The 142,594-nt window shown below is 50.9% G+C and overlaps 2 protein-coding genes across 3 annotated transcripts in view; one reads left to right on the top strand and one right to left on the bottom strand.

The window, feature by feature from the left end:
* The window catches only part of LOC120406477 (C-type lectin domain family 4 member F-like), a 331,059-nt gene extending 324,332 nt beyond the window's left edge, over nucleotides 1–6,727 (top strand). For both annotated transcript variants that reach the window (XM_039541365.1, XM_039541364.1), the window contains 6 exons: nucleotides 929–1,045; nucleotides 2,212–2,319; nucleotides 3,462–3,644; nucleotides 4,425–4,576; nucleotides 5,458–5,576; nucleotides 6,476–6,727. In XM_039541365.1, the coding sequence (XP_039397299.1) occupies nucleotides 929–1,045; nucleotides 2,212–2,319; nucleotides 3,462–3,644; nucleotides 4,425–4,576; nucleotides 5,458–5,576; nucleotides 6,476–6,638 (842 nt within the window). In that variant the 3' untranslated portion in view covers nucleotides 6,639–6,727. The remainder of the gene's footprint in view (nucleotides 1–928; nucleotides 1,046–2,211; nucleotides 2,320–3,461; nucleotides 3,645–4,424; nucleotides 4,577–5,457; nucleotides 5,577–6,475) is intronic.
* Nucleotides 6,728–32,659: 25,932 nt separating this feature from the next.
* On the bottom strand, nucleotides 32,660–121,433 carry LOC120406889 (C-type lectin domain family 4 member F-like). Its single transcript, XM_039542064.1, has 6 exons — nucleotides 121,373–121,433; nucleotides 105,219–105,359; nucleotides 104,688–104,912; nucleotides 103,758–103,906; nucleotides 101,700–101,818; nucleotides 32,660–33,032 (listed from the first exon to the last, which is right to left on the bottom strand). The coding sequence occupies exons 1-6, from the start codon at nucleotides 121,431–121,433 to the stop codon at nucleotides 32,870–32,872; spliced, it is 858 nt and encodes a 285-aa protein (XP_039397998.1). The 3' UTR covers nucleotides 32,660–32,869.
* Between the last annotated feature and the right edge of the window lie 21,161 nt (nucleotides 121,434–142,594).

The following is a 142,594-nucleotide window of genomic DNA, read 5'->3' as shown; positions in this document are numbered from 1 at the left end:
ATCTGTTTCAGGAAAGGCTGAGAACTGTAAACTCAGTACATTAGTGAGAGGCAGCTTCACCCTTTGGTTAGCGTGAGAGAAGCCACTTCTGCAATTTAAGGGGATTATCTGGGCATCTGAGTGTTGTCTGCTGGTTCCAGGAACCACACCCCATGGGGGAGCGGCACAAGGTAATGGCTGAGGCCCAGATCAGAGAGGGAGGGAGTGCGGCAGGCTGAGACTTTCAGGGAGAGGAGAATCTGACAGTCTTGCGTCTCCAAGCAGCTGCCGTTCACATTGGGGAGACCAAATCCAGAGCACACCGAGCACACTTACTTCTGTCCACACATAGATCCTGGGTCGAATGCAGCTCTAGTCTTCTCCCTTTAATGTGCAGGGGAGACACAGTCTTCTGGCTTTGCCCTGTGATTCGCCCCTTGGCTGCCTTGCAGGGAGGAGCCCAGCATCCTGGGGATGGGTTATCAGACAGGGATGCTGTAGAAAGGCCCTTCTGAGCACACTGCTGCTGTCAACCCCACTTTTCTCCTGCAAAGAATCATTTCCCCTCATTTATCTGCCTCATTGTATTCATATTTCATAAGTTGTTTAAGGTTCCTTCCGCACTTAGAAATACTCCTTTGGGCCTGGACTTCACAAGCCCTAAACGTCCCTCTCAAGAAATGCTTAGGCAGGGGGGAAATCCTGCTCCCAGATCTTTCTCACAGGACGCCTGCCTGGCACTAGTGTCACTCCTGATTTAGGGAGGGTCGCTTTTCTCATTCGAGTTCCGGTCGGTTCTGACCTTATTTGGCCTCATTCCGCTGTTGCTGTTAACCACAGTCGGGGAATAGGAGGCTGAGCAGTTATTGGATTTGAGGGGTGGAGTTTCTTCGGTCAATGGCATTTGAGCTGTAACTTTCCATGGATACGTTTCTTCTTCTCCTTCAAGGAAACCCTCCCCAGACATCGGTCCCTTGGCGGCACAGGACGCGGGGCATCGTCACTGCTGTCCTTCTCCTTCTGAGTCTGGCCCTGGCCACATCCCTCCTTGCTGTGATGCTTCTATGTAAGTTCAACTGCAGCTCCAAGCCCAACGTGTGCCAACTTCCATACAGGCCAGCTGGCTCGACTAGGCGGGGCACCTCCACATTCAGCCTGCCTGAGCAGGTTGACTGGCGGGGGGGACATATTTCAGCATGTTTCCAGTGTGTCCCTCCAAATAAATCTCCTACTCCAGGGAGTTTGAATGGAGCTGTAAGATCTTGCCCTGCTGATTTGATACTGGCACAAACTTTCTAAGTCTAACGATGGCCCAGCACTGGGACAGGTCACCGGGGGAGGCTGTGGAACCCCCATCACGGGAGGTTTTTAAGGACAGGCTAGACAACCACCTGTCAGGGATGGGCTGGGTGAACTTCATCCTGCCTGAGCATCACCTCAGGGACTTCAGATCACATGTGGCAGCACCACATGCTCAACCTGCGTCCTGAGGGTAACGCTGGGTCCGTTCCTGACCACATATCACCAGCACAAGCCTCAGCCCAAGGCGTCCTCATGGCACCATTGATATGCCCTATGGAGAGACCGGAAGGCCCAGTGGTTCGGGCGCTTGTCTGGGGCTCAGACTGCTGGGTTTAATTCCCTGCTCTGCCAAAGAGTCCCTGCCCTGGAGCCAGCGAACAGCTGAAAGCAGGGAGCTGGAATGGAGAGCTCTTGGAGGAGAGGGGAGACAAGCCCCTGTTCCTTAGGGGCAGTGAGTGGCAAAGATGACTGGTGCCTCCCCGTGCTGGGGGGACACGATCTAACACGTGACCGCCCCACATGTCTCCTCTGCCCAGCAACCCCCGTGCCCAGCCCAGGGCCACCATGCACTCCCTCCCCTGCCAGAGTTACCTGCGGGGGGCTCTGTTCTTCTCCCGCCGGGCCTCCCCCCAGCACATTCGGCTGCTCTCCCTGGCAGCCGGGCCCGGGCGAGGAGCAGGAGGGAGCCGCGTCTCATGAGGCTGAAGCCGGCCGCTCCAGGTCACTGCTCTGTGACATACACCAGGAGAGAGCCCCGAACGGGGCCTTGGCTGTGCCGGTGTCCCTCCTCGGGAGGGAAGCTGTCCAAGATTAAAATAAAAGACGTCATAGAGAACAGCATCACGCTCGGAACATGTTCCTTCTCTGCGCGTGGCTGGTCTCCAGCCGCAGTTCGGTTCGGTCGCTGACCTGCAGACGTGTGATTTCTAGATCTCCGGGCACAGAGCAAGCTGCAAGCGGTTGAAGAAGCGGCGCAGAAGCTCCAAGTCTCTCTGCAGCCTGACAACGCCTCGGACGCGTCAGCAAAGGGATCGGACAGTAAGTCGCAGGACGAGGGTCTTAGGCATCAGGGTGGGTCAGCTCCCCTCCCTTGGCCTGGAAGCTGAGCACTCTCATGCCTACAGGGATGGTGGGTGCCTGGCATCCTCCTGCTCCCCTCCATAGACTTCCCTGCCAGGTGGTCCCGTCCCCTGTCTAATGAGCAGCTGCTCTGCACCTTCCTCTGCCAGCGGAGGCTCTGTTCCCAGGGACGGGTCGCTGCTCCAGGCTCCCTCCTAGCTCCCTTCCTGGCAGTGGCAGGCTGGCTGCATCCGCCCCATGCTCCTGCGCAGGATGTCTAGTGGTCACCATCTTCCGTCCTTTCACTCTTGCTCCCTTCGCTCCCTAGTTTTCGCCTTGGCCCCTGTATTGTCAGGGTTGCATTGGCGGGAAAGACGGATGCAGCTCATGAGACACACAGGGCCGAATTCAGACCCTGGTGTAAGCAGGACGTCAGTGGAGCTGCACTCGTGGGTCTCCATTTGCCCCCCAGTCCCGGAGCCCTCCCTGTGCAGCTCCAATAATTTGGGTACCTGCCACAGTCCCATTGCTGGAGGCAGAGCGCCCCCTTGTGGCCACGTCTCACAACTGTCTGTCTGTCTGGCACAGGGCTGCACATACAAACCCGTCCAGGTATCAGGTTATTCAGCGTCCAGTCAGAAAATGGGCCTGAACTAAACCCCGGCACAGAACTCGCCTGAACGCTGGGCTGTTCAAAATCCCGGCCTGGAGCCTGGGGCCAGGGCTCAGGGCCATGGATGTTCTTGCAGCCCCAGCTCTGCCCCATGCTGCAGGGGACCCGCTCACAGCTCACAAGGGGGGAGCGATTGGGAAGAGGTGGCTGGGGAGATTGGGGGGACAGGGCTAGAATTCAGGAGAGCTGGGGTCAATTCCCAGCTCTGCTGCAAACTTCCTGTGTGATCTTGGGCACCTCTCCCTGCACCTCAGTTCCCCTGCACGAAAATCATCCTTTATTTCTCCCACCTCGGGTCTATTCTGACTGTGAGCTGTTGAGAGCAGGGACTGTCCCCTCCTGTCCGTACAGCGCCTGGCACACAGGGGCCTGCAGGTGCTGCTCTACTGCCAGTGCTGATAATCAAGTGTTCTGCATCTCCACTGACGTCGCGGTGACTTTCTTCTAGGTCTGCAGCTACTGGATGAAGCGCAGGCAGGAGTCCAGCTGCTGAAAGCCGAGCTGGGTAACGTCAGTGCAGCGTATGGAGAAATCCAGATCCGTCTGGACCACTTCAGTGCAGCATATGGAGAAATCCAGATCTGGCTGGACAACGGCAGTGCAGCGCGAGTAGCAGTGCAAGGTCACTGCAGTAAGTACTAGCTGCAGTGCTGGCTGGTGCCGTTTCTGCTGGTGCTGAGGATGAACGGAGGATTTCAGGCTCCCAGGCTGACAATGCAGCGACTTTCTCCAGCACGGAGTTCTCTTCCATTGAAAATCACCGGTGGCTGCACCTGTGCCCACACCGTGGTGATCGGTGTGGAGTTAAATTACACCCTAGGCCTCGTTAGCCTAATGGGAGCACCCAGCTATCAGCTCTTCTTAGACGCTCCAAACCTGTCAGGTCACAGGCAGAAAGTGACCCTGGCATTTCAGCGTATGGGGCGTTACTTTCAGAACCATCCCTGAGCCAGGGCCCCCGGCAGGTTGTTGGGGGAGGTGCCAAAGTGCAAGAGACCCAAGACCTCAACTTCTCATGATCACTGAAAATGTTTGATGCAGAACCCGGGGATGTTCCACCTTGGGCAGCTACATTCCCCCTCCTGAATTCCCCCTGCCAGCTCAGCTGCACAGTGAGTCTCCCCTTTCCCATTACAGCCGTGCTGCTCTGCACTGGGACCAGAGCCCAGATGCAGCTGCATTTCAGTGCTGGGGGAGTGACCCCGTGGTGTCTGCTTTCTGCAGTGCTCTGTGGGATCCATCATGTGGCCACAAAAGTTACTTATTGTGATGCTGGAGAATCAGGATTCAGAAGCTCCCTGGGCTGGGGGCAGCTGTAGGGCAGGGGAAATGCAGCACTAGGAACCCTGAGCTCCCTGCATGTGTCCCTGTGACTTTAGCCCGGGTGTCTCACCTCAGTCTCTGCTCCTAGGTGACATGCTGACAAAGGTCTCCAGGGGCTGGAGGTTTTTCAATGGGAACTTCTATTACTTTTCACAAGAAAGGAAGTCGTGGGATGAGGCCGAGCGGTTCTGTGTGTCTCAGGACTCGCACCTGACCTCTGTCTCCTCCCAGGGAGAACAGGTGAGTGCAGGAAGCTCCTAGGGGCTTGGATAATGGGTCAGTGCCTTGTTTCACACCAGAAGGAGGTGGGAGGTGGCAGCTGAGGTTGGAAACCATCAGAGAGGATGCCAAGCCTTGGTACCTGACTCAAGGGATTCACTCATCAGTTTAAAAGCAGAGATGGGGCAGAGGAACTGTGCCAGGATCTGGACTTCCCAGAGTCTGAGATGCTGGGGGAGGGGGATTTGGGGTCAGGCTCATTTCTGATTTTCCCTACTTCCAATGTAGCATTTCCTGCAAACCCAATGGCCTTTCCCAGTGAGGACCACTTTGATCCCTCTCCCCAGGCCTGAGCTCCTGCTGGACAATCTAGAAGCCTGTCTCTGGAAGGCTTGTGTGCAAGGGGCCATGCACCTCTCAGAGACTCCTCGCTCCCCACGTGCCCACTGCAGCCCTCACCCCAGGCCTTTGCAGCACGTTCGGAGGAGGAAAATCCCACCCTCCAGCAGGGCCAGACTTTGCACCCAGTTCTCTGCTCTGAGCTTTGCCTCCTGCAAGGGCAGGGGGCTGGTGTGAACTCTGAGGTGCCCGTCAGTACCTGCCGCAGCCCAGCCCTGAGGGGGCCGTGGGGGGAGTGTTCTGAGACAGGTCCCTGCTGTTAGCCCCAGGCAGATACAGATGTAGACGCAGTCACAGAGCTGCTCCAGGGCTCCCTCAGGGCCTCCCAGCTAGTCACTGTCAGCGTTGGGGGCAGGACACCGCGTCTCCCGCTGCCCAGTGCCCTGCTCACACCACCACACGCCCTTTCCTCTCCCCCAAAATCTGTTCAGCCCAGGCAGCTGCGGCTGCATCCTGCAGCCTCTCTTGGGTGACCTGCACATGCTGCAAACTGTGTTGTGCAGGAGTTTCTCTCCAACGAGACCAAGGGACAAGATCACTGGATTGGACTCACCGACCGGGAGACAGAAGGCAGCTGGCGCTGGGTGGATGGCACAGAATACAAAGCAGACGCAAGCAGGGGGTGAGTAAAGCTTGCGAGATGTGATTATTTATTACACGTTTGGTCACAAGCTCTGTCGGGCAGCGTCTGTACGGCCCCTGGTGTCTCTGCAGCACCCAGCACAGTGGGCCCGATCCTGAGGGAGGCCCCCGGGCGCTGCCACGACGGCAGTGAATCCTCTCAGGAATTTCTGCTAATGCCCCTTTGCTTAGAGCAGGAGCCTCAACACGGAGTGTGTGTTCAGTGCCCACTGAGACCCAGGGCCAGAGCCTCCCCTGGGTAACTCGGCATTGACTTGAATGAACCACAGGGATTTATACCAGCTGAGGATCTGGCCCCAAGTCGACTCAGTGCAGCCAGGGGAGTCTGGAGTGAGCGGCAGGTTCCCGCTCCCCTTGGGATTGCGCTGCGCTCTCCCCTCGGTCAGGCTGGGCACGGGGAGGCTGTGGGGCCGGGGCCATGGCCGGAGCCAGCTGCAGTCGGTGCAGTGACCTCAGGGGGCTGTGGGCGAGGCCCATAAGCAGGTCCAGGGAGGAGTTAATGACTGGCCCCCGCTGCCCTCTCTCCCCGTTCTTGCGTTCCCATCCCGGTGGTGCCTGGGACGTGCTGTGCCACCTGCTCTGGTTCTGGGCACTGAGATCCGAGTTGCTGCTGCTCAGCATTTGGAGTCACACACTGACTTTGGCTCTTTGCTGGCCTGTCAGGCGCCGGGCAGGTGCTACCCCCGGCCGTCAGAAGCCCTTCGTTACCATGGCCACAAGAGCTGTGGAGAACTCTGAGGGGTGGCCGGGGGGTGCGTCGCTTCACCGCGTCATTGCTGGGTGTCTTGGTCCCCTGCCAACAACAGAGTCCACAGAGCAGAACTGAGCTCAGGAATTGGCTGTGGTTCTCCAGTGAGACATTAACACTCTGATCTGTAGGTTCTGGGCGGAGAATCAGCCAGACAACTACCATCAGGGGATTGGAGGCAGAGAAGACTGTGTTAAGATACGCCCAAGGAAGCTGAATACGTGGAATGATGCCAACTGCTCTCTGCCTTCTAGGTGGATTTGTAAGCAGGCCCATGGACAGGCTGGGCTGTGACATGCAGGTCTCAGAACCTCAGAAAGCGCCTTAATTTCCAAGCTATGCAGCATGTTTTCTAGCCACCTGCCGATGAGGAGCCCTGTACACTGGAGGGGGCTGCATAGGATGTGCATCGCAGGGACGCTTTGTCTTGCTGTGATATTTCTGGCTGTAGCAGAGAGACCTGCCTTTATGCCGCTCAGTGTGGCTGGCTCTGTAATTTGTATGTTTCCAGGTCTGTCACTGGATCATGGAGTTATTGTTTCATAATCACCCTATAAATGATTTGCTTGACTTGAATTTCTAATTTTGGCACCTTTTGATCAGATGTTATGATGTTGTCAGAACCATCGATATATCCATTTAAAACGTCTAATTAAATGTGCTAAGCAAGGGATGTCTCAAAATATGTTTGCGCCACCGATGAGATAAATTCAGGCTCAGCTGGGAGACCGGCTTCAACAGCTGTTCGAATTCTCCTATCCCTGCCTCGCTGTGCCATGTATCAAAACGTGTCTGTCCCTTCCAACCCAACAGGAGCAGTCCCTCCCAAAACTGTCACGTCCTTGGAAGGGCCCAATCGGTTGTATTTCTGCATCTCAGGCTGCTCTTCCTTCAAAGACGTGGAATATTTATTTCCAAGGGCATTTATTACTGGGAGAAAGAAGACAGCCCTGAGGATTGATGTCTTCAGCAAGTAACTCTGCCGATGGACCTTTACCAACACCCTCCCTCCTCACTGGGGATGGGGGTAGCTCCATCTCTGAGACCCACTCAGTTCTTAACCAATAAGCTACCAATAATGGTGGTGGTTTGGGGGCATCTCTCTACCGGGACCACAGGATTCTTTTCACAGAAGATGATGAACAGCAACCAGCTGTCAACAACCTTCAGCCATTACCAGCTCTAGTCAGATACCACTTGCCCAAGGCAGCCTGGCCCTGGGTGAGTCGTGCTGCTATTGGTAATGCGTGTTACGTAGATTCCAGGGCTAGAAGGGACCATTGTGATCATCTAGTCTGTCCTCCTGTATAATACCAGCCAGAGACTGTCACCCAGTGACCCATCCATAGAGCCCATAGCTTGTGGTTGAGCTACAGCACGAATTCTAAAAAGCCATCCAATCTTGATTTAAAGATGTCAAGAGATGGAGAATCCACCACATTCCTCAGTAAGTTGTTCCAATAGTTAATTGCTTCTCCATATTCATCATTAACTAAGCTCTGAGATGACAGACAGGGGGTCGGAGTTCTTTAAAATACTCACATATTTTTGCTATTGTGTCCATATTAAAGTAAAACAGAACAGCAAGTGAAGTAGACAGCACAGGTACCAAAAGCTGCCCAATAAACAGAGAATTGCCCATTTCAGACACTTCTGAAAGGAAAAAAAGTTATTCTAAATTGGGCTGACCCTCAACCCAGCTATTCAGAACCTGCCCAGAACCTGCCCCAATAGCCAGAAGGCCATTAAAAGCTTCCCCATGATTTTTGAAAGGGACAGTGTCATGACACACTTCTTAAGGCTGCAATCCTTATGCCAGGCTGCAATTAGATGGGGAAAAGAATCCTGAGCTGGGTTTATACACTGGGGTCTGACACTGGTCTCTCATACACAGGAGTAACTCAAGCCAATTGAATGAGACTGATGTGAGAACAGAACCCAGCCTTTGCTTTTCAAAGCAATAGCTCAGTTCCAAAGCCAGCATGACTGTGTCTTGACAGCAGAGTGGGTCTTCTGCATCCCTGGGAAATTCTTCTTCCTTGAGGATTTTGAGTCGGGTGACGATATTTCCCGGATAAAAGAATGTTATTGTCTCAGTGAAGAATCAAAGCCACTTTCTGAGCTCGGTTCTGCTGCACAGATTCTGTTGTGAGCAGGGGACCAAGATCCCCAGAAACGTTGTGGCAAAATGTTCTGCCCGTTTATCTCCCCATTGCAGAGCTCGCTGGGATGAAATTCAATAGTGCAAATGCAAGGTCATGCATTTAGGGACTAACAACAACATTAATCCCCATCTTCTCCAATTTGACTAATAATTCCTTATGTGGAACTGTTTCAAATGCCACTGAAATCCAGATAGATGAGATCTGCTGCATTTCCTTTGTCTAAAAAATCACTTAGCGTCTCAAAGAAAGAGATCAGGTTGGTTTGGCAACATCTACCTTTTGTAAAACCGTGTTGTATTTTATCCCAATTACTGTTTACTTCTGTCTTTCCAAATTTGTTCTAAAACCATGTATCCAATTGAGGTCAGACTAACAGGCCTGTAGTTTCCTGAGTCACTTTTTCCCATTTCTTAAAATCTCCACCTCATCCTCCATGTTTGGCAGTTCCACTCCTTCCTTCCTTCTTTCCTTTTTGTTTATATGGCTAAAGAACTGTTTACTGTTGGTTTTAATTTCCTTTGCAAGGTCCAATGTGCTTGGCTATTGACAGTTCACGTTATCCCTGCACTTTCTGATCTCCAAGACGTGGCTTTTCTTCCTGATCCATCCCATCTTCCATTCCTTGTAGGATTTCTGCTGTCTCCTAATCACCTGTGTGAGACGCTTGTTCATCCAGCCTGATCCGCAACCCTTCCTTAGGAAGTTTTTCCCCTTGCTTGGGATGCAGGCGTCACAGAGCTTCTGGAACTTGGACTAAAGTAATTCCAAGCCTCCCCCACTTTCAGATCCTTGAGTTCTTCAGCTCAGTCCATTCCCCTAGTTAATTGCCTTAATATTTTAAAGTTTCCCATTTTGAAATCAAGGCCCCTAGTTGCAGACCTAGTTTTGTTTATCCTTCCATTTAGTTGAAATTGAAGTAGCTCACGATCACGCAGGGCCGCTCAGAGGTGGGGGCAAGTGGGGTAATTTGCCCCAGGCCCCGGGATCCGCAGGGGCCCCCACGAGAATGGCCCAGTCTCAGCCCGACCCGACCCCGGCTCACCCATCTCCTGGACCCGCAGCGCATCCAGGAGCTTCTGGACAGCTGCAGCGTGGCTCCGGCAGGGCCCCTGGGCTCCGCCCCGCTCAAAGCCACGTGGTCAGGGGGCGGGGCTGAGAGCTCCAGCGGGGCCTGAGCTCTCTCCGCTGGGCCTGGATCTCGCAGCCCCGCCCCCTGACCACGTGGTTCTGAGCGGGGTGGAGCTCAGGCCCCGCCGGAGCCACACTAGCGCTGTCGAGGGAAGCTCCTGGATACGCTGAGGCTCCGGGTGAGGGGGGAGCCAGGAGTAAGGGGCCGGGGCCGGAGGGCTTGGCTAAGGGGCAGGGAGTCTCTTAAAGTCATGGAGTCCCAGGGACAGTCCGGGGACTGGGTGGGGGCAGAGGTGGGCGGGGGGCGGTCAGGGGACAGGGAATGGGTGGGGTTGGATCATGGGCGTTCCGAGGGTCTGTCAGGACTCAACGGAGAGGAGGGGTGGATCGGGGTCGGGGCAGTCAGGGGACAGGGAGCAGGGGTGGGGTCCCGGGGTGGTGGTTGGGCGTGGGTCTCTGGGGGCTGGTGAGGGGACAAGGAGCAGGATGGGTCGGGGATTCTGAGGGGGGTGGGCAGTCGGGGAGCAGGAAGTGGGTGGGGGTCAGATAGGGGGCAGGGCCAGGCTGTTTGGGAGGCACAGCCTTCCCTACCCTAAAGCTCATTCAGCAGTTTGAGGCTTGCAGAAGAGCCAAGCTGTTAGCTTTTCCATTAGGGCTACCATCCCTTTTGATTCTCAAATGCCAAATTATAGTCTACATGTAATTTCAGTGCCATAGGGAGATTCATGTCAGGGGAGGGGAGCTTCATTTAAAATTAGCCACCGGGGGGAAGGATCACATGAGAAGAGCAATATCCTTCCCAACCCTACCAAGGGAGATCCCCCTCCCCTGCATTCCCTGAGGCTTCAGAGGGGTTAATTCAGTGGTTCTCAAACTTTTGTCCTGGTGACCCCTTTCACATAGCAAACCTCTGAGTGTGACCCCGCCCCCTTATAAATTAAAAACACTTTTTTATATATTTAACACTATTATAAATGCTGGAGGCAAAGCGGGATTTGAGGTGGAGGCTGACAGCTCACGACCCCCAGTAATAACCTCGTGACCCCCTGAGGGGTCCTGACCTCCAGTTTGAGAACCCCTGGATTAATTTAATTTTAGCACCCTGTGTCCATTCACATGCATGTGCTATTTTGAACATTTCAGTTTTCACAACATAGGCTCATCCCAGATTCTGGAACAAGCTCAAATGCTCAGTTCGTGGAGTATGTACATAGTCTATACTAAAGACAAACCCACAGTAACCGTCTCCAGTTTGTGAGGGACCCCATGGAGCCAGTCTCTAGGAAACAGATAAATGCATGGAGGTTAAGTCCATTAATGGCTATTAGCCAGGATGGGTAAGGAATGGTGTCCCTAGCCTCTGTTTGTCAGAGGATGGAGACGGATGGCAGGGGAGAGATCACTTGATCATTGCCTGTTAGGTTCACTCCCTCTGGGGCACTTGGCATTGGCCATTGTCGGTAGACAGGATACTGGGCTGGATGGACCTTTGGTTTGACCCAGTATGGCTGTTCTTATGTTCTAAGCTAAATGAACCCAAAGTTATGGAGACAGATATGAGTCAAGGAAGCCAGCAGAGTATCAGAAACCTGGAAAAATCTCGGACTGGATGGGCTCAGGCGTTTGGTCACAAGCTGAGGTGGTTCAAAAGTTTTGGATTTTTTTAAGCTGAATTTTTTTATTGTTTCTTTAAACAATCAAACACAACAAGCAGCAAATATTTGGCCACACAATTCTGAAACCCCAAACCATAGTCAGGTTTTGGCAGACTAATTTCAGCTTTTCAATTAAAAAAACCACAACAAATTTGGAAGGAAAGCAGACATTGTCCGTGATTTTTTCCTGCTTTTTAAAAACCCCTAGTTTTCGATCCAGAAAAAGTTTTGACGGAAAATATTTGTCCAACCCTTTTAATGAGCTTTAGTGCCTTTTAGCACTAGCTGATCCTGAGAACCAGTCATACCTTGTAAAGAAGTTCTCAAAACTGGGTTTGTGCCGAGATGCAGAAGGTTTATTTTTCCCAGGGCTGCCTGTGGGTGCGGAGCAAGTGGGGCAATTTGTGCTGGGCCCCGCAGGGGCCCCTACGAGAATATCGTATTGTCTAGTGTTGCAAATTTTTTTATGGAAGTGGCCCCCAAAATTGCTTTGCCCCAGGCCCCCTGAATCCTGTGGGCAGCCCTGGTTAGAGTGAGAGAAGCCACTTCTGCAATGTAAGGGGATTATCTTATAATTTGTTGTCTGCTGGTTCCAGGAACCACACCCCATGGGGGAGCGGCACAAGGTAATGGCTGAGGCCCAGATCAGACAGGGAGGGGGTGCAGCAGGCTGAGACTATGAGGGAGAGGAGAATCTGACAGTCTTGCATCTCCAAGCAGCTGCCATTCACCCTGGGAAGACCAAATCCAGAGCCCACCGAGCACACTTACTTCTGTCTACACATAGATCCTGGCTCGAATGCAGCTCTCGTCTTCTCCCTTTAATGTGCAGGGGAGACACAGTCTTCTGGCTTTGCCCTGTGATTCGCCCCTTGGCTGCCTTGCAGGGGGGAGCCCAGCATCCTGGGGATGGGTTATCAGACAGGGATGCTGTAGAAAGGCCCTTCTGAGCATGGGCGGCAGGTTACATACACCTGTGGTGCCCGGGCTCCAGGAACACTCAGGGCCCGGTGCCCTGCTCCAGCAATATGTGGAGCTGGGTCTCTCCCCTGGCCCTGCCTGGATCGGGCCCCGGTCCCCGCGGGCCTCATCCCCCACCCCGCCACGTCCTTGGCTGGCGCAGGTCTCAGCCCCCTCCTACCACCCCTCCCCCTGCGTGTCCCCCCCCCGCCGCGCCGCGTCGCGTCCCTGCCTGACAAAAAACAGCGCGCGCCTCTCCCCTGCCTGCTCTGTGCTGCCGGAGATCGGCTCCCGGCAGAACTGCTGTCTGCTGCCGCAGGGTCCTAGCGCCTGCCCTCCACTATTGGCAAGGCAGGCTGCCCTTACCCTGCCCTTCCACCCTCGCCCTGAGCCTCCCCAAAGCCCCAAACCCTCATCCCCAGCCAGAGCCCTCATCCCCCCGCACCCTAATCCTCAGCCCCAGCCAGAGCCCTCATCCCCCCGCACCCTAATCCTCAGCCCCAGCCCTGAGGCCCCCTGCAGCATGAACCCCTCATCCTCAGCCCCACAGCCCTCACCCCTGCACTCCCTCCTATCCCCAAACTCCCTCCCAGAGCCTGCACCCCTCACCCCTTCCTATGCCCCCACCCCCAGCCCAGAGCCTGCACCCAAACACCGTCCCAAAGCCTGCACCCCTCACCCCCTCCTGCACCCCCACCCCCGTCCCCAGCCCGGAGCCTGCACTCAGCACCCAAACTCCATCCCAAAGCCTGCACCCTGCACCACTCCTGCACCGTAATCCCCAGACCAGGATCTGCACCCCAGACCTCCCCCACCCCGAGCCCCCTTTCAGAGCCTTAGGCAGGTGGGGGCGGAGTTTGTGGGGGCGGAGTTGGGGGGCGGGTTCTGGGCACCACCAAAATTTCTAAAAACTTGCCACCCATGCTTCTGAGCACACTGCTGCTGTCAGCCCCACTTTTCTCCTGCACAGAATCATTTCCCCTCATTTCACTGCCTCGTTGAGTTCATATTTCATAAGTTGTTTCAGGTTCCTTTTCTCATTTAAAAATACTCCTTTGGGCCTGGACTTCACAAGCCCTAAATGTCCCTCTGAAGAAATGCTTAGGCAGGGGGGAAATCCTGCTCCCAGATCTCTCTCACAGGACGCCTGCCTGGCACTAGAGTCACTCCTGATTTAGGGAGGGTCGCTTTTCACATTCGAGTTCCGGTCAGTTCTGACCTTATTTGGCTTCATTCCGCTGTTGCTGTTAACCACAGTCAGGGAATAGGAGGCTGAGCAGGTATTGGATTTCGGGGGTGGAGTTTCCTTGGTCAGTGGTATTTGAGCTGTAACTTTCCATGGATACGTTTCTTCTTCTCCTTCAAGGAAACCTTCCCGAGACATTGGTCCCTTAGTGGCACAGGGCGTGGAGCATCGTCACTGCTGTCCTTCTCCTCCTGAGTCTGGCCCTGGCCACGTCCCTCCTTGCTGTGATGCTTCTATGTAAGTTCAAGTGCATCTCCAAGTCCAACGTTTGCCAACTTCCATACAGGCCAGCTGGCTCGACTGGGTGGGGGGGCAGCCCCACATTCCAGCAGAATATCCACCATCTTTCCAGTGTGTCCCTCCAAATAAATCTCCTGCTCCAGGGAGTTCGAATGGAGCTGTAAGATCTTGCCCTGCTGGTTTGATACTGGCACAAACTTTCTAAGTGTAACGATGGTCCAGCACTGGCACAGGTCACCTGGGGAGGCTGTGGAACCCCCATCAGGGGAGGTTTTTAAGGACAGGTTAGACAACCACCTGTCAGGGATGGTCTGGGTGAACTTCATCCTGCCTGAGCATCACCTCAGGGACTTCAGATCACATGTGGCAGCCCCACATGCTCAACCTGCGCCCTGAGGGTCACGCTGGGTCCGTTACTGACCACATATCACCAGCACGAGCCTCAGCCCCAGGCGTCCTCATGGCACCATTGAAATGCCCTACGGAGAGACCGGACGGCCCAGTGGTTCGGGCGTTTGTCTGGGGCTCAGACTGCTGGGTTTAATTCCCTGCTCTGCCAAAGAGTCCCTGCCCTGGAGCCAGCAAACAGCTGAAAGCAGGGAGCTGGAGTGGAGAGCTCTTGGAGGAGAGGGGAGACAAGCCCCTGTTCCTTAGGGGCAGTGAGTGGCAAAGACGACTGGTGCCTCCCCGTGCTGGGGGGCCACAATCTAAAGGGGAGGACACGTGACTGCCCCACGTGTCTCCTCTGCCCAGCGACCCCCGTGTCCATCCCATGGGCCCCAATCACTCCCCGCCCCACCAGAGTTACCTGCAGGGGGCTCTGTCCTTCTCCCGCTGCGCCTCCCCCCAGCACATTTGGCCGCTCTCCCTGGCAGCTCTGTGCAGTGCAGCAGCTGCCTGAAAGTCCGGCAGGGGGTGCGGCACTGGGCTGCCCCCACCAGGGCCCCGCTGCTGGGGACAGGGGCTGAGTGAGCCGTAAACGTGCCGGCGGGTCAGGGGACTCCAACTTGCTCGACCCCTGTCCCTGGTAGCCTGGCCTTGATGGGGTAGCTCCCGCCACCTCCCCAACCAGACTCTCTCAGGCAGCCGCTGTGCTGCACAGAGCAGAGACCCTGAGCGGCCGACATGAGAAGTGGCTGGTTCTGCCCCCTCCACTCCCTGCCCGGGCCCGGCTGCCAGGGATGGGGCCAAGCGTGCCAGGGGTCAGCGTCAGCGGGAGAAGGACACAGCCCCTGTTCCTCCTCTCCCCGCTGGCATGCCAAGCAGAAATCTGGGGGGAGCTTACCCAGCACACACCCCCTATGTGTCGCCTCTGGCGATTGGGTACTTGAGAGTTTGCTGGTTTGGTGTGTTCAGTTTGCAGAGGCTGGTACGGGCCGTGCGCTGAGCGATGCAGAGCCTGTGATCACATCAGATCGGGCGAGGGGCTTCCCTGGTTAGGGGGCCTACAAAGGCAGCCAAGCCATGGGAAAGAAGCCAGCAAACAACTGGGAACAGGGGAGTTAGCGTGCGGGATTGTAAGGAGAGTTTGGGGGAGGGGCGGTGACGTTCTGTTTTTGTGTGGTGTGGGGTTTTCTCTCTCCTTGGCAGGCGCTTAGGCTGGAAGGGTGTGACAGACACAGAGGCAGCAGTGGTAGTGACCAAGCAATGGAAGAGACAGTGACCAGATGACCGGATGTGGAAGCTGCGGGATGTACATGTTCCTGGTGCAGGTACCTGAAAAGAGCTTGTTTGTATGAAGCGCCGCCTGAGAGAGCTGATGGAAGAGAAGAGCCGAGGTTTGGAGATGCAGGTGGAAACTATGGTTGAGTTTTGAAGGGGATTCGAGCAGATGATGGAGGGAAGGCGAGAGGGGGCTGAAGGGAGAACTCAGGACTGGCAGATCCAAGCTGGACTGGAGAACGCGGAGGGGAGACTGCTGGGTGAGTAAAGTGGCCAGTGGAAACGTGATGATGAGAACCGGACAGAGGAAAAGACCAGCTAGTGAAGGAGAAGTAGAGCTCAGGAACAGGTTTGCTGAGTTGGAAAGTGAAGAAGGCTGCAGCAGGGAGTAGCAGAAGGTGGGAGGGCCAGGAAGCAGAGAAGAGCAGCTAGTCCCACAAGAAGAGGGGAAGAGTCAATGTACATATCCAGAGTTCGGAGCCCCAGGAGGACAGAGGATGACTTGCAGTAGATCGCAAGGGAGAACAAAAGACAAGAGGACTTGCATTCAGAAGGAACAGGAGGAAGGCTGGAGAATGGCACCAACACCAGGAAGAGGCAGGTCTATGTGATTGGTGACTCCTTACTAAGAAGAATGGATAGGCCTGGCACCAGAGCTGATCCAGAGAATAGAAGGATGAGCTGTCTGCCGGGAGCTAAGTTATGGGATGTGGACCTGAGGCTGAAGAGGATCCTAATGGGAGCAGGAAGGAATCCACTGATTGTCCTTCATGTGGGAACAAATGATACTGCTAGATTCTTGCTGGAATGGATCAGGGGAGATGATGCCAGGCTGGGGAAGACACTTAAAGAAATGGAGGCTCAGGTGATCTTCACAGGGATTCTACCTGCCCCTAGACGAGAACGGAGAAAGGAATAGCAGAGGGAAGGAGTATGCACATCAAGAGGAAAGACAGTTCCCAAACCAATGATGCTAACACTCAAGTAGTAGGTGATACTGGCAGTAGCATGACTGTGCCTAATCGCGAGAGGAGCCCTGTCAATTCCGAGCGGAAACAACTAAGGTGTCTATGCACCAATGCAAGAAGCCTGGGGGACAAAATGGAGGAACTGGTGCAGGAAGTGAAACCAGATGTTACAGGGATAACAGAAACATGGTGGAATAGTAGCCAGGACTGGAGTACAGACAATGGAGAGTATGTGCTGCTCAGGAAAGACAGAAATGAAGGCGAAGGTGGTGCAATAGCATTGTATATTGATGAGGAGATTGACTGTAAAGAGATTAAAAATGCTGCAATGGATAAATGAGAGACTGTTTGAGTCAAAATCACTTTGGGGAAGAAAGCTACCAGAGGCTCCCCTGAGATAGTGCTTGGGGTCTGCTACAGCCCCCCGGATTCTATCTGGATATGGATAGAGACCTCTGAAAAAACTTTAATGATATAGTATCAGAGGGGGAGCCGTGTTAGTCTGGATCTGTAAAAGCAGCAAAGAGTTCTGTGGCACCTTATAGGCTAACAGATGTATTGGAGCATGAGCTTTCGTGGGTGAATACCCACTTTGTCAGACACATGTAATGGAAATTTCCAGAGGCAGGTATAAATATGCAGGCAATAACAAGGCTGTTAGTTCAACCAGGGAGGGTGAGGTCCTCTTCTAGCAGCTGAGGTGTGAAAACCAAGGGAGGAGAAACTGGTTCTGTAGTTGGCAAGCCATTCACAGTCTTTGTTTAATTCTGAGCTGATGGTGTCAAATTTGCAGATGAACTGAAGCTCAGCAGTTTCTCTTTGAAGTCTGGTCCTGAAATTTTTTTGCTGCAGGATGGCTACCTTTAAATCTGATATTGTGTGGCCAGGGAGGTTGAAGTGTCTCCTACAGGTTATTGTATATTGCCATTCCTGATATCTGACTTGTGTTCATTTATCCTTTTCTGTAGGGACTGTCCAGTTTGGCCGATGTACATAGCAGAGGGGCATTGCTGCCACATGATGGCATATATTACGTTGCTGGACGTGCAGGTGAATGAACCGGTGATGGTGTGGCTGATCTGGTTAGGTCCTGTGATGGTGTTGCTGGTGTAGATATGTGGGCAGAATTGGCATCGAGGTTTGTTGCATGGATTGGTTCCTGAGTTAGAGTTACTATGGTGCGGTGTGCAGTTACTGGTAAGAATATGCTTCAGGTTGTCTGTGGGCGAGGACTGGCCTGCCACCCAAGGCCTGTGAAAGTGTGAGATCATTGTCCAGGATGGGTTGTAGATCCCTGATGATGCGTTGGAGGGGTTTGAGCTGGGGACTGTATGTGATGGCCACTGGAGTTCTGTTGGTTTCTTTCTTGGGTTTGTCTTGCAGTAGGAGGCTTCTGGGTACACGTCTGGCTCTGTTGATCTGTTTCCTTATTTCCTCGTGCGGGTATCGTAGTTTTGAGAACGTTTGGTGAAGATCTTGTAGGTGCTGGTCTCTGTCTGAGGGGTTGGAGCAGATACGGTTGTACCTCAGCGCTTGGCTGTAGACCAGGGGTCGGCAACCCACGGCACACGTGCCGAACACGGCACACAAGCCGATTTTGAGTGGCATGCAGCTGCCTGCCGCTATCCCGGCCCCCCGCCCCACTCAGCCCCCCGCCCACCGCTCTCCCCTGCGGGGGCAGGAGGCAGAAGCTTGTTCCTGCGGCAGCCAAGCTTCCCCCTCCCCCGCTTCTTCCCCCAGCGTGGTGCTTTCCTGCCCCCCCCCCCGTCCCTGCACTGATCAGCTGATGGCCCTTGCCAGGGGGAGGGGGAAGAGCGGCAGAGTGTACACAGCTCCGTAGGGACGCAGCCTGGGGGAAGGGGGTGGAACAGGGCCCATCCCTTCCAGCCCCCTGCCATGAGCCGAGCACCTCAACCCTCTGCCCAGCACCCCCCACACGCCTCAGCCCTCTGCCCTGAACCCCCCCCCCCACAGCCTTCTGCCCTACACCCCTCACACGGCCCAGCCCTCTGCCCTGAACCCTCCCACCCCAATGCACACCCAGCCTTCTGCCCTGCACCCCCACAGCCCCCATCCCTCTGTTCTGACCCCTGAACCCCCCCACACACACCCAGCCTTCTGCCCTACACCCCCCACACACCAGCCCTCTGCCTTGATCCCTGAACCCCCCCATACACCCCAGCCTTCTGCCCTGAACTCCCCCAGGTCTGGGGTCCCAGCCGCAGGCCCTGCTCAGCCTGCTGCCGGCCTAGATGAACAGAACCCCAGGCTGGCAGCGAGCTGAGCAGGCTGGCGGCATAAGATCAGCATTTTAATTTAATTTTAAATGACACTTCTTAAACATTTTGAAAACGTTGTTTACTTTACATACAACAACAGTTTAGTTAGATAGTATAGACTTATAGAAAGAGACCTTCTAAAAATGTTAAAATGTATTACTGGCACGCGAAACCTTCAACTAGAGTGAATAAATGAAGACTCGGCACAGCACTTCTGAAAGGTTGCCGACCCCTGCTGTAGACGATGGATCGTGTGGTGTGCCCGGGGTGGAAGCTGGAGGCATGAAGGTAGGCATAGCGGTCGGTGGGTTTTCGGTATAGGGTGGTGTTAATGTGACCGTCACTTATTTGCATAGTGGTGTATAGGAAGTGGACCTCCCGTGAAGATTGGTCCAGGCTGAGGTTGATGGTGGGGTGGAAGCTGTTGAAATCGTAGTGGAATTTTTCCAGACTCTCCTTCCCATGGGTCCAGATGATGAAGATGTCATCAATGTAGCGTAGGTACAGAAGGGACGTGAGTGGATGGGAGCTGAGGAAGTGTTGTTCCAGGTCAGCCATAAAAATGTTGGCATATTGTGGGGCCATACGGGTACCCATAGTGGTGCCACTGGTCTGGAGGTATATATTGTCACCAAATTTGAAATAGTTGTGTGTGAGGATAAAGTCACAGAGCTCAGCAACCAGTTGTGCTGTGTCATCATCAGGGATACTGTTCATGACAGCTTGTATTCCATCTGTGTGTGGGATGTTTGTGTAGAGAGCCTCCACATCCATGGTGGCTAGGATGGTGTTTTTTGGAAGATCACCAATGCATTGTAGTTTTCTCAGGAAATCAGTGGTGTCACAGAGATAGCTGGGAGTGCTGGTGGCATAGGGTCTGAGTAGAGAGTCCACATATCCAGACAGTCATAGAATCTTAGAATCTCAGGGTTGGAAGGGACCTCAGGAGGTCATCTAGTCCAACCCCCTGCTCAAAGCAGGACCAAACCCAACTAAATCATCCCAGCCAGGGCTTTGTCAAGACTGACCTTAAAAACCTCTAAGGAAGGAGATTCCACCACCTCCCTAGGTAATCCATTCCAGTTCTTCACCACCCTACTAGTGAAAAAGTTTTTCCTAATGTCCAACCTAAACCTCCCCCTCTGCAACTTGAGACCATTACTCCTTGTTCTGTCATCTTCAACCACTGAGAACAGTCTAGATCCATCCTCTTTGGAACCCCCTTTCAGGTAGTTGAAAGCAGCTATCAAATCCCCCCTCATTCTTCTCTTCTGCCAGCTAAACAGTCTCAGTTCCCTCAGCCTCTCCTCAGAAGTCATGTGCTCCAGCCCCCTAATCATTTTTGTTGCCCTCCGCTGGACTCTCTCCAATTTATCCACATCCTTCTTGTAGTGTGGGGCCCAAAACTGGACACAGTACTCCAAATGAGGCCTCACCAGTGCTGAATAGAGGGGAATGATCACATTCCTCGATCTGCTGGAAATGCCCCTACTTATACAACCCAAAATGCCATTAGCCTTCTTGGCAACAAGGGCACACTGTTGACTCATATTCAGCTTTTCATCCACCGTAACCCCTAGGTCCTTTTCTGCAGAACTGCTGCCCAGCCATTCGGTCCCTAGTCTGTAGGAGTGCATGGGATACTTCCAGCCTAAGTGCAGGACTCTTCACTTGTCCTTGTTGAACCTCATCATATTTCTTTTGGCCCAATCCTCTAATTTGTCTAGGTCCCTCTGTATCCTATCCCTACCGTCCAGCGTATCAACCACTCCTCCCAGTTTAGTGTCATCTGCAAACTTGCTAAGGGTGCAGTCCACACCATCCTCCAGATCGTTAATGAAGATATTGAACAAAACCGGCCCCAGCACTGACCCTTGGGGCACTCCACTTGATACCGGCTGCCAACTAGACATGGAACCATTGATCACTACCCGTTGAGCCCAACCATCTAGCCAGTTTTCTATCCACCTTACCGTCCATTCATCCAGCCCATACTTCTTTAACTTGCTGGCAAGAATACTGTGGGAGACTGTATCAAAAGCTTTGCTAAAGTCCAGAAATAGCACATCCACTGTTTTCCCCTCATCCACAGAGCCGGTTATCTCATCATAGAAGGCAATTAGGTTAGTCAAGCATGACTTGCCCTTGGTGAATCCATGCTGACTGTTCCTGATCACTTTCCCCTCCTTTAAGTGGTTCAGAATTGATTCCTTGAGGACCTGCTCCATGATTTTTCCAGGGACTGAGGTGAGACTGACTGGCCTGTAGTTCCCTGGATCTTCCTTCTTCCCTTTTTTAAAGATAGGCACTACATTAGCTTTTTTCCAGTCATCCGTAACCTCCCCCGATCGCCATGATTTTTCAAAGATAATGGCCAATGGCTCTGCAATCTCATCGGCCAACTCCTTTAGCACCCTCGGATGCAGTGCATCCAGCCCCATGGACTTGTGCTCGTCCAGCTTTTCTAAATAGTCCCGAACCACTTCTTTCTCCACAGAGAGCTGGTCACCTCTTCCCCATACCGTGCTGCAGAGTGCAGCTGTCTGGGAGCTGACCTTGTCTGTGAAGACAGAGGCAAAAAAAGCATTGAGTGCACTATCTTTCTCCACATCCTCTGTCACTAGGTTCTCTCCCTCATTCAGCAAGGGGCCCACACTTTCTTTGACTTTCTTCTTGTTGCTAACATACCTGAAGAAACCCTTCTTGTTACTCCTAACATCTCCGGCTAGCTGCAACTCCAAGTGTGATTTGGCCTTCCTAATTTCACTCCTGCATGCCTGAGCAATACTTTTATACTCCTCCCTGGTTATTTGTCCAATCTTCCACTTCTTGTAAGCTGTTTTTTTGTGTTTAAGATGAGCAAGGATTTCACTGTTAATCCAAGCTGGTAGCCTGCCATATTTACTTTTCTTCCTACACATCGGGATGGTTTGTTCCTGCAACCTCAATAAGGATTCTTTAAAATACAGCCAGCTTTCCTTGACTTCTTTCCCCGTCATGTTATTCTCCCAGGGGACCTTGCCCATCAGTTCCCTGAGGGAGTCGAAGTCTGCTTTTCTGAAGTCCAGGGACTCTGTTCTACTTCTCTCCTTTCTTCCTTGTGTCAGGATCCTGAACTCGACCATCTCATGGTCACTGCCTCCCAGGTTCCCATCCACTATTGCTTCCTCTACTATTTCTTCCCTGTTTGTGAGCAGCAGGTCAAGAAGAGCTTTTCCCCTAGTTGGTTCCTCCAGCACTTGCACCAGGAAATTGTCCCCTACACTTTCCAAAAACTTCCTGGATTGTCTGTGCACCGCTGTATTGCTCTCCCAGCAGATATCGGGGTGATTAAAGTCACCCATGAGAACCAGGGCCTGTGATCTAGCAACTTCTGTTAGTTGCTGGAAGAAAGCCTCATCCACCTCATCCCCCTGGTCTGGTGGTCTGTAGCAGACTCCCACCACGACATCACCCTTGTTGTTCATACTTCTAAATTTAATCCAGGGACTCTCAGGTTTTTCTGCAGTTTCATACTGGAGCTCTGAGCAGTCATACTGCTCTCTTACATACAAGGCAACTCCCCCACCTTTTCTGCCCTGCCTATCCTTCCTGAACAGTTTATATCCATCCATGACAGTACTCCAATCATGTGAGTTATCCCACCAAGTCTCTGTTATTCCAATTACATCATAATTCCTTGACTGTGCCAGGACTTCTAGTTCTCCCTGCTTGTTCCCCAGGCTTCTTGCATTTGTGTATAGGCATGTAAGATAACTCACTGATCGTCCTGGTGTCCCAGTATGGGGCTGGAGCCCTCCCCTCTTGCACTCACCTACTTGTGCTTTCTCCCGATATCCCACTTCCCCACTTACCTCGGGGCTTTGGTCTCCTTCCCCCGGTGAACCTAGTTTAAAGCCCTCCTCACTAGGTTAGCCAGCCTGCTTGCAAAGATGCTCTTCCCTCTCTTCGTGAGGTGGAGCCTGTCTCTGCCTAGCTCTCCTCCTTCTTGGAACACCATCCCATGGTCATAGAATCCAAACCCTTCTGTCCGACACCATCTGCGTAGCCATTCATTGACTTCCACGATCTCTACCCTGGCCTTTTCCTGAGGGCTTGGCTACACTTACAAATTTGCAGCGCTGCAGCAGGGTGTGAAAACACACCCTCTCCAGCGCTGCAAATTGCGGCGCTGCAAAGCGCCAGTGTGGTCAAAGCCCCAGCGCTGGGAGCGCGGCTCCCAGCGCTGTCCGTTATTCCCCACAGGGAGGTGGAGTACGGACAGCGCTGGGAGAGCTCTCTCCCAGCGCTGGCGCTTTGACTACACTTAGTGCTTCAAAGCGCTGCCGCGGCAGTGCTGCTGCGGCAGCGCATTGAAGTGTAAGTGTAGCCAAAGCCTGACACAAGGAGGATAGACGAGAACACCACTTGTGCCTCAAACTCCTTTATCCTTCTTCCCAGAGCCACGTAGTCTGCAGTTATACGCCCAAGGTCATTCTTGGCAGTATCATTGGTGCCCACGTGGAGAAGCAGGAAGGGGTAGCGATCTGAGGGCTTGATGAGTCTCGGCAGTCTCTCCGTCACATTGTGAATCCTAGCCCCTGGCAAGCAGCACACCTCTCGGTTTTCCCAGTCAGGGCGGCAGATAGATGACTCAGTGCCCCTGAGGAGAGAGTCCCCGACCACCACCACCCTCCTCCTCCTCCTCTTGGGAGTGGTGGTCGTGGAACCCCCATCCCTAGGACAGTGCATCTCATGCCTTCCAATCAGTGGAGTCTCCTTCTGCTCTGTTCCCTCAGATGTATCATCCACTCCACCCTCTGCACTAGTACCTGCAGAGAGAACATGAAAACGGTTGCTCACCTGCATCTGTGTTACTGGTACATGGACGTTTCTGGTACTCTTTCCTCTTCTGGAAGTCACATGCCGCCAATTATCCTCACTGGCCTTCTGTCACCGCTGCGTAGCCTGCTCTGAATCTTCAGAACATTGTGCCTGCTGAAGCTGATCCTGACGTCTATCCAGGAAATCCTCATTTTCTTTTATGGAACGCAGGGTTGATATTCGTTTCTCCAGACCTTGAATCTTCTCTTCCAATATGGAAATCAGCTTGCATTTTGTACAGACAAAGTCGCTTCTATCCTGTGGAAGGAAGACGAACATGGCGCATCCTGTGCAGGTCACAACAGCGGATCGCTCAGCATCCATAGTCTCTTCCTTCTACGAGCTTCCTTACTTGTGGCAGAAGCTACTCAGAGAAACCTGCGAGGGCGGGGGGCCTCAGTAGGCTCTTGTGATGGAGCGATTCTGGCGGGACCCAACTGAGAGTGCCAAATCAGGACCAATTGCTCAAACAGGGCAGTTACAGCCCTAGGCTGGGGTTTTTCCACCTCTAAGGCAAACCAAACCAGCCAGACAAAAGGACTTTGGTCTCACCCCACTGGCTAACCACAAGTCACACAAGCAATTTCCTTAGACACTCCAGTCTCCCAGTATCACCACCAGTGCACTCGTCCTGGGGATAAATGGTTATGAAAACCAACATCCCAATAAAAGAAAAAGGTTCTCTCAATCCCAAAGGACCAAGCCCCAGACCCAGGTCAATATACACATCAGATCTTACCCACAAATCACGCTGTTGCCAATCCTTTAGAATCTAAAATCTAAAGGTTTATTTACAAAGGGAAAAAGGTAGAGATGAGAGGTAGAATTGGTTAAATGGAATCAATTACATACAGTAATGGCAAAGTTCTTAGTTCAGGCTTGCAGCAGTGATGGAGTAAACTGCAGGTTCAATTTAAGTCTCTGGAATACATCCCCCGCTGGGATGGGTCAGTCAGTCCCTTGAGTAGAGCTTCAGTTTGTAGCAAAATCCCTCCAGAGGTCAGAAGCAGGATTGAAGACAAGATGGAGATGAAGCATCAGCCTTATATAGGCTTTTCCAGGTGTAAGAATCTCTTTGTTTTCACTGTGGAAAATCACAGCAAAAATGGAGTCTGGAGTCACATGGGCCAGTCCCTGCATACCTTGCTGAGTCACAAGGCGTGTCTGCCTTCTCTCCATGGGTCAATTGTGTAGCTGATGGTCCTTAATGGGCCATCAAGCAGGCTAAGCAGAGCTAACACCAGCTTGTCTGGGATATCACCCAGAAGCACATCACCAACTTGAAATACAGACAGTATAGAGCCAATATACATAACTTCAACTAAAAATGATACATGCACACAGACAGCATAATCATAACCAGCAACCCATAACCTGGTCTTAGACACCTTATATGACCCCCTTTACCTGAGATTTGGTGCCACTGCAGGACCTTGGTTGCAACCCATGTTCTATATGGTCCCAATTTATATCAATAACGTCACAGCTCTCTCCAGGCGAACTCCCAGGCAAACTCCTTCTGTTTGCCTCTCTGCTGTTCGCTGCTCATCTGTGAACCAGCTGACTGCCTTTTTATAACAGTCAGGCCCAGCTGGATCAAAGCACTCCCAGGTCACACTGGTCAAACAAGCAATCAAACAATCAAGCACACGGTCAAACTGTCCCCCCAACAGACACTCAGATACTCACCTGCATAGTCCTTCAGTGAGAGTGCCAATGCCCGAGATGATGGGGTGTCCAGGTTTGTGGATCTTGGGTAGCAGATAGAATAACCCTGGTCAGGGCTCTAAGGGTGTGTTGATTTGTTCCGGTGTTAGTGTAGGGAGTGTCCTGAGTAGATGGTGCAGTTTCTTAGTATATTCCTCAGTGGGATCTGAGGAAGGTGGCCTGTAGAATTTGGTATTGGAGAGTTGTCTGGCAGCCTCCTTCTGGTAGACTCCTGAGGGTCACAATGACAGTCTGGACCCAGTGGTGAGCTGCAGCCGGTTCGCACCGGTTCGTGTGAACCGGTTGTTAAATTTAGACGCCCTGTTAGAACTGGTTGTCCCGCCTGGGACAACTTGTTCTAAAAGGGCATTTAAATTTAACAAGCACTTGCTGCTGCGGCCACAGCTTACCTCAGCTCCGCCTCCACCTCTGTTGCAAATAACGAAGCCAAGTCAGTCAATCTGTTCCAGTGGAGCGCCCCGAACGGGGGTTTTCCACGTCCTTTTATTATAATTGGTTACATAAATCATCCTATCATGCGCATGTACTAACTCAGTCCAATTTCTCGCCCCTTCTCCTGATTGGTGCTTTATGCACTGCGTGTTCCAGTGGTAAACACCTGGTCGGCGCTTAATCAGTGTGTCTCCTGACCGAGTATGGTGGGGGGGGGGACCACTTCAGCCGCTTTATGGTAGGGGGCGGTTTTCCTACCCCCATAATGCTTAGGAAGCGTAAAATCCCTACATCCCCTCCTTTTCTGTTTGTTCGACCCGTGCCTGGTCCGCATGTTTCATGATTTTATATGCATACATGACGGCTTGGGGTGTAGGCAGGGGTTTGCGCCGACAGGGTGTAAAACACATCCTAATTATATTAGGAATACACTGAGCAAAGCAACAAAAACCAATCAAGCAGGCAATAACAATCAAAGCATATTGCAGAACAGTTCGGACCCATCCCACGCCCAAAGGTCATCCCACCATGATGGGTTCCTGTCCTGCTGGATGTGTTGTGCCAATTCTTGGAGGTTATCTATGTGTGCTTGAATCTGTTTAGAATTGTCTGTCAGATTAAAACAACACATGCCATATACCTCTTCACAACCCACATGGCTAAGCAATAGCAGGTAATCAATTGCCGCTCGATTATCTAATATGGCATTGCGAAGCTCCTCCTGTTCTTGATTCAGCAAGGCCAAGGCGACAGACGTATAATTAATATTTTTCGCTAAGGCACATGCCAATCGACTAAGCTGTTGGTGATTGGCTACTCCCAAAGCTGGGAGACCCACCAAGGAGACAGCCAGAGAGATGTACTCAGCCCGACTGAAAAGGCTGAAATTAGCATTACATTCTGATCTCATGGGAATTGAGCTTCGCCGGCGTCGGGTGCGGGCCTCATTAATTCGGGAGCCATTCAACATTGACCTTGTGGGGAGTATCAATGTGAGCCTGCTTAGGCAACGTTGAGCTTCTGAAATATTGGCCGGAATATAATTAAAGGTCCTCTGACCACACGTAAAAAAACAACCCTCTGGTAAAAAAATGTGCCCGTAATTGCTGGACACATTTTGAAAATGTGTACAATTCCATTTCGGGGTACCCACCCGCAAACATCCTTTTGGGGGCCTGTGACGTGTGCAATTAACCATCCGTACACAGGTCAAATTGGCGTGATTGGCTACCCATGGGGTAAAAAGGGACAGGGCACTTGCGGGTTTCACATAAGTGGCCTGGCCCCATAGGCTCATAGAAGAATATTGGATCTCGGTGGCATTTATAAATTTTGACATCCCCGTTGCATTTTCAGCATTGCCCAGCGCCTTACATACTGGGACCAGGCAGGAACCCAACAGGCCATGCATCTCAGGGGCCTGCTGTAAACAAAAGGAGGATTGATTGGCAAGGACCGCAAGTCAAGCCCATATATTATAACGCATGCGGCTATGCAATTCGGGTTTGGCCCCAACCGATAACACACAAAAACAACACAACAATATGGTAAAAGAATTAGCGGTCAAACAGGCAAAAATAGCAGCAGTAAAATTTTCGGGGGTAGGCTCGGCCCTGTTATTCTCCAGCGTTTGCTGAGCCTGCTGCGCCAGTCGCTTCACCTGCCCCCAGGTAACCTTTGGTGCCGTCTTTTTGGCTCGGCACACTGGAAAGGTCTTGATTAGGCTCAGATTGAAGTTGGGTATCGGGTTCTTGAGGCTTTGATGCCACGTCATCGTGCCATGGTCGCACGTTTTTGGCAGGGACCCACAACGGACCTGTGGGAGTAAGCACAGCGGCATGCCCCCGTCCCCAGGTTATCAATGGAACGGGGCCATACCAATTAGGGTCCGGGCTCTGCCTATATTTGACAGATGGGCATGGGAGCGAGGTTTCGGTCTTAAAATGTCGTTCAGTGGCTGTAAATTTTTGAAAGATATTTAAAATATTTAGGGTAAACAATACTATCGCTAATTGATTTTGCTTGGCGCCCAGGGTTGGCCCATCATCCCCCACTGTTTTGTTTTGCTTTTTTAGGTACTCTTTAAGTGTACGATTGGTTCGTTCCACAATGGCTTGACCAGTGGAATTATACAGAATGCCAAAGACGTGGTTAATTTGCCACTGCGTGCAAAAATCCGCAAACCTGTGAGAAATGTAGGCGGGGCCATTATCGGTTTTTATCTGTCGGGGGCGGCCCATAACGGCCACTGCAGCAAGAACATGACTAAGTACATGTTTGGCTTGTTCACCCCGTTGGGGGGTGGCCCAAATATAATGAGAGTAGGTATCAATGGTAACATGTAAATATTTCCAAGGAGAAAAAGGGGGATAAAGCGTGACATCCATTTGCCAAATTTGGTTGGATTGAAGGCCGCGGGGATTAACACCCAGTTCGGGATAATGATGAAGACTTGCACAATGATTACAGGTTTAAACAATATGTTGGGCCTAAATTAGGGGGATCATAAAATGCTTTGCTAAAAATTTAGCATTTTGATGAAAAAATGCATGACTATCAATGGGATCCGAAAAGAACAGAATGAGTTAACTGAAAAAAGCTAAAAATAAGACGCTGGCCACAGTCAAGGACACCGCTCACAGCTAAGACTTGGCGGACAGCCAAGAAAAAGGGGGGCTTGGCGGACAGCCAAAAAAAGCAGCTATGAGAGCGGCAGAACTCGGCCAGGCACTAACAAAATGTGTTAGCCAAAAAGGGAAGGGCAGTAAACTCAGTCATGAATGGTAAGATGCGATCCAAATTTGCGTAACAAATCTCTTCCCCATAGGGATACAGCAATATCCATGATATAGGGTTTAAGGAGAATCTCCTTTCCCCCTTCTCGCGGAGTTATAGCAATCCATCGGGTGCTTTGTTGAGCAGCCTGCAATCCGCCCACTCCCCAAATGGCTGGCACTTCGGATTTGTCCCAGGTGGACGGCCACTGCTGAGCGGAGATGACTGTAACGTCAGCTCCAGTATCCACCAGCCCCTCAAGGGGGATACCGTTGCAGTAATAAGTACGCTTAAACTTTGCTCGTCCTATTGCTTGAGTGATCGCCACCACCTGAGGATGGGCCTTCGCTAAGGTGGACCCGAAACCCCCAGCGTCCCGGATCACATTTGTTCCCCCTGCGGGCAAACAGAAGGGAAGGATCTCCATCTGGGCCCATGAATCCCCTCGATGCAGCTGTTTTGGCATATGAGCCCAGATTTGGACATAAATACTTCCCTTATAGTCACTATCTATTACCCCAGGGACTATCTGAATGCCATATTTTCCGGCATGGGAACGAGGGAGGATTAGCCCCAGAGTGCCCGGGGGCAGGGGTCCAGAAAGTTGGGTAAGGATCGCCACCACCTCCCCGGGGAAAGTGAGCTCCCTATCTTCCTGCAACAACAAATCAATTCCCGCATTTCCTAGGGCGGCCGCCGGGGTGTCATAGGCGGTACCTCCTCCCTCCTTTGGGCCGGGGCTGGGGGATCGCCCGTTGCCCCGTTTCCCGGAGGTTGGGCATTGAGCGGGGGATTGCTACGGCATTGATTTGCCCAGTGGTAACCCTTCTTACATCGGGGACAAATAGACCTTGGCCTATTGGACTGCTGTCGCGTCCTGGTATTGCCCCCCCCCAGGGGCCCGACACTCCCTCTTAAAATGGCCTGGTTTCCCACAATTAAAACACTTTCCCTGGGGTGTGGACCCCTTCTGCATGGCTGCTGCCAGCAAATTCATCTGATGCACTTGGGTGCCAACATCTGTGCACACTTTTAGCATTTCTGCCAGAGAGTACTCCGGTTTGGTCACAATGGACTGTAACACCTTGCAGCAGTCCGCATTAGCATTCTCATAAGCGAGTTTCCTCATTAATTCCCACTGGGCTTCAGGATTATCTACCTGCCTCTGAATAGCCTCCTGTAGTCTGTTAATAAATTCCACATACGACTCTTGAGGGCTCTGGCGGGTGACGGTAAAGGACCGGGAGGGTTTTCCCGTCACCGGTACTTTAAACAGGGCCTTTAAAACACAACGCCCCACAACTTGGAGCGTTACGAGAGGGATATTCGCAGCCTGCTCTCGTATGCTGGCAAACTGTCCTGCTCCATACAGCTGCTCGGGAGTATAGGCCCCCCCCCGATGCCCGCCCCTGTTGTAATGCTTCCTGTTGAAATTCACTATCCCAAATAACATACTGCGCAGGGCTTAAAAGCATCCTACAAAGATCCTTCCAATCTTGGGGGAGCATGCTATATCCATTTGCAATCCCTTCTAACATGCCTCGGGTGAAGGTGGATTTCAATCCCGACTCAGTAACCGCCCGTCTCGCCTCTCGGAGAACGGAATAGGGGAGGGCTGTGATCTCCACTTCAGCCTCTCCCTCTGCGTTGCCAGGACGATGTGTCACTGGGAACGCAGCCAATAACTCCCCCATCTCCTCGCCGCTCAGTTCTCCCTTCTCCTTTTCCCTCTGTATCATTGCCTGAAAAGGGGACAGCCGAGAAATCGACCGTGAAGAGCCATCCGCACCTGGACATGCATCATGGCATTCGGGTGCCGCCTCAGGCGGCTTGGGGGGCAAGATCCGAGGGTAAGGAGGAGGGGCCGAAGGCGCAGCTGCGAGAAGAATAGCCCTGGAGGACGCTCCAACCCCGATTGTCTCCAGAGCCTCCTTACATCGCTGCCAAAGCAGGAGCCACTGCACCGCGGCTCGAGGCTCCGCGTGCAGTGTCGCCCCTATCTTTATCCAATCATCTACCAACAGTGACCCGTGATCCGGGTACCAGGGACATTGGCGATCAATTTCAACAAGTAGCTGTTCTAACTGACCCAGGGAGACTGGCCTGCCAGCCTGTCGTATGATAGCCTGCAGCTCTTTCGCATGAACTTTCTGCGGAGCTGACAGTTCCCCCCCCATACTCACGGAACGGGGCTTTCCAGCGAGGTTCGATGCACCGAAGGCTATTCCAGCCGGTGAGCAGGGGGAATCACGTCGGGGTCACCAGATGTTGCAAATAACGAAGCCAAGTCAGTCAATCTGTTCCAGTGGAGCGCCCCGAACGGGGGTTTTCCACGTCCTTTTATTATAATTGGTTACATAAATCATCCTATCATGCACATGTACTAACTCAGTCCAATTTCTCGCCCCTTCTCCTGATTGGTGCTTTATGCACTGCGTGTTCCAGTGGTAAACACCTGGTCAGCGCTTAATCAGTGTGTCTCCTGACCGAGTATGGGGGGGGGGGGAAACCACTTCAGCCGCTTTATGGTAGGGGACTGTTTTCCTACCCCCATAATGCTTAGGAAGCATAAAATCCCTAAACACCTCCTCCCATGAATGCTCCGCCCTGCTTCTCCTCCCCCCCTGCTTCCCACGAATGAGCTCTTCGCGCGGGAAGCCTGGGAGGGCTGAGAAGCAAGCAGGCTTCCCGCTCACACCCAGGAAGACGGAGCTCAGGTAGGGGTAGAGGGAACGAGGAGGGCCGTGCGCCCTGACCGGCTCAGGCCACGGCCCTCCCTGGCCCCGCGTCCCTCCTGAGCCGCCCGGCTCCGGCCCCGCGTCTCTCCCCGGCTCCGGCCCCGCGTCCTTCCCCGGCCCCGTGTCCCGCTCCGGCTGCGTCCCTGCCTGGCCTCGCGTCCGCCCGGCCGCTGCCGGCTCCGGCTCCGCCGCGCCCTGCCCGCCCGCGTCCCTCCCGGCCGCCCGGCTCTGGCTCCGGCTCCGCCGCGGCCCGGCCCGGCCCGCGCCCTTCCCGGCCACCGAGCTCGGGCTCGGGCTCCTGCCGCTGCCCTGCCCGGCCCGCGTCCTTCCCGGCCGCCGGGCTCGGGCTCCGGCCGCGGCCCTGCCCGGCCCCGCGTCCTTCCCCGGCCGCCAGGCTCGGGCTTGGGCTCGGGTTGGGCTCGGCCGCGGCCCTGCCCGGCCCGTGTCCTTCCCGGCCGCCGGGCTCAGGCTCAGGCTCCGGCTGCAGCCCTGCCTGGCCCCGCGTCCTTCCCGGCTGCCGGGCTTGGGCTCTGGCCGCGGCCCTGCCCGGCCCAGCGTCCTTCCCGGCCGCCGGGCTCGGGCTCGGCTCGAGCTCCGCCGCTGCCCTGCCTGGCCCGCGTCCCGGCTCTGGGCAGGGCGACAGCAGCGACCCCACATACCCAGATGCCGGGTCCGGGCCCGGCGGCGGCCCCAGCTGCCCGGCTCCAGCTCGGCTGCGTGGCTCTGGCCGCGCCCTCCCGGCCCGCCGGCCAGCCGCCAGGCTCCGCCACCCGGCCACCGCCATATTCTACAGCTCCGGGCTCCAGCCGCGATTCCTGCCCGGCCCCGCATCCCCGGGCTCCCGGCCCAGCCGCGGCCGGACTGTAGCACCGCCAGCCACGCCCAGGCAGCGGTAAGGGGGCAGGGAGGGGTGTTGGAGAGAGGGCAGGGGAGTTCGGGGGTGGGGAGTGGATAGGGGCTGGGGGGTCAGAGGGTAGGGAACAGGGGGATTGAATAGGGGCAAGGGTCCTGGTGGGGCAGTCAAAAAGGATCAGAGGTTGGATGGGGGCGGTGGGAGGCAGTCAGGGGCAAGGGTTCCAGGGGCTGTCAGGGTACAGGGAAGGGGGGTGGATGGGGCAGGGGTCCCTGGGTGGGGGGGCATGATCCCTCCTGGGGTGAGGAGGGAACCGGTTGTTATGATTTTGGCAGCTCATCACTGTCTGGACCTATACACAGAATGCTTCCGCCGACATGCACAGGCAGAAATTGTGGAAAAACAACATTGCTTGCCTCATAACCTAAGTCGTGCAGAACGCAATGCCATCCACAGCCTCAGAAATAACCCTGACATTATAATCAAAGAGGCTGATAACGGAGGTGCTGTTGTCATCATGAACAGGTCTGACTACCAGAAGTCAAGAAAATCATTATTTATTGGGTGATTGTGAAACAATAACTCCACGATCCAAGGATTTTATTAAGCGATAGACCTGGAAACATACAAATTACAGAGCCAGCCACACTGAGCGGCATAAGGGCAGCTGTCGCTGCTAAAGCCAGAAATATCACAGCAAGACAAAGCGTCCCTGCGATGCACATCCCATGCGGCCCCCTCCAGTGCACAGGGCTCCTCATCGGCAGGTGGCTGGAAAACATGCTCCATAGCTTGGAAATTAAGGCGCTTTCTCAGGTGCTGGGACCTGCATGTCACAGCCCAGCCCATCCATGGGCCCGCTTACAAATCCACCTGAAAGGCTCAGTGCACTTGTAATCATTCCACAAATTCCGCTTTCTTGGCTCGGTGTGAACACAGTCTTCTCCACCATCTTTGTTTGGATCGTGATTGTTTGGCTCATTCTCCGCCCAGAACCTACGGATCAGAGTGTTAATGTCTCAGGGGAGAACCACAGCCAATTCCTGAGCTCAGTTCTGCTCTGTGGACTCTGTTGCTGGCAGGGGACCAAGACACCCAGCAATGACGCGGTGAAGCGATGCACCCCACGGCCACCCCTCAGATTTCTCCACAGCTCTTGTGGCCATGGTAACGAAGGGCTTCTGACGGCCGGGGGTAGCACCTGCCCTGCGCCTGACAGGCCAGCAAAGAGCCAAAGTCAGTGTGTGGCTCCAAACACTGAGCAGCAGCAACTCGGATCTCAGTGCCCAGAACCAGAGCAGGTGGCACAGCACGTCCCAGGCACCCCCGGGATGGGAACGCAGGAACGGGGAGAGAGGGCAGCGGGGGTCAGTCATTAACTTCTCCCTGGCCCTGCTTATGGGCCTCGCCCACAGCCCCCTGAGGTCACTGCACCGACTGCAGCTGGCTCCCGCCATGCCCCGGCCCCACAGCCTCCCCGTGCCCAGCCTGACCGAGGGGAGAGCGCAGCGCAATCCCAAGGAGAGCGGGAACCTGCCGCTCACTCCAGACTCCCCTGGCTGCACTGAGTCGACTTGGGGCCAGATCCTCAGCTGGTGTAAATCCCTGTGGTTCATTCCAGTCAATGCCGAGTTACCCAGGGGAGGCTCTGGCCCTGGGTCTCAGTGGGCACTGAACACACACTCCGTGTTGAGGCTCCTGCTCTAAGCAAAGGGGCATTAGCAGAAATTCCTGAGAGGATTCACTGCTGTTGTGGCAGCACCCAGGGCCTCCCTCAGGATCGGGCCCACTGTGCCAGGTGCTGCATAGACACCAGGGGCCACACAGACGCTGCCCGAAAGAGCTTGTGACCAAACGTTTAATAAATAATCACGTCTCTCAAGCTTTACTCACCCCCTGCTTGCGTCTGCTCTGTATTCTGTGCCATCCGCCCAGCGCCAGCTGCCTTCTGTCTTCCTGTCAGTGAGTCCAATCCAGTGAGCTTCTCCCTGGGTCTTGCTGGAGAGAAACTCCTGCACAACACAGTTTGCAGCATGTCTGGGTCACCCAAGAGAGGCTGCAGGATGCAGCCGCAGCTGCCTGGGCTGAACAGATTTTGGGGGAGAGGAAAGGGCATCTGGTGGTGTGAGCAGGGCACTGGGCAGCGGGAGACGTGGTGTCCTGCCCCCAACGCTGACAGTGACTAGCTGGGAGACCCTGAGGGAGCCCTGGAGCAGCTCTGTGTCTGCGTCTGCATCTGTATCTGCCTGGGGCTAACAGCAGGGTCCTGTCTCAGAACACTCCCTCCACGGCCCCCTCAGAGCTGGGCTGCAGCAGGTACTGACGGGCACCTCAGAGTTCACACCAGCCCCCTGCCCTTGCAGGAGGCAAAGCTCGGAGCAGAGAACTGGGTGCAAAGTCTGGCCCTGCCGGAGGGTGGGAGTTTCCTCCTCCGAACGTGCCGCAGAGGCCTGGGGTGAGGGCTGCAGTGGGCACGTGGGGAGAGAGGATTCTCTGAGAGGTGCATGGCCCCTTGCACACAAGCCGTCCAGATACAGGCTTCTAGATTGTCCAGCAGGAGCTCAGGCCTGGGGAGAGGGATCAAAGGGGTCCTCACTGGGAAAGGCCATTGGGTTTGCAGGAAATGCTACATTGGAAGTAGTGAAAATCAGAAATGAGGCTGACTCCAAATCTCCCCACCTCCCCCCGGCACCCCAGATCCTGGCTCTGTTCCTCTGCCCATCTCTGTTTTAGATTGATGGGTGAATGCCCTGAGTCAGGTACTAAGGCTTCGCATCCTCTACGATAGTTTGCCAAAAGGCACATCGCAGAATCGGAACCTCAGCTGCCACCTGCCACCTCCTTCTGGTGTGAAACAAGGCACTGACCCATTATCCAAGCCCCTCGGAGCTTCCTGCGCTCACCTGTTCTCCCTGGGAGGAGACAGAGGTCAGGTGTGAGTTCCAAGACACACAGTACTGCTCGGCCTCGTCCCACGACTTTTTTCCTTGTGAAAAGTAATAGAGGTTCCGACCGTAAAACCTCCAGCATCCGGGTAACATGTCACCTAGGAGCAGAAACTGAGGTGAGACGTCCAGGCTAAAGTCACAGGGACACACGCAGGGAGCTCAGGGTTTCTAGTGCTGCATTTCCCCTGCCCTTCAGCTGCCCCCAGCCCAGGGAGCTTCTGAATCCTGATTCTCAAGCATCACAATAAGTAACTTTTGTGGCCACATGATGGATCCCACAGAGCGCTGCAGAAAGCAGGCACCACGGGGTCATTTCCCCAGCACTGAAATGCAGCTGCATCTGGGCTGGAGCATGGGCGTTGGTCCCAGTGCAGAGCAGCACGGCTGTAATGGGAAAGGGGAGACTCACTGTGTAGCTGAGCTGGCAGGGGGAATTCAGGAGGGGGAATGTAGCTGCCGAAGGTGGAAGATTCCCTGGTTCAGTATCAACAATTTTCATTGATCATAAGTGGTGAAGGTCTCGAGTCTTTTGCAATTTGGCACCTCCCCAAACACCCTGCCAGGGGCACTGGCTCAGGGATGATTCTGAAAGTAATGCCCCATACGCTGAAATGCCAGGGTTACTTTCTGCCTGTGACCTGACGGGTTTGGAGCGTCTAAGAAGAGCTGACAGCTGGGTGCTCCCATTAGGCTAACGAGGCCTAGAGTGTAATTTAACTCCACACCCATCACCACAGTGTGGGCCCAGGTGCAGCCACCGGTGATTTTCAATGGAAGAGAACTCGGTGCTGGAGAAAGTCGCTGCGTTGTCAGCCTGGGAGCCTGAAATCCTTCGTTCATCCTCAGCACCAGCAGAAATGGCACCAGCCAGCACTGCAGCTAGTACTTACAGCAGCGACCTTGCACTGCTGCTCGCGCTGCACTGACGTCCAGCTGGGCTTTCAGCAGCTTGACTCCTGCCTGCGCTTCATCCAATAGCTGCAGACCTAGAAGAAAGTCACACCGACGTCAGTGGAGATGCAGAACACTTGATTATCAGCACGTGCAGTAGAGCAGCACCTGCAGGCCCCTGTGTGCCAGGCGCTGTATGGACAGGAGGGGACAGTCCCTGCTCTCAACAGCTCACAGTCAAAATAGACGCGAGGTGGGAGAAATAAAGGATGATTTTCCTGCAGGGGAACTGAGGTGCAGGGAGAGGTGCCCAAGATCACACAGGAAGTTTCCAGCAGAGCTGGGAATTGACCCCAGCTCTCCTGAATTCTAGCCCTGTCCCCCCAATCTCCCCAGCCACCTCTTCCCAATTGCTCCCCCCTTGTGAGCTGTGAGTGGGTCCCCTGCAGCATGGGGCAGAGCTGGGGCTGCAAGAACATCCATGGCCCCAAGCCCTGGCCCCGGGCTCCAGGCCGGGATTTTGAACAGCCCAGCGTTCAGGCGAGTTCTGTGCCGGGGTTTAGTTCAGGCCCATTTTCTGACTGGACGCTGAATAACCTGATCCATGGACGGGTTTGTATGTGCAGCCCTGTGCCAGACAGACAGACAGTTGTGAGACGTGGCCACAAGGGGGTGCTCTGCCTCCAGCAATGGGACTGTGGCAGGTACCCAAATTATTGGAGCTGCACAGGGAGGGCTCCGGGACTGGGGGGCAAATGGAGACCCACGAGTGCAGCTCCACTGACGTCCTGCTTACACCAGGGTCTGAATTCGGCCCCTGTGTGTCTCATGAGCTGCATCCGTCTTTCTCGCCAATGCAACCCTGACAATACAGGGGCCAAGGTGAAAACTATGGAGTGAAGGGAGCAACAGTGAAAGGACGGAAGATGGTGACCACTAGGCATCCTGCGCAGGAGCATAGGGCAGATGCAGCCAGCCTGCCACTGCCAGGAAGGGAGCTAGGAGGGAGCCTGGAGCAGCCACCCGTCCCTGGGAACAGAGCCTCCGCTGGCAGAGGAAGTTGCGGAGCAGCAGCTCATTAGATAGGGGACGGGACCACCTGGCAGGGAAGTGTATGGAGGGGAGCAGGAGGATGCCAGGCACCCACCATCCCTGTAGGCAGGAGAGTGCTCAGCTTCCAGGCCAAGGGAGGGGAGCTGACCCACCCTGATGCCTAAGACCCTCGTCCTGTGACTTACTGTCCAATCCCTTTGCTGACGCGTCCGAGGTGTCATCAGGCTGCAGAGAGACTTGGAGCATCTGCACCGCTTCTTCAACCGCTTGCAGCTTGCTCTGTGCCCGGAGATCTAGAAATCACACGTCTGCAGGTCAGCGACCGAACCGAACTGCGGCTGGAGACCAGCCACGCACAGAGAAGGAACATGCTCCGAGCGCGAGGCTGTTCTCTATGACGTCTTTTATTTTAATCTTGGACAGCTTCCCTCCCGAGGAGGGACACCGGCACAGCCAAGGCCCCTTTCAGGGCTCTCTCCTGGTGTATATTACACCGTCTTAACGTAGGGCGTCAGCTCTGTGGATCAGGGAGCTACAAACTCCAGGATAATAGATTGAGATTAAATCTCAGGACAAACTTCCTGACTGTTTGACCAGAAAGACGATGGAACAGACACCTCAGGGGGTTATGGAAGCCCCTTCAGAGGCGGTTTTCAAAAGGAGGCTGGAGCCGTCTGTCTGGGATGGGTCAGACACAACAAATCCTGCATCTTGGCGGGGTTAGACTAGATGCCCCTGCGGTCCCATCTCACCTGATGGTTTTGCGATTCTATGACCTCATTTTACTGTGTGTTTGTGCAGCACCTAGCGCTATGGAAAGCAGGACCTGGGTGCAGCTTCTGGGCACTGTGACCGTCAAAGTGCTTATTAACAATCCTGACAGCTCCGCTCCTGGTGTGTCTCAGGGGCTGTCTGCTAACAGGCGGCCCAGACCCTTAGAAGTGTTCAGGCACCAAACTCCCAGTGATTTCAATGGAAACCTGGAGCCCAAATGCCTCTGAGGATCTGGGCTTGCAGACTAATGGCCAGCTGCTCAGATGGTGTCAATCTGACTTCAGAGGAGCTACTTCAATTTATACCTGCAGAGCATCTGTTCCTAAAAATCAGCCTTTCACTCCCTTAGTGCTGCAGGGTCAACACAGCGATGCCCCAGGGAGCCAGTTTCTCTTCCAGCTTGTGCATCATCAACAGACCTGTGAGCTAAGTACTGCCTGCGGAATCTTTCCCACAATCCATCGTACGTCTCTGGCTCCTTTTACGGCAGGATCTGAGCACCTCACAGTCTTGAATACAGGGCCGGCTCTAAGCACCAGCAAAACAAGCAGGTGCTTGGGGCAGCACATTTGCAGAGGGTGGTATTCGAGCCATCCTTTCTTCTTCTTTTTTTTTAAACTCATGTCCTCCCCTTTCACAACCCTGCAGAAGCAGAGCCAGGGAGCAGCTGGGGATCCAGCATGGGAGGTGAGAATCCATGGGACCCTGGGAGCTGTAGTTCCTTGCCTAGCTCCCTGTCAATAGAGCCAGCCCTGGAGCAGGGAAAGAACTACATTTCCCAGCAATCCCTTGGTCGCTGTCAACAGGAAAGGGAGGGGTAGGGAGTTAGGTAGCTGAGCCGTGCTGCAGCTTGCTGTGAGTCGAGAGCTGCTAGAAGGGGTGGCAGTGTGAATGGGGAACAAGTGTGCTCAAGGAGTAGAAGGCTTTGCCCCAGATATCCCCTTCAGAAGACTTCCCCAGACTGGATTAGGGATAGTGGTGTGACCTCACCTTGCAGCCCCCAAAGAAGGAATTAGGTGGACTAAATGGACAGTGCCCTTCTCTATCTGAAGCCTAGCAAGGGAGATACATGGATCCCACTAGAATTTAACATGAAAAGTAAGGGAGGGGAAGCTCTGGACCTGGGCATCCTTAGATTCAGTACCAGGCACTTAGGAGGATTTCCACTTCTGAGCCATGGAAGCAGAAATTGACTTTTCCTTTCCAGATGTAGCTAATATTCAGAAAGGGAATCTAGCACCTGCCTTCCAGATTTGAACCCCCTCAAAGTTCAGGAGTGCTCAAGCTCAATTTGGGCAGCTGTTCCTTCATTTCTCCCAAATCAAATACACTGATCCACTGTAATTTGCTGTAGAAAAAGTAGGATAAAGATGAGCAAGAAATGCTTCCCAGTGGTTATTAGGACTGGAATTGCTATTTTCAACAGCCATTGCCTTTTGTTTGTTTGTTTAAAAGGAAGACAGTGATATTGCATTGACAAATTCCCCATAGAAACAAAGAGTGGAACAAAAGAATAATAAAGGCATCTCAACTTTTCCTCATTTATGCAGGACAGTCTTACAATATGCATCCAGATATCCTCCAATCACACAAGCTGAAAATGGTTCCACTTTACTGCAGTTCTGTAACCATATGGGAATCAATCCTGTCCATGTTCTGTGCACATCCAAAATTCCTGTTGGATGACCTGCCCTGGGAGCAAGTTACCAGTTACCCAGGGCTGGGACAGCAGGAGGGTGCAGGTTATGGGGAGAGCCCAGGGCTGGGGTAGCAGGGGGGTGCGGGTGGGGGGAGGGCACTGGTAAGGGGGAAAGGAGGGAGCCCAGCACTGGGGCAGCAGGGGGTGCGGGTGTGGGGGGCAGCCAATTTTTTTTTTGCTTGGGGCAACAAGAAACCTAGAACCGGCCCTGCTTGAATATATCATTTAATGTCACACAACACCCCTGTGAAGTAGGGAAGTCTCCTCCCCCTGTTTTACAGGTGGAGAGCTCGGGCAGAGACAGGTCTCATAGACCTTACAGCCAGAATGGCCCATCATGATCATAATCTGACCTCCTGCAGGCCACAGAACCTCACCCACCCACTCCTGTAATAGGCCCATAACCTGTGGCTGAATTACTGAAGTCCTCAAATCATGATCTAAAGACTTCAAGTTACAGAGAATCCACCATTTACACTAGTTCAAACCTGCAAGTGACCCGTGCCTCAGGCTGCAGAAGACGACAAAAAACCTTAGGGTCTCTGCCAATCTGATTTGGGGGAAAATTCCTTCCCGGCCTCACTGAAAGGTGGATAACGGGAGACTACAGTTAAATGGGAGACTACAATGGGTCATGCTCAAAGGTGAACAGTCAGGCTGGAGGGAGGTTACTTGGGGAGTTCCTCAGGAACCGGTCTTAGAACAAATCTTATTTAATGTTTTCATTAAAGACCTTGGCACAAAAAGGGGGAGTGCGCTACTGAAATCAGCAAATGACACAGAGTTGGGAGGTCAATATCCAGCGTGGAGGAGAACTGGAATATTATACGAGTAGAGCTGGACGGCCTTGACCCCTTGAGTAGTAGAAATGGGATGAAATTTAGTAGTGCAAAGTGCTAGGTCATGCACATAGGGATTAACAGCAATATTAATCCCCATCTTCTCCAATTTGACTCATAATTTCCCATGTGGAACTGTATCAAATGCCTTGAAATCCAGATAGATGAGATCTACTGCATTTCCTTTCTCTACAAAATCAGTTATCTTCTCAAAGAAAGAGAAGGTTCATTTGGCATGATCTACCTTTTGTAAAACCATGTTGTATTTTATCCCAATTACTGTTAATCTCTATGCCCCTAACTACTTTTTCTTTCCTAATTTGTTCGAAGACCTAGAATACAATTGAGGTCAAACTAAAAGGTCTGTAGTTTTCTGAATTACTTATACCTGTTTCTAAAATATAGGAACTCCATTAGTAATTCTGCAGTCATAGGGTCTGACCCCTGAGTTTATGGATTCATTAAAAATCCTCGCTGATGGGCTTGCAACTTCACGTGCCAGTTTCTTTAATATTCTTGGATAGAGGTTATCCAGGCCCCCCAGTTTGGTCCTATTAAGCTGTTTGAGTTTGCCTTCCTCCACAGATGTGGTAATTTCTACTTCCATATCCTCGTTCCCATTAGCCAGCCTGCCACTACCCCTAAACTCCTCATTCCATTTATTAAAAATGGAGGCAAAATATTTCTTTAGCATTCGCCCATGGCTAGATTATCTCCAATCTCCAACACACCCTCCGTGTTGGGCAGTCCCTTTTTGTTTATATAGCTATAGAACCATTTACTGTTGGTTTTAATTCCCTTTGCAAGGTCCAGCTCTGCTTGGCTCTCAGCAGTTCTCACTTTTCTCTGCACTTTCTGATCTCCAAGATGTGGCTTTCCTTGCTGATCCATCCCATCTTCCATTCCTTGTAGGATTTCTGCTTTCTCTTAATCACCTGTGTGAGATGCTTGTTCATCCAGCCTGGTCTGCAACTCTAAGTTTTTCCCCTTGCTTGGGATGCAGGCGTCATAGAGCTTCTGCAACTTGGACTGAAAGTAATTCCAAGCCTCCCCCACTTTCAGATCCTTGAGTCCTTTCGCCCAGTCCATTCCCTTAGTTAATTGCCTTAATATTTTAAAGTTTCCCCTTTTGAAATGAAGGCCCCTACTTGCAGACCTAGTTTTGTTTATCCTTCCATTTAGTTGAAACTGAATCAGCTCATGATCACGCGAACCAAGGTTGTCCCCTACAGCCAGTTCTTCTCTGGAGGTCCTCCCGACTCACCAACACTCAATCGAAAATGGCATCACCTCTTGTTAGTTTGGTGACTATGTGGTGAAGAAATCTGTCAGCTCTCACAGCCAGGAAAGTGTGGGCACTATCATGATGATTAGCACTTGTCCTCCAATCTATATCCGGGAAATTAAAGTCTCCCATAATCACACAGCTCCCAGGAGTATATATGTCATTAAAGGTATTCCAGAGGTCTCTATCCATATCTACATAGGATCCTGGGGTCTGTAGCAGACCCCAAGCACTATCTCAGGGGAGCCTCTGGTAGCTTTCTTCCCCAAAGTGATTTTGACCCAAACAGTCTCTCATTAAGCCGTTCCAGCACTTCTGATTTCTTTACAGTCAGTCTATCTCATCATCAATATACAACGCTCCTGCACCACTTTCACCTTCATTTCTGTCTTTCCTGAAGAGCACATACTCTCCATTGTCTGTACTCCAGTCCTGGCTACTATTCCACCATGTTTCTGTTTTCCCTGTAACATCTGGTTTCACTTCCTGCACCAGTAGATCTACTTCCTCCATTTTGTCCCCCAGGCTTCTTGCATTGGTGTATAGACACCTTAGTTGTTTAAGAACATAAGAACGGCCGTACCGGGTCAGACCAAAGGTCCATCTAGCCCAGTATCTGTCTACCAACAGTGGCCACTGCCAGGTGCCCCAGAGGGAGTGAACCTAACAGGCAATGATCAAGTGATCTCTCTCCTGCCATCCATCTCCATCCTCTGACAAACAGAGGCTAGGGACACCATTCCTTACCCATCCTGGCTAATAGCCATTAATGGACTTAACCTCCATGAATTTATCCAGTTCCCTTTTAAACGCTGTTATAGTCATAGCCTTCACAACCGCCTCAGGTAAGGAGTTCCACAAGTTTTGTGAAGAAGAACTTCCTTTTATTTGTTTTAAACCTGGTGCCTATTAATTTCATTTGGTGACCCCTAGTTCTTGTATTATGGGAATAAGTAAATAACTTTTCCTTATCCACTTTCTCCACATCACTCATGATTTTATATACCTCTATCATATCCCCCCTTAGTCTCCTCTTTTCCAAGCTAAAGAGTCCTAGCCTCTTTAATCTCTCCTCATATGGGACCTTCTCCAAACCCCTAATCATTTTAGTTGCCCTTTTCTGAACCTTTTCTAGTGCCAGTATATCTTTTTCGAGGGGAGGAGACCACATCTGAATGCAGTATTCAAGATGTGGGCGTACCATGGATTTATATAAGGGCAATAAGATATTCTTAGTCTTATTCTCTATCCCCTTTTTAATGATTCCTAACATCCTGTTTCTGCTCGGCTTCGCCAGGGCTCCTCACACGATTAGGCACAGTCATGCTACTGCCAGTATCACCTACTACTTGGTTGTTAGCATCATTGGTTTGGGAACTGTCTTTCCTCTTGATGTCCATTCTCCTTCCCTCTGCTCTTCCTTTCTCCTTTGCTGTGTCTGCTCTTACTTGATTTTCTCCTGCTCAGTATTAGAATCAGAAGTGGAGATTACATGAGCATCTCTCAACTGTCTCCCCTGAATTCCAAGCTTAAAGCTCTTTTAATCAGTTGTGCCACCCTCCATCCCAGAATCTATTTCCCTCCCTACTTAGGTGGAGTCCATCCCATGAGAACAGTCCTATGCCTGTGAATGCCTCCCAGTGATCGAACAGCCCAGAAACCTTCTTATAGCTCCACTGCCTGAATCGTCTGTTGATCATCTTGTTTGACCTCCTTTCTCCTCCTCTAGGGACAGGTAGAATCCCATTGAAGATCACCTGAGCCTCCATTTCTTTAAGTGTCTTCCCCAGCCAGGCATCATCTCCTTTGATCCGTTCCAGCAAGAATCTAGCAGTATCATTTGTTCCCATATGAAGGACAATCAATGGAGTCGTTCCTGCTCCCATTACGATCCTCTTCAGCCTCGGGTCCACATCCTATATGTTGGGGGGGAGGCATAGCTCAGTGGTTTGAGCATTGACCTACTAAACCCAGGATTGTGAGCTCACTCCTTGAGGGGGCCACTTAAGGATCTGAGGGAAAATCAGTACTTGGTCCTGCTAATGAAGGCAGGGGGCTGGACTCAATGACCTTTCAGGGTCCCTTCTAGTTCTATAATATAGGTAATTATTTTTATTTAGCTCCCGGCAGACAGCTCACCCTTCTGTTCCCTGGATCAGCTCTGGTGCCAGGCATGTCCATTCTTCTCAGTAAAGAGTCACCAATCACGTAGACCTGCCTCTTCCTGGTGTTGGTGCCATTCTTCAGCCTTCCTCCTGTTCCTTTTGCATGAAAGTCCTCTTGTCTTTTGTTCTCCCTTGCGATCTACTGCAAGTCATCCTCTGTCCTCCCGGGGCTCCAAACTCTGGGTATGTACATTGACTCTTCCCCTCTTCTTGTAGGACTAGCTGCTCTTCTCTTCTCCCTGGGCCTCCCACCTTCTGCTGCTCCCTGCTGCAGCCTTCTTCACTTTCCAACTCAGCAAACCTATTCCTGAGCTCTACTTCTCCTTCACTAGTTGGTCTTTTCCTCTGCTCGGTTCTCATCATCACGTTTCCACTGGCCACTTTACTCACCCAGCAGTCTCCCCGCCGCGTTCTCCAGTCCAGTTTGGATCTGCCAGTCTTGAGTTTTCCCTTCAGCCTCCTCTCACCTTCCCTCCATCATCTGCTCGAATCCCCTTCAAAACTCAACCATAGTTTCCACCTGCATCTCCAAACCTCGGCTCTTCTCTTCCATCAGCTCTCTCAGGCGGCGCTTCATACGAACAAGCTCTTTTCAGGTACCTTCACCAGGAACATGTACATCCTGCAGCATCCACATCTGGTCATCTGGTCACTGTCTGTTCCATTGCTTGGGTCACTACCACTGCTGCCTCTGTGTCTGTCACACCCTTCAGGCCTAAGCACCTGCCAAGGAGAAAGAAAACCCCACACCACATAAAACAGAACGTCACCGTCCCTCCCCCAAACTCTCCTTACAATCCCGCACGCTAACTCCCCTGTTTCCAGTTGGTTGCTGGCTTCTTTCCCACGGCTTGGCTGCCTTTGTTGGCCCCCTAACCAGGGAAGCCCCTCGCCCGATCTGATGTGATCACAGGCTCTGCATCTTTCAGCGCACGGCCCATACCAGCCTCTGCAAACTGAACACCGCAAACCAGCAAACTCTCCAGAACCCACTCGCCAGAGGTGACGCATAGGGGGTGTGTGCAGGGTGAAGCACCCCCCAGATTTCTGCTTGGCATGCCGGGGGGTGGAGGAGGAAGAGGGGCTCTGTCCTTCTCCTGCTGACGCTGACCCCTGGCACGCTCGGCCCCATCCCTGGCAGCCGGGCCCGGGCAGGGAGTGGAGGGGGCAGGACCAGCCACTTCTCATGTCGGCCACTCAGGGTCTCTGCTCTGTGCAGCGCAGCGGCTGCCTGAGAGAGCCTGGTGGGGAGGTGGCGGGAGCTACTCCATCAAGGCCAGGCTACCAGGGACAGGGGTCGAGCAAGCTGGAGTCCCCTGACCCCCCGGCACGTTTCCGGCTCACTCAGCCCCTGTCCCCAGCAGCGGGGCCCTGGTGGGGGCGTCCCGGCCCTGCGCCCCCAGCCAGGCTCTCAGGCAGCTGCTGCCCTGCACAGATCAGTGACCTGGAGCGGCCGGCTTCAGCCTCATGAGACGCGGCTCCCTCCTGCTCCTCGCCCGGGACCGGCTGCCAGGGAGACTGGCAGAATGTGCTGGGGGGAAGAGGGAGGCGCGGCGGGAGAAGGACAGAGCCCCCCGCGGGTAACTCTGGCGGGGCAGGGAGTGCATGGTGGCCCTGGGCTGGGCGTGGGGGTCGCTGGGCAGAGGAGACATGTGGGGCAGTGACGTGTCCTCCCCTTTAGATTGTGGCCCCCCAGCATGGGGAGGCACCAGTCGTCTTTGCCACTCACTGCCCCTAAGGAACAGGGGCTTGTCTCCCCTCTCCTCCAAGAGCTCTCCACTCCAGCTCCCTGCTTTCAGCTCTGTTTGCTGGCTCCAGGTGTGAATTTATTGATATAAATTGGGACCATATAGAACATGGGTTGCAATCAAGGTCCTGTAGTGGCACCAAATCTTAGGGAAAGGGGGTCATACAAGGTGTCTAAGACCAGGTTATGGGTTGCTGGTTATGATTATGCTGTCTGTGTGCATGTATAACTTTTAGTTGAAGTTATGTATATTGGCTCTATACTGTCTGTATTTCAAGTTGGTGATGTGCTTCTGGGTGATATCCCAGACAAGTTGGTGTTAGCTCTGCTTAACCTGCTGGATGGCCCATTAAGGACCATCAGCTACACAATTGACCCATGGAAAGAAGGCAAACACGCCTTATGACTCAGCGAAGTATGCAGGGACTGGCCCATGTGACTGCAGACTCCATTTTGCTGTAATTTTCCACAGTAAGGACAAAGAGGTTCTTACATCTGGAAAAGCCTATATAAGGATGATGCCTCATCTCCATCTTGTCTTCAATCCTGCTTCTTACCTCTGGAGGGACTTTGCTACAAACTGAAGCTCTGAACAAAGGACTGAATGACCCATCTCAGTGGGGGATGTACTCCAGAGACTTGATTTGAATCTGCAGTTTGCTCCATCACTGCTGCAAGCCTGAACTAAGAACTTTGCCATTATTGTATGTAATTGATTCCATTTAACCAATTCTACCTCTCATCTCTACCTTTTTCCCTTTGTAAATAAACCTTTAGATTTTAGATTCTAAAGGATTGGCAACAGCGTGATTTGTGGGTAAGATCTGATGTGTATATTGACCTGGGTCTGGGGCTTGGTCCTTTGGGATCGAGAGAAACTTTTTCTTTTATTAGGGTGTTGGTTTTCATAACCATTCATCCTCAGGACAAGTGCACTGGTGGGGATACTGGGAGACTGGAGTGTCTAAGGAAATTGCTTGTGTGACTTGTGGTTAGCCAGTGGGGTAAGACCGAAGTCCTCTTTGTCTGGCTGGTTTGGTTTGCCTTAGAGGTGGAAAAACCCCAGCCTAGGGCTGTGACTGCCCTGTTTGAGCGATTTGTCCTGATTTGGCACTCTCAATTGGGTCTCGCCAGAACCGCATCGTCACACCAGGGCAGGGACTCTTTGGCAGAGCAGGGAATTAAACCCAGCAGTCTGAGCCCCAGACAAGCGCCCGAACCACTGGGCCATCCGGTCTCTCCGTAGGGCATTTCAATGGTGCCATGAGGACGCCTGGGGCTGAGGCTCGTGCTGGTGATATGTGGTCAGGAATGGACCCAGCGTGACCCTCAGGGTGCAGGTTGAGCATGTGGGGCTGCCACATGTGATCTGAAGTCCCTGAGGTGATGCTCAGGCAGGATGAAGTTCACCCAGACCATCCCTGACAGGTGGTTGTCTAACCTGTCCTTAAAAACCTCCCGTGATGGGGGTTCCACAGCCTCCCCAGGTGACCTGTGCCAGTGCTGAACCATCGTTAGACTTAGAAAGTTTGTGCCAGTATCAAAGCAGCAGGGCAAGATCTTACAGCTCCATTCAAACTCCCTGGAGTAGGAGATTTATTTGGAGGGACAGAGTGGAAACGTGGTCGATATTCTGCTGAAATATGTTCCCCTCCCCCGCCTAGTCGAGCCAGCTGGCCTGTATGGAAGTTGGCAAACGTTGGGCTTGGAGCTGAAGTTGAACTTACATAGAAGCGTCACAGCAATGAGGGATGTGGCCAGGGCCAGACCCAGGAGGAGAAGGACAGCAGTGATGATGCTCCGCACCTTGTGCTGCCGAGGGACCGATGTCTTGGGAGGGTTTCCTTGAAGGAGAAGAAGAAACGTATCCATGGAAAGTTACAGCTCAAATGCCACTGACCGAGGAAACTCCACCCCCAATTCCAATACATGCTCAGCCTCCTATTCCCCGACTGTGGTTAACAGCAACAGTGGAATGAGGCCAAATAAGGTCAGAACTGACCTGAACTCGAATGTGAAAAGCGACCCTCCCTAAATCAGGAGTGACTCTAGTGCCAGGCAGACGTCCTGTGAGAGAGATCTGGGAGCAGGATTTCCCCCCTGCCTAAGCATTTCTTGAGAGGGAAGTTTAGGGCTTGTGAAGTCCAGGCCCAAAGGAGTATTTTTAAGTGAGAAAAGGAACCTGAAACAACTTATGAAATATGAACTCAACGAGGCAGTGAAATGAGGGGAAATGATTCTTTGCAGGAGAAAAGTGGGGCTGACAGCAGCAGTGTGCTCAGAAGGGCCTTTCTACAGCATCCCTGTCTGATAACCCATCCCCAGGATGTTGGGCTCCTCCCCGCAAGGCAGCCAAGGGGCGAATCACAGGGCAAAGCCAGAAGACTGTGTCTCCCCTGCACATTAAAGGGAGAAGACTAGAGCTGCATTCGAGCCAGGATCTATGTGTAGACAGAAGTAAGTGTGCTCGGTGTGCTCTGGATTTGGTCTCCCCAAGGTGAACGGCAGCTGCTTGGAGACACAAGACTGTCAGATTCTCCTCTCCCTGATAGTCTCAGCCTGCCGCACTCCCTCCCTGTCTGATCTGGGCCTCAGCCATTAGCTCGCGCCACTCCCCCATGGGGTGTGGTTCCTGGAACCAGCAGACAACACTCAGATGCCCAGATAATCCCCTTACATTGCAGAAGTGGCTTCTCTCACGTTAACCAAAGGATGAAGCTGCCTCTCACTAATGTACTGAGTTTACAGTTCTCAGCCTTTCCTGAAACAGATTCTGGGAGGAGCTTCTCTGTCACCCAGTGCAGGCTACATTCCCCTTGTGTTTTCCTTTGTCGCTGCAGAGAGCCTAGCTGAGCTCGGTGCGGAGCTGCAGCTGACTACAGCCACACCCTCCACTTCTGTCAGCCCCATCTCCCTGCCTGTCTCCTGACCCTTCCTGGACGTCTTTCATGTGTTCAAATCCAGAACAGCTGCCACACGGCATCTGGATTGCACTGAAACCAAAGGAGATAAACAACCCCCGGAGCAGGCCTTTGTTCAGCTGACACCTGCCCAACCAAACATAAGAACATAAGAATGGCCAGACTGGGTCAGACCAAAGTTCCAACTAGCCCAGTGTCCTGTCTGCGGAGAGTGGCCAGTGCCAGGTGCCCCAGAGGGAATGAACAGAACAGGGAATCATCAAGTGATCCATCCCCTGTTGCCCATTCCCAGCTTCTGGCAAACAGATTCTAGGGACACCATCCCTGTCCATCCTGGCTAATAGCCATTGATGGACCTGTCCCCCATGAACTTCTTTAGTTCTTTTTTGAACCGTGCTATAGTCTTGGCCTTCACAACATCCTCTGACAAGGAGTTCAACGGGTTGACTATGCATTGTCTGAAGAAATACTTCCTTTTGTTTGTTTTAAAACGGCTGCCCATTTATTTCCAATTCCAATATATCTTTTTTGAAATAGGACAACCACGTCTGCATGCAGTATTCAAGATGCGGGCGTACCATGGATTTATACAGAGGCAATATGATATTTTCTGTTTTATTATCTGTCTCTTTCCTAATGATTCCCAACATTCTGTTGGTTTTTTTGACTGCTGCTTCACATTGAGTGGATGTTTTCAGAGAACTATCCACAATGACTTCAAGATCCCTCTGTTGAGTGGAAAAGACCTCATAATGTTATAGGTATACTTGGATTATGTTTTCCAATGTGTGTTACTTTGCATTTATTAACACTGAATTTCATCTGTCACTTTCTTGCCCAGTTACCCAGCCAATGCGCTGAGAGGGGCCCCTTGTGCTGGGAGCTTTAGAAAAACAGCCTGGTCCTTATCTCAGCATTTCCAGCTCCATTTCCTCCTTGTCCTTGGAGGAACAGGCTCCCTTCCCTTCCCTCCCCATCCCCGAGCCCTGGGGAAAACCCTTCTCTGCTAACACAGCTACATCTCCCTGCCCCTGCTCACGGTTAGACGCGTGTGCTCGGGCAGGGAAGGGGCAGAGGGTAAGGAAAGGAGGTGTCACTGTGAAATGGGGGGATGAGAGGGAGCTGGTCCCCAGAGATGGGGACTGTGAGGATTCGACCCTGGTGATCTCCTCCTGGGAGAGGCTGATGGTGGCAGTGAGCTGGGGAGGGGAAGCCTGGCTGGCTTTTATGGCCAGCCCATGGCACTGCGCTGCCCGGCAGGAGGCTGGGATGCTGTGCAGGGACTCCCATCTCTCCCCTGTGCCCTTCTCCCGTTGGGGACTGGCAGGGGAGAGAACGCACTGGGATGCACTGACCGAGCACCCTCGCCCACTGCCCGTGGTGCTGTCTGGCCAGCACAAGGCTGAGCTCTGGGGACGTGGTCAGTGGAGCAAGCGGTCGCTGCCCAGGACACTCTGCAGAGACCACAAAGCCAAGGAGAGGCCAGCGGGAGTCCAGGGTCTGGTGCAGACTCTTTTGTTTATCTTTGGGCTGGGGAGCAGCTTCCGTCATCGGCATGTTCTCATAGATATCCTCATCCGCCATTGTCCTGCCTTCGCGCTGATCCGAGCCCCTGATGACTGGCCTGTGGGTCCTTTCTGCAGCCTGCTGGGTTAGAGCCTCCCTCTGACAGCAGCCCTGGGGGAGGGGCAGGGAGGTGAGGGACAAAGGATGGGGTGGGGTGGAGGGGAGAGGTGGTTGGAGGGTGAAGGATGGGAGGAGGGAGGTGAGAGGCAGTTGGATAGGGGAAGTTGGGGTGGGGGAGGAGCGGAGGGGAGATGCAGTTGGATGGGGAAGTAGGGAGAGGGGGAGGGGAGATGCAATTGGATGCAGAAGAAGGGGGAGGGGAAGAGGGAGGTGGGTGGATGAGGAGGGAGGCGGGGAGGGGAGTGGATGGGAGATACAGTTGTATGGGGGAAGGAGGCGTGAGGGAAGAGGAAGACAGTGCTCTTTTGGCAGCGCCTGGCCATAGGTGCTGGATCTAGGGGGGCTGCCGCACCCCCTAGTTGGAATCCCACAGTATTCTTGCCAGCAAGTTAAAGAAGTATGGGCTGGATGAATGGACGGTAAGGTGGATAGAAAACTGGCTAGATGGTCGGGCTCAATGGGTAGTGATCAATGGTTCCATGTCTAGTTGGCAGCCGGTATCAAGTGGAGTGCCCCAAGGGTCGGTGCTTGGGCCGGTTTTGTTCAATATCTTCATTAACGATCTGGAGGATGGTGTGGACTGCACCCTTAGCAAGTTTGCAGATGACACTAAACTGGGAGGAGTGGTTGATACGCTGGAGGGTAGGGATAGGATACAGAGGGACCTAGACAAATTAGAGGATTGGGCCAAAAGAAATATGATGAGGTTCAACAAGGACAAGTGCAGAGTCCTGCATTTAGGACGGAAGAATCCCATGCACTGCTATAGAATAGGCACCGAATGTCTGGGCAGCAGTTCTGCAGAAAGGGACCTAGGGGTTACAGTGGACGAAAAGCTGAATATGAGTCAACAGTGTGCCCTTGTTGCCAAGAAGGCTAATGGCATTTTGGGTTGTTTAAGTAGGGGCATTTCCAGCAGATCAAGGGATGTGATCATTCCCCTCTATTCAGCACTGGTGAGGCCTCATTTGGAGTACTGTGTCCAGTTTTGGGCCCCACACTACAAGAAGGATGTGGATAAATTGGAGAGAGTCCAGCGGAGGGCAACAAAAATGATTAGGGGGCTGGAGCACATGACTTACGAGGAGAGGCTGAGGGAACTGAGATTGTTTAGCCTGCAGAAGAGAAGAATGAGGGGGGTTTGATAGCTGCTTTCAACTACCTGAAAGGGGGTTCCAAAGAGGATGGATCTAGACTGTTCTCAGTGGTAGAAGATGACAGAACAAGGAGTAATGGTCTCAAGTTGCAGTGGGAGAGGTTTAGTTTGGACATTAGGAAAAACTTTTTCACTAGGCGGGTGGTGAAGCACTGGAATGGGTTCCCTAGGGAGGTGGTGGAATCTCCTTCCTTAGAGGTTTTTAAGGTCAGTCTTGACAAAGCCCTGGCTGGGATGATTTAGTTGGGTTTGATCCTGCTTTGAGCAGGGGGTTGGACTAGATACCTCCTGAGGTCCCTTCCAACCCAGATATTCTGTGATTGTATGAATCGGTTTCCATCACATGCAGGGTTACAGTTCGGTTCAGGGGCTCTCAGAACCCCACTATTCACATTGTTCCAGCCCCCTGGGCCCAGCCTTTTATTGCCCCCTCTTGCGGGTGGGGCTCTGGCGAGAGCGAAAAGGCATCATCCCCATGCGCAGCGCGTGCGATTGGCTGTCGGAGGTCGTGCAGCGGAGGGGCTGGGCCTGGGGAAGCCTGGGCCCTCTCCCCTCCTGGGATACCCCCAGCTCCGCCCCAGCCATGGCATCCTGCTCTGTGTCCTGGGCCCACTTGTGTTGTGGGGCCTCCAGCATCATCCCACTGAAGCACAGTGAGGGGCAGGCTGGGGGCAGTGTGGGGCCAGGCCTGTGTCCTGCTCCTTGCCTCTGGACCATGTCCCCTCCCCCCCGACCTTGGCGCCCTGGGCAGTCACCCACATCTCCCGCCCCAAAGGTCGGACCTATCCTGTGCGCATCCACGACTGTCCAAATCTGCATCTTTTTCCTATGTGTGACCATCCACGGGTGGGAGTTCTGCTGTCCAAAGAGACAGACCCTGCTCACTGCTCCGGCGGTAACATGGGATGAGAGGGGGCACGTGTGGAATCAAAGGTTAGTGGGTTGCACAAGCACTCCTGGTGAGTACGAGCAGCACTGGTACAAGCAGCCAAGTGGGCACATGCCCAGCGATACACAAACGTTGGTGGCTGAACGCCGACATGACTTTGTAGCGTAGACACGGCCTCGGTCGCCATCTCTGGGGCTGTACAGGAGGTTTCCAGGAAGGACAAGCAGCCTTGCAGGTTCCACATTCACCGGGAGCGGAGCCGGTCAGAGCTCAGGGGGAAGGTTACAAACATGGGAGCTAGAGACAGTCCTGGGGGCCTGGTGACTGATCCATGTGGGACCAAGGGCTGTGTCTGCTGTGAAGGCTGCATCCAGGAGTGGCGCCAGAGTTTTTGCCACCCTATGTGGCAGCGCTCCGTCTCTGAGCTTTTGACAGCAGGGGGTCCTTCCGCTCCGCCTCTTCAGGGCACTTCAGTGACAGGTCACGGAGCAAGTGAAGGATGTGCTGCTGAATTTCCACTGAAGACCCGGAGCGGAAGAATCCTCGCCACCGAATTTCTGCCGAGGACGGCAAAATGACACCCCCAAATCCTGCCGCACTAGATGACCGCCTAGGTTCACCTACTGGAAGCACCAGCCCTGGCTGCATCCTAGTTCCTGAACCACCTTGGAAACAGGATCCTGATTCCCTATCTCACTGAACAGCGAGGAGATGGTTGTTTGTTAGCCCTGGGATGGGAATAGCTGCTGGCTGGACGGAACTTTGGACTGTTGTTTGATGAGGAGATTCTGAGGTGCTGGGTGGGGATGGAGAGGCCGCCATTCTCCTCAGGCCACAGAGAGTCCAGAGGGGGGACACATACATTTGTACCCCTCCCCAGAGACTGGGAAATGATCTGCGTGAGGTCAGAGGGTAATGCTCAGAAGGTATGGCCCAAACACCACAACTGAGTATTGTGGTGTTACCTTGCACTGAAATACATGTAACATCAAGAGCACCGGGAGTGTTATCAGCAGATTTACTGCTGAACTGTACTGCTGAAGGCACTGAAAAGTGTCCTGAATACTGTCTGCGAGGGGCTGTGTGTGTGTTAAACATTCGCTCACTAAGAAATTGTCTGGGACTCTCTGAGCTTACTGGCAGCTGTCGTTAACCCCTAAAGGTAGGAGTTAACCTGATTTTGATGGGTTAGTTGTTATGGCTCGCCACTGATCGTATCCGGCCAGAAGATTTATAGGTTCTTATCCAATTCAGACTACAGAGTTCAAGAACTCAGAGAGTTGTATATCGGGGAAGGATTCTCGGGGTGCTTGGCAAGAACATGTACACTAAGGACAATACCAAATTGATAAAACCTTTATTGAAATTAACATAAAATAAGAAATGCAATGAAACGTATAACTCCAAAACAGTAAAAGAAATCGAAAATTCCTGGTGGTACCATTTCTATTATACCTTAACCTAACATACTCAGACCTTTCCTTGGGAGCCTGGTAATAAGAAGTGAAAGACCAGCCTCACTTCTGGCAGGCCCGATTACACGATGGTGCTGGCTTCCCCAATGGTTAGGGATGTTGAGTAGGTATACTATACTGCATAAACTGAGCTGATAGATAGATAGATTAGATAGATGGGGTGTATGGAGATAGATAGATAGACTCTAGAACACAGGAGAATTGGAAAAAGCACTTCATGAAACCGAAATTTCAGGAGTTAGAAGAGCTTATAACTTAGAAGAGCTTAGCACCTAGAAGAGCCTAAAAGAGCTCTCTTACAAAGTATTTTATAGGATCCTGACCTATGTAATTCAGGCCCAACCTACTATACCCAAATCTTATTTCCATGCCCTATGAAATGTTTGGGTACCCCTCTCCTATAGGTTAGTGGATTATGACACTTACTACAGCCTAGGCTCTCTTGATGACCTGTAAGTTGTGGTGTACCCTGTGGTTACCGACTAGTCGTAGATGCTGAATAAACCTGTGATGTGATGTGGATAGTTCCTCCTTTTGGTTACCGAAAGTTCAGGAACCATTCTTATCTGTGCCAAAGGTTGCCAACTTTTATGCTGACATATTTATAACTGATTATACCTTTTGCTATATAGCAGATCTTACAGACTGGTAGGCTTCTTGCATTTCAGCAAAACTTATTATTAGGAAACACATGCCTCAACACATTCTAAATTCCAAGGAATTAATACTGATAAAATATAAGAATAAAATGGATTAATTTCAGAAAAAGAAACATATTAATTGATACTGCTGGTTGGATTAGTAGGATAGAATAGCTAGCAAAATAATCCTATGGGCTACATAGGGGCTGGTACCATAGCTATGAACTTCAATTCTGTGCAAACTTTTCTTTTTTGAAGTCCTGAGAAGACAGAGCTCAGTCCTGTGCTTCAGCAGGGAGTTGTACTGAGGGGCAGGGACGGGGGGTATCACAGTTACACATAATTCTGCCTCCGCTTCCCCCAGCCCATTGCATCTCTGTGCCCTGCTCCAGCATCGCCACTGGTACAGCATGGCCTGACTCCTGGCAGTGGCTTCCCCCTCACCTGCCAGGTGGTGGTTTAATGGCACGGGCTGGCCCTTTTAAGATGCCTGGTTTGCTGTGTCTAAACTATCCCAGACTGTTGGCTTTCCTTTGCAACCCTCCAGTGAAGGAGCTTCCACAACCTCCCTAGGCATCTGTTCCATTGTCCTACTGTTCTTACAGTGAGGAAGTTTGTCCCGACATTTCACCTAAATCTGCTGTGCTGTAATTTAAACCCATCACCTCTCATCCTACCATCTGCGGCAAAAGAGAACAACAGTAGTATACAGCTGGATAGTATTCATCACCTTGTATCATTGACAGGTTTCCATGCTCTTTTTTGGGCTTATGTCCCACCCTCCATTCCTGTTTCCATTGGTGTCAAGGTTTGGCGCCGCTGGACATTTCAAAAACATTTTTTGATTATTTTTTGTGTTTCAATGGGGGAATGTTGCGTGCTTGTGCTTTGATACATTTGTTTGATTGTTTAGAGAAAAAGGTTGAAAGAATAGAGTGAGAGAACTTAAAGAAAAATGAAAATTTTTGTTTTTAAAAGGTTAGTTTGAAAGAATAGAGGCAAGTTATTAAAGAAGAGAAAGAGTTTTGGTGAGGTTGAGAAGGAGAGGAGTTTTTAAAGGACTAGTTTGACATGTTATTAAAGAATAAAAATATTGAGATACATCTAAAAGGTGTATTAAATAGAAGGGTAGGTTAAGAAAAGAGCATTTTAAAAGAGTTAAATAAAAGAGAAAATATAAAGGAAATTAAGCACATGGTAAAAATATAAAGGTTGGTTTAGAAAGAAGCATTTAAAATATTAAATAAAAGTGGAGGTTAAGAAAAGAGCATTTCAAAATATTAAATGAAAGAGAAAATATGAAGATAGGTTAAAAGAACACACATGACAAAAAAAGGGAATTCTATGAAGTGGAGACTGTTTGGTAACCACATGGTAAAAATATAAAGGGGGGTTAATCGAAAAGCAGTTAAAATATTTAATACAAGGGTAGGTTAAGAAAAGAGCACTTAAAAGTGTTAAATAAAAGAGAAACATCCCTACACCCACTCTCACACCACACTCACACTCACACCACACTCTCACACCACAATTGTACTGGCAGTAACCTACCTGATGAGTAAACCCCACAGTATTTTGGGCAGTGCAGGGATCTTTGCTGTAGAGTGAATGGGGGAAGCTAAAAACACAAAGGAGTAAAGTTCAGCAAGAGAGAGAGAAGCAACCAACTTAACCATACAAGTTATTTATTGAATAATACTGATCACTGATAACTACACAAGGAGCCTAAACCAACATAACCTACATTATTAAAGGTTAATACCTAAGGTAGAAAGGAAAACAGAGAGAGAGAGAAGGGGATCTCACCGCTCCCTGAAGCTTGAACTGGTCGGGGTTCCCAGGTGATGGTGGTAGCTGGGGGTCCTGAGGGCTGGAGACAGGCAGAGCCCCCAGCACGATGAGTCAGGAGAAGATGAAGTCCCAGTGGAACTGATGCCTAGTTTGGAGCTAAGCATCAGAACCCTGACTGGAGGGTGAGTAGGGGTTTTTGTAGAGAAACAATAATGGTCCAATGGAGAACACTAGATTTGTTTATGGGTAAACTGGTGACTCAAGGGTTTTCTTTAGGCTAGACAATAGGACCCTGGGCTGGTGCAAGGAAGTTTCGCGCCCTAGGCAAAACTTCCACCTTGCGCCACCCCACCCCCAGCTAACCCCTCCCTCCCCATGGCAGCTAACCATGCCCACCTGCCCCTCCCTCCCAAGGACCCGCCCCGTGGCAGCTAACCCCACCTGGGGAGCCTCCCCTCGCAGCAGCTACCCCCCCTTGAAACTCCCCCCTCCATGGCAGCTAACCTGGCCTGGGGAGCCACCCCCCACAGAAGCTAACCCCGCCCCCCTCCGCGGCAGCTAACCCTGCCCGGGGAGCCCGCCCCAGCTCTCCTCTGCTGAGCACGCCGGCGCCACTCTAATTCTCCTCCCCTCCCAGGCTTGGAGGAGACTTAGAGCGGGGGCTGTGTGCTCAGCGGAGGAGGCAGAGTGGAGGTGATCTGGGGCAGGGAACGGTTCCCCTGTGCGCCCCCCCGTTTACTGCAGGTGGCTCCAGCTCACCTCCACGCCACCTCCTCACCTGAGCAGGCTTTTAGGCGCCCTCAACCACTAGGCACCCTAGGCGGCCACCTAGTTTGCCTAAATGGTGGCACCAGCCCTGATAGGAGCTGATCACTCTTGGCTATGGGAGGTGTTTTCTTCCAGGGAGCTCACAATGCAACTAGGCTGCTTCACTATTTTGGATACCAATCAAGGATTCGTCACTAGAATTGGTCTGATAACTGCTGAGCTGGGTGTGGGCAGGTGTACGTTCATTAACATCTGGAGCAGAGATCCCCCATGATGCAGTGCTTCCCTGCTTTTTCTGGTCCCAGAGTTCAGTACGGTTCTCTATTCTCCATTCTGTATGTAAATTGAGATGTCTCCCTGTCCCATCTCTCATGCAGATGAGGCTAAGGGAGTTGTCTCTGTTCTTCATTCTATATGCAAATAGAGATGTCTTAATCTTGTCACCCTTGTCAGGAGGGGTCTAGGTGTGTCTCCCATCCGCCCTTCATTGCTCTCTGCAAGTCTTTTCTCTGATGGGTTTTGGTTTAAGCAGAGGCTGGTGGAGGGGTATATTTCATGAGTCAGACAGGCTGGATACTGCGCCCTGGTTCCCCAAGACCACAGAACTGACTGGTATCAAGAACCCTGGCTTGTTGAGCCAGATACGCTAATCTGCTGCAACACAGACCCAGGGTCTGAACCACACCCCCCAAACTTCAGGCTTTAACTGAAAACCACTCATCAGGTATTCCTGCCTCCAGCACCCAAACACCCAGCTCCCAATGGTATCCAAATCCCAAATAAATCCATTTTACTCTGTATAAAGCTTATACAGGGTAAACTCATAAACTGCCCGTCCTCTATAGCACTAGGTGACAGACCCAGGCCAGTGGGGTACAGGAGTCTGGTCGAAGGCAAATATACTGGCCACTGGATGAGCAGTTTTCTGTTCCCTGAGTGACTAGGACAGGCGCTGCCCTAGAGTAATCAGGAACCTGCTAGAAACAATTAAGACAGGCAAGCTAATTAAGACACCTGGAGCCAATTAAGACCTTACTAGAATCAATTATGGCAGGCAGGCTAACCAAGACACCTGGTTTAAAAGGGACATTCCATCAATTAGTGTAGATGTGTGTGTGTGTGCAAGGAGGAGTGAGTGAGAAGGTGTGTTGCTGGAGGACTGAGGAGTACAAGCGTTATCAGGCTTCAGGAGGAAGGTCCGGTGGTGAGGATAAAGAAGGTGTTGGGAGGAGGCCATGGGGAAGTAGCCCAGGGAGTTGATACAGGGAACACTGTAGACAGCTGCAGTCCACAGGGCCCTGGGCTGGAACCTGGAATAGAAGGCGGGCCCGGGTTCCCCCATCCCCCCAACTCCTGATCGGACACAGGAGGAGTTGACTTGGTCTGTGAGAAACACCAGAAGGGAAGGTCTAATTTGGAAAGGGATCTGGACTGTCCCCGACCCACTAGGTGGGACACAGAGACTGTGGGGATTGTTCTCCATTTCCCCCCATGCTGGCCAGTGATGAGGTGAGCTGAGTGAATGGCAGGTTTGTGCCTCTAGCAGAAGCGGCCAAACTGAGGGCTGCCATGAATCTCTGAGGCGAGCAAATCTGCCTATAAGTGCAGGACCCCCCAAGGCAGAGGAGAAACTTTGTCACAACTGATAGAGAGAGATGCACATTTGTTTACTCCCCCAGGTATTAATCACTTAATCTGGTTAATTAATGACCAAAAGTGATTTTATTAAGTATAAAAAGTAGGATTTAAGTGGTTTCAAGTAATAACAGACAGAACAAAGTAAGTTCGCAAGCAATATAAAACAAAGCATGCAAGTCTAAGCCTAATACATTAAGAAACTGGTACATCCTACCCTTAGAGATGTTTCAATGAGCTTCTTTCACAGACTAGACTCCTTCCTAGTCTGGGCCCGATCCTTTCCCCTGGTACAGCCCTTGTTAGATCCAGCTCATAAGAAATCCCCTAGTTACCACCTGAGCAGTGTGTCCGCCATGAAAGTGAAACTGAACAGTTAAAACGCCAATTGGCCGTGCGATCTGTCGAGGTGGCAAGCCTCACGGGGGATGACTCGGGTAACCCTTGCGAATGATACTGTTTAAGGAAAGGGACCAGGAGGGGTGGGGGCTAGTTGAGGAGCCTACCCTCCTTGCTAAATTGGTAATGAAACAAAGCCTGTGCCCATGGAAAGGGACAATATAGCGAGAAAAGCAGGATCAGACCCAGACATGCAGGCAGGCAACAGATTGAAAAAAAGTGGAAAGCGGGTTGGAAGCCCTGAGGGCAGAGTGGCAGGAGTAAGGGAAGCAGTAAGTCCAGGCCTGGGGAATTCAGATCCCTGGAACAATACCTGGAATGGTAAAATCTGAGTTAAGTAAGTGATTTAAGGAAAAAAAGGGACATGTTCTCTGTAGATGCTGGAGGAAACTGAGTAGTTAAAGGTTGTGAAAATGTTAAAGAGAAAAAGAATTCTTGGTGTCTTTGCACCCATGCTGAAGGAAAAATAGGCCCTTTTTTAAAGCGGTTGGGTTTTGGAGTCGGGTTATAGCTTATCCATTAATCGTTGAGTCAAAAGGCCCTTGTCGGAACTGTGGCTGATGTAGTGCTTTCGCCACACAATTCCAAAGGCGCTCGGGGCTAAAACAAAGTCCAAAGGTCTCATGGGGCTGCTGAAGGAGTCTGTGTTTCTTCTCAGAAATTCCACGATTTCTAAAACAGGCGTTCTTGGTAAGAGATGGCCTCTTCTGCCTGATGCTGGGACTTATGGGGAGGTGGTGCTACACTCTGATTGACAAAGGGCAGTAGGACGAGTTCTTAGAGGGGTCACACAACCATCTCATGGGCAGTTCATCCTGCCCTATTTTGGTCAAATCTGCTCTCTGGGAGGTCCTCTGTGGCCGAAACCCATCCCAACTGGTAGAGGGTGGTGGAAGGACTTCTTAGAGGAGTCACACAAACCATTTACAGACGGATCACCCCACCCCAGAACACCCCCCAAGGCGGTCCTACAGGGGCAAAACCCATTCTGATTAGTAGAGGGTGGCGGGAGGAGGTCTTAAAGGGGTCACATGACACACCTTGCTTCTGGTCATGTGTCCAGCTTGACTGTAAACATAGTACCTCCATGGAGCAGGACTTCCTGTGACAGCTGGGCTGGGCTTAACTGGTCAATGGGCGGAGTTAATGTTTGATTGGATGGTAGGGTCCGTATACTACTCTCAGATTTCTTTAGCTGGCAGTATTGTCTCAGCCCAACATCAAAATTAGTTTGGAGAACCCCAAGAATCAATTTTCTGAGTCCGATCACACTTTTTAAAAACACTATAAGGGAATGTCTCCACTACAGACTTAACTCAACCTGTGTTAGGTCAGTGTACACACCACAGCTTTGGTCCCTCCTTTGGTTAGGAGGAGATTTACTGCCGAACCGCGCTGCTGAGGGGACTGAAAAGTGTCCCGCATACTGTCTGCGAGGGGCTGTGTGTGTGTTAAACGTTCGCTCACTAAGAAATTGTCTGGGACTCTCTGAGCTGACTGGCAGCTGTCGTTAACCCCTACAGGCAGGGGCTGGTACCGTAGCTCTGAGCTTCAGTTCTTTGCAATACGTTTCTATTTTGAAGCCCTGAAAAGACAGAGCTCAGGCCTGCGCTTCAGCAGGGAGTTGTGCTGAGGGAAGGGGGGTGTCACAGTTACACATAATTCTGCCTCCGCCTCCCCCAGCCCATTGCATCTCTCTGCCCTGCTGCAGCATCACCACTGGTCCAGCCCGGCCTGACTCCTGGCAGCGGCTTCCCCCTCACCTGCCAGGTGGGTGGTGTCAGGGGCAGGCTGGCCCTTTTAGGGGATTTGGGCTCAGCCCCATCAGTGTACAGTTAGCCCCCACCCCAGTGATGGGTTTGGGACGCTGGCTGAATCAGACATCATGTGATGGTAGCCTGGGGTAGGAAAAGGGCTGCTTGTAAAATGGAGCCTGCTGTCTCACAGAGGGGAGACAAGGGGCTTGGAAACACATAGGGGGCTGGTGGGTGAGGTCTAGAGTCTTGCAAGGGGCTGGTAGATCTCCCTCGCTCGGGGAGAGCTGGTGCCCTGATAGAAGGGTAAAGGGCAGGAAGAGACCTGTGGAGGATCCAGAAGGGATCCATGGTCAGGGAGGCATCAGGGAGCACCCTCCCCCACACAGCCAGAAGGAAAGGCCTGGCTGGAGCTACCTGAGTGAGGGCCAGGAGCCAACCATTAAGGCCTTGTTGTCACTGCAGAAGAGGGACGTTAACTCAAAGAATCATACAACCATCGAGCTAGAAGGGACCGCAAGGGTCATCTAGTATAACCCCTGCCAAGATGCCAGGTTTGCTGTGTCTAAACCATCCCAGACAGTCGGCGAGCCTTTGAAACCCTCCAGTGAAGGAGCTTCCAACCCCCACCCCTCCAGGCATCTGTTCCATTAACCTGCTGTTCTTACAGTGAGGAAGTTTGTCCTGAGATTTAATCTCGATCTGCTGTGCTGTAGTTTGAACCCATCGCCCCTCGTCCTGCCATCTGCAGCAAAAGAGAACAACTCATCTTCATCTCTTTTATGGCAGCCTTTCACATGTTTCAAGACTGCTGTCATGTCCCCCCTTGGTCTCCTCTTTTCCAAAACAAACATACCCAGTTCCTTTGGTCTTTGCTCAGACACCTTACATTGCATTCCATCCCTCTGACCATCTGTGTACACCTCTGGATACTCTCCAGTTTCTTTACATCCTTTCTATACAGTGGTGACCAGAATTGGACACAGTACTCCAGCTGAGCCTACCCAGCACTGGGTTGAGCGGTCCTGTCACCTCCTGTGACTTGCATGCGAGGCCTCTGTTACTGCAACCTAAAACTGCATTTGCTTTTTCTGCAACAGCATCGCATTGCTGACTCATGTTGAGGTTGGGATCCACCAACCCAGATCCTTCTCAGCAGTGCTGCTGCCAAACCACTTTCCCCCCATTCTGTATTTGTGCATTTGGTTGTTCTTCCCTATGTGTAGCACCTTACGTTTGTCTTTGTTGAATTTCATGTTGTTGTCTATAGCCCAGTTCTCCTATTTAGCAAGATCCCTCTGAATTTTAGCTTTATCCTCCAAAGTGTTGCAACCCTTCTCGCCTAGCCTTGGGTCACCGGCAGACTCAATCCGTGTGTTCTCCATACCTACACGCAGGTCAGTACTGAAGAACTTGAGTTAACTAACTTGAGGTAAAATCCTAGTGAAGACAAGGCCATGTGTAGTTTTCACATGAGCTCTTAGCAGATCACGTTAAAACCTGTGGAGGAACCTAACAACTAATTTGAAAAATATGACCTGCCTTGTGTCCATGAGGTTTTAGCTTGAGTTAAGGGCAAACGTTTCTCCCCATACAGACGAGGGCATCCGGAGCTTAGGAGTGCTGCAGGGGACTGCTAAGCATGAAGAAAAAGACTTTTAATGAAAATTAGAATCTTTTGGTTAAACCCAAATGACAAAACATGCAACCGAGAGAGTAGGAGACAACTGGGGGATGATAAATCTGAAAGTCCTCTGCCTGAAATGCAGCCTGCTGATAAGAAAATCCAATTTTCTGGTACGACTGTGCCCCTGAATAACTCAGAAACCTCCTGTGACACAGAGTACAAAGAGAGCCAGAATGCATGTTCTCTTGAGGTTAACACTAGGCTGGGGCGGAAGTTGGTTTTAACAGGAAACCCCCGTTTCCTCCACTGAAAATGTTGTTTCTCACGTTGGCTGAGGATGGAAGCTAGCTTACAACAACTGCCCAGTGCAGTAGGACTGGGTTCTGCCATGCTTATCCACACAGGGTTATACCTTCCCCCACAAGCAGCCTCATTCATTTCAGGGGGACCAGCTGCAAATTAAGGTATTTATAATAGTGAGCAAAAGTGGCAGAATCTCACCCTCTGGCTTGGTCTACACTACAGAGTTCATAGAATCATAGAATATTAGGGTTGGAAGGGACCTCAGGAGGTATCTATTCCAACCCCCTGCTCAAAGCAGGACCAATCCCCAACTAAATCATCCCAGCCAGGGCTTTGTCAAGCCTGACCTTAAAAACCTCTAAGGAAGGAGATTCCACCACCTCCCTAGGGAACCCATTCCAGTGCTTCACCACTCTTTGAGTGAAAAAGTTTTTCCTAATATCCAACCTAAACCTCCCCCACTGCAACTTGAGACCATTGCTCCTTGTTCTGTCTTCTGCTACCACTGAGAACAGCCGAGCTCCATCCTCTTTGGAACCCCATTTCAGGTAGTTGAAAGCAGCTATCAAATCCCCCCTCATTCTTCTCTTCTGCAGAGTAAACAATCCCAGTTCCCTCAGCCTCTCCTCATAAGTCATGTGCTCCAGCCCCATAATCATTTTTGTTGCCCTCCGCTGGACTCTTTCCAATTTTTTCACATCCTTCTTGTAGTGTGGGGCCCAAAACTGGACACAGTACTCCAGATGATGCCTCACCAAGGTCGAATAGAGGGGAATGATCACATCCCTCGATCTGCTGGCAATGCCCCTACTTATACAGCCCAAAATGCCATTAGCCTTCTTGGCAACAAGGGCACACTGTTGACTCATATTCAGCTTCTCGTCCACTGTAACCCCCTAGGTCCTTTTCTGCAGAACTGCTTCCTAGCCATTCGGTCCCTAGTCCGTAACAGTGAATGGGATTCTTCCGTCCTAAGTGCAGGACTCTGCACTTGTCCTTGTTGAACCTCATCAGGTTTCTTTTGACCCAATCCTCTAATTTGTCTAGGTCCCTCTGTATCCTATCCCTACCCTCCAGCGTATCTACCACTCCTCCCAATTTAGTGTCATCTGCACACTTGCTGAGGGTGCAGTCCACGCCATCTTCCAGATCATTAATGAAGATATTGAACAAAACCGGCCCCAGGACTGACCCTTCGGGCACTCCACTTGAAACCGGCTGCCAACTAGACATGGAGCCATTGATCACTACCCGTTGAGCCCAACGATCTAGCCAGCTTTCTATCCACCTTATAGTCAGGTCATCCAGCCCATACTTCTTTAACTTGCTGGCAAGAATAGTGTGGGAGACCGTATATAAAGCTTTGCTAAAGTAAAGGAATAACTCATCCACTGCTTTCCCCTCATCCACAGACCCAGTTATCTCCTCATAGAAGGGAGTTAGGTTAGTCAGGCATGACTTGCCCTTGGTGAATCCATGCTGACTGTTCCTGATCACTTTCCTCTCCTCTAAGTTCTTCAGAATTGATTCCTTGAGGACCTGCTCCATAATTTTTCCAGGGACTGAAGTGAGGCTGACTGGCCTGTAGTTCCCCAGATCCTCCTTCTTCCCTTTTTTAAAGATGGGCACTAAAGTAGCCTTTTTCCAGTCATCCGGGACCTCTCCCATTCGCCATGAGTTTTCAAAGATAATGGCCAATGGCTCTGCAATTACATTCGCCAACTCCTTTAGCACCCTAGGATGCAGCGCATACGGCCCCATGGACTTGTGCTCATCCAGTTTTTCTAAATAGTCCCGAACCACTTCTTTCTCCACAGGGAGCTGGTCATTTTCTCCCCATACTGTGCTGCCCAGTGCAGCAGTCTGGGAGCTGACCTTCTTTGTGAAGAAAGAGGCAATTGCAAAAATCATTGAGTATATTAGTTTTTTCCACATCCTCTGTCACTAGGTTGCCTCCCTCGTTCAGTAACGGGCCCACACTTTCCTTGACTTTCTTTTTGTTGCTAACATACCTGAAGAAACCCTTCTTGTTACTCTTAACCTCTCTTGCTAGCTGCAACTCCAAGTGTGATTTGGCCTTCCTGATTTCACTCCTGCATGCCTGAGCAATATTTTTATACTCCTCCCTGGTCATTTGTCCAATCTTCCACTTCTTGTAAGCTGCTTTTTTGCGTTTAAGATCAGCAGGGATTTCACGGTTAAGCCAAGCTGGTCGCCTGCCATATTTACTATTCTTTCTACACATCGGGATGTTTTTTTCCTGCAACCTCAATAAGGATTCTTTAAAATATAGCCAGCTCTCCTGGACTCCTTTCCCCCTCATGTTATTTTCCCAGGGGATCCTTCCCATCAGCTCCCCGAGGGAGTCAAAGTCTGCTTTTCTGAAGTCCAGGATCTGTATTCTGCTGCTCTCCTTTCTTCCTTGTGTCAGGATCCTGAACTCGACCATCTCATGGTCACTGCCTCCCAGGTTCCCATCCACTTTTGCTTCCCCTACTAACTCTTCTCTGTTTGTGAGCAGCAGGTCAAGAAGAGGTCTGCCCTTAGTTGGTTCCTCCAGCACTTGGACAAGGAAATTGTCCCCAACACTTTCCAAAAACTTCCTGGATTGTCTGTGCACTGCTGTATTGCTCTCCCAGCAGATATCAGGGTGATTAAAGTCTCCCATGAGAACCAGGGCCTGCGATCTAGTAACTTCTGCTAGTTGCCGGAAGAAAGCCTCGTCCACCTCATCCCCCTGGTCTGGTGGTCTGTAGCAGACTCCCACCACAACATCACCCTTGTTGCTTCCCACTTCTAAACTTAATCCAGAGACTCTCAGGTTTTTCTGTAGTTTCATACCGGAGCTCTGAGCAGTCATACTGCTCTCTTACATACAATGCAACTCCCACACCTTTTCTGCCCTGCCTGTCCTTCCTGAACAGTTTATATCCATCCATTACAGTACTGCAGTCATGTGAGTTATCCCACCAAGTCTCTGTTATTCCAGTTACGTCATAGTTCCTTGACTGTGCCAGGACTTCTAGTTCTCCCTGCTTGTTTCCCAGGCTTCTTGCATTTGTGTATAGACACTTAAGATAACTCGCTGATCATCCCCCTTTCTCAGAATGAGACAGGAGTCCTCCCCTCTTGCGCTCTCCTGCTTGTGCTTCCTTCTGGTATCCGATTTCCTCACTTACCTCAGGGCTTTGGTCTCCTTCCCCCAGTGAACCTAGTTTAAAGCCCTCCTCCCTAGGTTAGCCAGCCTGCTTGCAAAGATGCTCTTCCCTCTCTTCATTAGGTGGCACCTGTCTCTGCCTAGCTCTCCTCCTTCTTGGAACACCGTCCCATGGTTGAAGAATCCAAAGCCTTCTCTCCGACACCACCTGCGTAGCCATTCGTTGACTTCCACAATTCGATGATCCCTACCCAGGCCTTTTCCCTGAACAGGGAGGATGGACGAGAACACCACTTGCGCCTCAAACTCCTTTATCCTTCTTCCCAGAGCCACATAGTCTGCAGTGATCCGCTCAAGGTCATTCTTGGCAGTATCATTGGTGCCCACGTGGAGAAGCAGGAAGGGGTAGTGATCCGAGGGCTTGATGAGTCTCGGCAGTCTCTCCGTCACATCGTGAATCCTAGCCCCTGGCAAGCAGCACACCTCTTGGTTTTCCTGGTCGGGACGGCAGATAGATGACTCTGTCCCCCTGAGGAGGGAGTCCCCAACCACCACCATCCTCCTCCTCCTCCTCTTGGGAGTGGTGGTCGTGGAACCCCCATCCCTAGGACAGTGCATCTCGTGCCTTCCAATCGGTGGAGTCTCCTTCTGCTCCCTTCTCTCAGGTGTACCTAGATCTACTCCACTCTCCACATTAGTATCTGTGGAAAGAACAAGAAAATGGTTGCTCATCTGTATCTCCATTGCTGGTACATGGACGCTCCTCTTTCTTCTTCTGGAGGTCACATGCTGCCAAATTTCTTCACCGTCCCTCTCTCCCCTCTGCACAGCCTGCTCCGATTCATCAGGATGTTGTGCCGATAGAAGCATATCCTGACGTCTATCCAGGAAATCTTCATTTTCTCTTATGCAACGCAGGGTCGATACTTGTTGCTCCAGACCTCGAACCTTCTCTTCCAATATGGAGACCAGCTTGCACTTTGTGCAGACAAAGTCGCTTCTGTCCTGTGGAAGAAAGACAAACATGGCACAACCTGTGCAGGTTACAACAGCTGAACGCTCACCTTCCATAATTTCTTGCTTCTAAGAGCTTCCTCAGCTGTTGCAGCAACTCACAGAAGCCCGCGAGATGAAAGCCTCAGTGGGCTCTCCCTAGGCGAACTCCCGGGCGAACTCCCTCTGTTAACCTCTGCTGTTCGCCACTCAGCTGGTTCACTGCTGACTGCCTTTTTATAGCAGTCAGGCCCACTCAAGGCCCACCTGGAACAAAGCCCTCCCAATTCACACTTTTCAAACAATCAAGCACACAGTCAAACTGACAAACTGTCCCCTGCAACAGACACTCAGATACTCACCAACACAGCCCCCCGATGCAGCACTTAGCCTACCTCCCGACCTCACAGACAGATCCCAGGCAAACTCCCTCTGTTAGCCTCTGCTGTTCACTGCTGAGCTGGTTTGCTGAGTTAGGTCAATGTAAACTGCCTTAAAACTCTTCCCCCTCCTACCACCTCTCCCCTCCACTCTTCCCCTTCCTTCCTCCATCCGACCACCTCTCCCCATCACTCCTCTCTCTCCCCTTCCTTCCCCATCCAACCACCTCTCACCTCCACTCCACCCTCTCCTTCACCCATCCAGCCGCCTCCCCCGTTCACCCCCATCCTTCCTTCCCGCTCTTCCTCAACTCACCTCCCTGCCCCTGCCACAGGGTTCCCGAAAGGGCAGAGGGGCAGGGCTGTCAGAGAACAACAAGGGACACTGGCTCAGGGGAGCCGAGGAAAGCCAGACATTGAGGCAGGATGAGGAGGATCCTGCCACAGCCCCGACCTTCTGCAGCAATGGTGAGGGAGGCAGCAGGGACCGGGGCAATGCAGGGATAATTGACCAGTATCATTCCTAGTGTTCTTTTTGTTCCTAATATACTTAAAAAACTCTCCTTGTGTCCCTTTAGTCTCCTTGTCGATTTTCTTTAATTCCGAGCTTCGGATTTACATTCATTAATATCACTTTCCCCGTTCTTCCATTCTGTTATATATAGGGCTGTAGGTTAATCGCAGTTAATTCATGCAATCAACTCAAAAATTAATTGCAATTAAAAAACATTAATTGCGATTAATCGCAATTTTAATCACACTGTTAAATAATAGGATATCAATTGAAATGTAATAAAAATTTTGGATATTTTTCTACATTTTCATATATATTGTATTCTGTGTTGTAATTGAAATCTAAGCGTATATTATTTTTGCTTACAAATATTTGCACTGTAAAAGTGATAAACAAAAGAAATAGTATTTTTCAATTCACCTGATACAAGTACTGTAGTGAAATCGCTTTGTCGTGAAAGTGCGATTTACAAATGTAGATTATTTTTGTTACATGATTGCACTCAAAAACAAAACAATGTAAAACATCAGAGCCTACAAGTCCACTGAGCCCTACTTCTTGTTCAGCCAATTGCTAAGACAAACAAGTTTGTTTACATTTAAGGAACAACGCTGCCCTATTCTTATTTACAATGTCAACAGGAAGTGAGAACAGGTATTTGCATGGCATTTTTTAGCTGTCATTGCAAAGTATTTATGTGCCAGATATGCTAAACGTTCATATGGCCCTTCATGCTTCAGCCACCCTTCCAGAGGACATGCTTCCATGCTGATGACGTTCATTAAAAAATAAGTGTTCATTAAATTTTCGACTGAATGCCTTGGTGAAGAATTGTATGTCTTCTGCTCTGTTTTACCCACATTCTGCCATATATTTCATGTTATAGGAGTCTCAGATGATGACCCAGCACATCTTGTTCATTTTAAGAAGACTTTCACTGTAGATTTCACAAAACACAAAGAAAGTACCAATGTGAGATTTCTAAAGATAGCTTCAGCACTCAACCCAAGATTTAAGAATCTGAAGTGCCTTCCAAAATCTGAGAGGGACAAGATGTGGAGCATGCGTTCAGAAGTCTTAAAAGAGCAACGCTCCTATGTGGAAACTACAGAACCCAGACCACTAATAAAGAAAATCAACCATCTGCTGGTGGCATCTCACTCAGATGATGAAAATGAACATACTTCGACCTTCACTGCTTTGGATTTTTATCAAGCAGAACCCGTCATCAGCATGGATGCATGTCCTCTGGAATGGTGGTTGAAGCATGAACACGAATCTTTAGCACATCTGGCACATAAATATCTTGCAACGCCAGCTATAACAATAAGAACATAAGAACATAAGAAAGGCTGTACCGGGTCAGACCAAAGGTCCATCTAGCCCAGTATCTGTCTACCGACAGTGGCCAATGCCAGGTGCCCCTGAGGGAGTGAATCTAACAGGCAATGATCAAGTGATCTCTCTCCTGCCATCCATCTCCATCCTCTGACGAACAGAGGCTAGGGACACCATTCTTACCCATCCTGGCTAATAGCCATTTATGGACTTAGCCACCATGAATTTATCCAGTCCCCTTTTAAACATTGTTATAGTCCTAGCCTTCACAACCTCCTCAGGTAAGGAGTTCCACAAGTTGACTGTGCGCTGCGTGAAGAAGAACTTCCTTTTATTTGTTTTAAACCTGCTGCCTATTAATTTCATTTGGTGACCCCTAGTTCTTGTATTATGGGAATAAGTAAATAACTTTTCCTTATCCACTTTCTCAACATCACTCATGATTTTATATACCTCTATCATGTCCCCCCTTAGTCTTCTCTTTTCCAAACTGAAGAGTCCTAGCCTCTTTAATCTTTCCTCATATGGGACCCTCTCTAAACCCCTAATCATTTTAGTTGCTCTTTTCTGAACCTTTTCTAGTGCTAGAATATCTTTTTTGAGGTGAGGAGACCACATCTGTACACAGTATTCGAGATGTGGGCGTACCATGGATTTATATAAGGGCAATAATATATTCTCAGTCTTATTCTCTATCCCTTTTTAATGATTCCTAACATCCTGTTTGCTTTTTTGACCGCCTCTGCACACTGCGTGGACATCTTCAGAGAACTATCCACGATAACTCCAAGATCTTTTTCCTGACTCGTTGTAGCTAAATTAGCCCCCATCATGTTGTATGTATAGTTGGGGTTATTTTTTCCAATGTGCATTACTTTACATTTATCCACATTAAATTTCATTTGCCATTTTGTTGCCCAATCACTTAGTTTTGTGAGATCTTTTTGAAGTTCTTCACAATCTGCTTTGGTCTTAACTATCTTGAGTAGTTTAGTATCATCTGCAAACTTTGCCACCTCACTGTTTACCCCTTTCTCCAGATCATTTATGAATAAATTGAATAGGATTGGTCCTAGGACTGACCCTTGGGGAACACCACTAGTTACCCCTCTCCATTCTCTCACAATGTCATGAGAATGCCTGTTCTCACTTTCTGGTGACATTGTAAACAAGAAGCAGGCAGCATTATTTCCTGTAAATATTAACAAGTTGTTTGTCTGAGCAACTGGCTGAACAAGAAGTAGGACTGAGTGGATTTGCAGGCTCTAAAATTTTACATTGTTTTATTTTTGAATGCGGGTTTTTTTGTACATAATTCTACATTTGTAAGTTCAACTTTCATGATAAAGAGATTGCACTACAGTACTTGTATCGGGTGAATTGAAAAATACTATTTGTTTTGTTTTTTACAGTGCAAATACTTGTAATCAAAAAATAAATATTTGTATTCTGTGTTGTAATTGAAATCAGTATACTTGAAAATATAGAAAACAACCAAAAATATTTAAACAAATGATATTCTATTATTGTTTAACAGTGTGATTAATCACGCGATTACTTGCGATTAATTTTTTGAATCTCTTGACAGCCCTAGTTATATATGATTTTTTTATAGCTGCCTTCACTTCCCCTATAAACTAGGTCTTTTGTTTTAACCAACATGGACCTTTTCCTCAATTGTGGTACTATGGCTTTTTGGCCATCCACTAAACTGTTCTTAAACAATTCCTAATTATCATTCACACTTTTCTGATTAAATTCTTCCCCACAGAATTGAGATTTGGCTCAAAATTGTTTTCAGCTTTGTGAAATTGGCCCTTTTAAAGCAGCAAGTCTATACAGTAAAAATTATTTTATCCAGCACTTCACCAGCTGGAAAGCTCTTTAAACTGGCATTTCTCATGTTCATTGAAGTCCGGATTATAGTCTAGTTGTCACAGGGCCAGCACAGGAGGAGGTGCAGGGTGCTGAATCCAGGGTCCGCTCACCTCGGGCAGCTCCCCACAAGCGGTGACCTTTCCTGGCTGTTCCTAGGCGGAGGCATGGACAGGAGGCTCTGCGTGCTGCCTAAACCGGCAAGTGCTGCCTCCGCAGCTCCCATTGGCTGCTGTTTGCATTGTAATTTGTTTGAGTTGCTCGTTGCTTGTTTTGGGCTTCCAGAGAAGTGGCTGCTTTTTTTTTTTTTTTGAAGGGGAGGGGACAGAGCCGAGATGAAAAGAGCATGATTGGCTCCTAGTTGCACAATCCACCTAACTAAAAGAAATGATCTGGAGGAGACTGACAGCCCCCAGGGCCAATGGGGAGAGGTCAACGCTCCAGGTCAGCCTGATTGACAGGGCACTACAGGCCAATGAGGGAAGGTATTCAGGGAACCAAGAGCCCAGGAGTGGGAGCACTGACTCTTAACTCCCTGCACTTTGGATGATTCCCCCTCTCAGCACCTAGCTGCCACGTACCCACTCGCTCCTCCAGGCCCACCTTTGATATGCTTGTCTTCCTTCAAACCCTGTGTGACGATATGAGTATAATATAATATCTCACTGAAAGGTGATAGGGCCAGAAAGAGTTAATTAACTCAGACTAACCTGACCCATGGGTGAACCTTAGGAACCTGTTAGGAAGATATGTAAATGAATAGAGCTTTGAAATGCAAGTCTGCATTGTTAGAGATCTCAAGGGTAGATGTTTATTCAGGTCTTGTGATATGAGCAAACAAGGCTTGTCTATTGCTATAGCTTTGATTCAAAGATCAAAAAAGGAATATTAACATTTAGGAAGACACTTGAGTGAAATAGTATTATTGTCTATGTGTCTCTTTGAAAGTTGTGGTAACCTGTATCTGAACTGGTTAATGGATAAATTACCCTGTGCTAATTCCCAGGATGTTTGGGAGAAGGAGAGTTAAGCCCAGGGGTGGATCCAGGCCCCAGCACGCCAAGCACGTGCTTGGGGCGGCATGCCGCGGGGGGCGCTCTGCCAGTCGCCGGGAGGGCAGCAGGCGGCTCTGGTGGACGCCTGCGGGTGGTCCACCAAAGCCGCGGGACCTGCAGACCGCGGGACCAGCGGACCCTCTGCAGGCACGCCTGCGGGAGGTCCACCAGAGCCGCCTGCCGCCCTCCCAGCGACCAGCAGTGCGCCCCCCCGCGGCATGCCGCCGTGCTTGGGGCGGCAAAATGTCTAGAGCCGCCCCTGGTTAAGCCTATTGTTTTCTCAGGCCAAAAGGCTGCTGGAAATGTATAAGAACCTTGGGACACGATCCTGCTTCATCTCCGATCTGCTTTGGGTTTCAAGAGGGGAAAACCTTAAGCCACAAGGATTGAGATCCCCAGTCACTGACTGGAGTCACCCTGAATATGGACATTGGACTATAACCTATGGACTATTTCTAAAAGGACTTTTGGCAACTACAAGCTCATCTCTGCTACGTACCTGAACCTCAAGAATTGAATTCAAGTCGGTCTGTATATTGATCTTTTAACCAGCACTCTCTTTTCTTTTTTAATTTTAGCTTAGTTACTAAGAATTGACTATAGTGTGTATTTTGGGTAAGATCTAAGTTTTAATTGGACCTGGGTGTGTGGCTGACCCTTTGGGATTGGAAGAACCTTTTCTTTTATATGCTGAAGTAAGATTTTCAGGAATCGTCATCATATCTGACAGGTGTGTCTGGACGGAGGCCTGAGGCTGGGCACTTTAAGGGAACTGTGTTGTTTGGATTTCTAAGTGACCAGTGAGGTACTACAGAAGCTGTTTTGTGCTGGTTGGTAAATCTAAGTATTGGAATATCCACCAGCGTATGGGGTTTGTCCTCAGGGGGCTCCTACAGGCAGCACCGTCACACCCTGATCTTCCTGCCAGTCCTCTGACCTCCCTCCCAACACACGCTTCAAACAAATTAGGGCACTAACCAGACACTGCCCCTTGCTTTGCAGTTCAGGTGTGTGGCTTTCTATTGCCTTCGTTCCATCTCCCTGCACTGGGCTGGTGCCTACCTACTGTCAACTCTTTGGGGGCAGGGACCGGGTCTCATTGCCTTCTAAAGAGCCTGGCATGGGGTTGATGCCGTACTGACAACATTCCTGTGCCTTAGCAGCGGTGAGGGGCAGGGCGGAGGAAGGCTCAGGGTTCGGGTTTGGCTGGACCACGGGCGGTTCAGTCCTTTCAGAACCATTTGTTTCAAAGGAACCGAATCTGTGGGACACTCTGATTAGTGCCTTTGGCATGTTTCTAAATACAAGTAGAAGGGGACAGCTTACTTCTTCCCCCCACCCCCTGCCTTTAAATTAAAACCAAGAGCACGTTATCTGCAGGCCTCATGGCGACTTAGTGCTCCTAGAGTGTGTATGGCGGGAGGTGGGGGGCAGAGAGAGGAGCGAGCCCGCTGGTGGGACCTGGGGGAAGGGGGCCGAGATGAGAAGAGGCAGAGGGAAGGGGGAAGTGGAACCAGGAACCCGGGGGTGGCTGGCCAGCCCCGGGGCAGCTCATGTCACCTCTGATCGACCTGCTTGTTTTGGGGGGTTGGGCTTGTTTTTGAAGGGCAGGGTCGCATATTTATCTCGTGAGACGTGGCAACTTTGGTTGGCTTTTACCCGTCTGCCTTGAGCTGAAAGGCTCTGTAGGCCCTTACCAAAGCCCTGATCCCCCTGATCCCCCCACCTATTTCCTTAGAATGGTAAATGGGGGGGGGGAAACTGAGGCACAGACAGCTCAGGTAACTTGCCCACAGTCTCCCAGTGAGTCAGGAGCAGAGCAAGGAATAGAAACCGGGAGTCCCTATTGCCAGGTCTTGTCAGGGACCGGACAGGCGGGAACAGCTGCTGGCCGACTTGCACCAGCCTGCTTAGAAGCCTGGCACCCAGCTGAGATCAGTGGCTGCTCAATGTGGATCTTGCTGCTGCAGCTGTGCTTCCTCTTTGTCCAGGCCCTGCTCCGGCCGGCTGCCAGGCCCTGCTCCTGCTCTGCTCCAGCCCCTGCTCCCCTTCGGCTTCAGACGTCCGGTTTGATGCCCAGCCCTGCCCCTGCCTCACTCACTGCTTGGCCCCCCACTTCTGGCTTGGGCATCTGTCTCGCTGGTACTGATCCCGGGCTCTGCCTCTGTGCCCCCCACCCTGGCTCTGCCATTTGGCTTCTGACCCTGGGCCCATTTCCCGGATGCTGCCCACGCTGGACCTGTGATTCGCCCCTTGGCTGCCTTGCAGGGAGGAGCCCAGCATCCTGGGGATGGGTTATCAGACAGGGATGCTGTAGAAAGGCCCTTCTGGGCACACTGCTGCTGTCAGCCCCACTTTTCTCCTGCAAAGAATCATTTCCCCTCATTTCACTGCCTCGTTGTATTCATATTTCATAAGTTGTTTCAGGTTCCTTTTCTCATTTAAAAATACTCCTTTGGGCCTGGACTTCACAAGCCCTAAACTTCCCTCCCAAGAAATGCTTAGGCAGGGGGGAAATCCTGCTCCCAGATCTCTCTCACAGGACGCCTGCCTGGCACTAGAGTCACTCCTGATTTAGGGAGGCTCTCTTTTCACATTTGAGTTCAGGTCGGTTCTGACCTTATTTGGCCTCATTCCGCTGTTGCTGTTAAGCACACTCAGGGACTAGGAGGCTGAGCAGGTATTGGATTTCTGGGGTGGAGTTTCCTCGGTCAGTGGCATTTGAGCTGTAACTTTCCATGGATACGTTTCTTCTTCTCCTTCAAGGAAACCCTCCCAAGACATCGGTCCCTTGGCGGCACAGGGCGCGGGGCATCGTCACTGCTGTCCTTCTCCTCCTGGGTCTGGCCCTGGCCACGTCCCTCCTTGCTGTGACACTTCTATGTAAGTTCAACTGCAGCTCCAAGCCCAGCGTTTGCCAACTTCCATACACGCCAGCTCGGTCGACTGAGGGGGAGGTAGGGGCACCTCCACATTCCAGCAGAATATCGACCACGTTTCCAGTGTGTCCCTCCAAATAAATCTCCTGCTCCAGGGAGTTCGAATGGAGCTGTAAGATCTTGCCCTGCTGGTTTGATACCGGCACAAACTTTCTAAGTCTAACGATGGCCCAGCACTGGCACAGGTCACCGGGGGAGGCTGTGGAACCCCCATCACGGGAGATTTTTAAGGACAGGTTAGACAACCACCTGTCAGGGATGGGCTGGGTGAACTTCATCCTGCCTGAGCATCACCTCAGGGACTTCAGATCACATGTGGCAGCCCCACATGCTCAACCTGCGCCCTGAGGGTCACGCTGGGTCCGTTCCTGACCACATATCACCAGCACGAGCCTCAGCCCCAGGTGTCCTCATGGCACCATTGAAATGCCCTACGGAGAGACCGGATGGCCCAGTGGTTCAGGCGCTTGTCTGGGGCTCAGACTGCTGGGTTTAATTCCCTGCTCTGCCAAAGAGTCCCTGCCCTGGAGCCAGCAAACAGCTGAAAACAGGGAGCTGGAGTGGAGAGTTCTTGGAGGAGAGGGGAGAAAAGCCCCTGTTCCTTAGGGGCAGTGAGTGGCAAAGACGACTGGTGCCTCCCCGTGCTGGGGGGCCACAATCTAAAGGGGAGAACACATGACTGCCCCACGTGTCTCCTCTGCCAGCGACCCCCGCACCCAGCCCAGGGCCACCATGCACTCCCTGCCCCACCAGAGTTACCTGCGGGGGGCTCTGTCCTTCTCCCACTGCGCCTCTCCCCAGCACATTCAGCCGCTCTCCCTGGCAGCCGGGCCCGGGCAGGGGGCACGGCAGTGAGTCGCCCCCACCAGGGCCCTGCTGCTGGGGACAGGTGCTGAGTGAGCCGGAAACATGCCGGGGGGGTCAGGGGACTCCAGCTTGCTCGACCCCTGTCCCTGGTAGCCTGGCCTTGATGGGGTAGCCCCCGCCACCTCCCCACCAGGCTCTCAGGCAGCCACTGCGCTGCACAGAGCAGAGACCCTGAGCGGCCAATATGAGAAGCGTCTGGTCCTGCCCCCTCCACTCCCTGCCCAGGCCCAGGTGCCAGGGATGGGGCCGAGCGTGACAGGGGTCAGCGTCAGCGGGAGAAGGACACAGCCCCTCTTCCCCCTCCCCCACCGGCATGCCAAGCAGAAATCGGGGGCGGGGGGTGCTTCACCCTGCACACACCCCCTATGCGTCGCCTCTGGCGAGTGGGTTCTGGAGAGTTTGCTGGTTTGCGGTGTTCAGTTTGCAGAGGCTGGTACAGGCCGTGCGCTGAGAGATGCAGAGCCTGTGATCACATCAGATCAGGGACGGGGCTTTGGGTGGGACCAATTCAGGACAAATTGCTTGGAGCAGGGCAGTCACAGCCCTAGGCTGGGGTTTTTCCACGTCTAAAGCAAACCAAACCAGCCAGACAGAGAGGACTCTGGTTTACCCCACTGGCTAACCACAAGTCACACAAGCAATTCCCTTAGACACTCCAGTTTCCCAGTATCACAACCGTGTTTATTTCTTCCTTCATTAAGTCCATAGAGGAACACTCCTGCGGCCAGACTAATTCTCTGTAAGAGCTATTCTGAAAGGTAACGAGGTTCCCTGCTGCCCTGGAGAGAGAAGAGCCCTGGCTACAGACGGCCAGGGAGAAGAGAAGAGAAGAGCAGCTAGTCCTACAAGGATCATAGAATATCAGGGTTGGAAAAGACTTTAGGAGGTCATTTAGTCCAACCCCCTGCTCAAAGCAGAATCAATCCCCAGACACATTTTTACCTGAGTTACTTAAATGGCCCCTTCAAGAATTGAGCTCACAACCCTGGGTTTAGCAGGCCAATGCGCAAATCACTGAGCCATCCCTCCCCACTTAACTGGGAAGAGTCACTGTACATACCCAGAGTTCGGAGCCCCAGGAGGACAGAGGATGACTTGCAGTAGATCACAAGGGAGAACAAAAGACAAGAGGACTTGCATTCAGAAGGAACGGGAGGAAGGCTGGAGAATGGCACCAACACCAGGAAGAGTCAGATCTACATGATTGGTGACTCCTTACTAAGAAGAATGGACAGGCCTGGCACCAGAGCTGACCCAGGGAACAGAAGGGTGAGCTGTCTGCCGGGAGCTAAGTTATGTGATGTGAACCTGAGGCTGAAGAGGATCCTAATGGGAGCAAGAAAGAATCCACTGATTGTCCTTCACATGGGAACAAACGATACTGCTAGATTCTTGCTGGAATGGATCAAGGGAGATGATGCCAGGCTGGGGCAGACACTTAAAGAAATGGAGGCTCAGGTGATCTTCAATGGGATTCTACCTGTCCCTAGAGGAGGAGAAGGGAGGTGAGACAAGATGATGATGATCAATGCCCGGCTCAGGCAGTGGAGCTCTAAGGATGTCTCTGGGCTGTTCGACCACTGGGAGCCATTCACTGACAAAGGACTGTTCTCATGGGATGGACTCCCCCTCAGTAGGGCAGGAAATAGATTCTGGGATGGATGGTGGCACAGCTGATTAAAAGACTTTAAGCTTGGAATTCAGGGGAGACAGCTGAGAGATGCTCATGTAATCTCCACTTCTGATTCTAATATTGAGCAGGAGAAAATCAAGTAAGAGCAGACACAGCAAAGGAGAAAGGAACAGCAGAGGGAAGGAGAATGGACATCAAGAGGAAAGACAGTTCCCAAACCAATGACGCTAACAACCAAGTAGTAGGTGATACTGGCAGTAGCATGACTGTGCCTAATCGTGTGAGGAGCCCTGGCAAAGCCGAGCGGAAACAACTAAGGTGTCTATGCACCAATGCAAGAAGCCTGGGGGACAAAATGGAGGAACTAGATCTACTGGTGCAGGAAATGAAACCAGATGTTACGGGAATAACAGAAACGTGGTGGAATAGTAGCCAGCACTGGAGTACAGACAATGGAGAGTATGTGCTGCTCAGGAAAGACAGAAATGAAGGTGAAGGTGATGCAGTAGCGTTGTATATTGATGAGGAGATAGACTGACTGTAAAGAGATTAGAAGTGCTGGAACGGCTAAAACAGGGTGTGTTTGGGTCAAAATCACTTTGGGGAAGAAAGCTAGCACAGGCTCCCCTGAGATAGTGCTTGGGGTCTGCTTCTGACCCCCAGAATCTATGGTCTGCAACTAGGGGTCTTGATTTCAAAACTGGAAACTTTAAAATATTAAGGCAATTAACGAGGGGAATGGACTGGGCGGATGGACTCAAGGATGTGAAAGTGGGGGAGGCTTCGAATTACTTTCAGTCCAAGTTGCAGAAGCTCTATGACGCCTGCATCCCACGCAAGGGGAAAAACCCAAGCAAGGGGAAGGGTTGCGGACAGTGGTGATCTGGAGCCGGTTCCCACAGATTCCCAAGAACCGGTTGCTAAAATTAGACCTCTGTGGAGAACCGGTTGTTAAAGGGCCAGGGGGTGGGCAAAGAACTCTGGTCCACGGGCCAGACCATCCTGTTGCTCCCAGGATTCCCAGCTGGGGAGGCTGAGGCTCCCCCGGCCCTTCCCCCGCTTCCCCCCAGCTGCAGCGTGGCCAGCCGCCGGCATCAGCTGGGCAGCTCAGCTGAGCTCCGGAGTTGCTTTGAGCTGCCAGCAAGGTAAGGGGGGAGGGGGCTGCAACCTCTAGGGCTGCTGGGGGGGCAAGTGGGGCAATTTGCCCCAGGCCCTGCAGGGGCCTCCGGCAGCACAAGTATGTCTCCGCCTGCCCCGGCCTCTCCCCCACTCTCCCCGTTAAATCAGAACTTTTTGTAGGGAACCGGTTGTTAAAATTTTGGCAGCTCATCACTGGTTGCAGACCAGGCTGGATGAACAAGCGTCTCACACAGGTGATTAAGAGACAGCAGAAATCCTACGAGGAATGGAAGATGGGATGGATCAGGAAGAAAAGCCACGTCTTGGAGGTCAGAAAGGTCATGGCGGGTGTGTTGGAGATTGAAGATAATCTAGGCATGGGCAAATGACTAAGCAAATACTTTGCCTCCATTTTTAATAAATGGAATGAGGAGTTTAGGGGTAGTGGCAGGCTGGCTAATGGGAACGAGGGTATGGAAGAAGAAATTCTCACATCTGAGGAGGAAGGCAATCTCGAACAGCTTAATAGGACCAAACTGGGGGGCCTGGATAATCTCCATCCAAGAATATTGAAGGAACTGGCATGTGAAGTTGCAAGCCCACCAGCAAGGATTTTTAGTGAAACTTTTTCACTAGGAGGATGGTGAAGCACTGGAATGGGTTCCCTAGGGAGGTGAGGGAATCTCCTTCCCTAGAGGTTTTCAGGGCCTGGCTTGACAAAGCCCTGGCTGGGATGATTTAGTTGGGTTTAGTCCTGCTTTGAGCAGAGGGTTGGACTAGATACCTCCTGAGGTCCCTTCCAACCCTGAGATTCTATGATTCATAAACTCACGAGTCAGGCTCTATGACTGCAGAATTGCTAATGGAGTTCCTATATTTTAGAAACAGGAAAAAAGTGATCCGGGAAACTACAGACCTTTTAGTTTGACCTCAGTTGTATGCTAGGTCCTTGAACCAATTCAGAAAGAGAAAGTAGCTGGGGCATAGAGGTTTACGGTAAATGGGATAAAATACAACATGGTTTTACAAAAGATAGTTCATGCCAGACCAACATTGTCTTTCTTTGAGAAGATAATTTATTTTTTAGAGAAAGGAAATGCAGTAGAACTCATCTATTTGGATTAGAGGGCATTTGATACAGTTCCACATGGGAAATTATGAATCAAATTGGAGAAGATGGGGATTAATATTGCTGTTAATCCCTACGTGCATGACCTTGCACTTTGCACTACTGAATTTCATCCCATTTCTACTACTCAAGGGGTCAAGGTCGTCCAGCTCTACTCGTATAATATTCCAGGCCTCCTCCATGCTGGATATTGACCTCCCAACTCTATGTCATCTGCCAATTTCAGTAACACACTCCCCCTTTTTGTGTCAAGGTCTTTAATGAAAACATTAAATAAGATTTGTTCTAAGACAAGTTCCTGAGGAACTCCACAAGTAACCTCCCTCCAGCCTGACAGTTCACCTTTGAGCATGACCCATTGTAGTCTCCCATTTAACTGAGTCCTTATCCACCTTTCAATGAGGCCGGGAAGGAATTTTCCCCCAAATCAGATTGGCAGAGACCCTGAGATTTTTTGTCGTCTTCTGCAGCCTGGGGCACAGGTCACTTGCAGGTATGAACTAGTGTAAATGGTGGATTCTCTGTAACTTGAAGTCTTTAGATCATGGTTTGAGGAGTTCAGTAACTCAGCCAAAGGTTATGGGACTATTACAGGAGTGGGTGGGCGAGATTCTGTGGCCTGTGATGTTTTTCCTGAGATTTAATCTCAATCTGTTATGCTGGAGTTTGTAGCTCCCTGCTCCAAGGAGCTGACGCCCTACGTTAAGACGGTGTAACATACACCAGGAGAGAGCCCCGAACGGGGCCTTGGCTGTGCCGGTGTCCCTCCTCGGGAGGGAAGCTGTCCAAGATTAAAATAAAAGACGTCATAGAGAACAGCCTCGCGCTCGGAGCATGTTCCTTCTCTGCGCGTGGCTGGTCTCCAGCCGCAGTTCGGTTCGGTCGCTGACCTGCAGACGTGTGATTTCTAGATCTCCGGGCACAGAGCAAGCTGCAAGCGGTTGAAGAAGCGGTGCAGAAGCTCCAAGTCTCTCTGCAGCATGACGACGCCTCGGACGCGTCAGCAAAGGGATCGGACAGTAAGTCGCAGGAGGAGGGTCTTAGGCATCAGGGTCAGTTCCCCTCCCTTGGCCTGGAAGCTGAGCACTCTCCTGCCTACAGGGATGGTGGGTGCCTGGCATCCTCCTGCTCCTCTCCATAGACTTCCCTGCCAGGTGGTCCCGTCCCCCGTCTAACGAGCTTCTGCTCCGCACCTTCCTCTGCCAGCGGAGGCTCTGTTCCCAGGGACGGGTGGCTGCTCCAGGCTCCCTCCTAGCTCCCTTCCTGGCAGTGGCAGGCTGGCTGCATCCGCCCCATGCTCCTGCGCAGGATGCCTAGTGGTCACCATCTTCCGTCCTTTCACTGTTGCTCCCTTCGCTCCATAGTTTTCACCTTGGCCCCTGTATTGTCAGGGTTGCATTGGCGGGAAAGACGGATGCAGCTCAGGAGACACACAGGGCCGAATTCAGACCCTGGTGTAAGCAGGACGTCAGTGGAGCTGCACTCGTGGGTCTCCATTTGCCCCCCAGTCCCTGAGCCCTCCCTGCGCAGCTCCAATAATTTGGGTACCTGCCACAGTCCCATTGCTGGAGGCAGAGCGCCCCCTTGTGGCCACGTCTCACAACTGTCTGTCTGGCTGGCACAGGGCTGCACCTACAAACCCGTCCATGGATCAGGTTATTCAGCATCCAGTCAGAAAATGGGCCTGAACTAAACCCCGGCACAGAACTCGTCTGAACGCTGGGCTGTTCAAAATCCCGGCCTGGAGCCCCGGGCCAGGGCTTGGGGCCATGGATGTTCTTGCAGCCCCAGCTCTGCCCCATTCTGCAGGGGACCCACTCACAGCTCACAAGGGGGGAGCGATTGGGAAGAGGTGGCTGGGGAGATTGTGGGGACAAGGCTAGAATTCAGGAGAGCTGGGGTCAATTCCCAGCTCTGCTGCAAACTTCCTGTGTGATCTTGGGCACCTCTCCCTGCACCTCAGTTCCCCATCAGTAAAATCATCCTTTATTTCTCCCACCTCGCGTCTATTCTGACTGTGAGCTGTTGAGAGCAGGGACTGTCCCCTCCTGTCCGTACAGCGCCTGGCACACAGGGGCCTGCAGGTGCTGCTCTACTGCACGTGCTGATAATCAAGTGTTCTGCATCTCCACTGACGTCGCTGAGGGCAGGTCTACACTAAGGGCGGGGGTCGAACTAGGGTACGCAAGTTCAGCTACGTGAATAGCGTAGCTGAACTCGAAGTACCCTAGTTTGAACTACTTACCAGTCCAGATGCCGTGGGATCGAAGTCCGCGGCTCCAAGGTCGACTCCGCCACCGCCGTTTGCAGTGGTGGAGTACCGGAGTCGACCGGAGCGCACCGGAGTTCGAACTATCGCGTCCAGATTAGACGCGATAGTTCGAACTCCGAGAAGTCGAACTCACCGCGTCGACCCGGCAGGTAAGCGTAGACTAGCCCTGAGACTTTCTTCTAGGTCTGCAGCTATTGGATGAAGCGCAGGCAGGAGGCCAGAAGCTGAAAGCCCAGCTGGGTAACATCAGTGCAGCGTATGGAAAAATCCAGATACGGCTGGACAACGTCAATGCAGCACGAGCAGCAGTGCAAGGTTGCTGCAGTAAGTACTAGCTGCAGTGCTGGCTGGTGCCGTTTCTGCTGGTGCTGAGGATGAACGGAGGATTTCAGGCTCCCAGGCTGACATCGCAGCAACTTTCTCCAGCACCGAGTTCTCTTCCATTGAAAATCACTGGTGACTGCACCTGGGCCCACACTGTGGTGATCGGTGTGGAGTTAAATTACACCCTAGGCCTCGTTAGTGTAATGAGAGCACCCAGCTGTCACTTCTTCTTAGATGCTCCAAACCTGTCAGCTCACAGGCAGAAAGTGACCCTGGCATTTCAGCGTATGGGGCGTTACTTTCAGAGCCATCCCTGAGCCAGCACCCCCGGCAGGGTGTTGGGGGAGGTGCCAAAGTGCAAAAGACTCGAGACCTTCACCACTTATGATCATTGAAAATTGTTGATACAGAACCAGGGAACATTCCACCTTCTGCAGCTACATTCCCCCTCCTGAACTCCCCCTGCCAGCTCAGCTGCACAGTAAGTCTCCCCTTTCAAGTTACAGCCGTGCTGCTCTGCACTGGGACCAGCACCCATGCTCCAGCCCAGATGCAGCTGCATTTCAGTGCTGGGGGAGTGACCCCGTGGTGTCTGCTTTCTGCAGCGCTCTGTGGGATCCATCATGTGGCCACAAAAGTTGCTTATTGTGATGCTGCAGAATCAGGATTCAGAAGTTCCCCGGGCTTGGGGCAGCTGAAGGGCAGGGGAAATGCAGCACTAGAAACCCTGAGCTCCCTGCGTGTGTCCCTGTGACTTTAGCCCGGGCGTCTCACCTCAGTGTCTGCTCCTAGGTGATGTGCTGATAAAGTTCTCCAGGGGCTGGAGGTTTTACGGTGGGAACTTTTATTACTTTTCACAAGAAAGGAAGTCGTGGGATGAGGCCGAGCAGTTTTGTGTGTCTCAGGAGTCGTACCTGACCTCTATCATCTTCCAGGCAGAACAGATGAGCGCAGGAAGCTCCTAGGGGCTTGGACAATGGGTCAGTGAATTGTTTCACACCAGAAGGAGGTGGGAGGTGGCAGCTGAGGTTGCAAACCATCAGAGAGGATGCCCAGCCTTGGTACCAGACTCAAGGGATTCACCCATCAGTTTAAAAGCAGAGATGGGGCAGAGGAACAGAGCCAGGATCTAGACTTCCCAGAGTCTGGGGTGCTGGGGGAGGGGGATTTGGGGTCCGGCTCATTTCTGATTTTCCCTACTTCCCATGTAGCATTTCCTGCAAACCCAATGGCCTTTCCCAGTGAGGACCCCTTTGATCCCTCTCCCCAGGCCTGAGCTCCTGCTGGACAATCTAGAAGCCTGTATCTGGAAGGCTTGTGTGCAAGGGGCCATGCACCTCTCAGAGAATCCTCTCTCCCCACGTGCCTACTGCAGCCCTCACCCCAGGCCTCTGCGGCACTTTCGGAGGAGGAAAAATCCCACCCTCCAGCAGGGCCAGACTTTGCATCCAGTTCTCTGCTCTGAGCTTTGCCTCCTGCAAGGGCAGGAGGCTGGTGTGACACAGATGCAGACACAGACACAGAGCTGCTCCAGGGCTCCCTCAGGGTCTCCCAGCTAGTCACTGTCAGCGTTGGGGGCAGGACACCGCGTCTCCCGCTGCCCAGTGCCCTGCTCACACCACCAGATGCCCTTTCCTCTCCCCCAAAATCTGTTCAGCCCAGGCAGCTGCGGCTGCATCCTGCAGCCTCTCTTGGGTGACCTGCACATGCTGCAAACTGTGTTGTGCAGGAGTTTCTCTCCAAGGAGACCAAGGGACAAGATCACTGGATTGGACTCACCGACCGGGAGACAGAGGGCAGCTGGCGCTGGGTGGACGGCACAGAATACAGAGCAGACGCAAGCAGGGGGTGAGTAAAGCTTGAGAGAAGTGATTATTTATTACACGTTGGGTCACAAGCTCTGTCGGGCAGCGTCTGTGCGGCCCCTGGTGTCTATGCAGCACCCGGCACAGTGGGCCCGATCCTGAGGGAGGCCTCGGGCGCTGCCACGACAGCAGTGAATCCTCTCAGGAATTTCTGCTAATGCCCCTTTGCTTAGAGCAGGAGCCTCAACACGGAGTGTGTGTTCAGTGCCCACTGAGACCCAGGGCCAGAGCCTCCCCTGGGTAACTCGGCATTGACGGGAATGAACCACAGGGATTTACACCAGCTGAGGATCTGGCCCCAAGTCGACTCAGTGCAGCCAGGGGAGTCTGGAGTGAGCGGCAGGTTCCCGCTCTCCTTGGGATTGCGCTGCGCTCTCCCCTCGGTCAGGCTGGGCACGGGGAGGCTGTGGGGCCGGGGGCATGGCCGGAGCCAGCTGCAGTCGGTGCAGTGACCTCAGGGGGCTGTGGGCGAGGCCCATAAGCAGGGCCAGGGAGAAGTTAATGACTGGCCCCCGCTGCCCTCTCTCCCCGTTCCTGCGTTCCCATCCCGGGGGTGCCTGGGACGTGCTGTGCCACCTGCTCTGGTTCTGGGCACTGAGATCCGAGTTGCTGCTGCTCAGCGTTTGGAGCCACACACTGACTTTGGCTCTTTGCTGGCCTGTCAGGCGCAGGGCAGTTGCTACCCCCGGCCGTCAGAAGCCCTTCGTTACCATGGCCACAAGAGCTGTGGAGAACTCTGAGGGGTGGCCGGGGGGTGCGTCGCTTCACCGCGTCATTGCTGGGTGTCTTGGTCCCCTGCCAGCAACAGAGTCCACAGAGCAGAACTGAGCTCAGGAATTGGCTGTGGTTCTCCACGGAGACATTAACTCTCTGATCTGTAGGTTCTGGGAGGAGAATCAGCCAGACAACTGGGATCAGGGGACAGGGGCAGAGAAGACTGTGTTGAGACCCGCACAAGGAAGCTGAATCTGTGGAATGATGCCAACTGCACTGTGCCTTCTAGGTGGATTTGTAAGCAGGCCCATGGACAGGCTGGGCTGTGACATGCAGGTCTCAGCACCTCAGAAAGCACCTTAATTTCCAAACTAGAATATTTCCCAGCCACCTGCCGATGAGGAACCCTGTGCACTGGAGGGGGCCGCATGGGATGTGCATTGTAGGGACGCTTTGTCTTGGTGTGATATTTCTGGCTTTAGCATCGACAGCTGCCCTTATGCCGCTCAGTGTGGCTGGCGCTGTAATTTGTATGTTTCCATGTCTGTCACTGAATAATTCCTTGGATCTTGTTGTACAGACAAAACTACACAGGATCTTTTCAGGGAGCAAGACAAAGATGCCACTTTTATTATGATAACAATTTGATTTGTGACCAATAACTAATATCTTACTCCTTACACACACACACACACACACACACACACACACACACACACACACATCAGCTGTTCTGCAGTTGCTGCATAGTTACCAGTCCTGGACATAGCTTGAGTTCGTGGCTTGATTTTGCAGCTTGGGTTCGTAGCTTGTGGCAGTAACTGGCCAGGAAAGCCGGGCACAAGGACGAGCTGGGTCTCTGTTGGGCAGGCACCGATGCCCTTCCATGTTGGCAGCGGAATGTTACCCTCCAAAGTCTTCCATCTCACCCATCCTTTTTGTAGGCTTTAGTTTGAATCCAGAGTCTATAGGCTTTGCTGTGTCACGCTGCCTCTGGGTTTGGTGATTGATCACCCGTCAATCGCAGACGACTTTCAGCCTCGGACCTGGCTTTGATCTTCCTTCTGTTGTACCTTTTCTTTTTAGGGTGGACTCTGCTTACTTTGTTAGGGCTCTTGTCTGCATCTTCAGCCGGTGGGGTTTGAACTCTATTTCATCAGGACAGGCTGGGGCTGGAGGTTGATTCCATCATCCATACAGACCTCAGTCACACGTCTAAACTAACTAATACGATTACAGCAGGGTTTGCAAAAATGAAGGTTGGAGGAAGCTTTTACAAAATGGAGTGAGCGTTTTAAAATGGGGTTTGAATTACAATATAGACTCTAGGACTGGAAGGGACCTCGAGAGGTCATCGAGTCCAGTCCCCTGCCCTCATGGCAGGACCAAATACTGTCTAGACCATCCCGGCTAGACATTTATCTAACCTACTCTTAAATATCTCCAGAGATGGAGATTCTACAACCTCCCTAGGCAATTTATTCCAGTGTTTAACCACCCTGAAAGTTAGGAACTTTTTCCTAATGTCCAACCTAAACCTCCCTTGCTGCAGTTTAAGCCCATTGCTTCTTGTTCTTTCCTTAGAGGCTAAGGTGAACAAGTTTTCTCCCTCCTCCTCATGACACCCTTTTAGATACCTGAAAACTGCTATCATGTCCCCTCTGAATCTTCTCTTTTCCAAACTAAACAAACCCAATTCTTTCAGCCTTCCTTCATAGGTCATGTTCTCTAGACCTTTAATCATTCGTGTTGCTCTTCTCTGGACCCTCTCCAATTTCTCCACATCTTTCTCGAAATGCGGTGCCCAGAACTGGACACAATACTCCAGCTGAGGCCTGACCAGCGCAGAGCAGAGCGGAAGAATGACTTCTCGTGTCTTGCTCACAACACACCTGTTAACGCATCCCAGAATCACGTTTGCTTATTTTGCAATAGCATCACACTGTTGACTCATATTTAGCTTATGGCCCACTATAACCCCTAGCTCTCTTTCTGCTGTACTCCTTCCTAGACAGTCTCTTCCCATTCTGTATGTGTGAAACTGATTGTTCCTTCCTAAGTGGAGCACTTTGCATTTGTCTTTATTAAACTTCATCCTGTTTACCTCAGACCATTTCTCCAATTTGTCCAGATCATTTTGAATTATAATCCTGTCCTCCAAAGCAGTTGCAATCCCTCTCAGTTTGGTATCATCTGCAAACTTAAGAAGCGTACTTTCTATGCCAACATCTAAGTCGTTGATGAAGATATTGAACAGAGCCGGTCCCAAAACAGACCCCTGCGGAACCCCACCCGTTATACGTTTCCAGCAGGATTGGGAACCGTTAATAACTACTCTCTGAGTACGGTTATCCAGCCAGTTATGCACCCACCTTATAGTAGCCCCATCTAAATTGTATTTGCCTAGTTTATCGATAAGAATATAATGCAAGACTGTAACAAATGCCTTACTAAAGTCTAGGTATACCACATCCACCGCTTCTCCCTTATCCGCAAGGATCGTTATCCTATCAAAGAAAGCTATCAGATTGGTTTGACCCCATTTGTTCTTTACAAATCCATGCTGGCTATTCCCTATCACCTTACCACTTTCCAAGTGTTTGCAGATGATTGCCTTAATTACTTGCTCCATTATCTTCCCTGGCACAGAAGTTAAACTAACTTGGCAAACAGTGAACAGCAGTTACAATGTAGGCAAGTGTAATAAATGGTGAACAGATGTTACAATACTGAAACAGTGCAAGTCTCAGTGATTTGGACTTGTAGTGAAACTTACAACGGCAGCTGACTGTGTTACACTAATCAAATAATACCAGTGAAGTATCAGAGGAGTAGCCGTGTTAGTCTGGATCTGTAAAAGCAGCAAAGAGTCTTGTGGCACCTTATAGACTACCAGCAGGATCTTATAAGAGGGATAAGGCAAATTGCCACGTTTATTGCAAATACAACAGAACAGTACTGACAGCTGTTAGAATCATTCACTCACACAAACATTCACACAAGTTCTGCAATGATCAGTTATAGTTACCAGCCTTCAGTTGCTCGTGCCAAGTCACTGGCCAGGTGCCCTGGACATGAGGTTGGAGCCGAGCCATTGTCAGATGCGCATCCGATGCTCCTGGAGGGTGGTCGCAGAACCAGACTCAAAGATCACAGTCCCCTGACTCTATTTTTATAGGTCTTTGGTTCAATGTAAATCTATGGGAATTGCTCTGTCATGATTGAGATAACCATCTGTGACGTTATTGATATAAATGGGAACCATATAGAACATGGGTTGCAACCAAGGTCCTGTGGTGGCACCAAATCCTAAGTAAAGGGGGTCATATAAGGTGTCTAAGACCAGGTTCTGGGTTGCTGGTTATGATTATGCTGTCTGTATGTCTGTGTATCATTTTGTAGTTGAAGTTATAAGTATTGGCTCTGTACTGTCTGTATTTTGTATTATGCTCTGCCTCTGGGAAGTGTCCCAGACAAGCTGATGTCAGCCCTGCATAGCTGGCTTGATGGCCCATTAAGGGGCTACACAATTGACCCATGGAGAGAAGGCACACACGCCTTGTGACTCAGCAAAGTATGCAGAAACTTGTCCATGTGACTGCAAACTCCATTTTTGCTGTAAGCTTCCACCGTGAGGACAAAGGGATTCTTACACCTGGAAAAGTCTATATAAGGCTGATGCATCATCTCCATCTTGTCTTCAATCCTGCTTCTGACCTCTGGAAGGACTTTGCTACAAACTGAAGCTCTGCACGAAGGACTGTTGACCCATCCCAGCGGGGGATGTTCCAGAGACTTAATCTGAACCTGCAGTTTACTCCAGCACTGCTGCAAGCCTGAACTAAGAACTTTGCCATTACTGTATGTAATTGATTCCATTTAACCAATTCTACCTCTCTTCTCTACCTTTTTCCCTTTGTAAATAAACCTTTAGATTTTAGATTCTAAAGGATTGGCAACAGCGTGATTTGTGGGTAAGATCTGATGTGTATATTGACCTGGGTCTGGGGCTTGGTCCTTTGGGATCGAGAGAACCTTTTTCTTTTATTGGGGTGTTGGTTTTCATAACCATTTATCCCCAGGACGAGTGCACTGGTGGTGATACTGGGAGACTGGAGTGTCTAAGGAAATTGCTTGTGTGACTTGTGGTTAGCCAGTGGGGTGAGACCAAAGTCCCTTTTGTCTGGCTGGTTTGGTTTGCCTTAGAGGTGGAAAAACCCCAGCCTAGGGCTGTAACTGCCCTGTTTGAGCAATTGGTCCTGATTTGGCACTCTCAGTTGGGTCCCGCCAGAATCGCTCCGTCACAGTGGCGTAGTCGTGCTTGGATCCACAGAACCAGGTCAATTAAGCTTTGGGTCAGAACCCCACGCTATCCAAATTTTAACTTTGGGGTTGAGAGTTTGGTTGGTTAAAGATCAGTGACCATGAGACAGAAAGCATCAGGAAAAGCAAGGAAACTGCAAGCCTTGAGAGACAGCCTGCAGTTTGATTATGCGCAAGAACTGGCAAAAATTCGAATGGAAGAGAAGCAAGTCTTGGCCCAGCTGGAGAAAGAGGCAGCTGAGAGAAAGAGAGAGGCGGCTGAGAGAAAGAAAAAGGCTGCTGAGAGAAAGAAAGAGCTGCTGGCTGCTGAGGAGGAAACTCAACAGATGCAACAGGAGACAGCTAGACTCCAACTCCAAGTCAAAAAAGCAATGGAAGAACAGCAGAGACTGTATCCTCTTGAAAGTCCAATTTGTAACAATGTTGGTATGTTGTATAAATCTGAGCAGTTGTCTGGGGGTAACCAAATGTACCCCAACAATGCCACCTTTTATGTCAATGCTGTTACTGTGTGTTCAGTAGGGGGTGGCCCCATAAATTGTGCCAGTGCTATGGATGGGAATGGTAATGGAAAATTCATAGAGTGTGTAAAAGTCAATGGTAAAAGCTGTTTTTACCATTGCAGAAACTTGCAGAAACCCCCCTCCGGGGGTCATCCGGTTTCCTGCGTTATCTTCAGCCAGCAGATAGGTGTGAATCTTTCTTGAGTTTGGCTGGTACTATTTCCTGATCGATCATTTACCTGTCACAGACACTCACTTCCACTCACCCAGCATGCTCACATTTCAGCGTGCTCACATTCCAGCTTAACACGTTTGATTTACATGCTATTCTGTTTTCTCTCCCCCTTTACATTGCTAAAGAACATGACTACAAGATTTACATAGGCACAATCAAAATTCCAAGGGATGAAAGGGTTAGTGGTAAAACAACACTGTTTCCCAAAGTCCTTATCACCCCCGGTACAGACTTTCTGTCTTGTTTCTCTAGGCCTCAGATAATTAGTGTTTCTGTCCTTGAGTTAGTTACAGAAATTGCTATAACAATTTACAGCAAGGCTAAAAAGGCAGGCACACATCCAATCATTTAACTACTCCTTTCTATTCACACTTTCTACACATCTAACATTAGTATATAATGTAATACATATATCTATCCCAACAACTGAACAACTCTGGCTCTTAACAAGCATCTTCATTGTCAATTAGCCAGTTCTTGGGGTAACCAGTTTTGTGAATGAATGTTGTTTCATTCATAAAAATTTACTTATTAAGTTATATTAATAAAGTGAACAATTAAAAAACAATTTTATTCATCAGTTCTGCAATCATGGAGTTATTGTTTCATAATCACCCAATAAATAATGATTTGCTTGACTTGAATTTCTAATTTTTGCACCTTTTGATCAGATGTTATGGTGATGTCAGAACCATCTATATATACATTTAAAACATCCAGTTGTATGTGGTAAGCAAGGTAGGTCACAAAATATGTTTCAGCCACCGAGGAGATAAATTCAGGCTCAGCTGGGAGACCGGCTTCAACAGCTGTTCGAATTCTTCTATCCCTGCCTCGCTGTGCCACGTATCAAAACGTGTCTGTCCCTTCCAACCCAACAGGAGCAGTCCCTCCCCAAACTGTCACTTCCTTGGAAGGGCCCAATCGGTTGTTTTTCTGCATCTCAGGCTGCTCTTCCTTCAAAGACATGGAATATTTATTTCCAAGGGCATTTATTACTGGAGAAAGATGACAGCCCTGAGGACTGATGTCTACAGCAAGTAGCTCTGCCGATGGACCTTTACCAACACCCCCCCTCCTCACTGGGGATGGGGTTGCTCCATCTCTGAGACCCACTCAGTTCTTAACCAATAAGCTACCAATAATGGTGGTGGTTTGGGGGCACCTCTTTACCGGGACCACAAGATTCTTTCCACAGAAGATGATGAACAGCAACCAGCTGTCAACAACCTTCAGCCATTACCAGCTGGAGTGGATTTAAATTGTTGACCTAGATGTGAAATGCTCTAGGCAGTTACCACTTGCCCAAGGCAGCCTGGCCCTGGGTGAGTCGTGCTGCTATTGGTAATGCATGTTACGTAGATTCCAGGGCTAGAAGGGACCATTGTGATAATCTAGTCTGTCCTCCTGTATAACACCAGCCAGAGACTGTCACTCAGTTACCCATCCATAGAGCCCATAGCTTGTGGTTGAGCTACAGCACGAATTCTAAAAAGCCATCCAATCTTGATTTAAAGATGTCAAGAGATGGAGAATCCACCACATTCCTCAGTAAGTTGTTCCAATGGTTAATTGCTTCTCCATATTCAGCATTAACTAAGCTCTGAGATGACAGGCAGGGGGTCAGAGTTCTTTAAAATACTCACATATTTTTGCTCTTATGTCCATATGAAAGTAAAACAGAACAGCAAGTGACGTAGACAGCACAGGTACCAAAAAACTGCCAAATAAACAAAGAATTGCCCATTTCAGACACCTTTGACAGGAAACAAATATTCTAAATTGGGCTGACACTCCTCTCAGCTATGCCCAACCTGCCCAGAACCTGCCCCAATTGCCAGAAGGCCATTAAAAGCTTCCCTATGTAAGCAAAGTCAGGATGTGCTCTACCCTGACATCTGGTGGTGAATTATGGGGAGCGTGGAAAGGAATTTCAGGTATTTGCACTGGCATTTCAGTTATTTGCATTGACACCCCCCACCCCACCTAGAATAGCCCACAGCAGCCTGGGATGGTTATTTTGACAGCTTTGGGATTCCCCAATTTCTTTGTTATTGGGGCAGGAGGAATAAAGTGGTGTCACCCTGATTATGTGAATGAGGAGCTATGAGACTGCTTTATGACAGAGAGTCTTATAATCAATTAAGTAGCACTTGCTAGACAAGGGACATGGGTGCCAAAACCCAGTGAAAGAAGAGAGGTTGGGGATTGGTGTGTGTACCTTATGGTATGGGCCCCTTTTGAGGGCCTGGATCACCAATTGCACTTCCCCCTCTCTCCACTGTTGCAGAGCAGAGCTAATTTTGAATCCTTTAGGAGTCCATCTAGAGGCTGCTGACCTGAATTCACATTGGGCCAATGGTGCACTGGCACTGGGGCTCCCCTACTACAAGCTGAAATCACTAAAAGAGCTAAGCTTACTCAGCCGAGATCACTGAGTGCTGTGTTAATTCATGGGGGAGACTGAAGATCTATCGCCAAGTAGCTGGCAGAGAGGAGCAGTTTGCAGCGTGTTGGAGCAGCCCATGGAACAACAAGCGAGCGGAGTGGAGCGGCTCACGGGTCGGCTGGAGGAGCGGCACAGCTGGTGGAGTGGAGCCAGTCGTGGTGAAGGCTGCAGCAGAACTCCACGGAGAGGCGGAGCAGTTGGCCCTGGCCCACGTAAGGTGCCCCTTAACACCCTGTGTGCGCCCCCCCCATTTCCACCCAGGCTGGGGGGGTAAAACTCTGCAGATAAACTTTTAAACTCTGGGGTGGCACTGACCAGAGACAGAGACTTTTGGGTTGCTGGACTTTGGGGTGATCGGACTTAAGACCCTAAGGGGGAAAGGACATTGCCAAACGTACTTGGAGGTGGACTGCTTTTGTTGCTTATGGTTCGTGTTATAATCCTGTTTGTGGTGTTTCTCCAATGTGATGCCGCATTGTTTCCCTCCTTTATTAAAAGGATTTTGCTACACTCGGACTCCGTGCTTGTGAGTGGGGAAGTATTGCGTCCTAGAGGCGCCGGGGGGGTGGTATGTAATTGTCCCAGGCCACTGGGTTGGGGCTCGAGCTGGTTTTGCATTGTGTTATTGAAACAAAACCCCTGGATACTGAACCCGGCCCTTGTTGCTGCCAACTCAGAGGGGCAGAAAGGTTACACCTATGATTTTTGGAAGGGACAATGTCATGACACACTTCTTAAGGCTGCAACGCTCATGCCAGGCTGCAATTAGATGGAGAAAAGAATCCTGAGGGGGCTTTATACTCTCGGGGTCTGATTCTGGTCTCTCATACACAGGAGTAACTCAAGCCAATAGAATGAGACTGGTGTGAGAACAGAACCCGGCCCTTGCTTTTCAAAGTAATAGCCCAGTTGCAAAGCCAGCACGACTGTGTCTTGACAGCAGAGTGGGTCTTCTGCATCCCTTGGAAATTCTTCTTCCTTGAGGATATTGAGTTGGGTGACTGTATTTCCCAGATAAAAGAATGTTATTGTCTCAGTGGAGAATCAAAGCCACTTTCTGAGCTCGGTTCTGCTGCACAGATTCTGTTGTGAGCAGGGGACCAAGATCCCCAGAAACATTGTGGCAAAACATTCTGCCCCTTTATCTGCCCATTGCAGAGCTCGCTGGGATGAAATTCAATAGTGCAAATGCAAGGTCATGCACTTAGGGACTGACAACAACATTAATCCCCATCTCCTCCAATTTGACTAATAATTCCTCATGTGGAACTGTATCAAATGCCACTGAAATCCAGATAGATGAGATCTGCTGCCTTTCCTTTGTCTAAAAAATCACTTATCGTCTCAAAGAAGGATAGCAGGTTGGTTTGGCACCATCTACCTTTTGTAAAACTGTGTTGTATTTTATCCCAATTACTGTTTACCTCTGTCCCTAACTACTTTCCAGGGGCGGCTCCAGTGATGAGCTGCCAAAATCTTAACAACCGGTTCCCTATAAAAAGTTCTGATTTAAGGGGGGGAGACATACCTGTGGGGCCGGGGGCCCCTGCAGGGCCTGGGTCAAATTGCCCCACTTGCCCCCCCAGCAACCCTAGAGCTTGCAGCCCCCTCCCCCCTTACCTTGCCGGCAGCTCAAAGCAGCAGGACGACTCAGGAGCTCAGCTGAGCTGCCCAGCTGCTGGCCATGCTGCAGCTCTGTGGCGGGGAGACTTCCTCATGGGGCCAGGGGCCTGGGGCAAATTGCCCCACTTGCCCCCTCCCCTCCCCTCCAGCCAGCCCTGGAGCCTGTAGCAGGACCCCTTCCCCACCTTGCTGGGCCTCCCAAAAATCGGCAGCAGAACGATTCCAGAGCTCAGCTGAGCTGCCCAGCTGGTGCCGACGGATGGCCACGCTGCAGCTGGGGGGAAGTGGGGGAAGGGCCGGGGGATCCTCAGCCTCCCCAGCTGGGAATCCTGGGAGCAACAGGATGGTCTGGCCCCCAGACCGGAGTTCTTTGCCCACCCTCTGGCTCTTTAACAACCGGTTCTCCACGGAGGTCTAAGTTTAGAAACTGGTTCTTGGGAACCTGTGGGAACCAGCTCCAGCTCACCACTGGGCGGCTCCAGGCCCCAGCACGCTTGGGGCGGCAAGCCGTGGGCGGTGCTCTGCCGGTCGCCGGGAGGGTGGCAGGAGGCTCCGGTGATCTCCCGCAGGCATCCCTGCGGAGGGTCTGCTGGTCCCACGGTTTCGGTGGAGCATCCTCAGGCATGCCTGCGGGAGGTCCACCAGAGCCACGGGACCGGCGACCGGCAGAGCGCCCCCCGCGGCGTGCCGGTGTGCTTGGGGCAGCAAAATGGCTAGAGCAGCCCCTGCTACTTTCTGTTTCCAAATTTGTTCTAAAACCATGTATCCAATTGAGGTCAGACTAACAGGCCTGTAGTTTCCTGGGTCACTTTTTCCCCTTTCTTAAAAATAGGTAGGATGTTAGCAATTCTCCAGTACAGGGCACAACCGCCGCATTTATGGATTCATTAAAAAATCCTTGCTATTGGGCTTGTAGTTGCAAGTTCCTTTAATAGTCTTGGATGGGGATTATTTGGACTCCACAATTAGGTCCCATTAAGCCGTTCGACTTTGACTTCCACCTCCAAGGTGGTAATTTCTACTTCCATATCCCCATTTCCATTAGCCACCCAGCCACTACCCCGAAATTCATTTCCCTTATTAAAATCTGACACAAAGTATTCGTTTAGGTGTTAGGCCATGCCTAGATTATCTTTAATGTCGACCTCATCATCCGTGTTTGGTAGTCCCACTCCTTCCTTCCTTGTTTCCATTGTGTTTATATGGCTATAGAACCGTTTACTGTTGGTTTTAATTCCCTTTGCAAGGTCCAGCTCTGCTTGGCTCTCAGCAGTTCTCACTTTTTGCTGCACTTTCTGACCTCCAAGAGGTGGCTTTTCTTCCTGATCCATCCCATCTTCCATTCCTTGTAGGATTTCTGCTGTCTCCTAATCACCTGTGTGAGACGCTTGTTCATCCAGCCTGGTCTGCAACCCTTCCCTAGGAAGTTTTCCCCCTTGCGTGGGATGCAGGCGTCAGAGAGCTTCTGCAACTTGGACTAAAGAAATTCCAAGCCTCCCCCACTTTCAGATCCTTGAGTTCTTCAGCCCAGTCCATTCCCCTAGTTAATTGCCTTCATATTTTAAAGTTTCCCCTTTTGAAATCTAGGCCCCTAGTTGCAGACCTAGTTTTGTTTATCCTTCCATTTAGTTGAAACTGAATTAGCTCATGATCATGCAAACCAAAATTGTCCCCTACAGCCAGTTCTTTTCTGGTGGTACTCCCTACTCACCAACACTCAGTCGAAAATGGCATCACCTCTTCTTGGTTTGGTGACTATTTGGTAAAGAAATCTGTCAACTCTCACAACCAGGAAAGTGTGGGCCCTACCGACTGCATCACCTTTCCTTTTATTTCTGTCTTTCCTGAACAGCACTTATCCTTCAATACCTGTACTACTACTCCACCATGTTTCTGTCATCTCTGTAACATCTGGTTTCACTTCCTGCACCAGTAGATCTAGTTCCTCCATTTCGTTCCCCAGGCTCCTTGCCTTGTGTACAGGCATCTTAATTGTTTCTGCTCGACTTCACCCAGATTCCTCACCCGATTAGGTACAGTCACTCTACTGCCAGCATTGCCTACCCGATTGCTATGTCATTGCTATGGGCACTATCTTTCCTCTTGTGGTTCATTCTCCTACCGTCTGCTGTTCCTTTCTCCATTCCTGTATCTGCTCTTACTTGATTTTACTCCCACTCAATGTTAAAATCAGGGCTGGAGATTACATGAGCATCTCCCATCTCCCCTGAATTCCTTCTTTAAAGCTCTTTTAATCAGTTGTGCCACCCTCCATCCCAGAATCTGTTTCCCTCCCTACCCAGCCGGAGTCCGTCCCATGAGAACAGACGTCTGTCCGTGAATGCCTCCCAGTGATCCAACAGCCCAGAGATCCTTAGAGCGCCACTGCCTGAGCCGTGCATTGATCATCATCATCTTGTCCCACCGTCGCTCTCCCCCTCTAGGGACAGGTGTGTTGTCAGGACAGAGAAGGCAGAGGCACCAGCTCTTCATCTGCTGTAAATTGGTGCAGCAGTTTTGCTCCAGTGGGAGGGAGGATTTGGGCCACTTTAAAATGGTGTAAAGCAGCATGTCTCATAAAAACGACAGATCCCTGGCTGACAGGCCTCTCCAGCCCATTGTACTCAATGGGTCAGCGTCTGTGGGGGTCATTTCTTCCTAGCCCTGAGTGAGCGGTGCACAGCGGGTCCTGGCCAGAGGAGACGAGGAGCACACAGCTCGCAGCCTCCCACTTTGGGACTGGATTTCGAAGCCATGACTGAACCTCTCAAAGAACTGGTTTAAAGCTGACGGAAGGGCTCGTGCATCCAGAGATCTGGGCCTGTGCCTGGTTTAATCCTGCAGCTCTTACTCACTGGCACAGTCCTGTCGAGGTTAATGGGACTATTCAGGTGAGTAAATGCAGGGAATGTTTTACCAGACCCATGCAGGGTTCAATAACATCTCTGTCAAGTGATCAGCTCCTGCTCAGCATGGGGCTCACAGGCCTTGGCTTACATGGAGCACTGGGGGGAGGGTCGGCCATTGTTGCTCAAGCACTGCTATAGCTCCATGGTGCCAGCCAGGGGAAGTGCTCTGAGCAGAGTGAGACGACGCAGGTGACAGTGACAGGGGCGGGTTTGCCCTGGTGATCTCCCCATTGCCCTCTTCAGTGGTGCTGCACCAGTGGGGGGAGATGTCCCTAAAAAGTTCACTGTAAACGCAGCCCAAGAGCGACACGCTGAGATGGATCCTGTCAGTGGTCAGAGAGCACAAAGCTGACCTGCCAGGAATGTGGGAGCAAGGGGGTGCTGTGCCGAGTCTTCATTTATTCACTCTGATTTAAGGTTCCACGTGCCAGTAATACATTTTAACGTTTTTAGAAGGTCTCTTTCTATAAGTCTACAATATATAATTAAACTATTGTTGTATGTAAAAAGGTTTTTAAAGTGTTTAAGAAGCTTCATTTAAAATTAAATTAAAATGCAGAGGCCCCCAGACCGGTGGCCAGGACCTAGGCAATGTGAGTGCCACTGAAAATCAGCTTGTGTGCCGCCTTCAGCACATGTGCCATAGGTTGCCTACCCTTGAGCTAAAGCAAAGTTAGCATATCAATATCGGGCCCTTTTACCTGGAAAGCAAAGCTGACCTACATCTCGTTACTTAAATAGCTAAGACCTTTTATCTAGACCAATAGACAATGGAAATTTGGGCATAGGAGGAAGGATTTCCGGCTCTTGTGCCCTATAAAAGAGGTGACCCACCTTGCTAGAGTATTCTCACTTACATTCTTTTTTCTACTCTATCTCTATTCCTCTTCTATTCTATCTGCCTACTATGACTACTACTATTAGTAAACTATACTTGTTCTTCTTAAACTTTAAGTTTCAAAGGAACTAGGCTAAGCTTGGTTTTCCTACATTTTCATTCTTAGTTTGTTTATTAGGTTTTGATTTTAAGTTTAAGTTAGTCAAGTAAACCCCAAGTTAGTTTGGATAGCTCTTAGTATTTGTTTCTTCTAAGCACTGCATCTCACACTCAAGAATTGAGAAACCTGAACTGCGAGGCTGGTCCTGTGTCTCTTCCCACCAGGTTATCGAGGAAGGGTGTGACTATATTAACCAAAGCTTTGTTGCATATAATAGTGTATTATCATATGTATCTTTTGTATAGCAGTAATGCAATTGTAACTTTATAACTCTGAGTATTTTACCATTTACTTACTAGTATTGATTTTAATAAAAAGTTTTTAAGGCTCTATCTTTCTCAGTGTGAGCTTCCTGTTATACCTCCGAGGGTCCTTTGTAAATTCTGTGGAGCCTGATTCGGGACAAGAACTGTTATCTTCTGATCAAATAGATTGGTGAGCCTAAGACACATACTAATTAATATGACTAATAATTAAATTAGATTAAATTAAAATTAAATTAAATTGATACATTAAATTAATGTTATTAGTGCATCCTAAATCAGGCTATAGACTGGCGAGCCAGCCAGGAGTCTTGAAGGAGTACGTGACAGGAATTTTCAGGGATTCCAGGCATCCTTAGACCCCTGAGAATCTCACCTGAGGCATAACTAAAGAGTTAAAGTTACAGAGAGTTAGAAAGCAAGATTGCATGTCTTGCTAACTCACTCTTAAGAATACAGGAACCTGATTTCCTGTGGCTGCGGCGTGGCAGGAGTCCCAGTATTTCCTGTTCTGTATTGTGGTTTGATTTAAAGTTTTAACTTAGAGGTTTTGAATTTAATCTAGCAAGATAAAGTAATGATATTATTTTAAAAAGTAATTTTATACAGTAATAGTGTTATTATTTAAAAAGTGATATTATTTAAAATGATAGGTGCATTTAAGGGGCTTTGTTGGAGGTCGGAGTTGTAACGAATGGTACCAATAAGATACAAGCAGTAGCATTGGGCCCGATGACCCACACTAAGTGGTGGCGGGGGAGTGGATAAATCTATGCATTAATTGCTGCCAATAGGCTGCAGTAACTCAGAACTTGTACATTTCTTCAGTCCCCATAACTCTCTCAGGCTGCACCTCTGATCCGTCGGCCTCAGTGCTCCCCAGCTGTTTGGCAGGTCCTAGCAGAGGGAAAAGACCTCTCGATCAGCTACGAGCCATCGAGGGAAGAGAGGGGAACGTGCCCCCACCCCTCTATCATTTACTTGGGACTTATTGAACTAGGTAGAAAACCCGTTTGGGGTATTAGTTCCTGTTGTTTCTGTGAAGGGACGCCTTCAGCTACAGAGTAAAGCAACAGAGTGTTCATTCTAGTTTATTACATAAGCTAGTGAAGTGTTAGAATTCAGATGAGTTCTGTGTTACATGTTAAGGTAAGTGAAGTCAGGGCAAGAGTAGAGTCTGTTGAAGTTGCCCACAGTATGGCTCTAGAAAACTTTGCTAGAAAATACATTCAGGAACATGGAGGAGGTTTAGAGCAGCTGAGATATCTGAGCATTGTAACCCATGGGGTTTTGTGAGTGAAGTATTTGATGTAGAAACGAAGCGGGAAAAAAGAGAGAGGCTAAACTGGTGAAGGGAATAGCTGTTGAATGTCTGCTCATAGCTTATAGTTCGCTGGGAAAGAAATTAAATAAAAAAATTAGAGTTACTCAGAAAAGCCCAGCAAACTTTGGATGCCAGCTTAAAATTGCTGGATGTTTATAAATCAGACTGTGGTCAGCTGTTAAAAAGAATCAGAGAGTTGAAAAAGTTAAGAGATGCGTTAGAGGAGTATAAGAATTGGTTCCCATCCCTACTGACATGGTGGAACCGACAGAGACAGAAAAATCTGCAGAGCCAATTACTAGAAGTAGGGTGAGAGAATTAGCTCAGGCTGACACAGTACCTTTAAAAGCGGAGCAGGAGATTAAGTCTAAGAAGCCACAGGGAGAGTCAAAAGAGGAAGCTGGCAATGCAGAAGCTACTAGCAGTCTGAAGACAGAAAAAGGAAGTCCCAGGGTGGCACCACAGGAGGCGGAGTTGAGTGTCATCACAGAGGAGGCAACTAGTGATGTAAAGGATGAGCTGAGCAGAGCAAAGCGGGAGGAAATATCCTCTCCTCTGTTTGTGTCTGCCCTGCATGGTAAAGACGGAGCCTTTAGAGACTGTCATTGTTCAAGATTGGATGGCTTTTGGAATCCATGCTGTAGCTCAACCACAAGCTCCGGGATGGGATCTGAGTTACATGGGATGGGAACTGAGTTACTACAGAGAATTATTTCCTGAGTGCTGGCTGGTGAGTCTTGTCCACATGCTCAGGGTTTAGCTGATCACCATATTTGGGGTCGGGAAGGAATTTTCCTCCAGGGCAGATTGGCAGAGGCCCTGGAGGTTTTTTGCCTTCCTCTGCAGCATGGGGCACGGGTCACTTGCTGGAAGATTCTCTGCAGCTTGAGGTCTTCAAACCACAATTTGGGGACTTCAGTAACTCAGACATAGGTTAGGGGTTTGTTTTAGAAGTGGATGGGTAAGATTCTGTGGCCTGCGTTGTGCAGGAGGTCAGACTAGATGATCATAATGGTCCCTTCTGACCTTAAAGTCTATGAGGAGCTGGCCAGAATCTCATGGGGAAATGCCGTTCTTGCTCCTTGCTGGCAGCTCCCTGGGCGGTAGGTGGAAGTGAGCTGGGAGCTCACCACACCCTCCCAGAGGCTGGTGGAGCAAGTCCTTTGCCACGTGCGCCCTAGAAGCCACTAGGAGAAATTCAGGCTGGTCCATCCAGGATTCCTCCTGGGGGCTCCTGCTGCAATGCCAGTCCCATGCGGCCCCTCCAGTGTAAAGGGCTCCTCACCAGCAGGTGGCTGGGAAATATTCTAGCTTAAAAATTAAAGTGCTTTTTGACGTGCTGAGACCTGCATGTCACAGCCCAGGTGGTCCATGGGCCTGCTTACAAATCCACCTGAAAGGCTGAGTGCAGTTGGCATCATTCCACAAATTCCGCTTTCTTGGCTCAGTGTGAACACAGTCTTCTCCACCATCTTTCTTCGGATCGTAATTGTCTGGCTCATTCTGCGCCCAGAACCTACAGATCAGAGTGTTAATGTCTCAGGGCAGAACCACAGCCAATCCCAGAGCTCAATTCTGCTCTGTGGACTCTGTTGCTGGCAGGGGACCAAGACACCCAGCAATGACGCGGTGAAGCGATGCACCCCCCAGCCACCCCTCAGAGTTCTCCACAGCTCTTGTGGCCATGGTAACGAAGGGCTTCTGATGGCCGGGGGTAGCACCTGCCCTGCGCCTGACAGGCCAGCAAAGAGCCAAAGTCAGTGTGTGGCTCCAAACGCTGAGCAGCAGCAACTCGGATCTCAGTGCCCAGAACCAGAGCAGGTGGCACAGCACATCCCAGGCACCCCCGGGATGGGAACGCAGGAACGGGGAGAGAGGGCAGCGGGGGTCAGTCATTAACTTCTCCCTGGCCCTGCTTATGAGCCTCGCCCACAGCCCCCTGAGGTCACTGCACCGACTGCAGCTGGCTCCGGCCATGCCCCCGGCCCCACAGCCTCCCCGTGCCCAGCCTGACCGAGGGGAGAGCGCAGCGCAATCCCAAGGAGAGCGGGAACCTGCCGCTCACTCCAGACTCCCCTGGCTGCACTGAGTCGACTTGGGGCCAGATCCTCAGCTGGTGTAAATCCCTGTGGTTCATTCAAGTCAATGCCGAGTTACCCCAGGGGAGGCTCTGGCCCTGGGTCTCAGTGGGCACTGAACACACACTCCGTGTTGAGGCTCCTGCGCTAAGCAAAGGGGCATTAGCAGAAATTCCTGAGAGGATTCGCTGCTGTCGTGGCAGCGCCCGGGGGCCTCCCTCAGGATCGGGCCCGCTGTGCCGGGTGCTGCATAGACACCAGGGGCCGCACAGACGTTGCCCGAAAGAGCTTGTGACCCAACGTGTAATAAATAATCACGTCTCTCAAGCTTTACTCACCCCCTGCTTGCATCTGCTCTGTATTCTGTGCCATCCACCCAGCGCCAGCTGCCTTCTGTCTCCCGGTCGGTGAGTCCAATCCAGTGAGCTTCTCCCTTGGTCTCCTTGGAGAGAAACTCCTGCACAACACAGTTTGCAGCATGTGCAGGTCACCCAAGAGAGGCTGCAGGATGCAGCCGCAGCTGCCTGGGCTGAACAGATTTTGGGGGAGAGGAAAGGGCGTCTGGTGGTGTGAGCAGGGCACTGGGCAGCGGGAGACGCGGTGTCCTGCCCCCAACGCTGACAGTGACTAGCTGGGAGACCCTGAGGGAGCCCTGGAGCAGCTCTGTGTCTGTGTCTGCATCTGTATCTGCCTGGGGCTAACAGCAGGGACCTGTCTCAGAACACTCCCCTCACTGCCCCCTCAGAGCTGGGCTGCGGCAGGTACTGACGGGCACCTCAGAGTTCACACCAGCCCCCTGCCCTTGCAGGAGGCAAAGCTCGGAGCAGAGAACTGGGTGCAAAGTCTGGCCCTGCCGGAGGGTGGGATTTTCCTCCTCCGAAAGTGCCGCAGAGGCCTGGGGTGAGGGCTGCAGTGGGGCCGCAGCGTGGAGTAAGAGCTCCCCCAGGCCTGAGGCCTCCAGTCCCAGGGCCATAGTGTAGGAGCCAGATCGGGAGGGTTTCCCTGCTGACTGGTGCTTCTGCTGCAAAGTGGGGTCAGAGCACTGGGGCTTCTCCCACCCCACCCGCCTGCCCAGTACTTCTGCTGGGGCTACGGGCTTAGACTCATAGATTCATAGACTTTAAGGTCAGAAGGGACCATTATGATCATCTAGTCTGACCTCCTGCACAATGCAGGCCACAGAATCTCACCCATCCACTTCTGTAACAAAACCCTAGCTTATGTCTGAGTTATTGAAGTCCCCAAATTGCGGTTTGAAGACCTCAAGCTGCAGAGAATCCTCCAGCAAGTGACCTGCGCCCCATGCTGCAGGGGAAGGCGAAAAACCTCCAGGGCCTTTGCCAATCTGCCCTGGAGGAAAATTCCTTCCTGACCCCAAATATGGCGATCAGTTAAACCCTGAGCATGTGGGCAAGACTCACCAGCCAGCACCCAGGAAAGAATTCTCTGTAGTAACTCAGATCCCAACCCAGCCATCCCATGATGGATTTCTGTTCGGGGTGGAGAATCCATTTTTCCGGAGCCCCGGGGGACAGGCCCCGTCAGCCCATTGGAAAATCCACCACTGCCTGAGCCCTCGGACTGGGGAGAGAGATCAAAGTGGGTCGTCACTGGGAAAGGTCATTGGGTTTGCTGGAAATGCTACACTGGAAGTGGGGAAAATCAGAAATGAGCCTGACCCCAAATTCCCCTCCCCCAGCACCCCAGATCCTGGCACTGTTCCTCTGCCCATCTCTGCTTTTAAACTGATGGGGGAATCCCTTGGGTCAGGTTTCAAAGCTTGGCATCCTCTCCGATGGTTTGCCACAAGCCATGTCACAGATTTGCAACCTCAGCTGCCACCTGCCACCAGGGCCGCCCAGAGAATTCCGGGGGCCCGGGGTCTTCGGCGGCGGGGGGCCCCCGCTCAGGGGCGGCTCTAGACCCCAGCGCGCCAAGCAGGCGCGTGGGGCGGCCCTTTCCCGGGGGGGCGGCATTTGGCTCCGGTTGAGCTCCCGCAGGCATGCCTGCGGCAGGTCGACCGGAGCCCGGGACTAGCGGACCTGCATGACTGCGGCGGGTGCCGTGTTGCCGCGGCTCCGGTTGACCTGCCGCAGTCATGCCTGCGGGAGGTCCAGCCGAGCCGCGGGACGAGCGCCCCCCTCCGCAGTCATGACTGCGGCAGGTCCACTCGTCCCGGGCTCCGGTGGACCTGCCGCATGCACCGGAGCCGCGGGAACAGGGGAAACACTCCGGGGGCCCCGGAACACACTCCTGGGGGCCCCTGCGGGACGCGGGGCCTGGGGCAAATTGCCCCTCTTGCCCCCCCCTCTGGGCGGCCCTGCCTGCCACCTCCTTCTGGTATGAAACAAGGCACTGACCCATTATTCAAGCCCCTAGGAGCTTCCTGCACTCACCTGTTCCTGGGAGGAGACAGAGGTCAGGTGCGAGTCCTGAGACACACAGAACTGCTCGGCCTCATCCCACGGCTTCTTTTCTTGTGAAAAGTAATAGAGGTTCCCACCGTAAAACCTCCAGCCCCTGGAGAGCTTTGTCAGCACGTCACCTAGGAGCAGAGACTGAGGTGAGACGCCCGGGCTAAAGTCAAAGGGACACATGCAGGGAGCTCAGGGTTTCTAGTGCTGCATTTCCCCTGCCCTTCAGCTGCCCCAAGCCCAGGGAGCTTCTGAATCCTGATTCTCCAGCATCACAGTAAGTAACTTGTGTGGCCACATGATGGATCCCAAAGAGCGCTGCAGAAAGCAGGCACCATAGGGTCACTGCCCCAGCACTGAAATGCAGCTGCATCTGCGCTGGAGCATGGGAGCTAGTCCCAGTGCAGAGCAGCACGGCTGTAATGGGAAAGGGGAGACTCACTGTGCAGCTGAGCTGGCAGGGGGAATTCAGGAGGGGGAATGTAGCTGCCCAAGGTGGAAGATCTCTTGGTTCTGCATCAAATATTTTCAGTGATCATGAGAAGTTGAAGTCTCGGGTCATTTGCACATCACTGTCCCCCCCCCGCCCCAACACTCAGAGATGGTTCTGAAAGTAACGCCCCATACGCTGAAATGCCAGGGTCACTTTTTGCCTGTGACCTGACGGGTTTGGAGCGTCTAAGAAGAGCTGATAGCTAGGTGCTCCCATTAGGCTAACGAGGCCTAGGGTGTAATTTAACTCCACACCAATCACCATGGTGTGGGCCCAGGTGCAGCCACCGTTGATTTTTAATGGAAGAGAACTCGGTGCTGGAGAAAGGCGCTGAGTTGTCAGCCTGGGAGCCTGAAATCCTCCGTTCATCCTCAGCACCAGCAGAAACGGCACCAGCCAGCACTGCAGCTAGTACTTACTGTAGCGACCTTGCACTGCTGCTCGCGCTGCACTGACGTTGTCCAGCCAGATCTGGATTTCTCCATACGCTGCACTGACGTTGTCCAGCCGGATCTGGATTTCTCCATACGCTGCACTGACGTTGTCCAGACGGATCTGGATTTCTCCATATGCTGCACTGACGTTACCCAGCTGGGCTTTCAGCATCCGGACTCCTGCCTGCGCTTCATCCAATAGCTGCAGACCTAGAAGAAAGTCACAGCGACGTCAGTGGAGATGCAGAACACTTGACTATCAGCACGTGCTGTAGAGCAGCACCTGCCGGCCCATGTGTGCCAGGCCCTGTACGGACAGGAGGGAACCGTCCCTGCTCGCAACAGCTCACAGTCAAAATCGACTCTAGGTGGGAGAAATAAAGGATGATTTTCATCCTGGGGAACAGAGTCTGGCAGGGAAGTATCTGGAGGGGAGCAGGAGGATGCCAGGCACCCACCATCCCTGTAGGCAGGAGAGTGCTCAGTTTCCAGGCCATGGGAGGGGAACTGACCCACCCTGATGCCTAAGACCCTCGTCCTGCGACTTACTGTCCGATCTCTTTGCTGATGCGTCCGAGGCGTTGTCAGGCTGCAGAGAGACTTGGAGCTTCTGCACCGCTTCTTCAACCGCTTGCAGCTTCCTCTGTGCCCGGAGATCTAGAAATCACACGTCTGCAGGTCAGCGACCGAACCGAACTGCGGCTGGAGACCAACCGCACCCAGAGAAGGAACATGCTCTGAGTGCGAGGCTGTTCTCTATGACGTCTTTTATTTTAATCTTGGACAGCTTCCCTCCCGAGGAGGGACACTGGCACAGCCAAGGCCCCGTTCGGGGCTCTCTCCTGGTGTATGTTACACCGTCTTAACGTAGGGCGTCAGCTCCTTGGAGCAGGGAGCTACAAACTCCAGCAGAGCCGACTGAGAGTAAATCTCAGGAACAGACGCCTCGGGAGGTTGTGGAAGCTCTTTCACAGGAGGTTTTCAAAAGGAGGCTGGAGCCGTCTGTCTGGGATGGGTCAGACACAACAAATCCTGCATCTTGGCAGGGGTTAGACTAGATGCCCCTGGGGTCCCTTCTCACCCGATGGTTCTGGGATTCTATGACCTCATTTTACTGTGTGTTTGTGCAGCACCTAGCGCTATGAAAAGAAGGACCAGGGTGCAGCTTCTGGGCACTGTGGCCGTCCAAGGGCTTATTAACAATCCTGACAGCTCCGCTCCTGGTGTGTCTCAGGGGCCTGTCTGCTAACTGGAGGCCCAGACCCTTAGAGGTGTTCAGGCCCCAAACTCCCAGTGATTTCTATGGAAACCAGGAGCCCAAATGCCTTTGAGGATCTGGGCTTGCAGACTAATGGCCAGCTGCTCAGACGGTGTCAATCTGACTTCAGAGGAGCTACTTCGATTGACACCTGCAGAGCATCTGTCCCTGAGGCCTGGTCTACACTAGGACTTTAATTCGAATTTATCAGCGTTAATTCGAACTAACCGCTCAACCGTCCACACCAGGAAGCCATTTAATTCGAACTAGAGGGCTCTTTAGTTCGAATTTGGTACTCCACCCCGGCAGGTGGAGTAACGCTAAATTCGCACTTGCTAGCTCGAATTAGGCTTGGTGTGGATGCTAATCGAACTTAGCAGCTCCGGGAGCTATCCCACAGTGCACCACTCTGTTGACGCTCTGGACAGCAGTCCGAGCTTGGATTCTCTGGCCAGCCACACAGGAAATGACCCGCGAAAATTTGAATTCATTTTCCTGTCTGGGCGGTTTAAATCTGACGTTCTGGTTGCACATCGGGGCGAGCTCCGCAGCACCTGCAACGATGCAGAGCTCTCCAGCAGAGGAGTCCGGGCAATCCCAGACTAGAAAGAGGTCCCCAGCATGGACTGACCGGGAAGTCCAGGATCTGATCGCTGTGTGGGGCGAGGAGTCTGTTCTCTCGGAGCTGCGCTCCAACAAGCGGAACGCGAAGACCTTCGAGAAGGTCTCTAAAGCCATGAAAGACAAAGGATCCAGCCGGGATGCGATGCAGTGCCGCGTGAAAGTGAAGGACCTAAGACAAGGGTATCAAAAAGTCAGAGCGGCAAACGGACGCTCCGGAGCCCAGCCCCAGACATGCCGCTTCTACGAGGCACTGCATGCCATTCTCGGTGGGTCTGCCACCAGTGCCCCACCAGTGACGGTGGACTCCGAGGACGGAATAGTGTACCGGGACAGTTCCCCCTCCCTGTTCGCCGATGGGGAAGATGAGGAAGGGTCTTTAGAGGACGGCGCAGGCGACATCGAACCCACTCCCGCTTTCCCTGACAGCCAGGATCTCTTCATCACCCTCACAGAGATCCCCTACCAACCGTCCCCGCCCGTTAACCCGGACTCGGAATCAGGGGAAGGATCAGGCGGTAAGTGCTACAAACAGGGAAACATTTATTTTTTTAAGAAACAGGGATATATATAAAAAATAGAAATACTATATAAACATTTTTAAATATGAAACTATACAAACAGCACGTCTACACAGAGAGGAATGGAGCAATAGTCCTCTGGGGACAGTTCAAAAAAGCTCTCAGAGAGCAGCTGGAAAAGCCTCAGCAAGAGGTTTCTTGGGAGAGGTGCTTTATTGGGTGCTCCGTGGAAGCACACTCTTCCGCGCCAGGCCATCCTCAGGTACAGGGGGACCATCGCCTCTACGAGCATGGCAGCGTATGGTCCTGGTCTGTGCAGGGCTTCTGTTAGCATCCGCTCTCTCTGTGTGCGCCTGACACGCCTCAGGGTGATGTCGTTGTGGAAGTGCTGCATCTAATTAGTGGAATTAGTGTACTGTTACTATTGTGCATGGTAGACTTTTACTTTGCATAAGAATGACCCTCGCTTAACAGAGTTTTACTTTGCATAAGAATGACCCTCGCTTAACAGAGTTTTACTTTGCATAAGAATGACCCTCGCTTAACAGCCACGTGTTGCAGGCCACAGAGGAAAAGCATACAGGGGTCTTTCCCGTTCACTGGCGGGAGGTGCCGCAAAACGGTCATCTTTTCTGCTTTGCACATTGCCTCCAGCAGGAGAGCACAGCTAAGCACTAACTGATAAGCACTCTGTACTGTAAGGCTTACCAGGACTTTGTGCAAGAGGGATGCAGCTGTCTCTCCTCGCTTGTGCGCTATCCAGTGCAATCGCGCCGCCAATGAGAGCGTACTCCGAAATCTCGGACTAGTTCCGAGATCTCCTGAGACTTGGTTCCCTGTTTGGTCTTCTTAACTGAAACTGACTAGACTGTGTTTACTGTTGGCAAACATGTATTTATTTGTTCAAGGAAATCACCTACTTTTTCGCATCACACAGCTTCGGCTCCTTCCCGGACTGCCCGCATCCCCTGCAGAGGCTGGCTCAGATTAGACGCCGAAAGAAAAGACAAGGGACGACATGTTCCAGGAACTGATGGCCAGCTCCAGAGCGGAGGCGGCAGAGCAGAGACAGTCGAGGAGAGCCTGTGTCAGCAGCATCGCACACACCTGGAACGGGAGGATAGGTGGCGGCAGGAAGACCAGCAGGCAACTCAAACGCTGCTTGGTATAAAGAGAGAGCAAACGGAAACGCTCCGCAGACTTGTAGATGTTCTGCAAGACCGCAGTCAGGAGGAGAGAGCCCCCCTGCAGTGCATCTGCAACCGCCCTCCAACGCCAAGAAGTCCTGTCCCCCCCTCACCCAAAGTGACAAGACGGAGGGGCGGTAGGGGCCGTGAGAACTGTCCCTGCACCGCAGCACACCGATAATGTTCGAGACAACTGTCGCGCTGTAAATTTGTACAAGCTCTTTCCTTAAAGCATCAACCAGTCCCAACTCCAAGTTCAAACCCCCCACTGTGTACTACATTATTAAAAGCGGTTTTGTGTTACTGACTGTTTCCGTCACGTTTCTGGTGTCAGAAGACTTTCTGTTGTTCTGTATGGGGGGGGGGTTGTAATTTCACTGCATAGCCCACAGTGCCATGCTACAGACTTGGCTGCAGGGTCAACTGCAGGGCACACACAGACTGCAGTCACTAGGCACCAGGGACAGTCTGTGTGGTGTATGCTGCCCCGGGTCTTTCCTTGATGTGTATGCTTGTGCAGGGTCCTGGTGCCTGACATCCCAGAATGTAAAGGCAGGCTTCCCTTCACATGCACTTGGACCGTAGTCACGATCCTCCCCGGTGCCCTGAGCCCCAAAAAGAGACCTCATCCAGGGGCAGATACTCACCCTTCCCCCACACCCCTCACCCCTTCCAACGCCCAAACCCACAGCCGTCATGTTAACCCCTATCCAAAGACGGCACCCCTCGCCCCTTCCTGCAAACCCACCCATCAGTGCACACCTTAACCAGCACAGAATGCTTCCATGTTTCAACGAAGAAAGAGAAATGCAAAGTCAACGAAAGATTTATTATTAATTACTAAAACATGTCCTTAGTTTTAAAACGTCCTTCGGAAGTGGGGGAAACTTGGTTTATGATCAGGCTCTCTTAAAATCAAGTGGACAGTCACAGGTTATCCTGCTCTGCGAGGAAACTCGCTTTCAAAGCCTCCCTGATGCATATCGCTTCCCGCTGGGATATTCTCTCAGCATGGGTGTCTGGCTGATCGTAAACAGCAGCCAGGCGATTTGCCTCAACCTCCCAAGCGGCCAAACAGGTCTCGCCCTTGCTCTCACAGAGATTGTGGAGCACACAGCAAGCAGCAATAACTACGGGGATATTCTTTTCGCTGATGTCCGAGCGAGTCAGTAAGGTCCGCCATCTCCCCTTGAGACGTCCGAAAGCACACTCCACCACCATTCTGCACTTGCTCAGCCGGTAGTTGAAGAGTTCCTTTTCACTGTCCAAGGCGCCTGTATAGGGCTTCATGAGCCAGGGCATTAGCGGGTAGGCCGGGTCCCCGAGGATCACTGTAGGCATCTGCACATCCCCAACCGTTATTTTGTGGTCCGGGAAGAAAGTGCCTGCCTGGAGGCGTCTAAATAGACCAGAGTTCCTGAACACACGCACGTCATGAACCTTGCCCACCCACCCGACGTTGATGTTGGTAAAACGTCCCCTATGGTCCACCACAGCTTGCAGCACCATTGAAAAGTAGCCCTTTCGGTTAATGTACTCGCTGGCCTGGTGGGCTGGTGCCAGGATAGGGATGTGAGTCCCATCTATAGCCCCACCGCAGTTTGGGAATCCCATCGCGGCGAAGCCATCTATGATGACCTGGACATTTCCGAGAGTCACTACCTTTGAGAGCAGTAGGTCAACGATTGCGTGGGCTACTTGAATCACAGCAATCCCCACGGTAGATTTGCCCACGCCAAAGTGGTTCGCTACTGACCGGTAGCTGTCTGGCGTGGCAAGTTTCCAGAGGGCTATGGCCACTCGCTTCTGCACACTCAGGGCTGCTCGCATCCGTGTGTCCTGGCGCTTCAGGGCAGGGGACAGCAAGTCACACAGTTCAAGGAAAGTGCCCTTACGCATCCTGAAGTTTCGCAGCCACTCTGTGTCATCCCAGACCTGCAGCACTATGCGGTCCCACCAGTCTGTGCTTGTTTCCCGGGCCCAGAATCGCCGTTCCACACCATGAACTTGACCCATTGCCACCATGATCTCCACTGCCTGGCGTACCCTGCTTTCTGAGAGGTCTGCGCCACTCTCCTCACCGTGTTGCCGGAGCCTCCTCGCCCGGTTTCTCAGCATCTGACTGTGGAAGAGGTGGACGATAAGGTGCGAGGAGTTGACAACGGCCATAAGTGCAGCGATGATCGCAGCGGGCTCCATGCTCGCAGTGCTGTGGCGTCCGCGCTGTAACCAACCAGACAAGGGCGTGAACAGATTTCCCGCCGGCGCTCTCAAGGAAGACAGGGAGGGCGGGATTGACGGTTCAATGACGACACATTTTTCCCCCCAGCATGCATTGGGGGGAAATCCCACAATTCCAATGGGCAGCGGGGAGTGCGGGAACTGTGGGATAGCTTCCCACAGTGCACCGCTTCCAAAGTCGAAGCTGGCCCCGTGAATGTGGACTCAGAAGTTCGAATTTGTGTATTTAGTATGGATACACAAATTCGACTTATTAAGGTCGAATCCACAAATTCGACTTAAGTAGATTCGAAATAGTCCTGTAGTGTAGACAAGCCGTAAAAATCAGCCTTCACTCCCCTTAGTGCTGCAGGGTCAACACAGCGACCCCCAGGGAGCCAGTTTCTCTTCCAGCTTGTGCATCATCAACAGACCTGTGATCTAAGTGCTGCCTGTGGAATCTTTCCCACAATCCATCGTACGTCTCTGGCTCCTTTCACGGCAGTATCTGAGCACCTCACAGCCTTTCATATATTATTTAATGTCGCACGACACCCCTGTGAAGTAGGGAAGTCTCCTCCCCCTGTTTTACAGGTGGAGAACTGAGGCAGAGACAGGTCTCATAGACCTTACAGCCAGAAGGGCCCATCATGATCATAATCTGACCTCCTGCAGGCCACAGAACCTCACCCACCCAGTCCTGTAATAGTCCCATAACCTTTGGCTGAGTTACTGAAGCCCTCAAACCATGATCTAAAGACTTCAAGTTACAGAGAATCCACCATTTACACTAGTTCAAACCTGCAAGTGACCCATGCCCCAGGCTGCAGAGGATGACAAAAAAACTCAGAGTCTCTGCCAATCTGATTTGGGGGAAAATTCCTTCCCGACCCCATTGAAAGGTGGATAAGGACCCAGTTAAATGGGAGACTACAACTGATCATGCTCAAAGGTGAACTGTCAGGCTGGAGGGAGTTTACTCGTGGAGATCCTCGGGGATCACTCTTGGGACAAATCTTATTTAACGTTTTCATTAAAGACCTTGGCACAAAAAGAGGAGTGTGCTAATGAAATCAAGAGATGACACAGAGTTGAGAGGTATTGCCAGCATGGAGGACTGGAATTTCATACGAGTAGAGCTGGACAACCTTGACACCTGGAGTAGTAGAAATGGGATGAAATTTAATTGTGCAAAGTGCAAGGTCATGCACATAGCGATTAACAGCAATATTAATCCCCCTCTTCTCCAAGCTGACTCATAATTTCCCATGTGGCATGGTATCAAATGCCCTGAAATCCATATAGATGAGAACGACTGTAATTCCTTTCTCTAAAAAATCAGTTATCTTCTCAAAGAAAGAGAAGGTTCATTTGGCATGATCTACCTTTTGTAAAACCATGTTTAATTTTATCTCATTTACCATTAATCTCTATGCCCCTAACTACTTTCTCCTCCCAAATTTGTTCGAAGACCTAGCATACAATTAAGGTCAAACTAAAAGTTCTGGAGGTTCCCAGATCACTTTTTTCCTGTTTCTAAAAAATCAGAACTCCATTAGCAATTCTCCAGTCATAGGGTCTGACCTCTGAGTTTATGGATTCACTAAAAAATTCTTGCTGGTGAGCTTGCAACTTCGTGTGCCAGTTCCTTGAATATTCTTGGATGGAGATTATCCAGGCCCCCCAGTTTGGTCCTATTAAGCTGTTTGAGTTTGACTTCCACCTCAGATGTGATAATTTCTACTTCCATATCCTCGTTCCCATTAGCCAGCCTGCCACTACCCATAAACTCCTCATTCCATTTATTAGAAATGGAGGCAAAGTATTTGTTTAGGCATTTGCCCATGCCTAGATTATCTCCACTCTCCAACACACCCTCCGTGTCGGGCAGTCCCTTTTTGTTTATATAGCTATAGAACCATTTACTGTTGGTTTTAGATCCCTTTGCAAGGTCCAGCTCTGCTTGGCTCTCAGCAGTTCTCACTTTTCCCTGCACTTTCTGATCTCCAAGATGTGGCTTTCCTTGCTGATCCATCCCATCTTCCATTCCTTGTAGGATTTCTGCTTTCTCTTAATCACCTGTGTGAGATGCTTGTTCATCCAGCCTGGTCCGCAACCCTTCCCTAGGAAGTTTTTCCCCTTGCGTGGGATGCAGGTGTCAGAGAACTTCTGTAACTTGGACTAAAAGTAATTCCAAGCCTCCCGCACTTTCAGATCCTTGAGTCCTTCCGCCCAGTCCATTATATTTTAAAGTTTCTCCTTTTGAAATGAAGGCCCCTAGTTTTGTTTATCCTTCCATTTAGTTGAAACTGAATTAGCTCGTGATCACACGAACCAAGGTTGTCCCCTACAGCCAGTTCTTCTCTGGAGATCCTTCCTATTCACCAACACTCAGTCTAAAATGGCATCACCTTTTTCTTGGTTTGGTGACTATTTGGTAAAGAAATCTGTCAGCTCTCACAGCCAGGAAAGTGTGGACCACACCCAGGGCCGGTGCAACCACTAGGCCAACTAGGCAGCTGCCTAAGGCGCCTAGCAGTTGAGGGCGCCTAAAAGCCTCCTCAGGCGAGGAGGTGGAGCAGAGGTGAGCTGGGGCAGCGGGGCGTGGGGAGGGCTGCCCGCAGTAACGGGGAGGGGGGCGCACAGGGGAACCGCTCCCCGCCCCAGCTCATCTCCACTCTGCCTTCTCTGCTGAGCACACAGCCCAGCTCTAAGTCTCCTCCCCTCCCAGGCTTGCGGCACCGATTGGAGGGGAATTAGAGTGGGGGAATCGGCGCCGCAAGCCTGGGAGGGGAGGACACTTAGAGCGGGAGCTGTGTGCTCAGCGGAGGAGGCGGAGCGGAGGTGAGCTGGGGCGGGCTCCCCAGGAGGAGTTTGCTGCCGCAGAGAGGGGCTCCCCGGGCGGGGTTAGCTTCCACAGAATGGGGGGGGCCTCCCCGGGCAGGGTTAGCTGTCGTAGAGGGGGGGCTCCCTGGGTGGGGTTAGCTGCGGGGGGAGTAGCTGCCGGGGGCGGGGCTCCCGGGGCGGGGGGGGTGGCGGGCTGAGTTAGCTGCCGTGGTGGGCAGGTTTAGCTGCCGTAAGGGGGGGTCCTCTGGTGGAAGGGATAGGTGGGCGTGGGTAACTGCAGTGGGGGGGGGCTCCTCTGGTGGGAGGGGCGGGTGGACGTGGGGGGGGGCGCGGCAGCGGGCGGGGTTAGCTGGGTGTGGGGATGGCGCAAAGTGGAAGTTTCACCTAGGGCATGAAACTTTCTTGCACCAGCCCTGGCCATACCATGATGATTAGTACTCGTCCTCTGGTCTGTATCCGGGAAATTAAAGTCTTCCATAATCACACAGCTCCCAGGAGTATATATTTAATTGAAGGTATTTCAGAGATCTCTATCCATATCCACATAGGATCCTGGGGTCTGTAGCAGGCCCCAAGCACTATCTCAGGGGAGCCTCTGGTAGCTTTCTTCCCCAAAGTGATTTTGGCCCAAACACACTCTGTATTAGCCATTCCAGCACTTCTAATCTCTTTACAGTCAGTCTATCTCCTCATCAGTATACAACGCTACTGCACCTCCTTCATCTTCATTTCTGTCTTTCCTGAGCAGCACATACTCTCCATTGTCTGTACTCCAGTCCTGGCTACTATTCCACCACGTTTCTGTTATTCCTGTAACATCTGGTTTCACTTCCTGCACCAGTAGATCTAGTTTCTCCATTTTGTCCCCCAGGCTTCTTGCATTGGTGCATAGACACCTTAGTTGTTTCCGCTCAGCTTCGCCAGGGCTCCTCACGCAATTAGGCACAGTCATGCTACTGCCAGTATCACCTACTACTTGGCTGTTAGCATCATTGGTTTGGGAACTGTCTTTCCTCTTGATGTCCATTCTCCTTCCCTCTGCTGTTCCTTTCTCCTTTGCTGTGTCTGCTCTTACTTGATTTTCTCCTGCTCAATATTAGAATCAAAAGTGGAGATTACATGAGCATCTCTCAACTGTCTCCCCTGAATTCCAAGCTTAAAGCTCTTTTAACTAGTTGTGCTACCCTCCATCCTAGAATCTATTTCCCGCCCTACTCAGGGGGAGTCCATCCCATGAGAACAGTCCTTTGTCCGTGAATGCCTCCCAGTGGTCGAACACCCCAGAGACCTCCTCAGAGCTCTACTGCCTGAGCCGTGCATTGATCATCATCATCTTGTCTCACTTCTGTTCTCCTCCTCTAGGGACAGGTAGAATCCCATTGAAGATCACCTGAGCCTCCATTTCTTTAAGTGTCTTCCCCAGCCTGGCATCATCTCCCTTGATGAATTCCAGCAAGAATCTAGCAGTATCGTTTGTTCCCATGTGAAGGACAATCAGTGGATTCCTTCCTGCTCCCATTAGGATCCTCTTCAGCATCAGGTCCACATCCCATATCTTAGCTCCTGGCAGACAGCTCATCCTTCTAATCTCTGCATCAGCCTTGGTGCCAGGCCTATCCATTATTCTTAGTAAGGAGTCACCATCACGTAGACCTCCCTCTTCCTGGTGTTGGTGCCATTCTCCAGCCTTTCTCCTGTTCCTTCTGAATGCAAGTCCTCTTGCCTTTTGTTCTCCCTTGCGATCTACTGCAAGTCATCCTCTGTCCTCCCGGGGCTCCGAACTCTGGGTATGTACATTGACTCTTCCCCTCTTCTTGTAGGACTAGCTGCTCTTCTCTTCTCCCTGGCCCTCCCACCTTCTGCTACTCCCTGCTGCAACCTTCTTCACTTTCCAACTCAGCAAACCTGTTCCTGAGCTCTACTTCTCCTTCTCTAGCTGGTCTTTTCCTCTGCCCGGTTATCATCATCACGTTTCCACTGGCCACTTTACTCACCCAGCAGTCTCCCCTCCGCGTTCTCCAGTCCAGCTTAGATCTGCCAGTCCCCGCCCTGCGCCCCCAGCCAGGCTCTCAGGCAGCTGCTGCCCTGCACAGAGCAGTGACCTGGATCGGCCGACTACAGCCGCATGAGAGGCAGAGCCCTCCTGCTCCTCGCCCGGGCCCGGCTGCCAGGGAGAGCGGCCGAATGTGCTGGGGGGAGGGGGGAGACGTAGCGGGAGAAGGACAGAGCCCCCCGCAGGTAACTCTGGCAGGGCAGGCAGTGCATGGTGGCCCTGGGCTGAGCGCAGGGGTCGCTGGGCAGAGGAGACAAGTGGGGCGGTCACGTGTCCTCCCCTTTAGATTGTGGCCCCCCAGCCCGGGGAGGCACCAGTCGTCTTTGCCACTCACTGCCCCTAAGGAACAGGGGCTTGTCTCCCCTCTCCTCCAAGAGCTCTCCACTCCAGCTCCCTGCTTTCAGCTGTTCGCTGGCTGCAGGGCAGGGACTCTTTGGCAGAGCAGGGAATTAAACCCAGCAGTCTGAGCCCCAGACAAGTGTCCGAACCACTGGGCCGTCCGCTCTCTCCATAGGGCATTTCAATGGTGCCATGAGGACGCCTGGGGCTGAGGCTTGTGCTGGTGATATGTGGTCAGGAAAGGACCCAGCGTGACCCTCAGAGCGCAGGTTGAGCATGTGGGGCTGCCACATGTGATCTGAAGTCCCTGAGGTGATGCTCAGGCAGGATGAAGTTCATCCAGCCCATCCCTGACAGGTGGTTGTCTAACCTGTCCTTAAAAACCTCCCGTGATGGGGGTTCCACAGCCTCCCCAGGTGACCTGTCCCAGTGCTGGGCCATCGTTAGACTTAGAAAGTTTGTGCTAGTATCAAACCAGCAGGGCAAGATCTTACAGCTCCATTCAAACTCCCTGGAGCAGGAGATTTATTTGGAGGGACAGACTGGAAACACGATAGATATACTGCTGGAATGTGGGGGTGCTCCCCCCCAGTCAAGCCAGCTGGCCTATATGGAAGTTGGCAAATGTTGGGCTTGGAGCTGCAGTTGAACTTACATAGAAGCGTCACAGCAAGGAGGGACGTGGCCAGGGCCAGACCCAGGAGGAGAAGGACAGCAGTGACGATGCCCCGCGCCCTGTGCCGCCAAGGGACCGATGTCTTGGGAGGGTTTCCTTGAAGGAGAAGAAGAAACGTATCCATGGAAAGTTACAGCTCAACTGCCACTGACCGAAGAAACTCCACCCCCAAATCCAATACCTGCTCAGCCTCCTAGTCCCTGAGTGTGCTTAACAGCAACAGCGGAATGAGGCCAAATAAGGTCAGAACCGACCTGAACTCAAATGTGAAAAGCGACCCTCCCTAAATCAGGAGTGACTCTAGTGCCAGGCAGGCATCCTGTGAGAGAGATCTGGGAGCAGGATTTCCCCACTGCCTAAGCATTTCTTGAGAGGGAAGTTTAGGGGTTGTGCAGTCCAGGCCCAAAGGAGTATTTTTAAGTGAGAAAAGGAACCTGAAACAACTTATGAAATATGAATACAACAAGGCAGAGAAATGAGGGGAAATGATTCTTTGCAGGAGAAAAGTGGGGCTGACAGCAGCAGTGTGCTCAGAAGGGCCTTTCTACAGCATCCATGTCTGATAACCCATCCCCGGGATGCTGGGCTCCCCCCTGCAAGGCAGCCAAGGGGTGAATCACAGGGCAAAGCCCGAAAACTGTGTCTCCCCTGCACATTAAAGGGAGAAGACTAGAGCTGCATTCGAGCCAGGATCTATGTGTGGACAGAAGTAAGTGTGCTCGGTGTGCTCTGGATTTGGTCTCCCCAGGGTGAACGGCAGCTGCTTGGAGACGCAAGACTGTCAGATTCTCCTCTCCCTGAAAATCTCAGCCTGCCGCACCCCCTCCCTGTCTGATCTGAGCCTCAGCCATTAGCGCGCGCCGCTCCCCCATGGGGCGTGGTTCCTGGAACCAGCAGACAACACTCAGATGCCCAGATAATCCCCTTACATTGCAGAAGTGGCTTCTCTCACGCTAACCAAAGGGTGAAGCTGCCTCTCACTAATGTACTGAGTTTGCAGTTCTCAGCCTTTCCTGAAACAGATTCTGGGAGGAGCTTCTCTGTCACTGAGCGCACACTACATTTTTCCTTATGTTTTCATAGAATCACAGAATATCAGGGTTGGAAGGGACCTCAGGATGTATCTAGTCCAACCCGCTGCTCAAAGCAGGGCTAATCCCCAACTAAATCATCCCAGCCAGAACTTTGTCAAGCCTCACCTTAAAAAACTCTAAGGAAGCAGATTCCACCACCTCCCTAGGGAACCCATTCCAGTGTTTCACCACCCTCCTAGTGAAATAGGGTTTCCTAATATCCAACCTAAACCTCCCCACTGCAACTTGAGACCATTACTCCTTGTTCTGTCATCTGCCACCACTGAGAACAGTCTAGGTCCATCTGTGATGAAGTGGAACTGCAAAAAATGGCTGCCCCAAAAGCAGAACTATGCAGCCTCAAAAAAGAAATGCCCAGCCATGGTGCAGGCCCTTGGAAAGCTGCAGCTGTATCATTTTGGGCAGCACTTTACTGTGTATACTGACCACTCTCCTCCGACGTGGTGGCGTCAAATGCAAGGGGCTGAGGCAAAGCTGCTGGGAACAGACACACCTGTTCAGAGGGTGGCCAAGGTCAAGCTGGGGGCTCTTAACCAAGAGAGCCCAAATTGCAGCCCTCCAAACTGGAGCGCTGGGAAAAGACCCAATCCCAGTTTAAACCCCAGGGGTATTGGGGTGGCACAAGGGCCCGGGCTGCATGAACCTTCCCACATGCAGCCTGCAAGCGCCATCAAGCACAACAGACCCACGGGAGGGGGTGAAACTGGACAGTCCTGGCGTAACTCCCACCAAGGAATGGGAGAGATGCTGGGGCACCCATGGAAACGTTGCTGGGTTCAAACATCCCCATGTCACCGGCTAAAGTGACCTCACTATGTTCGGTCTCGAAGAGGGGAGAGATGTGACAAAATGGGGCTGTTCTTAATGTTTCCTCTGAATACTGTGTGGGTGCTTCAGTTTCTAACCGGACACTCTGTCACCTAGCAACTAAACCTCTGTTTTACTGGCAGGCTAAGAGTCACGTCTAACTGAAAAGTGGGGGGGTGTGCAGGACCCTCTGGCTTCCCCAGAACCCTGCTGTCACCAAGTGTGGGGGAGTCCAGGCCCGGCACCCCCGGCTTCCTGCAATTCACCATGACTCTCAGCCAGCCAGTAAAGCAGAAGGTTTATTTAGACGACAGGAACAGAGTCCAAAACAGGTCTTACCGGTACAGACAACAGGACCCCCTGTAGTCAGGTCCATCTGTGGGCCACAGGGAGGCCACAGCCCCATTGGGAAGCCCAAACCCCGTCGGGCGCCCCTCTCCATTTCCCAGCCAACTCCCAAACTGAAACTCCCCCCAGCCTCTCACTCAGTCTCCCCCTGGCTCCTCCCCCAGCCTCTGTCCTTTTTCCAGTGTCCCAGGCAGAGGTGTCACCTGGCCTCCAACCCCCCTTCTGGGGTCTCAGGTTACATCCTCAAGTGTCCTCCCTTCCCCAGTGCAGCCGTCCCAGCACAACTCCCCTGCACCCTTCCCAGGTCAATACTCCCCTCTCAGCATTCACATCACACAGCCAGAACATTCCCACTTCCTCACACCTGCCTGGGCAGACTCGCTGTGGGAAGCGCACAAAGGGGCATATGCTACATGCTCCCAGAAGAGACCCAGGAGGTGAAGCCGTGTGAGCTTCTTGCCCTGCAGACAGTCTGCTCCATGGGAGAGGAGGCTCCCCAGAGTCCTGACTGGCTTTGTGGGGAGCAGTTCCAGAGCATCGCCCAGGGACTCCGTAACACCGTCCTCTTTGGAACCCCCTTTCAGGGAGTTGAAGGCTGCTATCAAATCCCCCCTCACTCTTCTCTTCTGCAGACTAAACAATCCCAGCTCCCTCAGCCTCTCCTCATAAGTCATGTGCTCCAGCCCCCTAATCATTTTTGTTGCCCTCCGCTGGACTCTTTGCAATTTTTCCACATCCTTGTTGTAGTGTGGGGCCCAAAACTGGACACAGTACTCCAGATGAGCCCTCACCAATGTCGAATAGAGGGGAATGATCACGTCCCTTGATCTGCTGGCAATGCCCCTACTTATACAGCCCAAAATGCCGTTAGCCTTCTTGGCAACAAGGGCACACTGCTGACTCATATCCAGTTTTTCCTTTGTCGCTGCAGAGAGCCTAGCTGAGCTCGGTGCATAGCTGCAGCTGCCTACTGAACCTCACATCCTCACCCGCACCCTCCACTTCCGTCAGACCCATCTCCCTGCCTATCTCCTGAACCTTCCCGGCATCTTTCATGTGTTCGAATCCAGAACAGCTGCCACATGGCATCTGGATTGCACTGAAACCAAAGGGGATAAACAACCCCCGGAGCAGGCCCTTGTCCAGCTGACACCTGCACAACCAAACATAAGAATGTAAGAACGGCCAGACTGGGTCAGACCAAAGGTCCATCTACCCCAGCATCCTGTCTGCCGACAGTGACCAGTGCCAGGTGCCCCAGAGGGAATGAACAGAACAGGGAATCCATCCCCAGTTGCCCATTCCCAGCTTCTAGCAAAGAGGCTAGGGACACCATCCCTGCCCATCCTGGCTAATAGCCAATGATGGACCTGTCCTCCATGAACTTATCTAGGAACTCTGTTATGGTCCTGGCCTTCACAATATCCCCTGACAAGGAGTTCCACAGGTTAACTGTGAAGAAATTATTCCTTTTGTTTGTTTTGTTTGTTTGTTTTAAACCTTCATTTGGTGACCCCTAGTTCTTATGTTATGAGAAGGAGTAAATAACACTTCCTTATTTATTTTCTCCACACCAGTCATGATTTTATAGATCTCAGTCACATCTCCCCTTAGTCGTCTATTTTCCAAGCTGAAAAGTCCCAGTTTTATTAATCTCTCCTCATATGGCAGCCATTCCATACCCCTAATCCCTTTTCCAATTCCAATATATTTTTTCTGAGATGGGGCAACCACATCTGCACGCAGTATTCAAGACGTGGGTGTACCATGGATTTAGATAGAGGCAATAGGATATTTTCTGTCCCTTTCTTAATGATCCCAAAAATTCTGTTCGCTTTTTTGAAGCCGCTGCACATTGAGTGGATGTTTTCAGAGAACTGTCCAAAATGACTCCAACATCCCTCTCTTCAGTGGAAACAGCTAATTCAGACCCCATCGTGTTATAAGTATAGTTGGGATTATGTTTTCCAACGTGTGTTACTTTGCATTAATCAACATTGAATTTCATCTGCCATTTTGTTGCCCAGTCACCCAGCCAAAGCCCTGAGGGGGCCCCTTGTGCTGGGAGCTTTAGGAAAACAGCCTGGTCCTTATCTCAGAACTTCCAGCTCCATTTCCTCCTTGTCCTTGGAGGAACAGGTTCCCTCCCCCCGTCCCCGAGCCCTGGGGAAAACCCTTCTCTGCTAACACAGCTACATCTCCCTGCCCCTGCTCACGGTTAGACGCGTGTGCTCGGGCAGGGAAGGGGCAGAGGGTAAGGAAAGGAGGTGTCACTGTGAAATGGGGGGATGAGAGGGAGCTGGTCCCCAGAGATGGGGGCTGTGAATTCAACCCTGGTGATCTCCTCCTGGGAGAGACTGATGGTGGCAGTGAGCTGGGGAGGGGGAGCCTGGCTGGCTTTTATGGCCAGCCCATGGCACTGCGCTGCCCGGCAGGAGGCTGGGATGCTGGGCAGGGACTCCCATCTCTCCCCCTGTGCCCTTCTCCCGTTGGGGACTGGCAGGGGAGAGAACGCACTGGGAAGCACTGACCGAGCACCCTCGCCCACTGCCCGTGGTGCTGTCTGGCCAGCACAAGGCTGAGCTCTGGGGACGTGGTCAGTGGAGCAAGCGGTCGCTGCCCATGACGCTCTGCAGAGACCACAAAGCCAAGGAGAGGCCAGCGGGAGTCCAGGGTCTGGTGCAGCCTCTTGTGCTTACCTTTGGGCTGGGGAGCAGCTTCTGTCATCGGCATGGTCTCATAGATATCCTCATCCGCCATTGTCCTGCCTTCGCGCTGAGCAGAGCCCCTGATGACTGGCCTGTGGGTCCTTTCAGCAGCCTGCTGGGTTAGAGCCTCCCTCTGACAGCAGCCCTGGCCCAGAAATAGAAATGGGAAGTGATGCCTGGTGGTTGGATGAGGGAAGGAGGGGTAGTGGGAGGTCTGGAGATAAGAGATGGTTGGACGGGAGAGAGAAGTGGAGCGGGGAGGGCATGGAGGGGAGAGACGGGTGCATGAGGAAAGGAGGCGTGAGGGAAGAAGGCTGCACTCTGTCAGCAGCACCTGGCCATAGGTGCTGGATCTAGGGGGGCTGTGGTTTCCTCTCCCCTCCTGGGATACCCCCAGCTCTGCCCCAGCCATGGCATCCTGCTCTGTGTCCTGGGCCCACTTGTGTTGTGGGGCCTCCAGCGTCATCCCGCTGAAGCACGGTGAGGGGCAGCCTGGGGGCAGTGTGGGGCCAGGCCTGTGTTCTGCTCCTTGCCTCCGGACCACGCCCCCTCCCCCCTGACCGTGGCGCCCTGGGCAGTTACCCACATCACCCGCCCCGAAGGTCGGCCCTATCCTGGGGCATCTACGACTGTCCAAATCTGCATCTTTTTCCTATGTGTGACCATCCACGGGTGGGAGTTCTGCTGTCCAAAGAGACAGACCCTGCTCACTGCTCCGGCGGTAACATGGGATGAGAGGGGGCACGTGTGGAATCAAAGGTTAGCGTGTTACACAAGCATCCTGGTGAGTACGAGCAGCACTGGTACAAGCAGCCAAGTGGGCATATGCCCAGCGATACACAAACGTTGGTGGCTGAACGCCGACATGACTTTGTAGCGTAGACACGGCCTCGGTCGCCATCTCTGGGGCTGTACAGGAGGTTTCCAGGAAGGACAAGCAGCCTTGCTGGCTTTTTCCTCTCCACTGATCACTCCCAGTTTGTCGAGTTTTGCTGGGAAACTTCCACAGCCAGGCTGAGTTCGCCCTCCAGCTCCCTAGTTGAGACCAGTCCCCACATGGTCAGCTCTGCTCTGGCTGTGAGTCCAGGGCTGCTGCCTGCTGGGGGTGTGTCTGGGCGCTGCGCTAGGAGACGACAGTTTGGATGTTAGTGTAGTTGTGTAACCTGGACCTTGAGCCCTGCACCCCTTTGTGGGGAGGGGAAATCCTGGGACCGACGCAGCCTGACTCCTGCCTGAGGAGGATCCCGGCCAGCAGAGACCAGCCCCTCTGCAGTGACCGAGGGGTCCAGAGTCAGCTCTGACCCTGAGGATCATTGATGGAGTTTGTGAGTGCACCAGGGAATTTATTTTGGTGACCCCCTACTCCCTGAACTGTGTCCTCAAGCCAGGGAGTGACGGTTTGGGGATTTTATAACCTGCTGCTTATTAAAATTGTTAGCCTCCGCCTCCCCCAGCCCATTGCATCTATGTGCACTGCTACAGCCATCGCCACTGGCCCAGCATGGCCTGATTCCTGGCAGCGGCTTCCCCCTCCCCTGCCAGGTGGGTGGTGTCAGGGGCGGGCTGGCCCTTTTAGGGGATTTGGGCTCAGCCCCATCAGTGTGCAGTTAGCTCCCACCCCAGTGATGGGTTTGGGATGCTGGCTGGATCAGACATCACGTGATGGTAGCCTGGGGTAGGGGCAGAGCTGCTTATAAAATGGAGCCTGCTGTATCACAGAGGGGAGACAAGGGGCTCAGAAAGACATAGGGGGTGGTGGGTGAGGCCCAGAGTCTTGCAAGGGGCTGGTAGAGCTCCCTCACTCATGGAGAGCTGGTGCCTGGTGCCCTGATAGACGGGGAAAGGGCAGAAAGAGACCTGTGGAGGATCCAGAGGGGATCCTGGGAGCACCTTCCCCCACACCAGCCAGAGGGAAAGGCCTGGCTGGAGCTACCTGAGTGAGGGCCAGGAGCCAACCCTTAAGGCCTGGTCGTCATTGCAGAAGAGGGACGTTAACTCAGAGAATCATATGTAAGCAGAGTCAGGATGAGCTCTACCCTGACATCTGGTGGTGAAGTATGGGGAGTGTGGAAAGGAATTTCAGGTATTTGCTTTGGCACACCCACCCCACCTAGCATAGATAACAGCAGCCTGGGATGGTTATTTTCACAGCTGTGGGATCCCCAATTTCTTTGTTATTGGGGCAGGAGGAATAAAATGTTGTCACCCTGATTATGTGAATTAGGAGCTATGAGACTGCATTAGGCCAGAGATGTCTCACCATCAGGTGGGTGGTGCTTGCTAGACAAGGGACATGGGTGCCAAAACCCAGTGAATTGAGAGCGGTTGGGGATTGGTTTGTGTATCTGATTGGATGGGCCCTTTTTGAGAGCCTGGAACACCCATTGCACATTCTCCACTGTTGCAGAGCAGAGCAGAGCAGAGCTAATTTTGAATCCTTTAGGAGTCCATCTAGAGACTGCTGACCTGAATTCACATTGGGCCAGTAGTGCACCAGCACTGGGGCTCCCTTCCTACAAGCTAAAATCACTAAGAGCTGAAATCACTAAAAGAGCTAAGCTTACTGAGCTGAGATCACTGAGTGCTGTGTTAACTAGTGGGGGAGCCTGAAGATCTATCGCTAAGCGGCTGGCAGAGCGGAGCAGTTTGCAGCATGTTGCAGCATCCCACGGAACAGTGAGCAGAGTGGAGCGGTTTGTGGGGATGGCTGGAGCAGTTCACGGGTTGGCTGGAGGAGCGGCACAGCTGGTGGAGTGGAGCCAGTCGTGGTGAAGGCTGCAGCAGAACTCCACGGAGAGGCGGAGCAGTTGGCCCTGGCCCACGTAAGGTGCCCCCTTAACACCCTGTGTGCAGCCCCCCCCCATTTCCACCCAGGCTGGGGGGGTAAAACTGTGCAGATAAACTTTTGAACTCTGGGGTGGCACTGACCAGAGACTTTCGGGTTGTTGGACTTTGGGGTGATTGGACTTAAGACCCTAAGGGGGAAAGGACAGTGCCAAATGTACTTGGAGGTAGGTTTTTGCTTATAGTTTGTGTTATAATCCGGTTTGTGGTGTCTCTCCAATGTGATGCTGCATTGTTTCCCTCCTTTATTAAAAGGATTTTGCTACACTCGGACTCCGTGCTTGCGAGTGGGGAAGTATTGCCTCCTAGCGGTGCCCGGGGTGGGTGGTATGTAATTGTCCCAGGTCACTGGGTGGGGACTCGAGCCGGTTTTGCATTGCGTTATTGAAACAGAACCCCTGGATACTGAACCCGGCCCTTGTTGCTGCCAACTCAGAGGAGCAGAAGGGTGTGGAAGTAGGGAAAGAATTAACAAGGATTTGAAGGGGATCTTAATGCATGTTAGTCAGTTAGCAAGAGTCAGGTTAGTAGTTAGCAAGAGTTAGGCCACACTATAACTTTAATGATGTGAGACTTGTAGAAGCGAGGATGGTGTAAGGTGAAAAAAAAAGAACTGTGTAAGAATTTATTATGACCTTGCAACTGATAACCAAATATGTAGACTGGCGTCTTTTGAAAGTAAGAAATATAAGATAGCAGAATGGCTTATGTATAAACAAAATGCAGTTGTTGCTCTTTATTGTCTGTATTATTGCTAGTTATTGTCTGTAACAAAGGTATAAATTCTTGCTGTAATTGTTTACCTGTTGAGAGACCTGTCCGGGACTAGGGCGACCCTGTGTCCTAGGACACTCCCTCCCTCTGTTGTAATTACTAAAAAAAAATAAAGTATTTGATTTTGCTGCATCCAAAGAAAAAGCAAGAACTGAGTTTTTCTCCGACAATTTGGAGGCTCGTCTGTGATGGCAACGCCCACGGACCCACAGACGGCTACTACGGATCATTCCCCTTCGAACCCCATGGCACCGCATGAGAGGTATGAGACCTTTTGAAATCTCTATTGGGGTATCGGAGGAGGACTGTCTGTGGGGACGTCTGTCTCTGTTGGGCTCACGCCATCTGAACTTATTGACTGTGCAGCAAGATCAAATGCAAGTGGTATTGGGGAAAGGCCCCAACAAGGTTAGTTTATAGCAGTACTGGGGAACTGCTGGATTGGCCAACAAAGTTAATGCATAGGTAAATGCATTAGGTATGCACCGGTGCTGAGGGGTTTTTACCACCTCAAGAGGGGTTGTCATACCGCCTCATGGTATTGGGTCCGGACGTAAGGGAAAGATGCATCGTGGTAATAGGAAATAAAGGCCTTGGTGTGTGTGTGTGTGTGTACACCAGTGTAAATGACTGTTACCAAAAAATGCCCAAAGTACCCTGTAAAGCAAAAGCTCATGACCAGGACTACTCTAACGCAAGCCCGGTAACTAGTGGATCTTTAGGAGATCCGACCCACGGTGGGCTGACTCGGCCTGGCATCGTCCGGCGAGGAAGCTACCTGGCTCTAGGAGCATGTAAACCCATCTTCCCTCCCCTTTCCTTTCCGTGTGGGCTACTGACAGTCTGATCATCTCACTGGACGCAATCAGAGTAAGTGGCGCCGTCTCCTAAAGACTAGCTAACGCTCTTTGCTGAAGGGAGGTGTAGAAGAGTCATGGCCATCCTCGTTAGTCTGTCCTGTGTAAGTACCCTGTAGGGAAAGATCCTTAGTTTATGAGCCGCTAGCACGGACAGGGCACCCTCCCTGTGTGTGTGTAAATGAAAAATAAAAAAAGAACAGTCTAAACATTCCACCTCACTCCCTAAGAGTACCCCAGCATATTACATGTACGTACATTATGGTCCTAAAACCTGCAGGTATTTAAAGAATTAAAATCTTTACATGCGTAAAAATCTATCTAAACAATGCCCATTAAAAAGTACCTTCAATCTAAATAAAATCATACATCTCAAAAAAGGTTTTAATCACCAAAAAAGCCTCTAACACAGTGTGAGCAATTTGTCTAAGAACGGGTTAATTTAAAATTCAGCTTGGCCCAAAAATAAAAAAAAAGTTGCTCTGCGTTCAAGGTCAAAAATCAACGCAGACTATGCTAAGTACAAAAAAAACCTGCTTTCGGCCCTAGCTGACTGTAAAAAAATATAGACAGAGGCAAACCAAAGGCAATACAAGTTACAAAACTAAAATTACATTTGCAAAGCTTAACTGTCCAGTAAAATCCAACAGTGTGCCTTTGCGACCCCGGAGCCGGTGTGGCTTGGTGACACTAAAAAAGCCACAGGCAGCTGACCTGAACTAAAATCTCTAAAAAAAACACCGCAAAAAATTCCAGGGTGTAAAAAAACAGCCCTCCCAAGAGCGAAAGCATGTTGAAAATTCTGGACAAACTGTATACAGGATAATCTCCCGTCCACCTATTCCCCTTCTCTGAACGTTATACACAGACGTGGCCAGTCTGGACATGTGTGAGTATTAAAGTGGCTTAGGGCTTGGGGCATTCATGTTTTTCCTGAGTGATGTGGGAGCGTTCCCAACACTCTCCATTGTTGTTTTGTTATTTTAATGAAGCTTTAAAATTTGGTGTTATGGTGTGTTTTCTTTATCTTCCCCCAACGTCCTGCAGTGTCAGCCTGATGACCTGACATGAGGGATAGATTGGTAACAGAAATTTGTCACAGTTTGGTGAGCAATTGAGGATGGGGGAGCCCTGCAGAATTTACACCATCTATTTGTTTTACCCTTGTTATTTTATGTTTGCTTTGCTTGGTACTGTTGGTGTTATATGTTGAGGATTGCATGATTAAAGGTGTGCCCACTCTCAGCCGCAGTAAGTCTGAGAACTGGAGAGGGGTTTAGCATTCCTCCCTCCACCCTGGTTGACTGGGAAGGGTGGCAGGTGGATCTACCCCCAGTAGTAGCAGGACTGGGCAATAGAGTAGTTAAAATACAGCACCAATATAAAATAGGGCTGGCTATGAAACACATACAAGAAAATATGGGATAATTCCTCTGTTCTGCCTAAAATCAACAAGGGTATTTGTATATTTTAAGCAATAATTGACTGCCCAGAAGGGGTAGACCTCTGTTTTTTGTCTTTCAAATAATCAAAGAAAACTGATGCCAGCTGAACAGCATTTAACGTACCATGCATGTACTGGCACAATAGGAATTATGTTTTGTGTTCTATGTTCTGTCTTGTGGTGTTTGTCTCGTGGCCAGAATTGTTGTGTTTAATATTTTTATAAAATGGTCCAGTTTAAAAAAATCAAACAAAAAAATTAAAATGCAAATACTTGTTTTATTCAATTTAAAATACAAAGTGTTTAAATACATCAAAAATGTGATATACTAAAGTCTAATACATTTCCTTAAGTAAAAAAAAAACCGTCATTGGCCAAATTGTTAATTAAAAATTGTTGTTAAAATTTGCATACCAACAGTCTTTAAAAGCAAGGGCATAAAAAGTTAACCCACTCCCCATATTGTACATGGGATCCTTCTGGCTACCTCAAACTTCTAGCCAAAAGGCTGGAAAAGGCAGAAAGCTATTAAACTAAAAGTTATATTAAGTAAACTCCTCAAAGTGGGTGTGCTTGTCCTGCCTTGTTGCTCCAAAGCTCTGTAATAAAGTTATTTTAGTAAAAAGATATATGTGGCATGCATTAAATAATGAAACTAATGTACTGTATAATGGCAATGTTTATGTGTTCATTGTTAAAAAAAAGTGTATAAATAACAAGTAAAAATTTCCTTTGTAAGTTAAAAAAAGCCAAAAAAAAAGTTAACTAAAAAAAAAAACTTTAGCTAGCAAGCTCAGTCCAAAAATAAAACACTGGCCCCAGTCAAGGACACCGCTCACAGCTGAGACTTGGCTAACAACCAAGGAAAAGGGGGGCTTAACTGTGCCCAAGCAGCTATAAAATCTGCAAAACACTGCCAGGCACTAATAAAATGTGTTAGGTTTCTTTTCTCACAGGTAAAGAAGCACTATCCAAAAACCCTAGCAGCCCTGCCACACCTTAAAACCAAAAGACTAAATCTATGTAAAGGTCCACCAACAAAAAACTGCTTTGGCTCCATGCTGGAAAGGCCCTTATTAAGTCCTGCTAACTACCAACACCGCTGTGAAGTGCCAAAAACTAACTGCCTGGACCCATAATTCTCATTGCAAAAAGACCCCTCCACCTCAGGAGAATTCCCCTACTAATAATTAGCCTATTCCTTCTTCTAGCTCTACTGTGCCCTCTAAACAGCAAAAAAAGAAAAAACAAGGTAAAGTGCTAGTAACCTCTCCCTTGTCCACTAACAGACCTATTGTGCCTTTAAATTTTTCTAAAAAAAGCAAAACCATTACAGGGTAATGTGCTGGTAACCTCTCCCCTGTAAAATGCTAAACCACAACTATTTAAAAAAAAAAAAAAACACTCACTCTACTAACATTGCCAAAGTCCAAAAATTCCTGACCAAAAAAACCATTAAAAACTAATCCTAGTAAAAAAAACAAAAAATTATACACTAACAAAAAAAATTTGTAAAACCCCTGCTTAAAAATGTGGTATTAATTAAATTTGGGGGTTTATTCTACAGGCTGCGCCCTGTGCTCTGAATAAATCCTTCAGCATGCATTGCCCTCCCTAATTAAATTTTAAATGACATTGCCCTTATCCAGTTTCCAAATCACTTCTACATACCCAAATTGCTCACAAGGGTTGCCATTAAATTAGCACAACAAAAAAAAAATTGATCAAATCCCTGTGGGCTAAGGCCAATAGTGCAGCTGCCATTTAAAATATTCTTGAAAGCCAAAAACATAATAAAAAATTAGGCCAACTAAAAAAGGCCACTAGCCTTATTTCTAGAGCTCAGCTAACCCAAGTACAGGCTGGAGTTAATAAGTTACATGTCATTTCCACCCTTAGTTCTATAACCCAAAAGTTACTAACAAAAATGGTATTAAATATCACTAAGGCTAAAAAAGCATTGCAGTAAAATCTAGCATGTTTAAAAATTCAAAATTTCCTAAATGACCAGCTAATGGTCATTCGAAATGATGTTAAGCACCAAACTTGTCCCCTAGAAATGGGACCGAGAGCCACCAACTCAATGCACGTAGGACACCACAGAGCTCTCAGATGGGAACAATGTTTGGCCATTGTTGACATGGGACAGATCAGTGCCCTAGCAGGGAAATGTCCCGTTTTGATAAGATTATTAATATTAAAGTGAATATGGGCCCATGGTATTTGCCTAGCACGCAGCATGGCTTCTCTCTCTTATATTTAATTCAAAGGCTACACGCAAGCCCAGCCTTAAACTCTGTGGCCTGAGGCTTTTCACCCTCCCAATTACAGAGCTTGCTGTCCATTTCCATTTCTGGGCATATTCAAATGTGTTAACCAGCCTTTGTGAAGCAGCTGCTTAAAGGAAACCATTTATCAAGCGTTCAGCTCACAGGGAAGGACAGAGAATGGCGGACAAAAATATTTATATGAATGTGAATATTGGAAAAGCACCTCTCCAGCCTCCAGGTAAGGACAACACATGCTGACTCCATTATGCCAACTTGCCTTGTTTTCTTGGACTCCCAATTCTTGGCACTGGCTGGCCTGGGAAAACAGACCCACAGCTCAGCCCGGCTCTTGGAAAACTTAAGCCGAGGAGGGAGCAGCAGCACGTGCAGTGGACATGAGGGGTTTGGTCTGGTCTTCATCTTTCGTTCCTCCCAGGAGGAGTGTGCAAGCTGCGCTCCCATCTCACACTGAAACCCGAACCCCACCAGCTTATCCAAACAAACCAAACGTGTGCGGGAACTTTTCAAGAGCTGAGTCAGTTTAGGGGGAGACGTGGGGTCAGTTCTCAGTTCATCGGAAGTGATTCTGTTCAATATCTTCATCAGTGATTTAGATAAAGGCATAGAGAGGACACTTATGAAGTTTGCAGACAATACCAAGCTGGGAGGGGTTGCAAGTGCTTGGGAAGATAGGATTAAAATTCAAAATGATCTGTACAAACTGGAGAAATGGTCTGAAGTAAGTAGAATGAATTTCAGTAAGGATGAATGCAAAGTCCTCCAAATGGGAAATGACTGCCTAGGAAGGAGTCCTGTGGAAAGGGATCTGGGGTCATAGTGGATCACAAGCTAAATATGAGTCAACAGTGTAACACTGTTGGGAAAAAAAGCAAACATAATACTGGGATGTATTAGCAGGAGTGTTGTAAACAAGACACGAGAATTCTCCTGCTCTACTCCACTCTGATATGGCCCCAACAGGAGTATTATGTCCAGGGTTGGGTGCCACATTTCAGGAAGGATGTGGACAAATTGGAGAAAGTCCAGAGAAGAGCAACAAAAATGATGAGAGGTCTAGAAAACATGACTTATGAGGGAATATTGAAAAAATTGGGTTTGTTTAGTCTGGAGAAGAGAAGACTGAGAGGGGACGTGATAACAGTTTTCAAGTGCATAAAAGGTTGTTACAAGGAGGAAGGAGAAAAATTGTTCTTCTTAACCTCTGAGGATAGGACAAGAAGCAATGGGCTTAAATTGCAGCAAGAGAAGTTTAGGTTGGACATTAGGAAAAACTTCCTAACTGTCAGGGTGGTTAAGCACTGGAATAAATTGCCTGGGGAAGTTGTTGAATCTCCATCATTGGGGATTTTTAAGAGCCGGTTGGACAAACCCCTGTCAGGGAGGGTCTAGATAATCCTTAGTGCTGCCATGAGTGCAGGGCACTGGACTAGGTGACCTCTCGAGGTCCCTTCCAGTGCTACGGTTCAATGATTCTGCCTCCCAGATTCTCAGGAATTGCCTTACCAGGCAGGTCCATGGTCCTTCCAGCCCAGTGAGCTGCCCCTGATGGTGACCAGTTCCAGATGCTTCAGGGAAAAGTGAAAGAAACCTCATAATGGGGCCGTTATGGGAAAAAGCTGCCCTGAGGGGACATTTCTGCCTCAGCCCACACAGGTAGCGGTTGGGTGATGCCCCCGGAGGGTTTTTAATCCCTTATATTTAACTGTAGATATCCATCCAACTGCAAACCTTCTTCCAATTGTACGGAGCTCCTGGCCTCAACAATAGCTACATAAGCGCAATGTGGTTTTGGCTTCCTATCGACTGGGATGTCTCCTCACTAGTGAGGGTGAGCCTGGCAGTGCAGAGCTTAGATGGGCTTCAGCTCCCATGGAAATATTCCTCTTTTTCCTCACAAGCGAAACCTCCTGAGACGCCAGCTGCGCCATCTCGCAAGACCTCAGTCATCCTCTCTGCCCTGCCCGTTGTTCTGAGTGTGGCTCTGGGCATCTCCCTCATTGCAGTGACCGTCATGTGTAAGTTCCACCCAAGTGCAATGTTCAATTCCAGGTTCTTATTTCTAAACACAAGCAAAATGGATGTAACGTTTCTATTAATTGAAGGGGCAGCGGGTGGGGATTCAGGCTCTCCGCAGCATCCATTCAGGTGGTGGTTCCCCACCAGGTCAGACAACAACATCCACCTTGATGAGCTGGGGAGATTTGGAGGTTCTTGGAGTGTTTCTATAGATACTTAGGGCCAGATTATGTCTGATGGTCTAACATGGGCTTGCAGCCAGGGAGGGGAAATCATGCAAGGGCCAGTGTTCGGGGAGCACACGGCTGCTTTCTTGAAGTGTGTCTGTGGCTGCAGTTACCCCACAGGGGATGGAGAGGGATAGAGAAATCGTGAGCCGCTGGCTCTGCCACACCTCTCTGCACGGCCCATGGACCTGGCTGGACGTGCCAAGGACGCGGGCTGTACCCCCCAAAGGAACAGTGTCATGTGCACTCGCAGGGTGGGGGTTCCAGGGAATATTCTGGGGTTCCCCCTGCCCAATGTGGACGTGAGGCTAAATGTCAGTGAGGCTCCTGGGGGGGAATTTTCCCGATTCTGGTGTTCGTGTTGCACAGATGGTAAAAATCTCTCATAGATTAGAGAGCAAATCATTCCCCACATGCCGAGAGTCTGTTCTCTTTCTCTGCTAATGAAGTGCTCTGATCCCATGAACATGTGATTCCTAGATTTCCAGGGACAGAAAAGGCTATGAGATGTAGAAGAAGTGGTTCATAAAATCAGAGCCTCTCTGCAGCCCAACACCACCTTGGACACCTCAAAGGAGCTGGACAGTAAGTGGGGGAGCAAGGTGTGCGCTTTCTGCCTTCTCTAGCACGGGGACTTCTCCGGTCCCCATCACCGCTGTCTCTGAGCCCCTGGCACTCTCTGATGTATTTATCCTCACAACACCCCTGGGAGACGGAGCCCATTGTACAGATGGGAACTGAGGCACCGAGAGGCTAAGGGTGTGTCTACACTGCAGCTGGGGCCGAGCCTAACAGCCCAGGTAGTCAGATGTGTGAGCAGCATGGACATTGCAGGATCGGCGCCGAGCAGGCCGCAGGACTTCCTGGATAGCAATGAGCAAAGCCAGCTTAGTGCGAGTCCGTCAGCTCTCAGCAGGACTTGGAGTGTGGCCAGTTTGTATTTGAATCACACTTTTCATACAGGAACTTTAAACTCACACAGGTTACTGGCCCTGCTTTTGTTTCATCATATAGAATCATAGAATATCAGGGTTGGAAGGGACCTCAGGAGGTATCTAGTCCAACCCCCTGCTCAAAGCAGGACCAATCCCCAACTAAATCATCCCGCCAGGGTTTTGTCAAGCCTGACCTTAACAACCTCTAAGGAAGGAAATTCCACCACCTCCCTAGGGAACCCATTCCAGTGCTTCACCACCCGCCTAGTGAAATAGTGTTTCCTAATAGCCAACCTAAACCTCCCCCACTGCAACTTGAGACCATTGCTCGTTATCTTGTCATTTGCCACCACTGAGAACAGTCTAGGTCCATCCTCTTTGGAACCCCCCTTCAGGTAGTTGAAGGTTTCTATTAAATCCCCCCCTCACTCTTCTCTTCTGCAGACTAAATAAGCCCAGTTCCGTCATCCTCTCCTCGTAAGTCATGTGCTCCAGCCCCCTGATCATTTCCATTGCCCTCTGCTGAACTCGCTCCAATTTGTCCACATCCTTTTTGTAGTGGGGGCCTCAAAACTGGATGCAATACTCCAGGTGTGGCCTCACCAGTGCTGAATCGAAGGAGGTGGAAGGTGGCAGCTGTAGCCCGATCCTGAGGGAGGCCCCCGGGTGCTGCCACGACAGCAGTGAATCCTCTCAGGAATTTCTGCTAATGCCCCTTTGCTTAGAGCAGGAGCCTCAACACGGAGTGTGTGTTCAGTGCCCACTGAGACCCAGGGCCAGAGCCTCCCCTGGGTAACTCGGCATTGACTTGAATGAACCACAGGGATTTACACCAGCTGAGGGTCTGGCCCCAAGTCGACTCAGTGCAGTCTGGAGTGAGCGGCAGGTTCCCGCTCCCCTTGGGATTGTGCTGCGCTCTCCCCTCGGTCAGGCTGGGCACGGGGAGGCTGTGGGGCCGGGGCCATGGCCGGAGCCAGCTGCAGTCGGTGCAGTGACCTCAGGGGGCTGTGGGCGAGGCCCATAAGCAGGGCCAGGGAGAAGTTAATGACTGGCCCCCGCTGCCCTCTCTCCCCGTTCCTGCGTTCCCATCTCGGGGGTGCCTGGGACGTGCTGTGCCACCTGCTCTGGTTCTGGGCACTGAGATCCGAGTTGCTGCTGCTCAGCGTTTGGAGCCACACACTGACTTTGGCTCTTTGCTGGCCTGTCAGGCGCAGGGCAGTTGCTACCCCCGGCCGTCAGAAGCCCTTCGTTACCATGGCAAAAAGAGCTGTGGAGAACTCTGAGGGGTGGCCAGGGGGTGCATCGCTTCACCGCGTCATTGCTGGGTGTCTTGGTCCCCTGCCAGGAACAGAGTCCACAGAGCAGAACTGAGCTCAGGAATTGGCTGTGGTTCTCCCCTGAGACATTAATACTCTGATCTGTAGGTTCTGGGGGGAGTGAGGTCCCTTCCAACCCTGAGATTCTATGATTCTATGATCAGGGGACAGGAGGCAGAGAAGACTGTGTTGAGACCCGCACAAGGAAGCTGAATATGTGGAATGATGCCAACTGCACTCTGCCTTCCAGGTGGATTTGAGAGCAGGCTCATGGACAGGCTGGGCTGTGACATGCAGGTCCCAGCACCTCAGAAAGCACCTTAATTTCCAAGCTATGGAGCATGTTTTCCAGCCACCTGCCAATGAGGAGGCCTGTGCACTGGAGGGGGCCACATGGGATGTGCATCGCAAGGATGCTTTGTCTTGGTGTGATATTTCTGGCTGTGGCAGAGAGAGCTGCCCTTATGCTGCTCAGTGTGGCTGGCTCTGTAATTTGTATGTTTCCAGGTCTGTCACTGAATAATTCCTTGGATCATGGAATTATTGTTTCACAATCACCCAGTAAATGATGATTTGCTTGACTTGAATTTCTGATTTTTGCACCTTTGGATCAGATGTGGACTTCACCTGAGTAGGGAGGGAAATAGACTTCTAGGATGAAGGCTGGCACAACTGATTAATAGAGCTTTAAACTAGGAATTCGGGGGAGATGGTTGGGAGATGTCCAGGTAATCTCCACACCAGATTTTAACACTGAGAGGGAAGAAAACGAAGCAAGAAAAGATACTGTTGAGGGTAGGAGAATGGACATATGGAGGAAGGGTAGTGTAGATACCATTCTAATAGGTGATACTGGTGGTAGAATGTCTGGGCCCAATCAGGTAAAGAATGTGAGTGAAGCCAAACAGCAAGAATTAAGATGTTTGTACACCAATGCGAGGAGCCTAGGTAACAAAATGGAGGAACTAGAGATACTGGTGCAGGAAGTGAAACCGGGCATTATAGGGAGAACAGAAACATGGTGGAATAGTAGCCATGACTGGAGTACAGGTATTGAAGGCTATGTGCTGTTTAGGAAAGACAGAAATAAAGGCAAAGGTGGTGGAGTAGCATTGTATATCAATGATGAGGTAGACGGGTCAGTCACTGAATAATTCCTTGGATCATGGAGTTATTGTTTCATAATCACCCAATAAATAATGATTTGCTTGACTTGAATTTCTAATTTTTGCGCCTTTTGATCAGATGCTTTTCAAAGTAATAGCCCAGTTCCAAACCCAGCATGACTGTGTCTTGACAGCAGACTGAGTCTTCTGCATCCCGTGGAAATTCTTCTTTCTTAAGGATGTGCTCAGAGATGCAGCAGTAATTGCTTTCCTTCGGGACATGGGAGGAGCTAGTTTCCTTAAAGTGCCAGGAATTAGGTTGGAAATTGGTTCTATTTTGAGTCGGGTGACTGTATTTCCCGGATAAAAGAATGTTATTGTCTCAGTGGAGAATCAAAGCCACTTTCTGATCTTGGTTCTGCTGCGCAGACTCTGTTGTGAGCAGGGGACCAAGATCCCCAGAAACAATGTGGCAAAACATTCTGCCCCTTTATCTGCCCATTGCAGAGCTCGCTGGGATGAAATTCAATAGTGCAAATGCAAGGTCATGCACTTAGGGACTAAGAACAACATTAATCCCCATCTCCTCCAATTTGACTAATAATTTCCCATGTGGAACTGTACCAAATGCCACTGAAATCCAGATAGATGAGTTCTGCATTTCCTGTTTCTAAAAAATCACTTATCGTCTCAAAGAAGGATAGCAGGTTGGTTTGGCACCATCTACCTTTTGTAAAACTGTGTTGTGTTGTATCCCAATTACTCTTTACCTCTATGTGCCTAACTACTTGCTCTTTCCAGATTTGTTCCAAGACCATGCATACAATTGAGGTCAGGTGAACAAGCCTGTAGTGTCCTGGGTCACTTTTTTCCCTTTCTTAAAAATAGGTAGGATGTTAGCAATTCTCCAGTACAGGGCACAACCGCCGCATTTATGGATTCATTAAAAATCCTTGCTATTGAGCTTTCAGTTACAAGTTCCTTTAATAGTCTTAGATGGGGATTATTTTGACTCCACAATTAAGTCCCATTAAGCCGTTCGAGTTTGACTTCCACCTCAGAGGTGGTAATTTCTACTTCCATATCCCCATTTCCATTAGCCACCCAGCCACTACCCCGAAACTCATTTCCCTTATTAAAATCTGACGCAAAGTATTCGTTTAGGTGTTGGGCCATGCCTAGATTATCTTTAATGTCCACCTCATCCTCCGTGTTTGGCAATCCCACTCCTTCCTTCCTTGTTTCCTTTGTGTTTCTATGGCTATAGAACCGTTTACGTTGGTTTTAATTCCCTTTGCAAGGTTCAACTCTGCTATTGGCAGTTCACGTTATCCCTGCACTTTCTGACCTCCAAGACGTGGCTTTTCTTCCTGATCCGTCCCATCTTCCATTCCTTGTAGGATTTCTGCTGTCTCCCAATCACCTGTGTGAGACGCTTGTTCATCCAGCCTGGTCCACAACCCTTCCCTAGGAAGTTTTTCCCCTTGCTTGGAATGCAGGCTTCAGAGAGCTTCTGCAACTTTGACTTAAAATAATTCTAAGCCTCCCCCACTTTAAGATCCTTGAGTTCTTCAGCCCAGTCCATTCCCCTCGTTAATTGCCTTATTATTTTAAAGTATCCCATTTTGAAATGAAGGTCCCTAGTTGCAGACCTAGTTTTGTTTATCCTTCCATTTAGTTGAAACTAAATCAGCTCACGATCATGCAAACCAAGATTGTCCCCTACAACCAGCTCTTCTCTGGAGGTCATCCGGACTCACCAACACTCAGTCTAAAATGGCATCACATGACATTAGCCTGTGAAGGGAACACCTGGGGTTTTTAATCTTAGGAGCCTGCAGCCTGCTTGAATCAACATTTAGGGTGAGAATTTGCTACTCATAGCCAATCTCTTTAGTATATTAAACTTAGATAGAGTTTTTGTTTGCATATCTTCCTCCGCATTGAGGGAGAGGTCGAATTTCATGAGCTTATGCTGTACAGTTCTCTGTGCAGCACAAGACGGTATAATTTTGGGCTGACGCTCCAGAGAGGAGATGCGTGCCTTAGGAACTAGGAGGTGGCCTAGCTGTGCCTCCCCATGCAGATCTGATTGCAGCACCTGTATGTACTGCAGCTGGGTGTGTCCCTACCTGCATGTGTGCTGGTAAAAGTGAAGCCTGGGAAAAGTCTTGGCAGGCTGGTCACAGCAGTACCATGTAAAGGGAGCCCAGGCTGGTGGGCCAGGGAGCCTCAGTGGTACCAAGTCCCAGGTGGCACCGCGGGGGGGTGGTGGCTGTCACAGTGGCGCAGCGAGCAGGGTAATATGCACCGCTTGTTGCTCTGAGTGAGACGTGCACTTCACACACTGATGATGATTTTAAGTGACTTTTAAGTGTGGTGGCTAGAGATCCGTCAAAGTGGTTACCAGTTTGTTATTTTCTATTTGCTTATTTTGGGCAAGGGAAGTAGGGACAGAAAACCAGGAACATGAGTGAAAGTGAAACGAGAAAGAAGCTGGAGCTAGGCAGATTGCAGGCAGAAGAGAGGGACAGTGAACACAAAAGAAAAATGGAGATTAACACGCAAGAAGCTGCACACCAGAAAACCACTGAAGCAGCAGAGGCCAAGCAAAAAGCTGCACACCAGAGGGCCATGGAAGCAGAAAAGGCCAGGCAAAAAGCTGCCCTGGAACTGTAAGACAAAGGGATGGAGGCTCGGAATCTAGCCCTGGAAGAGAGGGAAAACGGGAGGAAGCATGAACTTGACTTGATAGAGAGGTGGAGCCAGCACCCCCACACACCAGGGAGTCCCACCTCTCCAAAAATCCACAAATGTGAACGGTTGTGTTCTGCATATAGCAAAACAGGAGACATTGCTAAATATTTCATCACCTCCAAGAGTCCCAGAGGAGGAAACTGGGGAAGGAATAGTGGTGGTACAGGAATGTCTCCTCATTGATCACTTGGGAGAGGATGCCCAGGACAGAATGGCTGATTCAGCATCTGTGCACCCAGGCACTCAGCCTGTGACTCAGGTTTTGGGAAGTAACTGTGTAACTGACCTCCTGGAGGGGAGCAGTCACGCAACTGACCTCTCAAGGATAGAGGGAGAGGTGACAGAGGGTACCCCAATCCTGGGCCTGATTTTTCAGGATTCTGTTCCCAATATGCTTGTGGAAATTAACTCTCTCTCTCTTTTAAACAGGATGCAGATGCTACTGAAGTAATAGTGGTCTGTGAGAATGCAGATGACCCATCTCACAGAGGGGAGAAGGGAATTCCCTGGGCTGGTAAGATACAGAAAGCAATTACGGGAGAGCTGCTAGGAAGAGTAGACACTCAGCCCAGAAAGCACAGATCACAACCCTCTAGGAAAAGGGACAGACAGGGAAGATCCCAGTGCTGGGAATGGGGAATCACAGGATAACCCCAAGCGGAGAGATGGGTTTTTTGCATGGATATAACCTGGGGGTCTGGAGACAGCTACACAGAGGTCCAGCCAACATGCAGAATTCCCCTACACCCTCACCTCACCAGACCTTGGAATGCCAAGGCCCCAGAGATGCCAGAGGTTTGTAGCTTGTCACAGCACCACAGTGTGAGAGGAGGCCCAGCCTGGTGGGGCAGAGGGCTCAGCAGCACCCCAGACCCAGGTTGTACCCCAGGGGTCCGGTCACAGCAGGGTCCTGTGGAAGAAGTAATATGTGATCGGGTAACTGGAGCCTGCCTCCTAACTCAGCCTTCACGATGTTTGGGTGACAAACCTGGTTTGTATTTGTATGTGGGGATGTTTGTTCAGCCTCTGCTCCAAAGCCAAAGAGGATTCACTAGCTAACTAACAAACTCTGTTTCTAGAGTTGAGCCATTGATATCAGTGCTGCTGCTGTTCCTGACCCACAAACAAGATCCATGTTCATTTCAGGCTCCATTCAGTTCATGGGGCGATGAAAAAGTGTTTCCAAATGGAAGGGACAAACTAAACGGGGGTGGGGGGGAAGGGAGGAAGTAGGCAGGTTAATCCTTTCATCATCATATTATCAATGACGATGAGAACATAGATGGGAACAACCAAAATCTGCATATTCACTATGCAGAGAAATATGAAGGTTTTGGTTGTCAGACGTCACCGGTGTGGTGCTCTGCTCTGTTCAGTGTTGATAACAGTCAGCTGCGCGTGTGCGTGTTCCCTCTGCGTGCTGCCCTGGATCTGCGCAGATCGCTGGCACAGTAAACCCCGAGAGAACCCCCAATGACCACAGACTCCGATAAGGTACGAAGGCACCGGCCAGGTTTATTGTCAAATGAAGCACAGTAATAGTTTCCTGTAGACTCTACAGGACATACTAGGAATATGTGCCCCCTGGCAATGGACCATCTTAGTCAGTGGCGGGACACTCCACTGCCCCCTAGGCTGGACCAAGACACCGCCCCAGGGATGCCTTCTGATACACCGGTACAAACACGTGACACATCACTCCTGACGTATGAGGTGCAGCCCCTCTACGTAGTAAGGTGCCGCCTCTCACCTTGCACATGTTGGTTTGAACAAAACACTCTATCCATCTGTGACGTTATTGATATAAATTGGGACCATATAGAACATGGGTTGCAACCAAGGTCCTGTAGTGGCACCAAATCTTAAGTAAAGGGGGTCATATAAGGTGTCTAAGACCAGGTTCTGGGTTGCTGGTTATGATTATGCGGTCTGTATGTCTGTGTATCATTTTGTAGTTGAAGTTATAAGTATTGGCTCTGTACTGTCTGTATTTTGTATTATGCTCTGCCTCTGGGAAGTGTCCCAGACAAGCTGATGTCAGCCCTGCATAGCTGGCTTGATGGCCCATTAAGGCCCATCAGCTACACAATTGACGCATGGAGAGAAGGCAAACACGCCTTGTGACTCAGCAAAGTATGCAGAAACTTGTCCATGTGACTGCAAACTCCATTTTATTTTTGCTGTAAGTTTCCACCGTGAGGACAAAGGGATTCTTACACCTGGAAAAGTCTATATAAGGCGGATGCATCATCTCCATCTTGTCTTCAATCCTGCTTCTAACCTCTGGAAGGACTTGGCTACAAACTGAAGCTCTGCACGAAGGACTGAAGGACCCATCCCAGTGGGGGATGTTTTCCAGAGACTTAATCTGAACCTGCAGTTTACTCCAGCACTGCTGCAAGCCTGAACTAAGAACTTTGCCATTTCTGTATGTAATTGATTCCATTTAACCAATTCTACCTCTCTTCTCTACCTTTTTCCCTTTGTAAATAAACCTTTAGATTTTAGATTCTAAAGGATTGGCAACAGCGTGATTTGTGGGTAAGATCTGATGTGTATATTGACCTGGGTCTGGGGCTTGGTCCTTTGGGATTGAGAGAACCTTTTTCTTTTATTGGGGTGTTGGTTTTCATAACCATTTATCCCCAGGACGAGTGCACTGGTGGTGATACTGGGAGACTGGAGTTTCTAAGGAAATTGCTTGTGTGACTTGTGGTTAGCCAGTGGGGTGAGACCAAAGTCCCTTTTGTCTGGCTGGTTTGGTTTGCCTTAGAGGTGGAAAAACCCCAGCCTAGGGCTGTTACTGCCCTGTTTAAGCAATTGGTCCTGATTTGGCACTCTCAGTTGGGTCCCGCCAGAATCGCTCCGTCACACCATCATAGTACTGTTGCCGGCACAGAGGGCCCGAGGCAGCAGCAACAGTGGTTCGTTGCCCGGTGTGCTTCGCTCCAATAAACACACCAAGGTGGAGAAGCAGACAACGTTTATTTGAGATCTCAAAGAGGTGCTCGGAGACACAGACATGTCTCAGATCAAGCACACAGCTGCAAAACAGCTTTTCTCTTTTTATACATAACTTTAGCTAAGCCTCTCCTATCTCCCCCTCTCCCCCTCTCCCCCCACCTTTCATTCCCATGCAGCAAATACACTTTGCAGTAGCAATTACATTAAGCAGTTAAGTCATACTTGGCAAAAACCACTTTAGCTCATTAGTAACTCTTCTGTGAACAGTTATCTTGTTTTATTTCTTTGATCTGTTATTTTGCCCCTTAGCCAGAGGCATACAGGCCTCATTATTATTTCCTAGTACCGGTGTGAGTGGGGTTGCACTTGATAACTAGCTGTTACACATTCCATTCTCTGTTGCTAGCTTGTTAGGTCGATTAAAGTTCAAACATGGGAGTGCTTTGGTCAGACATGGAGTGACTTTAGTTCATTCAGGCCTACTACAGAAAGGCTTCATTGACACTGTGGTTTTCCACCCTCCTGAGTTACCTAGAGTCATGCCTAATGACACCAACAGTACCCTTTTGGCCCTGTCTTTAGGAGGGGTTCGCCTGTTCCTGGTTATCCGTGTGGAATGTGCCAGCATTGGAGTGTTCTGGTGCCATCCCAGCATATGTTTGTATCTCTGGTGTCCAGGACCTTTTAGGTATGTGTCTTTTTGCAGCATCAGCCCTTTCCTTGCCGGCTCCTGCGAGCAGGGCCTGCCTCTGGCTCACAGCTTAACTCGGCTTTATGTGAGCAAAGTCTTTATCCTTCCTTTAGTTCCGGCCTCAGGCCTCATACCGGGCCTCTGATGCAAGAGTTTATGTTGCAGGGCCTCATCTTACTACAGTTTCTACCTGGGTGCAGTAGAATCTACTTTCTAGCACAGAAAGTCACTCAAAATACAACCCATTTCCAATTTAATTCCTGGCCCTTTTTGGAAACTAGCCCTCCCCCCTCCCCCCATGTCCCAAAGAAAAGCAATTATTGCTGCTGCTCTGAGCACATCCTCAAGAAACATTCCAAGGAACGCAGGAGACTCCCTCTGCTGTCAAGACACAGTCATAACCGTTTTGGAACTGGGCCAGTTCTGTGAAAACGTATGTACCTGAGACGCAGATCAGAGCCTAAGAGTAGAAACCCAGTTCCGTTCTCCCCCATCTAACTACCGCCGGCGGTTAGGGTTGCAACCTGTAGAAGTCATGATATTGCAACATCAAAAAAAATATGGGGACGCTCTTAATGGCCTTCGGTCTATTCACCTAGTTTATGGGCAGTGTTAGAGGGCTTTCCCTCCACCCGCCCACTTCCCTGGTTCTTGTCACGCAGACAGCAAGCGGCAAAAGACCAGAAGTCCAAAGTGCAGACAGTGCGATGTTTATTGGGGTTAATGTCCAGCAAACTTGATTCCAATTTCCCTGCCTACTTCCTGTTTGACCCCAGTTTATATAGTAATATTCTCAGCTATACCTTAACCAATCATTGTACTGAAATCTATCTAACCAATCCTAACATATTGGAACATAATTCTCTAACCAATTATATCCCACTACCCTAATTAACTGACACCTACCAAAATTAATTATACAGCAGAGAGAAACAGTTAGAGAACCAGACAGATTAACAATAGAAAAGTGGGGGCCAAAAAAATAAAACAC

The sequence above is a fragment of the Mauremys reevesii genome, linkage group 5, assembly GCF_016161935.1.
Source record: "Mauremys reevesii isolate NIE-2019 linkage group 5, ASM1616193v1, whole genome shotgun sequence".
In the NCBI taxonomy this organism is placed as follows: Eukaryota; Metazoa; Chordata; order Testudines; family Geoemydidae; genus Mauremys; species Mauremys reevesii.
This window is presented reverse-complemented; position numbering and strand designations above follow the sequence as displayed.

Excerpts from the sequence above, each read along its gene's own strand:
- LOC120406889 (XM_039542064.1), bottom strand. The coding sequence starts at position 121,433 with ATGGCGGATGAGGATATCTATGAGACCATGCCGATGACAGAAGCTGCT. Across the intron at positions 104,913-105,218 it reads CGAGGGTCTTAGGCATCAGG|GTCTGCAGCTATTGGATGAA; the intron begins GTGGGTCAGTTC and ends ACTTTCTTCTAG. Across the intron at positions 103,907-104,687 it reads AGCAGTGCAAGGTCGCTACA|GTGACGTGCTGACAAAGCTC; the intron begins GTAAGTACTAGC and ends CTCTGCTCCTAG.